This window comes from Solea solea, chromosome 1 (genome assembly GCF_958295425.1).
Source record: "Solea solea chromosome 1, fSolSol10.1, whole genome shotgun sequence".
Taxonomy (NCBI): domain Eukaryota; kingdom Metazoa; phylum Chordata; class Actinopteri; order Pleuronectiformes; family Soleidae; genus Solea; species Solea solea.
This window is the reverse complement of record NC_081134.1, coordinates 38370245-38514423: the sequence shown is the minus strand read 5'-3', so window position 1 is coordinate 38514423 and position 144179 is coordinate 38370245. Positions and strand designations below refer to the sequence as shown.

Genomic DNA, 144179 nt, shown 5'->3' with positions numbered 1-144179 from the left:
CTAAAATAACCTTAGCCTTGAGATAGTGTACCCGGTCCAGATGCCTGGTGCTTTGGTATTTAGGGAGGGAACCTTGAAAGGTGCCTAGTTTGTGTCTTATCATAAGTTATGGCTGTTAATATTCTACACCAGGTCTGGTTATAAGAATATGTGAGTAATTAAACTTAAACCTAGAATTTCTCTCACAAGATCCAACAGGTACATAATTGCAACAAATACTGTCTTTCCATCGTGGCACAGTTCAGTCTGGTACAGTACGGTACGGTTTGGAATGGTAAAATCCATATGTTTACACTGGTGATATTTTGTCAATCTGCATGTTGCATATTACACTTTTATGAGTTTAATAAAAAGTGAAACTTCATTTTCATTGTAAGTGAAACAGCAATTCCATTGCATTTAAATTCAGTCATTTTCTGTATATATAGTGAAACTGATTTTCTGAATTAGAGGCAGACTGCCTCTAATTCATCTTAAAAAATGGTTTGTCACAAAACCCTGGTGTTTTTCTTCTTTCTTGTTCCATTAAAAGTGGGCGTCTTAGATGCATAGTTCTCACTGGACAGCTATAGTAATACTCATAAGCCATTAAAATGGATGATTATATCAGAAAGACAATATACAATACCTCTTGACATTCAGTGCATTTACATACCAGACAAGAAAGGTGATGTGCAGGACAGCTTTTTGGCAAAGAGCAGAGGAATGTAATTTCAAAGGTTGGGTTCACTCAAATTTTAAGAAGCCAGACTTAGATTAAGTCACACAGAGCTCTGGGGGTTTTAATATAGAGGATGTTTTTTTATGTTTGAGAATATGATATTTCCAAAATTCCATCAACGAAAATATTCTCGTTGAGGATTGTGACAAAGTTATAAATACATATCAATACATGGCAGCATAAATCAATCAAATGGTGACACTTCATATTTCTGTGCTCACGTGTTCACAGTGATGCTGTGGCCTTAAGATATGTTGCATTATTCTGTCTTTCAAGAAACAATGTCCTCATAACTGTCTACAATCCACAGACCTTATTGTGAAACTACTGTACTTTAACAAAAGAAATGGTCCCTATGCAACCAAAATTCCATTCACCCCCTTGTAATTAGATGGCAACAGATGGTGAGACAGGAATATCTCAAGTGTGACACATAAAACCAAGAGTGTCAGCATGAACAAACACCACTAGGGATAAGTGAGAGAATGTTTCTTTGCATTCCGGGTGCACTGACCATTTGATGTTTGCTGCACCGAAAACAAAATTAGTCCTGAAACTCAAAACACACTAATACTGCAGTCGGGGGTTTCTGTGATCTGGGGAAAAAGGGGGGAAAAAATAAACTATGTAAATACAGCAATGGGTGATTTATCAAGTCTGACTAGTCTAGTAAACTCTTAATAAGGTTTTTCTTATGAAAGATAATGAGATACACACTTGACTTATCAAAAGAGACAAATGTAGCCTGGCTTCCATTTCCCCTAGACGGAAATAAAAGCATTTCAAACACAGCGAGTGCAGCGAAAAATTCCAGTAGAGACCGATGTTGTGTGAATTTGTACCTGCGCCAATTTATCCACATATTAGAGCCGTTGATTTTCACCGCACACACATTATCCCCACATATATTATTTCTGGTAATTGCACAGCCATACTTCATTATTCCACAGAAGGAGGAATATCAGAAACAACTGGCAAGATAACACTCTTTACATAAGAGGTTACAGTAATGACACGATGGGTCCTCTGAACTTAAACATTTGCATATTGATAGAACACCTCTAGTGAAGACTAGATGGAAACGGCTCCTTTATAAGTGGCTTTATTTGAATATCAAGGCAATATTGGGAAGGAGGCAGCACAAATTAGAATGATTGATTCTCCAAAGTCCTTTGTTTTCCATCCATGTTTCCCACCATTACTCCGGCATTGGAAACAGAATATAAAAAGTGAAATGATGCTTTCACACGCCTTTGCTGATGTGTCAGTTTGAATACTGATACACGTGTCTAAGGGACTTTGAAGAAGTCACAATAAGTATGTGACTAAAGGGGAATATATAAAAAAAAAGATTTTTTTATCATTGCAGATTTCATATGTTCATTTCCAGGAGCCGATCTAAGTGGGCTGTTTTTGGAAACTCTGTTGCATGAAGGCTATTGCTGCACTGGGAATAACTGGGAGTGTGCACTGATAAATGAGGTGTCTCACTGTCCAGGCCTTGGTGTTATCCTGCTGCTGCCATGTAGAGCTGACTGCTGTGTAGGTGGTGAAAGCAGGTGACAAAAAAGAGCGGAAGGGAAAAGGAAAAAAGGGAGTTTCATAGGGGAGAGAGAGCGACAGAGTGACAGATACAGACACCTACAGAGGGTGAAAAAGACGAGAAAAAACGAGGGTTAGGGTGGAAGAGTGTATGTGTGCTTGGTCTGTCAGGCCTGTCATGTGTAATAGAGGCTCTTTTTTTTTCCTTCTTCTTCTTCTTTTTTTAACACCATTGAATACAGTGAGGATGATATTGTGTCTGTGATGGAGCCACACCCCTGCCAGAGAGAGCACAGCTGGGTTTAAAGATAATTAGGTGAACTTTGCTCCTCACACAGTTGAGGGAAAATCTACATGAAGGCACGGCGATGTGAAGAGGTGAATTCGTGGAGCCTCTTGTTGACATAAGTATGGATGCTGCAGACCCATAATAACAAATTAACACCTCAATTTATTCATCAACAGATGAAGAAATAAGCACTTGCTCTGTGCTGTGGTGTGAAATACAGTGTATTTTTTTTGCCTTTTTTCTTTCTTTTTTTGTTTGTTTGTTTTTTATGGCGCAGCTGTCAAATAGATTATAATTCATGGGCAGGAAGATGCCTACTCCTTATCAGAGCAGCATATTAAGAGGAATGAAATTTGCAGGATTCTTGTGACTGAGCCTCTGGGTTCCATTTTCAATTATATTTGTGTCTGACTGGGATTGCCTGTCATTTTAATGCATCTGCTGCTTGTGAATATTGTGTTGTTTTAAATATATTATCTCCCAGTAATTAAAGTGTATAATTTTATTTAGAAAATGTGTTTTCTTTGGGGAAAATGTGACTTTGAAGTTCAATAATCTTGATGCATATTAGAGAACTTTCTTTCCTTTTTTTGCTACAATGTCACCTTGGAATCAGTGTTTTCCTAAAAGCCCAATAAATGTATAAGCAGATGCATATGATATTCTGTTTCTGGCAAGAAAAAAAATCATCCCATTTGCATTGGAAAAACTACTGGAGGCAGTTTTATTGTTATGGCATTCAGACTGTTAGCTATTTCAATATTTAAAACCACATATTGGAGAAATTGATGAATCAGAAATTGTGATAACATTGTGGTTCTAAGGGATCACAAGACAGTTTGTGGAGAGTGTGTGATTCATCACAGGAACATCGGACAGCTTCACCGTTTCATATCAAATGTTAAAACAGTGGGGGATTTGGAAATAGTTGAACATACTATCAAACAAACAATCAATTTAAACCCCATGTTTTATTCCCTTTTCACCATTTATGACTCATATGATTGTTAACCATTGCAACCCTGGTTAATTTCTTGTCAGTAGCAAATTAGTAAATGTATCCTGGTTAAGAAAAACAATAATATTTGGGTACCATTTGGATAACGTGAGTTAAAAAGCAGCCTATACATCATATACAATACTGTGTTATATTAAAAGTGCATCACTTTCTTTTGCACAGCAAAAACCCATGTGGGTAAGTGCGTGCATATTTTAAAGATGACTTTGGATTATTGTTGTGACGCGTGACAGCAATAGCTCCTTGCTTGTGTCCCAGACTATGTGTCAGATATTAGCAGTGTCAAGGGAAAATACAAAGAAGCAAATAAAAATAAGCTGGTTGGAAGTCATAAGATAATTACAGGTAAAAAAAGGTGTAAAAGATCAAACAAAGAAAAAAGTGGTGAATATGTAAACTGAGCAAAAACAAATAATGAAGTTATACAGTGACACTGCTCATTAAAAACAAATCATCCATAGTCAAATACAGGTAATTAAGTGCAATGTAAACCAGTCAGATCTCCTCAAGAGCGTCTGTGTTTGAAGAGACCCACTGACCTCTTTCCTCTCTCTATGTGTGTGTGTGTGGGTGTGGGACATGTGAATTTGAAGCGTGATGCGGCGGGGGGCAGAGCTTTGAGAGGAGAGAGTGAGTGGAGCGATTCAGGGGCACGCCTGACGCAAGTGTAGGGGGCTGATGTGGAGTGTGTGTGGTTGGGTGGGGGCTCAGCCTGCAGATGGGCACAGCAGGGGAATGAGTGTGTGTGTGTGTGTGTGTATGGGGCCCAGTCACAGCCGCTGCACTATCAGTGCTCAATGTGCAAATGAGCTTTAGTGAGTGTGTGATATGTGCTATCAGGTTAATATCCTGTAAAACAGCGGGGGTGTTTCTTTGGTGGCTAGTGTCTTTAAGTAAGGTACATGTGACCTTTTTTAGTTTTAATCTATTCCAGGGTAAAGTTTATCTCATGCATATATGACCCTAATGACTTCATCCTTAATCGATTAGGCCACAGTCCGGGTGTGCGCAGCCACCCTCATAACCCCTGACACTCAGTCAGTTACAGTAGACATACCAGACCACCATAACCATCTGTCCTCCACAACTTATTTTCCTGCTGCAGCTGGAGATCAATAATTCAGTAAATAATATATATAATGTCAACATAGATTGAAAAGGTATTGATATAACATTCATTTATTGTGTTTAAGTGTTTATTTTCTTTTTGTCCATAAAGTGTTTGAAAACCACTAAATATAATAATCCGGATTATCTATCTGCTCTGTTGCGTTTGTTTGCATCGTAGCAGCGACTTAGCCCTGTGTTTGCAGCCCATGTGGAGTAGCATCAGCATGCCTCGACCAGGCAAATATCCAGAGTGGATGTTGGGTAACGTGAATGACATCTGTCTGTACCCTTCATTTGGACACACAAATAACGTGCTCAGGGCGAGGTACTCGTCATTTCTCTACGAGTGGATAGAAGGAGACAGCAAAGACAAGCCTGGCACGATGTCTCTGCAACGGACAATGGCAGGAGACGAGCTCTTCAAGTCATGGAAACATAAATGTGTTTACGTCGACTCATCATTATTGCTTTAGTTAAATTCTGTGAATACGGTTTTTACGATGAAGGAAGAGCACGTCCCCGACCTTTAGTGTGGATACAGCCCCCCCCACCACCACCTCCTCCTTCACTTGATCAAACTCAATGTTTTATGTCATTAGTTTGAATATATCACGGAAGAAGTATATGTTTATGTGTGGATTGTTGCGTCCTCCACAGACGACAGACGCCACAGTCACACGGAGGCAAACGGTGGAGCCAGAGAAGTGAGGGAGAAGATAATTGAAAGCCAAACACTCCACGGGCCTTCTGGGAACGCCTTCTTAAAAAAAAAAAAAAAAAAAGAAACATGGAACGTGCCAAGTGCTCTGTATTTATGGGGTAAAATCAGATTCACCAAATGACATGGAGCCCCCTCCAATGGCGTTGGAGCCTCCTTGTGCTGCACGGCGCGTGGTGATGAATGCATGAAGAACAGCTTGGCGGTTCCCACAGGAACAGACCTGCCGACGAGCTGCAGCTGTGCTGAGAATTGTCATTTTTAAATATTCACATATTTAATCAGCTAAAAGGGCTCTCACCACACACACGCACGCACGCACACACACACACACACACACACGCACGCACACACACACACACACACACAGATGCAGTACAGACAACAAGTCAGCTGCATGCGGAGGATGTGCTGTAGGGTTTGCTTGCAAGAAAAAAATATTTAGATATTTAGATGTGATTAGGTTTATGATCATGAGATTCATGAGATTATGTTAACTATTAGAGTTTTGTTGATGTTTGTCTGAGCAGTTTCTCCAATCATTTCTGCTGCATGGTGCAGTACATTTGGCTGCGAATGCTCACATTACTGTTTTATTCTGCGTCAGGTGATTTACTCTCCATTAGCTCTGATTCCCCGGCAGTTAACACTGAGTGACCCTGCTATTTTCATGAATCATAAAAGAGACTCCAATAACCAAAACCTTTTTTTTTCTGCCCCAAGTTATCCATCTGAGTGTGTGATGTTTTATTCTCCTGCTGCTTTATACACGATGCTGCCCTTGAATTGATCTTTTGAAATTAGAAACCAATATTTGCAAATGTGGCTGACATAAATGAAGGGGGAGAGGTTTTGCAGCATTTTTTTTTTGCCTTGAGCAAATAATAATAATAAAAAATCTAATCAGATGTGACAGTATGAACTGGCAATGGAGATATAATACTTGACCTCTTTCTTACTGTTTTAAGGCGGGCACTAAGTGGAAGTGATTGCTTGACTAAATGTATCATAACAGGAATAAATCCTGTGTGGCACCCATGAGAATAAATATGCACGCTAACAATGTGAAACTGCCAAATGTTTCTGATTCGGCGGTGAGATTTCGAGGCGGCGTCAATTAGCTGTGTGCGTTGCTTTGACCTGTCACTGGGATGCGTGTGCACCTCTTATCACCGAGCGCACTGTGGAGTGTGAGAGGCATCGCTTTTAATCATGTGTTGTTGTTCTTTTGTTGTGTGTGTTTGTGTTTTGTTTTTTTTTCCTCCTTTCTTATTTTACTGGAGTGAAGAAAATGTCCCAGTGCCATGAAGATTCCCCAGACAGCCATGTTGTTTACTGCCGATTAACAAAGGGAAGTCAAGACTGTGACATGAGTAATATGAATGAGACGCTACCACAGTACCACCTCAGGAACACGGGGAACATTTCAAAGCAGCAAGTCTGAACGGGAGAAGCGGGAGAGCACAGCAAAGAGCGGAAACACATTTTTTAATATATGTCAGATCATTAATATTGATTGATAGTTGCTGAAATGACAAACTTTAGGTTTTTCAGGTCAAAGATGTGGCGACGGCGTCAAATTTAATGTTACATCACTTAAACTAATTCAGCATTGAAGGATTTCCAAAGCTCTTTTGAAAGAACTTCAACTCATTGTTTAGTCACCTCACCTGACAATAGTTAAAATCTTTCCACCACTTTATGTTCACAGCATTTCTCCTGACAACCTTTCATTAGAATAAAAAATAAAAAATAAAAAGTTGATGATGTCAGGCAGGATCCGCCAACGTGATTGCTCTGCTTGTGAGCATTGATTTTAGATTTGCATGCTCCTGAAGAGATGGTGTGCCAATGAAAGTGTGTCACGGTTTAACGTCTCACTGCAAAATATGCAGAAAATGAAGCTGTGGTTTGGCAGATTGGTTCAATAAAATGCTACTTTCTAAAAAACAAATCTGCTGTAGATATTAAAAAAAAAAATAAAATGTTTCTTTGCAGTTGAGTTTTGAGCTGAATGAAAACACCACTTTGTCCGAATCATTTCGTTAAGCTTAGCTTATGAATAGCGGCGGTAAAACTCACTAGGTATTTTTGTGTACGGTAGATTAGGTTTGTTTAATTTGCAGAGTTGAGTATTTATTTGCATTTTGGCTGCTTTTTTCCATTACTATGTTAAAGCACAGTATATACAGCGGGTATAATAATGTGTAATATAGAGTGTCTTATATCCTTTTTTTCAGCACAACCTAGTCAATCAGATGAAAAAAAAAAACAGATTGAATTTGTGAAATTTGGAAATATGTCACAGTTCAAAGTTCACTTAGTTCGTTTATATTTACAAAAAGTAAAGAAAGACGGTCTATTTTGTGACTTCTGCACAATTATTGCTACTTTATATCATATATATATATAATGAATCATTACTTTGTCTCGACAACACATAAAAAGAAAAAACTTTTTTTTTAAAGCTTGAATATGTGACCTGTAACACACACCCCCAGGATGTCCATATAAGGGGTTGTGTATCATTGCCACGGCAAATTACCATGGGTGCACCTGTGGCACAGATCCCCTGCCGCATGAGGGTATGTATAAGAAAAACAAAAACATTTAAAAAAAATTACTTTTAGGGTTACAGGGTTAGACCCTATCCATGTAACCCTAACCCCTAGCCTGCTGCTGATTGGTTGAGAGAAGTCACGTGATTTTCCAACTCACTGGGCCGCACAGCGATGCCATTTTGGATGTCTGTGGAATTTACCTTTTATAGTCAAGGCAACAACAAACCTCTGCATGCTTCTTAATATTGGCTCCCCACTGAGGTGTAATCAGGAAGATGCCACACAAATAAACAACACAGCTTGCATGGACAACTCCGGTCCTGGACCTAAAGCACATGACTGACTGCAAACACTTGGAGAGAAACTGATCCGAAGTGACATGGTGGCACGCAGGAGCAGAGAGACACATCTGCAGCATTACTTTGGGGCAACATCACTTCTACATCTTTCTAATATCATAAAAGAAAAAGTCTTTCAACAGGATAGGGGGGTGTGCCAACGGATCAAACCGGCACAAGTGGTGCACCAGCTGGTACCGTGGAGGATACCTTGGAAGCCTGCGGCACAGGGGCTGAAGTAGATCCGCACAGGTCATGGGATTAGCAGGTATGTTCGTCACAAAGATGAGAAACAGGAAGGAAGTGTTTGAGATGCTTTGTGCTGCCTTCTCACGGTCTCACTTTTAGTCAACAACGGCATACTGAATATCCAGCTTCACTGCTTTATTTTCATACCTTTATATATGACATGAAAAGCACTAGCTAATTACATGGGTGGGTATATAGCTTTAAAGTTTTTTTATTAAAAAAATACTTGGAAGAGGTCTGTCCTAATTGTACCTTTATATAAAACAATAAATATGAAGGCCCTCATGACACAATAAGCTTACATTTAACAACAATGTGACATGCTACATCTTCCACTATAATTAGGTTACTATGTCCTGTCTCCAAGGAGCCCACTGTCAGTTGGATGGATCTTGCTTATTATTTCCCTCTTGTGCTCGGCTCTCACTAGATGTCGATCACTACACCTGAACAAATAATATCACAGATCTGTGCAGGTCTGTCAGGGAACTTAACACTGGCACAAAAGACACATTTGCAATTTGCCAGGATTCTGTTTCAGCTTCAGTTTAAACATAATGTTCTGTGAGAAACACGTACAGGTTTTTTCATTATTATTATTTTTTCATCACTTAATATTTGACTCAATTCTGGGATTGTACAGCATGTATAGTTGGTATAAGTGTTAAAAGGTTCTCTAAGATGATTTTATCTGAGACATTGACAGTTCAGGGTCCTTATATCAAAAATACAAAAAGCAATCATGTGTTTATTCTAACCTTTGGATAAAAGCGTCTGCTAAATGACATGTAATGTAATATTCCTTTTAACACCGAGCGTCTAGCTGGCGACATGTTTGTGCAAGTGCACTTTGCATTACCGTAGCAACGGTTTGTGCTATCGGAAAAACGGTTTCTGAAAGCGCAGTAGTTGCAAAACCAACGTTATGACAGTCATTTCACTCACCTTCGCGCTGTTTCGGGAAGCCAGAGAATCAGTGTCTTTGTCGCCAGAGAGGAGAGAGTGGGAAGGACACCTGAACATGGTTTCCATTTTTTGGCCTGTTTTTGCACATTGAAAAACAAAGAAACATTGAGAGACTCAAGAAATGTTTTATACTGTTCAAATTTCAAACTCAACATGCACAATCTGTTGTTTGTTTGTTTAAATTGTTAAAACAGTATTTTAACATACAGTAAATAGTTAATAACTAGTTATTCTGGGAAAAATGGGCAAAAGCACTTAGTTACAGGACATTCTCTGGTCCCTTTATGGTTAAAATAAGCAACAACAAAAACACCCTTGTACTGAACGTGTGTTTCTGTTGTTGTTTTTTTTTGTCTTATAGCTTCTCCCTCTCGGGCTTACCACAGCAGACGAACCACATATTTGATTTGACTAAGATTTAACACCGAAATGCCCGTCCTGATGCTAAACCTGCACAAGGAGGCTCACTGTAGAGCAGGGTTTCTCATAGATATTCCCCTGCTCCAACACACCTGATTCAAATAGTGAGCTAATCAGCTGGTAACGACCCATTCATTTGAAGCAGGTGTGTTGGAGCAGAGACACATCTAAAACATGCAGGGCAGTGGGTCCCAAGGACCAGGATTGAGGAACCCTGCTTTAGAGTGTCCAGTTAACAATGAGCAATGGGGCTTGGGTACCTTGCTTCGAGGTACTCCAGCCCTGGCAGGGACTTAAACCGGCAACCTTTCGAGCTAAGCTCCCTTTCTGTAAAGTAAAATTGACACACTGTAATTCACGAGTTGCTGTTGGGCTGAACTGTAACTGCATTACACTGTAATGTCTGATCATCTAATAAAACAAAGCATTAGTTGTTTGTTCACATGTATTTTTAATGTGTTGGATCATTGCTATTGCTTTACATTTAGCTGGGCATACAGACTGTGTGAGTATATTGTCTGCAATGTAAAGCCGACTCTCTCGAATTTCTGTGCCAACACTGTACAGTCTGGTTGTCAAGTCAAAATGGATGTGTTAAAACGACCAAAAATTCACTAATTCATCCGGGCAGCTGACAGCAGATGATTGGTCTTCACTCATGAAGCTGAAATTCTTAAAATTGGGTCAAAAAACTGTCTTTGTCTGCCAACTTAAGTACAAAAGAGTACTTTTTCTCACACAACAGAAATCACTATCAACTCAGCAGCTTTTTGACATACTGTTATTCACAGTGGTTCTGAGAACTCTCAAAACATCCATGTTATTTCAACGTCTATATAAAGAGGCCTCATAACTGTAACCTCACAAAAGCAAGTTAGAGATTTCTGGAATCGAACGTGCAATCCTTGAGGATTACAAACAGACGAGTTTAATTTAAAATCTTGTGCAACCAAAACTATAATCTAAAGTTTTAAAGTGCATTTCCTTTAAACCACTAACCATTTTTTATGCCTGCACTGATACAGCAGGTGCCATCCCAAACAGAGAGACTGTCCTTAGGGTGGAAAACCCAGTTCATGTACCTGTGTGGCCCAAGTCCTGCTGAAGTGTCCCTGAGCAAGACTTTGAATCTCTGCCTGCTCTGTGGACACTGCCGTGTTGCTGACCCTGCATTCCTGCTGCGAGGAAGTCGACAACCTAAAAGGCAAGTTCCCTATGGGAGATACAGTGGAGACCGAGGATGGCTGTAACACTGTCAGTTGGACCACTCAGAGATGAACGGTGGTGATGTGATCAATATTTTACACACCAGCTTTCTTCTGTAGCTCAGAGGCAAAGTTTCACATCTCTGTGTACCACACACAGACAAGAAAGTAGAGTAAGGAGGGGGGGATGCATTTTACAAAGGAAATCAAATTTTCCTTCGGGTGAATGATTAATCTTATATCAATAAATAACTGTACTGATTTCATGTGACCTCACTGTCTCATTGTATTAACAGTGTGCGAAATTTCATGAAAGTCAGAGTATGGACCTTCATTTAGCAGAATTTCCTAATGCTGCATCACTTCTGTATTTCTTTTTTCAAAGTAAAAATAGCAGTTTTTGGAAATAGTTGTTCAGTTCACACAGTGCTTTAGTGTGAACTGAAACAAATAAGGTACCAAAACAATAAAGTCAAAGACACGTAAAAGTACAAAAACTAAACCAAGCTACAGAGTATTATAACAACCTTGTGTTTTTTTTTCTTTTTCTTAATACCACAACTCATCCAGTAGAGAAAGAGGAGGGAGGGGTGGAGAGTGACGATGGATGAAGAGAGCTCTAAGGACTCGGGGCTGGACAAGACTTTGGATGGATGCAGTGTCTGTGGAGCTGGCCTTCACTGCTCCTCACTGTCCATCATGGCTGATAAGACTCTGAAGGAGGAGGAGGAGGAGGAGGAGGGGCAGAATAAAAATGTCTGATGGACAGAGAGAAACAAATCACTTCTCTGGCCATTTTTCTCCCCTTTATTCCCCACCTACTTTTACCCACATCTGTCTCATTTTAGCCATCAACAATTTTAAGCCATGTACTTGTATGAAAGAAAACTGTGATTTTGTGTCACTCGACCAGTTGGATTTATTCACTCTGAGAAATTATTTGGAAAAAGTGTCAGGTTTTTGAATGATCTTTATGATGACTCAGCTGCTGGGTGTTGAATGCACATGCACGTCAATCTTATCCATTCATGAGTACGCATTTTTTAATGTGACATGTTTATTTTTTGTCATTTTTTGTCATTTAAATGCATGGTATGCAATTTGTAATGGGTCTCAAGAATGTCTTGGACTCACATGAGGCAAATAAGTTGTAGAAATAAATTCCTAACTGAAGACCTAGTTTGACAACATTGGGAAGCAGCTCTGAATCATGGGAATTGTTGCATTCACCACCACAGCCAATGAAAATCCACCAAAGTGTCTCAAGGGGCTTTGCCCTGGAAGTTGTAACACAAATGGTGACAAAAAAAAGGTGACCACATCTTTGTATTGAGAGAGTCTTGGTAATGTTCCGGTAAATGTAAGTACCCCACGCAACAAAACACCTTTAGCAGTGTTGTTATTAGATATTTTGGTGCAGAAATATTACATACTATATCTTTTAAAGCTTCATTTTTAGATAGGGGAGTTGTTTGTGTTCTTTTCCATGCCCTCCTGCTCGTATTGCCTCTTGGTAGACAAATAAAAAGGACCTTTTTAAATTTAATGTTGCTGTTTTGTTTGACCCTTTGCCACATAAAGGTCCTGGTATACTTCCTCCACGCACATGCTAAGTGCGGCGAAGTGCGCGGACCCTGGTATACTCGCGCGTCAGGGTCCTGCAGTATCTGACTTCACAGCCAGGTGCAAAGTGAACAATGAAAAGGCTCTTTTCCTGTTCTTGCCGTAATGACTAGCAATAGCAGCTTCAATTGCTTTGAAAGCTCAGTTTTTTTAATCATGAAAAAATGTTCAACACTCCTTGTGTGCATGTGCTAAAGTCACAAAGAAAAGAAACTTCACTGTCTGAGAAGGTGGTACTATTTAAAACCACACACGTGAATGTGACACATTACATATAAATACAGTCCTGTATGACTCACATGCCTTATTAAAAGCATGCAAATGAATGTGGAGCATCTACCGGTGCTGAATAGAATCTTAAAAACACTCAAGGTTGAACCAAGAAAATTAGATAGCGCGTGATGTAGGTATGTTCTTTTTTTTTGTCTTTTATCTTTTATTTATTTATATGTTGTTTTAAATACCACCCACGCCTGCTCCACATTCCTCTTGTCTTCTTACTTTTTAAGATCCTGACACTGCGGCACCCAAGCTGAAAGTCTTTTACCTTATGAGATTCATGGAGGAAAATCCTTTATTTTCTGCATATTTATTCCTCCTAATGTGGATTTATAGGCTCTTCAGCCCTGACAGACAAAATGAACTGTTCATATTTGGTTGTAAAATGATTTCTCGACTTCTGAAATAAACAAAAACAACACCTGCAGCGGCAAGACTGCTGCCACAGGCCGTGATCTGTTGTTTAAATCCAGTTCGTCATATGGCTGATTCGTTAGAAGACAGCTTTGCAGTGTTGTCATTACGAGGGTAATGATCAAAACAACATCAGAGGATTGTAAAACAATCCGAGAACATATTTTGATTTAACATTGTGCACAGTAATTAATATGCAAACGTTAAAAACTGTGCAAACGTTAAAAACTGTGAGAGAGAGTTCTGAAAAATGATTGGCGATCATGTCGGATAGTTAAATATGTTACAATCTGGGATGATTCATGTTAAAGACAGAAACCAGGGATTTTGATTATGAACCTTTGTGATTCAGTGTGCGATACCCAGAGCAAATTGTGACTCAGATGCAAAATCCACAGAAGCAGCTGCAGACAGAAGCTTCCGAAAGTAAGAAACAACACGGTAAGAAATACATTACATGCAAAAAAAAAAAAATTTTGTGGAACACATCTACCTGTGAATCCAACCAAAGGTTCATCATCATCTTTAATCTCCTAGCTTTGGAAGAAGAGGGGTGTAAAACAAAAGAGATGGAGATAAGATAACCACATTTTATTTCATATATTATGTCTCACTTCATAAATGCATGGAATGACTTTACCTTATTCTCTGAATCAGGGGGAACTTATTTTTAGAACAGGGCCAGAATAAAAATAGTTGCTGAACAAGGACATCTATGGGTCATATAAGATAATGCAAGAATCATGACGGACAGATGTTTTTAGTTTTTGCTTTTTCTACACAGTAACTTACTGTGTTCAACTAAGTGTACCCGTCACAATAAAAACTCAATGAAAAATATCTACATTTTCAATCCTTTCCATCCCTAAGGTTCACAGCTTGAAATGATTCACATGCTCCAGAAAAATCCTGCACAGAGTGGAGGGAGAAAGGATATTAAACGTTAACCTTACTTAAGCTGCTATTTTTCTAAAGGAGATTTGGAAGGATTTTATTTCTACTAAAGTTGACTGGCACGCGCATCAGTATGAGCTGAAAGCTAAAGCCACTAAAAAACTGAGGGACTTACCCTGAATGTTTTCATATCTTTCATGGAGTTGAGTTGAATAAACGCTGCACAAATGTGATTATGCATCACAGAACATGTCCAAAAATCTCTCATGGCTGTAATTCTTCCTGGAAACAGCCAGGCTGATCTAACAGAGATCGTGTTGCACTTAGTGCAGGTGCTGCAGCCACATGGAGTCGAACACACCTGCAGCTCATCAGTTAAATCAGCAACTCACTCAGTTCGGAGTTGCCAGGTGTGTGTTGGGACAGAAGAGAGTCAGAGGAGGCAAAACTCAAACCATTGAACAGGAACAGGAACCATCACCCCAAACGGGAATACCCTTTTGTTGAAGTTTGACCTTTTCCCCCCCAAAGCACCTTATTAAAAACATTTTGATTTTTAGAACTTAACCTGTCTCAGGGCCACTTATTTTATTGTGAGTCTCGCCTCTGTTACCCCTGGGGTTGCCACATGCAGCGGGGTGTTTGTGTTTGTCTTTTTTTCCTACTTAAATAACAACACACAGGACAGAGACCACTTCATATCTCTCCTGGGCTCTCACTCAAACAGAAAACACTGTGCGCGCCCTTTTCAACGCTCATTTTCCTCATCATGCTCAATCAGTACACCCCCTTTGTGGTCCTGAGTTAGATTCGAGAGGCTGTGTTGACCTTTGAGACCTGAACAAAGGAAGATGATGGGTTGCTAAAGATAATGTAGACAGAAATTGATTTATGTTATGAGCATGTGAGCAATTTCTTCTTTGCTGCTGGTATTTAGCTGAATTAAAGATTTTACACATAGGTTTTAAAATTGCAATGTGTAACCATTACAGCATTGATTAGGCCCATCAGCAAGAAAACACAAAGTAGTAATTCAGCAAAGTTTGATGGATAAATGTCTGTCCCTGTGATGTCAGTGTACACACACACAAACACTCCCTCAGTCAGGTCTGATAGTTTTGCTTGACAGGGCAAGGATGCAGCACATAAATATAATTATTTCTGAAAAAGAAAGGAGCAATGCCAACAAAAAATAACCAAACGTTATGCACTGCAGCTATCAGTGCTGAATTATAACTGTCAAAGACGAAATTAAATGAACACCCATTTTCCCCTTTTTGCACAGTTACGTACACAAACTCAAATGAAAGTCTCTGTGAGTTTGTCAGAGGCCAATTATGTTTCCTATCAGACCTCACTCGAAGCATTTTCTCTTCATTTGCACCCTGACGTTAAACAAACTACCAAGTCTTTAGAGCACTTGGCAGTTTGCGAGATGAATAAATAAAGGAACACGTTCTTTTATCCAAGCACATCCCTGCAGATCTGTCTAATGACAACTGTGGCTATTTAACTGTCCTCCTCAAACAGAATTATTTCAGTTGTGCTTGAGCCCGCTCCCAGTCGTCATTACTATTGCATGGCCTGTGGCCACTTTTATTCATCAACACTGCGTTACATTATTTACAAACTGGAAACAATTAGGGAGCACTGTATTACAGGACTGGGAGTCACCCATTAAAAACCTCATCCTAAATTATGAATGAGCATTTCATTAATTATGTCATGTTCCATTATGCACCTTCACATGGTGGAGGTATATTCAAGCCGCTCGCCGTTCCCTCGAACTGCTGTTTGTTTCTTGAAAAAAGGGAAAAGGACAGATTCGGGACAGTGACTCTATATTTGACTTGCTCTGGGTAGACGTTGAGCAAAGAAGTGCTTACAAAACCTGATGGGATTGAAGGATTTCAAGCAGAGCCTTACATGGCTGCTGGGAGTTCTAAGAAGAGGGGATGAGCTGAGAGACAGACGGAGTCAATAAATGGCTGACTGAAGACATATGGGTGTACGATTAGTTGATATAACCAGCGAGGATGTCCTGTTAACCTAACTCCAATCACCAGAGTCATCAAGTCTTCCAACCTAAACGACCACATGTTATTTTTGTGTCTCAACCCTGTCTGATAGAACCTGGAAATATCAAAGGAAAACCCCCACTGATGCCTATGAAGGCCAATAAATAAACTGACATGAGATGGATTTAAAATGAAATCAGCCGGTTGCAGACTCCAAGCTCCACTGTGTCCATGTTGTGTATCTACAAGTGGTACACACAGGCCAATATTACTCACAAATCCTTCAGTTTGGATCTAATATTAAAAGACTTCCCTGCAGGCCCTCTTTCAAGACGGCTACGCATCTGTGCTGCCACAGATTTACATCATGTTAGAGACGAGTCCACTCCTCTGATCTTCTCCATCAGAGCCGAGAGGTTGTATATACACGAGATAAACACTAAATATTCACCTAAATATTGTGGTAAAACCGCCTCATTTCTCATGTGATTTCTGCATTGGTAATGAGGACACAATATCACAGTTATACACATTGATAATTACCATATTATAGTTGAAAGTTGAAACACTGTACACTCTTTTACTATTGTTATTACCAATTTATTGCTTTGTAAATAGTATCAAAATGAGATGGTATTATCATACAACGAAACAAAACAAAAATATTAACACTTTAACACCGACCATATCGAAGACGACACTTTGCATTACTGCAATTTCGCAATTGTGCTATCGGAAAAATTACTACGGTTTCTGAAATCTCAGGAGTTGCAAGTTAAAGCCAACGTGTGGTTATTATGGTAATTTCATTCACACTATTTTGGAAAAAACGCCTGTAGTTTCCAATTTTTGGCCAGTTTTTGGACATTGAGACAAAAAAGACTCAAACAAATGTCATTTTAAATATGTGTTACACTGTTCAAATGTCAAATAAAACTTCGTTTTTTTTAATTTTAAATTACCAATGCACTATTTTAACATGCAGTGAATTGTTAATAACTGCCAGATATTAGAAGTTATTCTGGAAAAATGGGAAAAAGGACTTTTATGACCCTTAATTGTTATTGTACTGTAATGTATGCTAGTGTTACCAACCTGTAAAAATAAGCTGTAGAAATGATTTACTTTCGTGTAAAGTTTTGCCGGTTGTTTTTGGAGACTCAAAGTTCTATAGCAGTCTAACAAAAAAAAACAACAACACATGGTTTCCTTTAGTAACAAGGCAGCTGTGGGAACAGGAAGGTGGGTGTAAGCCGGCGAACAGAGGCAGTGGATACAGGCTCATGACACACAAATCAACCTGTGGCACACACAAGAGCAAGCGCGTTATTAACACAGAGGAGGAAATGTCACAATTAAGGTTGTTTTGATCTCCATTGTGCTGCTCACTGTGAATGCATGTCATAAAGGTGTTTAATTCAGTCCATTGTTGCTGTGCATGCCAATGCAGACAATGTAATCAAGGTTTTAAGTTGAACAGATGTCAAAATATAGGTGTGTGTGTGTGTGTGTACATGAATGGGAAAACAAGTGTTTACATATCCACAGTTTAACTGCACTAATTGGTGCTTGTTTTAAAGGCACAGTGCAATGAAACAAAGCAGACTGTGGCGTGAAATGTCTGGTATGTGTGTATGTCTTTAGAGTTTTGCAGTTTATTTATATATATACTTTTCTAGACACAGATGTTGCACTGGTACTCTATTCTAAAATGATATATCCAATGATATAGGTAAGAACACTGTTGATTTCAGTTCTTCCCAAATGTTGCTCAGCTATTAAATTAGTAATGTTCTTTCTTTCTGAGTGTGTGTGTGTGTGTGTGTGTGTGTGTGTTTTTGATGAATACCAGCCAATGATGTAAAGCAACACAATTAGCATAGTGATTAGCTCGAATGCAGCTGCCTCAGAGCCATGACAAGGGAGATGAAACCTATGAGTCTCACTGTCACGTAGGGGGAAAATGATGGATCCCCATTTTAATGGGGAAAATATCATATTTGGGTTGATAAATTGTCTGGTAAATGTTATCAAATGGAGAACGGAGTGGCATGCGTAGACTGCTGGGGGGGGGGGGGGTTTACCACTGCAATGGCTTGAGACTTGGTTTTAAATTTGAAAAAGCAGAAATAGATTTCTGTGTGACAGGCAGAGGCAATGTCCTGGAGGTGTGGCGTGAAGAGCGTGATTGAGCTCATAACTGCGTCACGGGTTGGAAAAGTCCTGAGCTTCTGTGGCCAACAAATTAGGGTTGGGAGAGAAAATATGTGCAGAGAATATTAGCAGGATGGAGCTGTGCAGTAAAGGGTGAGGTCATGCTGAGTAATGCACACTCAGAAATGGGGGGGGGGGCTACTAATTGCCATGCAAGAGCTCAGCTGAGGGAGCACTTGTGGGACAATGGCAGTTCAAAGAGTTTCAAGTGTGAGTGCATTTCAATCAGAGTACAAAATGACAGCAGTCTGTCCCCTGACCAAAAACAGATTGGAGTCAGGTATGTCATTCAGTGCAGATTGTTTATTTTCTCCTGGCAGTGCACTCGTTTCTTTGTCTTTTGCAAGAAGCATTTAAACCACAATTGCACTGAATGATGTATTAAGCGTTTTCTTTTTAGATACAGTGAGGGGGGGGCCACTGAGAATTGTGGGCAGCAGAGCCAAGGTCCGGCTGTGATGGTGTGTAGTCCATACACTCTACCAACTGTGCTTTTGTTGTCCTATAGGGAAAACCCTGTTCCTCGTAAAATGACAAACCACCACCTGTTCTCATTTCATCTCTCCCGTCCTCGCTGCGCCTCTTGGACCACTAGTGAAGGGCAGACACCAAGGTACTCCGTAAGGAACGGAGGCAAGTTGCCTGTTCAAGACATTCCCCATCCACTTCCTGATGGCTGCCACCTGTTCGCCTTTCTTTCCTTCTCCACATCCACAGCCACACCTCGCTCCCCCGTGAGATACAGGCAGATTGTTGAGGGATGAGGGAGGACTGTCACTGTCACGGGGGGTAAAAGAGCAAAGGAGGTGCATGGTTCCTGTTACCCAATGGCACCTAAGCTCCAGATGTCACTCTTTTTAATGACATAATTATAACAGTCCTACGACTCCCCTTGGCCTTCAATCTTTGCTGAAAGCAGTGCACACAGCACACACACACACACACACACATACATTCTTGTATATTATTATTATCATTCACAGCCTATGTTTGCCTCCATAAATTCTGGGTAGCTCGAGTGGCTCTTGCTGTCAAGTACTATCTCAAACAACAACACCAGTTAAAATGAAAAGCTGTATTAATCACATAAAATGTGCAGCACAAATGAGCATTTCAAAAGGAACAATTTTCTTGACTTATTATCCATCAAAGATCAAACTGGCCAGAATGTTCTTTGCTGACATCCTGGAGCTAGAGCCATCTGCCATTTTTCAAGTCATTAACCACGCTCACATGTCAAGAATCTTTGACTGGAATCACTTTGTTTGCTTCATTCCACTGTTGCTTGGCTTTAAAAGGCATATTGATACAGAGACACACTCAACAACAATGTGGGTTACACAAAGTGGCGTCTAGTAAGCGCAACATCAACATACACGCGGGAAACAGTGAAAAATGATCACAATGAAGTGCACTGAGCTGCTGTTTCTGTGGAGACCTGGTAATGATGAAGGCAGTCTCTTTTCTAAGTGAGCTAACTGAGGTTCAGAGGCATCTAAATGTATGATTGATGGGAAAGGAGAGGGTCTCGGCGGTGTGTGGCACTGCTGGCATGAGATCACAAGCATTAATAGAGCTGATCCTTTCACTCTGGACTAAAAGACATCTGTTGTCAGCAGGTAACCCCGGCTTTATCATCACTAGCTAGACCCACTGATGTTTTCCAGGCGTGACAATTTAAAGCGATATATATGTTTGCTGCCTAATTCGAGCTGTCAACATCATCCCTGTTTTGTAGGTGAAAAATGGGCGCGACACGCGGCGCACCAGATGGCAGAAATGGATCATCACTCTGAGACAGAGGACATGTGATGAATGGATCCTCCAGAGTAAACACTTTCAAACTAAGGGCTGCACAGAGGAGAAATTTGCTCTGAAATGACTTTTTTTTTTGTCAACATGCACTGGACCATAAGACTTGGGGCATGTTTGTCATGTGTAACGGTTCATGAAATTCAATTTGCATGGAGCAATCTAAAATTAATTACAGACCCACCATCAAAAATGTTTTCTTTTATCACAAGGACTGACGATTAGAAACAGGGGAGCCAAATGTCTTTTATAACAAAAGCAGCTCAACAATAATTTTATAGCTTTGCAGAGCAAGTTGAAGCTTATTGTTTAGCTCGTGTTTTTTTCCAGTTTTGCTCATTTGCCTCATAGCTCTTGCTCCAACCTATTTGTTTTGGTTGAGACAACTGGAGTTAAATTAGCCGGGGGGCAATAAATACAACTCTTGGTTAAACAGCAGATGAGTGTTACTCACCTAAGCACAAAGGAACAGCTAGGCCAGATCAAATTAAACAAAACCTTACAAATTAATATGATATACTTATTTCTTTAAGTAATACAAACACCAAAGTGTCAATGTCGAGGATTTACAAGTGGCTCTGGACCGCTTCTCAAATGTGTACAGTACATTCCCGATATCCATAAGGATATATCCATAAGCTTTTCTATAGTTCAGAGAAATGTAACTTCACCAGTTATGCCAAAATTGTAGTTTTGCCAAGTGACTACCCCTTAAAACCACACTAAAAATAAATCATTAGGTTGGCAACATGCTGGCTAAAACTGCCAAGATGCAGTGTGTCAAGTCAAGTTGTCCTCTCCCAGCAAAGCAACACCTCTCCAGTTAAATTTCAAATATAGTTTGCAAACTTAAAAAAAAAGTAAAACAAAAAAAAAGAAATAACAGTGGAAGGCAGAGATGAGCCTTTTTATGATGGAGGCATCTCTGTACGACATGCGACCACCAATGTGTGCTATGAATAAATCATCCTGAATCGGGCAGAAAGAGTAAACAGTTGTGTATCTTCAGCTCAGATGCCTAGAGAGGCCTGTCAGACACAGCAGTTAACAAAGTCTACCTCCTCATCATCATGCACACCATGTTCCTGCAGATCCAAGTCCAAACCTGACACCATTACCCCCGCAACCCACATCATTCCTCCCTCCTCCTCCTCGTCGTCTATAACACAAGACCGCACTCGGTGTGTTCCCCCACAGTCAACTTAAAGTGAAGTTTAAGCAAGGTTGGTAGCACCGATGCTAATCTTTCCCCAGAGTCTCTGCTTCACTCGGCTGTGTTTAAAGACCTCCCAGAGTGACTCTGTAAATTAGGCAACCAGAGCACTGGGATTAGCTGCCAATTTGTCCTCACAGTGGAAAGAATCTTCTTAAGACCTCTATCATTTGATCCATTCACACAACTGCATGCATGATCAGGCGACTGTTAAGTGCATAACCGAGCAGTGGAATGAACCGTGTTGAGTCTCAGGGTGAAGTGTACAAATGCTTGAAACAGGAAAATAAATAGAATATAGTTTTTTTTTTATTTATAATTTATAATTGGCAGATACAAAAAACTCTTGAACTGTATCCAAAATGTGCAATAAATCACTGTTGATTTTTTTCCAAAAGAAAAATACAAAAAGACCATCTACTTTGGAAGGTTGACAACCAATGTAAACTGGAGTGAACTGGTAATTCTACAGAGGGTTTTCTAAACACGACTAATGCTCTTCTAACTGACTAGAGTTGTTAACAAATCTGCTTTGCTCTCCCAAGATGTTAACCCGAGTCATTATGTGTACATACATCTACACCGGTGACATTCTGTTTTCCCCAATTGTTAAACACGAGAAAGGCAATCATATCCATCAGCAGCACAAATGTGTCTAACACATTAAAATGAAAGAAAGTTTTTCAAATTGTACCAAGATGTTCATGTGTGTGAGAGAGAGTTAAAAACAAAAACAGAGAGAGAGAGGCAGGGAGGGAGGGAGGGAGGGAGGCTTTTTCCAAACAACGCTGTAAACAATCACCTTCATGCAAAAAGGAAAAAAAAAAAAAACATCACTGGAGCTTGTTAAGTGCTAAACAGCTGTTATTAACAAGCATCAACCTCTGGAATCAAACATTGAAGGCAGTAATGCTTTATAATAAACTACATAAGTATTTTTTGAGAAAGAAAAAAACAGCAGCAACGCCAAAACAAACTGGTTCCTGCTCGTCACACTCAGATGTCAAATTGCAAAACAAAATGGTAAGACAATTCAAAACACTGAATTGAAAGAAAAAAAACTAAACAATTTTACTTTCACATTTGAAATGAAAACACATACATGCTCACCCAAAAAGTTGTCAAATTAAATTAACATCCACATTCTTGCCATGATCCCATTTGTTGACAGCCTGTGAGAGTTAGAGGCTTAGATATGATGCTGGTGCCTTACCCTTAATATCCCACATACAAGAGAAAAACAATCTTGATTTAATCTAAATATTTATATGGACACATAAGGACAAAATGTGTGACTATTTTTTTTTTCTTTTTTTTTTTTTGAAAAATGCCATCTGAAGGACAGCTCTTGGCAGGAGAGGATCCAAGCATGTCATGAGGGATTTTCAAGTGCAAAAGATGTGTCAATGTAGTTTTTCTGATTCTCATGCTTTCTGGAACTGGTTTGCAGGCAGATAAAATGGATACCTCAAACAAGCACACACATTCCTTTTGTAAAGCCCCATCCCCCAGATGGCAAATGTCAATAAAATAAAAAAACACTCACATGAAAAGGATTCAAAAAGAAAAATACATTTCTTGTACACAGAATGTCCAGCCAATGTTTGTGACAGAAAAACCATCCTTTACACAGCCAAACACACATCCTAGATCCTTCATTCCTATACAATTCAAAGCTTTAAAATGCTAAGTCTTAATACATGCAACACCGTTCAGAGTTCCTATCGAATTTCTGCTGTGCTAGACTCATGGTTACTTCCTCAGACACCAACACTTCTGGCTAACTAAAACGAGAACTATACACTAACACAAGAACCTACCATAGTTGTCCGAGAGACCATTTTCCAAATACTATTAAGGACACTGATGTAAAAAAAAAAAAAACGAGGATGCTCATTCATTTTGTGAAAAACAATTCCCTGTCAAAGTATCCATATAAAGCACTTGCGTAGCATACTGTGCTCTTCCCTTTACTCTGGCACTAAATAGCCTGGTAGTGAGACAATCTGTGGGTTAATGCAGCTCAGTGGGGACGGGGGGGCGACGTGAATAAGCAATGGCAAAAAACTGTATGCTTTTTTTGGAAATGTCCTTGAAACCCATATGACACTAATGATGCCATGCAGCTGTGACAGAACTTTCGTCATGTGCTGGAAGCCTGGCACTGCTCCAAGTTGGTGAGGAAGGTCTTAACCCTGGCATTCCCAAATCCATGAACCTCAACTCACACCCTTTTAATTTCTTTTGATCAGGTTTCAGCTCATGAAGAGAGCCATTTCCTGCATACAGATTGATTTTCAGTTGTGGGGGTAACCGAAGGCAATTTCCTTTACATCATAACCGCCCTTGTTAAATAAATGCAATTGTGCATTTAAATTGCTTTTTTCCTCAAAAGTTGCTTTGTTTAACCAACTTGACCAAAATCTTACACTGACTTAGTGTGACATCTTCACTCATTGAGAGTTACTGTACAGTGGGGGGACATATTACGCAAAATCAACTTTTTAACCATTTTAATACTTATATTTGGGACTCTGGGGGCCCTACCAGTCACCAAAGTGTGGAAAAAGAATACTCCGTCATGTTTTCGTGGTTCCCCTTAGTGTAAGTATAGGCGATAAAACACTCGATGTTGAATTCCCTGCGTTTATGACGTCAGCATGCGCATTTCACCGCGAATGTTACCGCCCCACCAGTAAGTTTACTTCGAGAGCTCCACCTTAGCTCCACCTTGTCCCTGCGAGAGTGCAGGCGAGGGAGGAAGAGCGGTATTATGTCAACGCAGAGGGACAAGTGTGCTGTTCGTGGCTGCACAGTGGAGCACAGTGTTTTACACAAACTTCCAGCCTCAGAGGATTTGATATATGAAGCTAATGTGCCGGATAAAGTCAGCAAACGTGTGTTCGCACTAGACAGCGGTCGCCGTATTTAGTCAGGGGACGTATTTCACCGACGTACAAACACACACACGTTGTTAAGAAAAGGTCACATAGAGCTCATAACTGACCATTCTGACACGTCCTAATTAAAAATATTTGTTCAGTACGTCCTCCATGACCGGAGCACAGACTCAGTCTGATACAATCACATATACAGCGGCGAGCGGCAGTTTATGCCGCTCGCCACTGGCGATCAGCGGTGCTGCACTCTCTGTGCAGAGGTGCTGCACTCTCTGTGCAGAGGTGCTGCACTCTCTGTGAAAATCAGCTGATCGCCACCGCTGATCGCCAGCGGCGAGCCGCCTAAACGGCCGCTGTATGCGACTGATCGCCAGCTCCGGTGCAGACCGGTGACTATGCTCCGGAGACCTCGCCACCGCGGCACCGCTGATCGCCACCGCGGCACCGCTGATCGCCAGCGGCGAGCCGCCTAAACGGCCGCTGTATGCGACTGATCGCCAGCTCCGGTGCAGACCGGTGACTATGCTCCGGAGACCTCGCCACCGCGGCACCGCTGATCGCCACCGCGGCACCGCTGATCGCCACCGCGGCACCGCTGATCGCCAGCGGCGAGCCGCCTAAACGGCCGCTGTATGCGTTTAGGCAGCTCGCCGCTCGCCGCTGGCGATCAGCGGTGCCGCGGTGACGAGGTCTCCGGAGCATAGTCACCGGTCTGATACAGTAACATACAGCGCCAGCTTATGCAGCTCGCCGCGCGCCGCTGGCGATCAGTGGTGCTGTTCCTAAGTGTTTTTAACTGATTAACAGTTCGGCACTGTTCGGCTCGATCCTTATGTAGAACGTCTCTTCCTGTGACGGCACTCTGGCTGTTTTCTGCACACGCTGCCATGTTGATATTGTCAGAGAACTAGTGGAGGGAGGGGGAGACGAATAGAGCTGTAAAGCGCTGTAACGAGGACAAATCAGAAACCCCCTGGAAGAAGTGGGTGTGTGTTTGCCTGTGTCTCATTTGCATGTAAAGGGACCATGCACGAAAACCGAGCGTTCTGAAAGGGGCGGGCTTAGCAGGGTTATTGAACTGCTATGATGCTTCATCCTTATGGTATTTTGACCAAGGCATGTCACTGACATGTTCATTAGGACACCAGGGAACTATTTTAATGGGGGAAATAGGGTATAATATGTCCCCTTTAAAGCCTTTACAACATGCAGATACAAGCATTACAGACAGTGACAAAGTTGTTGGGCCTGAGCTGCGGTGCACTTTTTGAAACATTCCTAATGCAGAAATCTTTTTTTTTTTTTACTTTTAGTGTTAACATATTTTGAAAAGATTTATACATCAACTTGATGCCGTTTTTTACAAACAGCATTATATGAAAATCCAGCATCATTAGTACCTTTAGGCTTGCACATTATATAATGGCTACATGCAGCCATAGAGTTTAAAGCTACTTGTCTGACCAACTGTTAAAAGCCTCTGACACACTGACAAGTTTTGGTCATCTTTTGCAGAGAAATGTTGTTGTGAAATGATGAAAGTAATCTCATGTGACTCTGAAATGGATTTTACACTTATATATTGACATGGGACTATGGTTAGCTTTTCAACTCCTGCTGTATCAACAGATAGCCATGTCTAATAATGATATACGTGTAAGAGCAATAAACTATAAAAATATGAAACTGTATCCACTAGAAAAGTTGTATGTTTGCAGAAATCTGTTTTTGCCAAGGCGAGCCAGAGCAAGGTTTTGGCGAAATAATACTTTCTTTAGTTTGTTCACTATCACTTATAAAATCCCATGTCTTGCTATTTGAACTTTTGATGCCATATTATGAATGCAGGTTGGTGCTCTAATTTGCAGTCTGGTTGTATTGACAAATATGATATTATCGTAGAAGTAAAAAGATGCAAAAGATGAACAAAACTGATCAGTATGCAGAGAGTTTCACACTTGATTAAAATGTTTCATTGTAGTGATACAATTTAATCCTAAAGAAACATCTGAAATGTATAATGTAGTGGATAAAATTCTAGGAAATTTTAACACTGAGTGTAGAATAGTGTATTGTTTATTTTTCCTTAGCAGCCAAACTTTAGTGTAGATGGCAAACTTATGAAAATCTGTTCTACTTGCACAACTTGATGTTACACCTAACAGTTCATCACAATACATACCTAAAGTCTACATTTAATGTACGTAAATATGATAACTTGGCTGTAAACCTCCATTATATTTTTGCAATAGATTATGTACTGGACTGTGTTTCTGAAAGAAAAGCCTCCTAAAACCAGCAAAAAAAATTAAAAACAGAACAGTGGAATGGAGGACTAAACAGTGACAGAATCATGTGGACACAAATCAAGGACCACCAGAACCAAACATGTAAAAACTGTAGTTGTATGTAAACCGGCTTTAAATCTCCTAACTGAACACAAAAGTGCAAATTGCTACCACTGTCCTGTCCTGTCTGTGTCCTCAGTAGTGCTTCTCCTGCAGATAATCTTTCATTTTGTTAGGTAAGGGCAGTTTCTGGATCAGGTCTATTCTTGTGTATTGTCTAATGACAAAGCGACAAAGGTACTGCAGAGAGCGCACTTGCATAAACCGAGATACTGGGTTGGTTAGTCTAACAGGGTAAGTTGCAGACCCTGGTACGCGAGACCTGGAATAGCAAAAAGCTCCATTTTCTGAGTCTTTGATAGAGTGATCAATTAAGTCAACAATGGACGTGTGTCCCTCAACATCGGGCTGCTCATAGAAGCTGAAGCGTCCATTAGAGTGTTCGATACGGGTGTGGAGGGTTTTGCTCTGTGACCTGAAACTCAGGCTGAGTAGGTACCTGTCATCTGAGCTGTCTCGCACTAGGAATGAGCCATCAGCCAAGTTGACCAGCTTCTCCTCTGCCTCCCACCGTGTGATGGGGCCCCAGTACCAGCCCTGCCTTGCCAACTTCTTCAGCTCCTCTGTCAGGCTAGTAACAACCATTGGTCCGCTGCTCTGGACTGAGTCGTACACCCGACTGACCCCAGGAGCTGAATGGGGGTCAAAGTTGAGGTGATGTCTTACCCTCTCAGCTACCTGGCTGTCTGTAGAGCTGAACCCTGAAAAAGTCCTGGGTATATGTCCATTATTCATCACGGGTGGCAGGAGTGGAGAGAGAGGAGGCGGGACCTCTACCCTGGAGCTTTGGAGCAACACACCACCAGAACCGATGAGAAGACTACTAACTGAGGTTTCCATAAAGAGATCCGCTGGCAACCCACTAACAAGTTCATGTTCCTCTTGTCCCTGGTCTGTGTGGAGGGAACCAGTGTCTGCTTCTGTCACCACCTCCATAGGAGAGGAGCTGTCCAGGCAAAAAGAGTGGGACCCTTCCGGGTACATTCCCTCATCTAAAGGCATTGTGTACTGGATGTAGTCCTGGGGTGTCAACCCCAGCACCACAGGCACATCGTTTTCATCAATATTTAGATGCAGCTCACCATTTTGTGGCTGCTGGAGATTCTTTAGGGATTCTGCTTGATCCTGAAAGAGCCCTTCCATCTGGAAATCATGAAATTCTTTCCGGACACCGTTTAAGCTGGGACTGGGGCTGGGTGAGTGAACCATGGCTTTTACTTTTACCTCCATTTTAATGCATGAATCATCAGAGTTGACCGATCTCAGAGGCCACGGTGAGGGGCTATAATGGTGACTTCGTAGGGACGCAGATCTTAGGGGTCTCTGAGCTTTCACCTCATTGAAGCTGATGGGCACAGAGGAAGATGAGAAGGTGTCATCATCATCCACCGAGCCAATGGCAGAAGACCCGCCTTTCACTTTTGCCTTCTGCTTGGCAGAGAGCCTCCTCTTTAGTGATCCCATCAGGCTCTCACTCTTTGAGCGACCCTTGTTCTGACCCCCCTTGTCCTCTTCTCCACCAAGTTCACAGCCGGAGAGCTCTTTGGTGTAGCAGCCCCCAAAAAGTGACTCTTCCTTAGAAAATTCAGGAGTCACTGAGGGCTGCTGGAGCATGACAAAGTCCTCCTCCTTGCCCTTTATGCTGAGGGACTTGCGGATGGTCTTAAGGCTTATCTTCTTCATTCTGACGGGCCCTCCAATGTGGCGGCATGGGATGGCTCTGCTGGTATCCTGATGAAAGTACTATCCACAGTGACCTCCCATCAGGCCGCACAAAACAAGCCATGCATAGAGTGGAACCATGACACCCTTTAGACAAAAATAAAGAAACAAACAGATGGGTTTAGTCATAAAAAGATATGGTTGTACACATTATAAGCTGACTCTCAACTGGTGGATTTGTCATTTGGTCTTTAAACTGAATGAAAAAAAATATTTGTCTTCAAATTTCTGGTTTTCTCTGACCAGTCGTCAAAAACAGTGTTCATCATTAAGTTATCAATCAAACAAACAAAACACTACTCATTTAAAAGAGGCCAATCTCATTAGCACAAGCACAAATGTTGGTTCATTATCTTGTTGCAACACCTTTGTTACCACTGACTCCTTGAGTCACAGATAACATCTGGTTCGTTGTTTACAGTCCTGTGCTGCTACTGCTGCTGCTGCTGCTGCTGCTGCTATGATTGCAGTAAAATCTCAGTTTTGTGTTCAATATCACTCCCCTAAAAAAATGTTTACAAAAAAATTACTTGGTCCTTAATTGTATACTTTTCTTCCCTTAGACAAATGTATCCAATTTAAATAAACTTAATAGCTCAAATGAAGCAACTTACATCTTATACGTCACTGTTACTAATTCAATTAAATGTAATGTTTAAACTGTAGTGCCAAACTGTATTGTCATGGTTTAGTGAAATAAAAGACCAACATTGAATATTCAAAAGCAGTCAAAAGCAATTAAAGCAATCAACATTGAACCAGGATCTGTACACTCAGATCAGATCTCACAACTTGAACCACCTGAATAAATAAAGCTACATATTAATCAAGACAGCTGCAATCTGATTACTCACCATTGTGTGCAGGAAAATGGTGACTCAGTTGGATGGGTCAAGTTCCACTTCCACCACCTTTCATTTGATGCTGTGGGGAGAAACACAGTTAGTTTTAGTAGTTTTACACGTCTAATCCCCATGCAATGTTACTTGACAACACATACATGTTATTATGCACCTACATAAACTCTTCATAACAAACGTGGTGCCATTACTAATCCAACGTTAGCAAGATTTGATCCCACCTAGCAAGGCCTACTGACAACAGCATGCCTTTAGCTTGCCTAAGCCTGGTGGCATGCGTATCTAGAGACAATACAGTGACAATAGATACATAGTACACATTTTAACAACGTGAACATAAGATATTAATAACTACTCAAGAAAATGAAGTGATCTAATTAAGGAAATCAAATTAATGGGCGATGGCTTGCTTGTATGCTAACATGAAACGGCTAACAACCAGATAATTAGAACATAAAATTCCATAGTACATGCAATGTATTTACTCATTTTAAAAACGTGCACATTTTATATTGTTTTTACCTGATTGTCCAGCTAAGCAAAATGACCCAGGGAAGATGACATCTGTGTTATGTAGCACGTACATGAAAGGTTAGCTCCTTCAGCTAATGTTAGCTTACTACCTAAGCCACTCGGCTAGCTTTGATAGCGTTCGCTGCCGAAAACATTCTCGTTACATTCCCTCTATCTGCCTCTGCGTCCACACGTAAGCACAAAAGCGTTTGTCTGGTCGTATTCAACACCTCTCTAAGCGTGCGGGTTTACATTGGAGACTGGAATGACAGAAACGAGGTGTCATCTCTCCTTCCCTGGGTCGGCTAACACTTTGGAGCCCACGGCACGGCCTCTTCCTTTCTTCCTTTGTTGCCTGTTGAATTGTGGGAGCTGTTTCAGATGCAGCGAATCAGACTCAGAGCAGCGTGAGCAGATTTCACATGCCAGAGAGTGACAGACAAAACCCTGATATTTACAAACCATGTGCTGAAAAAAATAAATAAATAATAATAATTCGTCTTCAGGATTATTTGGCAGTTGTAGAACAAATCATATGAAATGTACAATGTAGTATGGGATCTACAGCCTATTTGAAATCATGAAAAATTACATTACATTCATGAAAAATGACAAAGGGATACCAAATTAATCACCTCCTATGTCGATAATCAATTTACACAAACCACGTTCTCTGTTGTTGTTTTTAATCTTCTTAAACATAAATATTTTCTGATTTATTTGCTCATCTATGACAGTAAACTGAATATCTTTGATTTGAGGGCAAAACAAGACATTTGTGGACATGATTTTGAGGTTCAGGAAACACAGATCAACATTTTTCATAACTTTTTGACATTTTATTGACCCAAAAAAACCCAAATTCATTCATTGAGACAATAAATGTCGGATTAATCCATGCATCTTCTACCACTTTATCCTCCACATGAGGGTCGTGGGGGGTGGGGGTGCTGATGCCAATTCCAGCTGACATAGGGCAAAAGGCGGGGTACATCTTGGACAGGTCACCAGGCCATCACAGGGCCACAGTGAGACAAACAAATCTGTTTTTGGACTATGGGAGGAAACTGGAAAACCTGGAGAAAACCCACACACACAACATGCAAACTCCATGCAGAAAGGCCCTTGCTCTGATCGGGTCTTCCATAATGAATAATAGTTGTTAGTTGCCGCCCTAATTTTAATGAAGGAGTTCCTGTACAAAATTACTGTTTATTTCACTCTCGCATTTGTTTGTGAAATAAATAAATGCACAGACACCTTGAAATTATTGACTAACAAATGCATGTATGTACAAAGATATTTGTTTTTTGATTTAGTTTTTCCATAAAGGCCACACCATTGGTAAGATTTATTGTGGCACAGCTGGCATTTCTAATTAGTGAGTGGAATTCTTTTCTTAATTGTCCTAAACCACTAATTTGCGGACCAGTTTTTCATCCTAAGTGTCATGCCTTAATTGTTTCTGGTAGAGAAATGTGACATTGAAGCTTGTGCTCAACTCACAGAGATCAAATATTTTTTTGTTTTTGTTCAACAAAGTTATTTATGTAGTTCTGTATGAGGGAATATTCAGACAGACCTTTTATACAGAAAAAATGTCAAATTTAATTGCATGTTTGTTGCCATTTTTAAATTGTTTTCTCACTGTGCACAGCATATGGTTTACATAAACCTTAGAGCGACGATCACAGTTCCATTTCCCACACCTGATAATGTGATAACTGTTGAATTAACACCCATTTCACTTTTTCCCCTAAATGCTACTTGTGCTCAGCCTTTCCACTGGAAGGTCTTTCTCATTTGTATTCCGGGAACATCAAATTAGCTCTCCAAGTATTTTCAAGTATTTGATATAGCAAATAGAACTTGAACTCTGCAATGATACATTGCTTGCCTAATTAGTGTCAGTATTGTTTTAAAGTAGATTGTGTTTACCACTGCCAGGCTAATTTGGCCCATACACTGAACATTACAGTGTTTTTTCCACACTGTCAAGTGTATGGCAGTCCTTTCCCAACCTGCTTAGAGTAGCTGTGTGCAGACAGTCTCTATGCAAAGACTTTAATTACCAAGCCCTATTAGGGTTGATCAGGCTGCCTTCACTTGATGTGTTGGCACAGGAGGGAAGGGCTGGTGAAAAGGAGGGGGTGGCAGCTCTTAGATATACCACCAAGGACATCGGCAAGCGTGGATACAAATTTTCCGACAGGCTAAATTGGACCTGACAAACAAACTTAAGTTTGGTTGATATTTGTTGCCAGACAGTAACAGCAAGTAAATATTTAGCTGTGGGCATAACCCAGTCTGTTTTGTTATGACAGGATAAACAGATCAAGCTGTTGATGATAGCAGGCTGCTAAGATTTTACGTCAACGAAATCGTGCCCTAATAAGTTTGATCAGAATTGAGTGTCTGCATGATTTCCTCCAACACCACAAAGCACAATTTGTGAGGGCTCTCTCATGAACAGTCATTACAAAGGAAACTGAATTTATGTAAGCACGATTTAAAACACTGAGTCTGGAGTGGAGAGGGAAAAGAGCATGGAGCAGGCGACACAGTATAATGAGATACCTTAACACGTGCGCAGGGAAGCTCTTCGTGTTTCATCTTAATTTTAAATGAATGCTGCATCAGCCATAAATTATTTGCACAATATGTCTCTGCTTGTTTCAGCTTGACTCAGTCCTCTGACTTGACTCCTTTGGCGATGGGGGGTTGTCGGGGGGGCCCCTCTGTGCACACCCTCCACAACACTTGCAGCAGAGCGGAAGACGGGTACAGCAGGCATGTCAAACAGTGACAGGGCCAGTGGGACCACTTGGGTTCTGTTTCAGGAGTGACTGTGGACTGTAGCTTCAAAATGCAATATGAAGGGCAAGGATGAGGCCAACACCAGTGTAGAGAGGTTCTTCAATGTTTTGGTGTCTCACAGTAATTTATTTTATTGACTAAATATCTATGAAAATATATGAAAGTGTGTCCAGTTTCTAAATCAGCCCTTGATTTAAAAGAGATCTGCAAAGATGCATTAATTACTCTTACACCAGCTGCATGCACATGCAACGGAATGACTCAGCTAGGGAGACTTGAATTTGGTCCAAATGGCTGCCTGGTTAAAGTAATGAATAACTTGTCTGCGCCTGCTCCCATTTGTTGAGTTTGTGATAACGTCACCCTTGATTTCACATTATTAAGGCTGGTTGTAACTCCTTGCATTTTGTTGCCATATGGTTAGCTGCATTTTGAACAATTGCATTAATGATATGATTATTTAACTGATTTCACCTTGTTTTATGCATGAAAAGCCATGAGGATAACAACCATTTTTTGCAGTCTCCAGCAGCCCCTGCAAAACATTTCATTGCACACTCACACACTTCTATTTGTATTTATATGCTTGTTTAAAGTCACATTACAGTGGTAATCTGGGGAAGAGAGTAAATTAGATTAGGTAGAAAGGAATATGTATTGTTCATTTAAGTTTTATATAATGATGACTGATCATTTTAGAGTATGCAAGTGGTTTCCTGGTAGTTTCTGGCATATATGTTACTTGATGTTGCTGATGTTCAGTATACCTTTTAAATAACCTATTGATTTACAATGAAATGAAATGAAAACAACTCAGTTCATACCTGAAAGTGCAAAACATAAGTGCTCTTTTATTATTAAGAAAAACATCTATGTATTTTTCTATGTAGAAAAAGCAAATGTAAAAATAACACCCCTCTCTGAGTTTTCTTTTACTTAAGGTGAAGTTTAACTTTATGTTTGCTGCTGATTCTAACAAATGAAGCCATACAGTGGCTGTCAAATAAAATAATATGATATATAGTTTGGAGGAGACTCAATACTGAGAACTTCTAGCATGTGTTTTTCCACCAGGTATAAAGGCTTCCTCAAATTGGTCTCCGCTCTCTCTCTCTCTCTCTGTATTCTTGTTGCACATCTGTAGAATGTCAAAAACATTCACAAAACTCCATCCTATGTACTACATGAGAGTCTGGGGGAAGAGAAATAAATGTTTTAATCTCCACAGGTCAATGGAGCCTTTGGCAGGTCCATCAATATGACTTTTGTTGAGCAGATAACCTTTGTTCCAACCCACAAAACATTGTTTTCAATTCTGGTCAAGAAACAAAGGTTTTCAAACACTGCACATCATACAGATGTAACAGTATTAGCTATACTGTTACAAATTATGAAAGTATAAATGATTATTTTCTCTTTAAATTCTTAAAGAATCTAGGTGATAGAAAATCAGTAAGTACAGTGCACAGCCAGATTAAATATGGTCTGAAATCCTTGCAGAATGTTCAAAAGCTACATGATCATATTAATGTAAAATTTGCTCAGTTGGTTAATTATCACCCTGTCACTGGTCATATCCACATCACATCTAGAGTGTGGGATCTCGCACAATTAAATTAATTTACACACACAGTATGAAAATAATTTATGGCTGCACTTCAAGAGGCCATACAAATCAAATTAGATTTTTTGAGAACATCAATGTTTGAGAAGATTATTTAAATGACAGGGATATACAGCTTGCTGCCAAATCTTCAGTGTGTCAGCAATGTAAAAGTCTTCAGTGATTTATTTTTTATTTTGTGAGTGGTGTGTTGCTCTTTTGTATGAGGCATATGACAGCTGAAAGAAAGCCTAACTGGAGGCCATTTATACCATATTATATCAGCATGTGACTACAAGGTGGTTTTGTGTATATTTATTATCTTTTATTACATTTGTTTTACCTGTTTATCATATAAATAATAAATATATTACTTTTCAAACGTCTTATACTTTGTGGGGGTTTTTTTGCATTTCGGTTTTAAAAGGCATATTTGCGTTAAAGAGTCATTTTATTTAATTTCCTTACTTCATAGGACCTGTAAACACCTTTTTGAAAACGCTTTATAACACTTTAACATAACATAGTTGCCTCTCTTGAACGCACCCTGGTGTAGTACAGGAAGTAGAGTGACGCTGGCGCGGTTGTTGAAAACAAACCCGGGCGAACGTTGCGTTGTTGACGTGACGTTCTACCGATAACCGTGGATGAGAGTGGAAGCTTTTACATTTATCACTTTTTTCTCTCAAGGAAAAGCAACGTACAGTGAACATGGAGTTGTCCCCGCTTATAAAGAAAATAGGTATGCTAACTTTGTAGCTAAACGACCAGTGTGCTGACTTTACTTAAACTTATAAACAAAAGATGAATGCTAGCTAACTGCAGCTTGACGTATCTTTGACGTAACTGTAAAATGTACAGGTGTAGGTAGTTAATGACGTTAGTTTAGTTCGATGTACTCCCCCACAACGGCCAATAATCGAATTAAATACAAAACTTTGATTTATTCTATACAGTGTATTTTCCTCAACTTAACATTGTTGTTTGCAAACCGTAGGTCACTCTTTGCTGGAGATAAGAGTTCGTGCGTTGAAGAGCATCATATGTAAGTTGGACCATTCCCTGATTTCCGTCTCGGACATTGTTCAAGAAAAGATGTTGTTTGTGTATCTCCTGGAGTGGTTTAATTTCCCCGAGGTGCCAATGCAAGAGGAGGTCCTGGAGTTGCTCACGACTTTATCAAAGGTAAATATGTAGAGAGGATAATCAGAATCAACCTTATTGGTCAAGTTTGACTTGGTTCCGCTTTTCTCGCTCATACAAACAACAAAAATAAATATATAAACAGAAAAAGAGAACACAAGAAAAATAACATTGGAATCTACTAGTTTACTGGATGTCAGGTATTTTTACAGTACAGTTTTTGAGAAATCTCAAGTTAAATGTCCCATATTCGCACAATGTAATCGAACTTTGAGATGCAATAAAGGTACATTTTCCATAAGTTCTGACCAGGACTGACTAGGTTGTGTCAAATTTTTTTTGCATTTTTTTTATTTGCATGTATTGCACAAATGTCTGATTTCCAGTATGGTAGTCGTTATAGAGGTCCTGAACGCAACCTTGTCAGTCCTGGTCAGAACTTGAATGGAAATGTTTTGTTTTATTACATCTCAAAATTGATAATTGTTCGAATATTGGAACTTTTAACTTGAAATCTCTCTAAAACTGTCCAGTACAGTAGTAGATATCAATGTGCTTATTAACTTATTCAACCTTATTTAACCTTACGAGAACTATTTTATACAGTTACTCAAAGCCCAGTTATTATGTCTCTGAAACAAAGCATCGCAGCGACAATTTTCATAATTTTTTCCATTCGAAAATGAGCTTTCAAACATGCACTCAGAGATACTGCGCTCTAAGTATTTTATTTTGAAAAGTGGAGGTCGAAGTGGAGGTTGATGTCTAGATTGACTATGTAGAAATGGATGTCAGATTGCTTGACCGCAGTGATAACTGTGAAAGGGCTGTGGCCTGAGAGGAATAACACAGCTCATTCTTTAAATGCACAATGAAGGACATAAACAGAAAATGTACTTGATCTTTGAGTATGAAAGTATCGTGTCTGATACCGTTACAGATATGACAACCATGAGTAATTATGATCCCGATGTCATGGGTAGTAGTTTTGACACTCCCCATGAGAATGTTTATTAAAGTTTATTAGCCTTTAAAATAAGAATTGTTTGCATTATGGAGGCTGCCATTTTTTAATTGAAGCCCGAAAAGACAATCCAGTCTCGGCACACATTTCATGTTTTGCCATAGGAGCTTAATACACAAATGAAGAAGAATAACATCCTTTCTAATATTTGTTTCCCTAATGTGCTTTTGAAAGGGAGGGGTGAGTGGAGCAGTTCTGTGTTCGTTACAGTCTGCATTACACTGGGCCTTGTAACAAGGTAAATTGTTAATAACGTTTGTGCTGATGCATTCACCATCAGCCATTACCAACTTTTGCTTTATTTAAATGGGCCTTGGGCCTGGCAATAAAACTGAAGTGAACTATAGAGGACTAAATAAATCACCTCTCTCTGCTACATGCTGTTGTTTCTTATCGTTTTTCTTCTTCTTCTTCTTCTAATAATTTGCAGCAGGCCGAACACAGAGAGGTGCAATGCTGCCCTCCACTGGAAAGAAAATGTTTCTGACCCTAGTTCAAAATTCTTCAACATAATTCAAGTTCTTTATTGCAGTTCCTCTCATTTTTAAAAACAACATTTTATTTGACTGTTTTTCTTTTTTCTTCTTTGATCTTAAAATAGGTCCACCTTTGAGCCTGTTTCATCAATAAGCGATCAATATTTGCATTTTGTAAAATATAGCTTAAACATGTTTTGTGGTAGTTTTCATTGAGCTCATGCACAGAATATTAGTTGAAGCAAGAATTAATTAAGGTCAGCCGACCGAGCCCAGTATCACTCACATGCTAATGCATATGCTAATTGCTGTTACAGTGTTACACTTTATATCACAATGAACTCATTTTCCATTTGATGTCTAATATTGTGTCATTTTGTCTTCCAAGCATTCCAGTGCAGCCCAGATGCTGAGAGACGTTGGGGCAGTGGACTTCCTCACCCAGCTATCCCCTAATGTGGAGCCCAGACTGCAAGCTGTCATCAGTGGAATCCTGGACCAGCTGTTCCACCTACCAGATATATTCCCCAGTAAAACAATAGTCTACTCACATGGACCACATGATACAGCTCCAATAGGTATTGCAAAATGAGCAAAATTATTTGTTTGTGTCTTTCATTAGAGTCTGTCTCATGCAAATTACTAAATGTTCCAAGGAAGATTGCAGTTTAACTTTAACATAAAAAAATAATCTAATTTCTTCTCTGTAGCCCCTACAGTTGTTCCACCTGAAGATTTTTCTAAAACTGGTTATTTCCAGAGGAGTATGCCAGCCTGCGCAGATGTACCCCCTCACAAGATAGCAGGTACCAGTAATTTGACAACATCTCAGCAATTGTAATGTGCTTGTTTCAGTCTTTAAATTTGCTGCTTATTTCACCCCAAATGCAAAATACCATATTTCCCTTTCAATTCTCATTCTGTTTTTCAGTGCACGAGTCTGTGAGATGTCTGAAGTTTTCTGTGTTTCCATGGCTGACTTTGACAAACACAGACGGACACATACTTTCATCCAATGAGAGGTGAGAGGAAAATACACGTCTACAGCTAGTATTATATGAAGTAGAATTGATATGATGGTGTTGTTTTTTTTGTTTATTCTTTTAAAACAGTTCCCTAAGGAGCAACAAGCTAAATTTGGTGCAGACCACATGTGATCTTCTGCATGACGTTATTATGCAGGATTTTCCTCCTGAGATCTTTCTGCAGCGACCAAGTATCGTGAAGGTAAACTCACATTGCCATGTTCTTTGAGAAAAACACACAGATGGTGTTCATCTTATCGATACTAGAATATTTATGATATATGAATGACAAAAATCATTAGACATGTCTATGAATTAATGAATGGTTGAATTACTCTTTGTGAAGCTTTTGTCGATAGACAGAAGCGCTGATATAAATGTGTCGCAATGACTGCCATTTTTATCACACTGAGGACACTTATTCGGGTACACCTGTTCACCTGTGTAGATCAAAATCCCTCTCCACTTGTTTCAATATGGGTATTAAAAAAAGAGATCGTATGAATTATTAAATGTATGATCCCTGGCCTTGTTCATTTCCACCTGATTTTCAACAGTTTTGAGGGGCTAACATTACAACCTCATAATTGATTTAAGCGGTGATCGTTTGGCCCTTGTCAACATAAAACAGCAATATATAATTCAGTTCAGTGTCCCTGATCTTGTAGGTGGTTGCGGAGGCCTCTGCAGGTTTACTTTGCATGAGTAGTTACTAGACTGTTCATTCAGTCAGTCATTCAAAGTGTGAGTCATTTACTGCACAGTGTCAATTATTCACACCGCTCTATACTGGTCCTTTAAGAATTTTTAAATCTCCCATTTTCCAAATAAGCAGGTCAGCTTGCTTGTGTAAAGTTGGTATATGGTATAATTTCACTCAAAAGGGACCACTTGATACAGAAAGTCATTCAACAGACCTTCTCTCCCTCACTCTTTGCATAGCTTGGTGTCTATATGTACTGTATAAACCGGTTTCATGTCAGCAACAAAGTGCGTCACTGACATGGACAGAGGTTTTGTTTTGCCCCCATGTGCCACAGTTACTACTTTGTTAATAGAGAATGCCTTTCCTCTTGTGGCTTTACTTCCCCCTCCTTTGAGTTGCTAGAGCCATTAGGCCAAATTAAAAGACGTGGATTTAGAGACATGACATCATTAGCTACAGAGGGCAGGAAATCCAATGTTGGAACAAATTGCTGTTTCAATAATTCAATTCCGTTTGCCCTTTTATTTAGGGAACTTTATTACGACTTTTCTGTCTGAGTTTAGATCCTGTTTATTCACAGTTTTGTATATTGTGTGTCTCAGCTTGAGCTCTTTTTTTGTAAATATTTCCCTCGTTAAAACAATGTCCGAAGTGGATATTACTGGTTGTTAATTATGCTTTTAAAACTGGTTCTATAGTCAGGATTCACAGTAACGTAATACTTGATTATTCCCTCTTCTCAGAACCTTCTCTCCCTGTTGAGGGTGGGTTCGAGTAAAGGTGAGCCAAGCTACCCCCACTTACAGGCTCTTTCCTGCCTGCGGCAGCTTTGTGTTGGGCTAAGGAGGCGGCTTCGCTTTCATCAAGATCCAAGCTTCTACTCTACAAAGCAAGGTAGCATGCTGTATGAGTTGTATATTAGTTGTGTAGATCTATGTATATTTAAGTATTGTTTTATGCTAATTGTGGTTTTTGCATGATGATCCTATCTAGTTCTATATATCCTATCCTATATAGTGTATTTGTTGTATTGGATTGGGATAGATAAAAATTGAAATGAATTTGCATAGCTATTAGCATCTAATCCTACTCATTAAAGGGAACTATTTTACTGCAATTTTTCATTTTCTCTCCGCTTTATCTTTAAACTGTTTTTTTTGTCCTTTTTGTGGCAATTAGATCCAGTGTCCCAGAACTCTTCCTTCTCCTACTCCCAGGAGGTGCGGGGCACCCAGCGCTCTCAGGCCTCTTCCCCAGGGGCAGAATACACTCCGCGGCCCTCTGTAGTCGGACGCAGAGGCCAAAGAGCAAGGGGAGATGGCCAAGATGGAGATGCAGGTTCTAACAGGTGTGTGCATGTGGAAACCCTTTTAAAATTAAATTTAATTCTGAAGAAGAAAAACCTGCACGTTTTGCATGCTTACAGGTCTGAAGTGATAACATGTCAGAACTCTGTCTTTAATTCAGATAGGCCTTTGGTGATCCAGTTCTTAGAAAATTATGCACTGTAGGGTTTTCTGTGTGTGGCTTTGATGATGATTGAATTGTTCGTGACACCAGCAACCAGCACAGGAAGATGAAACAATGTGAGAAAGGGTGTAGAGGAATGAGTCCTTCTTCATAAATATGAATAACACCTGGAGCCCTCTAGTGGTTAGTCTGTAAGTGTTGAAAATCACTTGTGATTCCTGTGGTGACATATTCAGTTTTCAAGATCCATCCCTATACAGCTCATACGTCATTTTATGTATTCGAGTAGTCCAAGCACAGATCATGAATTTACAGTTGTCTCTCTCTCTCTCGCTCTCTCTACCTCCCTCCCTCCCTCCCTCCCTCTCCCTCTCTCTCTCTGTCTTGTCTGTAATTCACCTAGTGGCAGCTCACACAGAGGTGGAGCTGCGGTCCAGGCCCCCAGACAAATGCCCCAGTCACCTACAGATGTGGCCCATTTGGAGCTCCCTGACCTGGGTGTAGATGATGTCCTGGAGTTGCAGTTACAGCAGCTCACTTTGGCCCAGTTCACTGTTGACGTCATGGAGCATGCTATACCACTTCTTAAAACAGGTAGGAACACTTTTAGTGTTTTAGAGGAAGAGAAGACTACCCTAATAATGTATAAATCAATAAGTACTGTCTTGTTTCTTTTACATTTGCAATATTGCAATTTTCTTTCTCTTTTTCTCAGAGGGTTCCCATGTGTTCCATCGTGTTCTGGAGCTGCTGTGTGACACAATCCTCCTGCTTGGGGACAGCGTTTGTGAGCTGGTCTGGGACGATCACAGCCTGGTGGGGATGGAGCTGGCAAGTCAGAACTCAGCCCATGACAGCCTCTTATGTAGATGAATGGATACACTTCACTGAAAGGGGGAACTGGGTTTGCCACCAGACAATTTGTTACAGACACAGGCATACGGTACTCAATTGTCAAGGAGAACTGTAGGCATCTGATTGAGCTGAATGAATTATATAAGGTTACAGACGCATTGTGCTGGTTACGAAGAGCCTCTCAAACATCCATTCACACCTCTTATCTGTACCCATGGGTTTTTTCCCACCACAGAACCGTTGAGTTAGTAAATGTCTTCATTTATTGCGTTTACATAGTCCACCAATGAATTGTGGTAAATTGATGTGTTTGGTTATTTTTCTTTTACCATGCAGTATCATTTGTTATGCTCCCTGACTGTTTTAAAAGAGTATGTTGCTCTGCAGGGGGACTTTTACACTTGTCAAGCTCAGGCCCCTCTTGGCCCTCTGCTGTTTAATACATGCCCAGAGCCTTGCAGCCTGAGAACGCTTTTGTCATCTTTATGTGGAGAGCAACTTTTCTGTGCCAGACCTCGAGGTTTGTCCTATGGGAATGGACCGAACTGTTCATGTCAGCCACAGTAAAGAACAGGGCATCTACTGCCCCCTGCTGGTGTATGTCTTCTATTGTTCATTTTCTGCTCACAGAATAAAGTGCCTGAGAATAGATTGTCCCAATTTATTCATACTGCGATAGGGTGGATCAGTATCTTGTCCCAGAATAACCCTGAAATCTGATTACATTCAATTCCTAACCCCTGGAACGAGCATTTTTTCTCTTGGCTCCTTGCCACTAGCTGTGCACCAGTGTGTGTCTGTGAATATGAACATGCACGAGGTGCGAGTGCATGTGTTGTGTTGTTGGGTGGCAGCATGTTTTTTTTTTTTTTGTCTTCATTTTTTTGTCTGTTTGTATTTTAGAAAGAGAAGCTGCAAGCCTTCATGGAGATACTGGGAGATATCCTAAACTACCATCAGAGCTATCCAGCAGACATCCCTCACAGTGCTCAGATTCACCACAGAATGGCCTACATGGGAACTGCCATATTTACTATTAAGCTCCTACAGACCATCCTCCCATCTGAAAAGGTGTGTGTTTGAGTCTTTTCAAGACATTATTGCTTCATGTGACTTCAAAAACATTTGAAACTGCCATTATTCTCCTCACTCAGGCTGGTGACATTTTACCAGAAAGCACCACAACCGCTCTTTTCCACCTATGCTTGGATACGTCATTGGGAACTTTATTACCTAGCATGCAAGAAACAGCAGTAGCATACTTGGAGCAAGTGAACTCTGACAACCATGACCTGTACAGGAGGGTGACCCGTGCTACCCTCTGGATGGAGTCCACTTGCAACTTTCTCAAGGAAGCACAAGCAAATGTATAGATATACATCCTACATTTTTTCACACCACTATTGAAACTGTTAAGGACTGTATATTGATTCCTTATTTTATTTGTCCATCAAGGGAGAAAAGAACTGGTTGGAGTTACTGGAGCTTGCAGACCAAGCAATAGAAGGCCTCCCGTATCACCAGCACTTACCAATTGTGAAGGAATGTGTTCACATCTGCTCTTATCTGTAAGATACAGTATCAAATAAAACACATCTACTACTTTTTATTCTATGTCTTAATGTTCTATTCTTTTAATTATATTTCTTCCCCATCTCTAGCTGGAAGTTTGATCAGCCCAGTCCTCTACTCCAAACAGAGAGCCAGAAACTTCTCCTTAAGCTGCTGTCTCATCCTTTGCTGCCTGTTAAGACAGAAACATACACATGCACTCTAAACCTGGTCAAGGTCAGTGCAAGCATTTTAATTTATATTGACTGTAATTTGAATAGGTGCACACGTTTAGCAGATAAGTATGCTGGGGATGGATGAATAACAAATCTTCAAAAGTCACGAGTCTGCTGTAAAAAAAGAAAGATGTTTTGATATCAATCTTACTTTTCATTTTACCAAGCACTGTAGTGCATGACTACATTTAAAGGGAATTGTATGCAAGAGGATAGTGACATTTTATTGTGTGCTTTTGTGTTACTTCATACACCCATAGGACTGCATCGGCATCCACAATGTGACACGACAGGAACCAGGTCCCTGTGGTGGAGTAAACTTCCTTCTCCACCATAGGGTGCTGTATGAAATGAGTGCTTTTGGACTCCAGGACTCTGCAGAAAAAGTAGGTGGTACTATTATTGGTACTTGTACTGTATTTGGTCTGCTCTTCATTCTGGCCACTACAAGTTTATGTCAGGCTGAAAATGTATAAATGCAGTGGAGATAATTAGGATTATTGTGTGTGTGTATGTGTGTTTTGAAATATACACATGTTTTTTGTTGCTTTAAGGTTGAACTGATATATTGGGGCTCAGCAGTGTCATGTAATTCTAATGTTGGAGAGACTGTCATTTACAGCAGGTGTTGGCAAGTGTCTTTTTTGCGGTGCCTTTTGCAAACTCAGCACCTTACCTGTGATCTATAGGTGAATGCTGCTGCCAAGGATATCCTGCTATTCCTGCTCAAGGGACGATTGATGATGACAGCATCAACCTGGGACAGATTCAATGAGGCACTTTACCCAGTCATGCCCATATTACAGGTGTTGTTCTCTTTGTGGTGGTGGGGGGGGGGGGGCTCCATTTTATTTGTTCTGGCAACTTCAGAGCTCATAAAGCAGCATAATGTTTGGAACTTATTACATTATATTTATGGAGCGTGGGGTATGTTCACCCACAATCAAAACAGCTATGATCAAAAATGCAATTTAAGTGCTCCTGGGCCACAAAGACGGCATATTGAGCTGCCAGTGAGAAAAATTCTGTTATTCTCTCATTTACATATTCTGTGTTATATTGTTTCCTTTTTAGTGGGAAAAACAAGCTTTTATTAATTGTTCAGTTTCAGGCAACAGAAAGCCTGGAAATGTTTCATGAATATACATGAGATTTTGACTAGGCTGTCAAGTGTGATTTAATTCAAGAAGGCCATTCAGAGATGAGCCCACCATGTCAACAAGAGATGAAATGAAACCACCCATAATCAAAGCAATGCATATTTTATTTACTGTTGTGCTGCTTAGCTGGAATTCCCCATTGTTTGCTCCATTGTCTGCTAATGCACTGTGCAAACTGTCTGTGCGTGTGTGTGGCAGGGTTATGCCAGTACTGAAGAGTCCCTGGGAAAATGTGTCCTGCTGATAAGTGACATGTCAGATGTGTCAAGAGACAACGTGTTTCCAAGTACTGCCAAGTTAAAAGCAGCACTGCGACTCCTCTTCACTAAGCAACCTGCGTGAGTTTGGGCTTGTTTCGTCAATATTTGTATGTGTGTGTCTCTGTTTGTTTGGGATTTATTTGCCTGTCCAGATGTTTGTGCATAACAGGGGTGTTTGTGTATCTGTCATCTTTCATTTTTGACTCCTGAGAGGGTTGAGATGGTGAATATTTTGTTCAACATAGCTTCTGATGGACATATTACCATTGCCATTTGCTGTCATTTGATGAGCTCATCAAGTCATCTAAATGGTCTGTGAGGCTCGTGTGGAGTGGCCTTTTTTGTCCCAGTCTATGAATATTGATAGGGACTGAAATTAATAGCACACATTGGCCATGAGACAAGCTCAACATTTTTGGCAATGGATAGATTTGTCTAAAAATAGATTTGTCTGTGCTGCGAGACACATTTTGACTATTTGTCATTCAAAGGCTGGTAATGTTCTCAACTATGTTCTGTATTAGTGCTCTGCTTTTTTATCATATACATGTGTTGTTTTAGTGTCTCTGGTTTTCACTGAAATGTTTCCCAATAAACAGTGTGAGAATAGCAGCAGTGCAACAACTCGTTCCTCACCTAACCAGTACTGTGGAGGCAAACACAGCCAGACCAGACCTGGATCAACCGGTGATCTCTGCACTCCCAAATCTCTACTGTGTCAGGAATCCTTTAGACATCACACTGGATACAAGCAGAGTGTCTGTCCTTAAGGTATGATTGTAGGTGCAAAAGTAAGAAGAGCACAATTCCATCTACTTTTACACTGACTCAATAATGTGTTAAATGGTTGCTAGGTGGAGTCGGTGGAGAAGCTGTTTTGTATCCTGTCCTCAGACACCGTTGAAATGTCTCTGAGAAGATCGGCTGCTGAGCAACTGTCTGTGGTGCTGCAAGGTGAATGTCCTGTAAAAAAAATTAAATAATATAACAAACAAGGTGAAAGACATTTACATTTGAAATACATACATAACACAACATTCTGTGTTTTTGTACATAGTTGGACCCTACATGTATCTTTGAAAAGTGTACATAGAGTGTATCTGCTCACAAATACCATCCTAATGGATAATTTGAGTATGATATTGAGCTTGATTCTCGGTTTGGAAGCCTCTCCCCTTGTGACGACAGTAATTTGCAGCAGAGGGAGAGAAAGTCTGTGTGTGCATGTGTGTCTTCCCTTCACCATATGTTTTAGATAAGCAAATATTTGAATATTATGCAAATGTTTACTGTCACCGAATTGCTCTCTTACTTTTCTGCAGACACAACAATCCACCCAGTGCTGAAGAATCTTGGAATAACAGACAAAGTCATTTCTTTCATTATGCAGAGTGTCAACGGCAGCAAGGTAAAAAACAAACTTACTCTGGCAAAGTGATAAATTGATGTGTACTGAGTGAATTGCTGGCGAAGCCAAATAAGACAAACCCTGTATCTCATAAATGCTGTCAAAACTGCTTCCATTTGTGCACACTCACTCTTGTCTTTGCTCATGTGAGTACATTTGCAGTCAGAAGATGTTAAGGAAAATCCACTGAGGCGTGAATGAAAGAAGGATGAAATGGCCTGTATTAATAGTGTCAGACAGGCTCTGGTCAGCTGTGAGATTTACCCTGTAGTTACTGCAGCCTGCTGATCATTCCCGGGAATCAGGGGCTGCTAACGGGGGTAATCGTCCAGCATGTAAAGCTACATCAAGGTGGAAGAACATGGCCACAGTTAATGGCATGTCTCAGCAAACAAGTGTGTAAAAGGGGGTTGCCTGTGATTTGTATTTGTCTCACCCCCCACTGCTAGCAATCTGCACAGTCACTAAATTTATTTTTAGCAATATATGAAGTGACAGTAAAGAGATGCTGAGCCTTTATATGTGTGAGACACCGAGCAGAAGGAGGCAGGAAGAGAAAGTGTGTGTGTGTGTGTGTTTTTTCCCTGCAATTAAACACCAAGTGCGTATGTTGCCTTTTCTCCCCAGAGTATGGATTGCCTGCTGGAGCCTTGTGTATGTATCCTGAGGAAGCTGGTGTATGCTGATCCATCTCTGAGGCACAGCCTGGCACAGCGCAACCTCCTGCTCCTCACACTGCTTAGGGGTACATTCACAAGACAGCTCATTAAGTAACAGCTATACATGTTGTGTTGTGTAGCTTCAGGGCACATTCTCTAAAAAAAAAGATGACAAGGCATCCATTGATGCATAGCTTTTAGCCATGTTGTCACACTGTAGTAAGTGGCAAATTAGTATGACGCGACTGGTTGCTATGGAGCTCATCTGAGTACCATTACATTGTTTAAAGATTTATTTGCAGTATTACGGTTTTAAATTTGTAACATTTTGATCAGATTATGATCATTATTGTGGTAATATGTCAGGATAATCAAATATTAAAAGTTAAAGTTGAAGAAACCAGTTAACTGTTAAGCATTAAATGCAGTTATAAGTGTCTTATGTGAGATTTCCACAACTGTTTGTCTCTAGTGAAAGGTTTATATAACTTCATTCATGAAGTAAGCAGATAAAGTTTAGGATGTTTTTATGCCATATGTATATTGTTTATGATGTGTCTCCATTTCAGCATCCTTGATATTGAAGGAGAACAAAATCAATGGAAATGAGATTGCTGTCTTGATGAGTTTACTGCTCTTTGATGAGATTGCCACCATTGAAATATGGTTAGTTGTTTTTTTCCCTTCCGCTCTCTGAGCTAAAGTATGCGTCTCATAAAAATGCATATGATCATGTGGAAAGTCGTTTCACTCACTCTTTTTTTGCTTTGCTAGGTCAGACAAATCCAGCACAAATGTGACACTCGCACCCTTTTCACTACCCCTGAATGTAATACTCAGGTAATGTGATCCATAAAGTTTCCTTATCAGTCATGCCAGGGCTTCTTTCTCCTCATCAACTGCACATTATTACCAATATTCTCAACGTTTTACATCTAATGTTTCTCCCAGATACAACATCCCATTCCAGGCAGCGAATCACCACGCTGTCAGCCCGTACTGCTGCGTCCTTCCTCCATACTCTGACCTCCTAGCCTCTGTCCCTGCACGCCAAGCCCTGCAGGTGGCCTGGAACACTGCATGGCATTCAGGGATTAACAACCTCCTCGAGGAGCTGTGTGACACCTCAACCAAAGTTTCTGAGTAAGAAGCTTCATATTTCTTTTCAATATTTTCCCAGAGACTTCTATTCTGATGGTGTCGATATTGATAGATGGAGATATATAGACTTGAGAACCGAAACCTGAATGACACTTCTTTGATACCAATCTGTCACAACAAAAAATTATCTGACACACATTATGGTCAAATAGTTTTGTTTTACCTTCCTCGGAGCAAGTTTATGCTCTCACATTTGTTCTGTGTACTTAAGATCTTCTCCATATACTTACACTCGTTAAACAAGTACCAGCCTTGGAATTTGAGATTGAATCATAACACATTTATAACGAGATGATAGAGAGGAAGTTTGATACCCAGTTAATACCTCTAAAGTGTTGTTGTCCGATACTCAGCCCTAGATGGAATATAGGCTGGAAAAAAGCAAATGAATTGCACTTTACTATATTACTTTACACAGTAACTTTATGTAACAGTTTACAGGCACAACATTTACATTTTTATGTGACATTGACCAGAACAATATAATTTCTTTACCAAAGTAAGAGACTACATATTGCACTTGCTCTTCTGTCTTGTGGACTGTTGCAGTGAATAATTAGTTTCAGAGTCTTGGTTCGTCTGGTTCATCGATCACCTTTTACTTTTAATGTGACCTAATTCTAACAGATGAAAATGTCTCGTACGCAACTTGATTATAGTATAGACATTTCAAACACATTGTAGAGGGATCAATCTGTCTGAAGTAAATAATCGGTAGGACCGAGTACGTATTTAAGATGGGTAAGACACAGGAATTGAGAGACTCTTTTGACTTTTATACCTTTGATTATATTGGGTGTAATTAATAAAGGTAGAACAAGCAAAGCAAAAGCTTACTCTTGTTTATGCTCACGGACAAGTCAGCACATAGTCACAGTAGTCATGTCATCTAATTATTCGTTTTAAACCACCTGCACAGATTTCATCCTGACTTAAAGCTGTCAGAAGCACAGGTTCTGGCACTACAGGCCGTTCACCTTCCCACTGCACTGCAGGACTGCATCCAGGCCATCGTTACGGCAGCAGGACACAGTTCTGTGACCTCTGCCCTTTCCAGGCTCAGTCTCTACTTGCTGATGGACAGACTGGCTCTCCCGCACATCCCCACTCTCAGCTGCAGAGACACTCTACACTCTCTCAGTTGGCAGGCAGCAATGACCAGGTACACTGTGCACACATTTTATTACTGCTATTTCACATGCAAATGACCAAGTCAGTAAATATGTCTTGTTAATGTTTATGAATTAAGAAAATAATGGGAGGATTTTATGACTGCCATTATTGTCACTGCTGTTGCAGAACAAACCAGTACTTACTGTGAACAAAAGGTTTTTCAGTGGCTCAGTGAGCACGGTATGACATTGTCTTTTCTATTATTTAAAAAAATAAATAAAAATAATGACTATGTATTAATAGCGTTAATACCCATATGAGTACTTAAGTTTAGTAGTGCAACAATTAAAATATTTCAGTGAGATGAGATTCCTAAAAGATTAGGATATGTGATACATTTAACCAAAAATGTGTGGATTTAATTTTTGACCCTTGAGTAATATGTATGCAGAGTTTTCTACTTGGCACTGGCTAATTTGTGTATCTTTTAAGTTTTTTCTTTTTTCTTTTGTTCACTGATTTGTCTGATTTCTTCCAAACACACATTAAATCAATGTTTTTTTTCTTCCTCAAACTGGTCTCAAATGCCCTTAAACACTTATCTCTTTTTAAAACCTTGCTGCTTCCTCGCCTGTCATTTAATAGTTTATCTATGCAATTATCTTTTGCAATACTCTGTCACAAAACAAAAAAGAAATAGTGGATAGAAGCCTAATTCTTTGTCAGTGTTTGTAAGAATATATTATTAAGCATCCTCCTTTCAGATACTTTCTCTCCCTCTCATTGACAGTCTTTGACTCTCCCTCCCTGCAGGTTTCTCCAGGTGAGTCCAGCCTGTGTTGAGGATGAGAGGCTGCTGGTGGGCATTGTTGCATTTTTGAATGCCTACTTTAAACAGATGCACACCAAGTCTGCATCTCATCCAGAGGACAATGACCTGCGCTGGATACTGGAACTGCTTCTCAACCAGGTACAAATAATTTGCACACATTTTCTGGACAAGCCTAATGGTTAAGTCACTTCTACAAAGTACAGGATTTCCTACTTAATGTTTTGATTTGACACAAATCAAATGTGAGCTTCTGTCATTTTCAGCTAAACTGAATAAGAGATCAATTAACTACTGTATTCATTATTTAATGAATACAGTAGAAGATCAGACATGTTTCCCCTGCCACTCAATGTAACAAAAGGAAGCGTAACCTCCAAACACAATACAGTTTGTTACTAACTTAAAAGACAGAAATGCTCTCGCTGAAATCACATACAGTAGATACTATAAGCAAGAGTGCTGGATCAGTTGCTCAACAAATCCCACACAAAAGAAACCAGATGATGGATCAAGTTTAAGCTTTTAGGGGAATTAGCTAAACCTTAGTCAAAATGCTCCACAAATTGTTTCAATGAATCCCACTAAATACTTTTATTTGTTTTCTATGAATCAAAAGCTGAAGCTTTCATTTCATCTATATGAACTATGAGAGCCCCAGAATACATATAGTGTTATTATGGAATCCCATAGAAAATGTTTGAAAAGTATATAGTGGCTTTAGACTCTCAATGCAGACTGATGTCACTTTGAAGCCACATCTTGCATTTCTAACTCCTCACAGCTCTGGTTCCTGCCACTCTTCCCTTTTCTATTTCACACTTTATTAACAACCCAATGTCCTTGAGATTCTTCAGATTTAAGCGGAACATTAAAGCTTCAGTGTGCAACTTGTGTTGCCAAAACACTGCTAGTGTCACCACCCCCCCATAACTTTCTGAAAGGGCGACTCGAGGTCCATATTCTGACTGTTCTCTTTCAACATTTGTTTTGGTATCTCACTACTTCACTCATGTTTGATAATGCCCTTGTTTCAGAGAATCTGGCATAGTTCCTTAACCAAAAGTTTGCTGCTGTCTCACTTTTCGCAATTGTTGTTATTTTAATGTGTCATAAAACAATGTGTCAGGAGCAGGAAACACAACACAATATCACTGTTATGCTTCTGCCTTCCCTCTGTCAGTCATGACTTAAAATGCATCACTCTGTCTCCACAGAGATGAAAACAGAACACCTTTATACTGCGGAACGCAGATAGTCAATCTCCATCAACATTGTATTAACGCATTTGACAATGTTTTGAATGTAATTGACACAGCTTTGAGCATTTTCTCAACCCAAATATTGAATGGACTATCTAAATCAAACATGTCCGAACTTAATAAATAAATTAATGTGAACCATCTCTAAATGGTGCTTTGAAGAGAATAAACAACAGTATTTGTGCAAAAGTAAGCATTACATGATTCAGAGTTCTATATGACAACAATTTTCCAAAAATAGACTAGCTAGTACAGTATATATTCTTACAAACCCATAATGTCCTGGTCTGGCTACTTGCACTACTTATCTTATCTTGTAACCCATTGCAACAGGGGTTGTATTTGGTGTCACAAAAACAACCTACATAAGGGAAAAGCCATTGTTTTTGTGACAATTCTTGCAGGCAGATGGATACTATGGGAATTGAAATCAATATATCTTCTCAAAGTGGCTGAGTTACCTCATGCAGAAAGAGCTTTTAGAATACTCTCTTCAGAGTACCAACGATAGCAAGTTCTTTTCCATCTGTCATCTGATTTTTTACATATTTAGATAAACTTAAAACTGAACGTGATTGATGCCCTGTAGCAGTCTTTTTCAATTTAGGATATGTCCTCATGCAAAGCACAATATAATATAACAGTGTTGTTTTTTATTAGAACCTCTTGATTGATTTAATTATATCAGTCTCTGTTCTAAACCAGTGATTTATTATTTCTATTTATAATCACTATAATGTATGACTATGCAAGTGTATTGCTTTTGATTTGGGCATGCAAAAAAACACAGATCTTTACAGATAACAAGTGTGACCTCATTCATACTTTTATTTTTTCTTCTCTGCTCCTCCAGGGGAATATATGCTATCTTGAGAGTAGTGTGGGTGGCTTGGTTGTTTATTGTATGTATAAAAAACAAATGGAAATACTAGTTTGAATATATGCTCGGTGTTGTTATTTGTAGTTAACACAATATATAAAAATAGACTCCTCCAACACAGAGGGTTATATACCTGTAATCAAAGCTTTAATAAATCACACGCTGTCAGACAAGCCAAACGCATTACTCGCTCATAAAAACAGAAAAACAGCACCACAGCATATATCCTCAGACCTGTAACAGAGATTTTTCCTGAGCTCTCTTGAAACAATGTTGAATTCATATTCTTGCTGGGGGGAGAAGAATCAGTGCACTGTTTTAGTTGGTAGAGTTGCTTTTAGGATTTAATCAGTCTCACCTTGGCTTTCTCATTAATGTGTGTGTAAACAATAAGCCTTCCCCTGGCAGCTAAAGCGAAGTCAGATTGAATGCCTGGTAGGGGTGAACAGCTTTGCTCTGCTCCAACTTTTCTGTAATTACTGAGCTGTTTCAGGAACATCTGTCGCTCCCTTCACTTGCATTAACTATCTGCTCAGTGTGCACTGCACCGTAAGAAATTCTACATTTGAGTTTTGTAGGGAGAGGAGGAGGTGTTTGCACAATTGCACCTCATCTGCATCTTCTCTCCACGGGTCAGTTTGTTTGAATTGAAAGTTTGGCAGAACTTTTATTTTATGAGTAATAATACTACTTAGAGTAAAGGTAATACACCCTGAGAACTTCTGCATCTTTTTGTATGTGCAAATCAGGCAGTGTACAAGAAACCATAAGATGAAAACAAACACGAAAAGCAAATATTTTTTTAAAATTAAGCAAACCATACATAGCACACAGACAAACTAATAACTTGGTATCTATTCATCTTTCAATCATTCAGGAGAAAGTGTCCCTGCTTAACTTGCTTGTAATGGAGACCCAGACCTCAACCCAGAACACAGCGGAACCACAGGAACTGAAGAACCGTGTCGGCCAGAGACTACAGAGAGAACTCACCAGCTTCTTCAATACCTTACTCCTCCATCTATCAGACACCACTGACAGGTATGATGATATTACACAAAGACTAATGACTCTGCAATTAAAGGTCAGACTGCCGGCAGTTGGAAAGGTAATTTTTTTTATATTTTCATACTACAATGGGATGGATAAGGTTTGTCTTCATCGCACATATAAAATACTAAATCCTGCACTGACTGATCGTCACAGCCAGAGGCACAATCTTTTTGTGTTAACATGCCAGAATATTGCTATTGCTATTACTAATATATTGTAATGCATTTCATTTTTAATTCAAACACATGAAATTATTAATATTTGAGTACAGGGGAAGTTAACAGCTGCAAGCTCAGTCATTAAGAACATGAATGTCACCCCCCTGTCTATTTTGTTCCTATTTCACTCTTTTCTGTCTATCCAGGCTGTGTTTGGCATTAGCAGGACGCTTCAAGAGCCAGCTGGCAATCTGTTTGCTTCGGAGCCTGCGGGTGTCTGATGCTCCGCGTTTCTATGGCCTTCCCAGCCTGGAGAGGACACTGCAGGGCATGGTCTGCCTCACTGCCCATCCTGGCTGGAGCTCCCACTGCCTCGATCTGGAGCCCTCCTCCCTGTGCTCAAAGTATCTCAGCGGGCTGTTGGAGGTGAGTGTCTGTGTTTATGTGTGCCACATATGTTCATTTCTCTGTCTGCGCAGTATCATGCATATGCCATGTCTTGCACGGGTGTGCAGGGTTCCTACCCTTTGATCTCCTGACAATTAATAAAACGGAAAGCACAGAACTTTCTAAGGAATTAATTAAAATTAAGCAAAATATGGTTATGGGACATGAATTGTAATACATAAAAATGTCATTGATTAGATGTGCCGCACTGAAGCTGATGAGATTAATCAGCCCTGTTTATTCCATCTGTTCTGTTATTCAACAGTCCGTAAAACAATAGTGTAACACAGTGTAGACCAGCTGGTTTGTGTAGCAGTCCTCAGCATTGAGGTGTCCATAGTTGTATTTGTGCTTGGGAATTAAGCCCCCTGTGTAAAAGGCAATTATGTTGACACAATGGGCAGCTTTCATGGACATGAATTAAGGTTAGATTTAGAATGGAGGTTAATTTCTATTTGCTATTCTATCCAATAGCAACCCGTGTCTCTATGACAACAATTAGATGTTTCACTTTTTCACCTAGCCTTCTCAACCCTCTGACTCTCCTCTTACCCAGTACTCCTGCAACTGTAGGGCCCTAAAGCTCAGCAGGCCTTGAGCTCCTCCGTCTTCATCTGTTCCTCAGTGCAGTCCCACATCCTGATGGTGCATCAAAGAACAGTAATTAGTCTCGGCTGTATGTATCTTTGTGATGCAGTGAGTTGCATGACAAGGATACTGTAATGACCAAGTCAGGAACAAGTAGTTCAGTCAACTGACTCTGCCATTGTTTTTCAGATGTGAACACAGAAAGTGGGAGCAACATGTGATCACAACTACTCACCAAATCCAATTATTTTGCATTTTGCCAGCAACATGTTTTTTCAGGATGAGAAAGTCTGGATGGATTCAACAAAATACATGATTGCACTGCAGTGTTGTTCATTTTGAAATTAATATTCCAAATGTGATCTGTGTGCTTTGCTCAGGTAATTTCCTCATTTTATGTTGAGTGGGGAGGCAACTCTATGTCTTTCATGGGGAAAGGTGTGACAAAGAATGCTGTCATCTGCCTGCTTCACTTGTCCCATGAGATGTTGGCGGCTGAAAACAAGGACAAGGCAAGTGTTACCAGTGTGTATAGTGCTGTAACGACACTAATACAAAACTGACCAGACCCATATATGCTGTAAATAGTCACACATTTTGACAGAGAGTTATCATATTTTCACATCATTTTTACATATATTTTTCAACTTGACCAAAATAATATTTATTTTTTCTTTATTTTCTGCATCAAGAACTTCATATCCCAGTGGACTTTGGGAAATGATGCAGCTGCTGAGGAGACGAGTGCCTCTCAGCTGGGTTTGGCCTGGCTCATCCCACTATGGGTAGACCGAGACCAAGAGGTATAGCAGATTTCTTTAACTTAATGCTTACGCTTTAATTTTACAGGAAGAATTGTGCAAACAAGTCACAGACTAAAAAGCACATTATCATACATACTCTCACAACTCCTTAAAAAGACAGACTCTGTCTTTGTGATTAAATGTCTCTCTTTTCTTTCACTTTGGTCTACCACTTTTTATGTAGCAGATGTGAACCCATCTCTGAGGTTGTTACTGTGTATCATTATATTCCTGTATATTTCTCGATCTTCAAACATTGAAATTTCTCTCTTTTCACACCAGGTGAGGTTTGCCAGTTTGGCTTTGGGTGGAGCTTTGTCCTCAGTGCCCAACGGATGCCAAGCTCTGTGCACTAGTTGTCAGAACATCAGTGGTGGTCTGTGGGGCACATTACTCAATATCGTCCTTGATCAGCAGGAGAGCAGCATGGTCCGCAGAGAGGTACGATGTTAGAACTGAATTGTACTCTTGTTTTGTTTTGTTTTATTTTTATCTGTTATTCCTACTGCCTCATAGGAAATAAATAGCTTCTTCCAAGCATGGGCCGAAAGTGAGGAACAGTCCTTGTTTTTTTTTTCAAAAACAAATGATAAATTAATTCATTGTCAAAACACATCACCCTCTGTTGCGTTGTCCCTAAATTACTTTTCAGTTTTAAATTAAGTTCGCACAACACAGTGACAGCAAGGCATATTTCACTTTCACTTCATCAGTGGTCAAAAAAATTGCTTCTTTTTTTTTTTTATGTATTACCGGTCAAATACAGGCAGATGGCACTGTTCTGATGCAGTCTAACTTGATTCTGTGTGTGTGTGTGTGTGCATCCTCTTTTATGGAATGTGTGTGTCCAGGCTACATTTATCCTGCAGAACTTGCTTGTGATGCCCATGCCTGCCAACGCAGAGGAGGCCAAGGACTCCGACTGGCAGGTCAGCAGCTTTGCCAGCGTAATAAAAACCTTTTATAGACCATGAACTGTTTTTTTCTCTGTCTCTTTTTCTGTTTATATCTCCTCCCGCTCCTAACTCTCCTCTCTTGTTGACCTGGAGGGTCAAATGAGGGGTGCTTCTAGAATTGAAACTCCTCTGGGTACAGGCCTGCAATACTGGCATTCCGAGTAATTAACTCAAAACACCAGTCGCATCTTAATTTTGTATGCAGGGAATGAAAAAATGTTATCTTGATGACTGCAATGCAGGGTTTAATAACAATGAAAAACTAGTATGCATTCAGTTAATGTGAAATGTCAGTGTTATGTTATATCACTGCCACAGCTAAGCAGATAAGTACATTTCGGCTGACTGTTTAGTGTAGAAAATGTAAATCTAGTGACAAAGGTAAAACAAATTGGATTCTACCTTAATCCTACATGTGTTTAACTCATTCTCTGACTACTATGGAGCTGGGACAACAATTTTGGTGCACTAATCACTCTGCATCTTTCCCCATCTTTCCCCACTTTCTATATCCAGCACCCATGTGTCCATGATGAGGTGTCCGGTATCTCTTTGGTGGGTCTTCCAGCACTCCAGGCTCTGCTCTACCACTGTCAGTACTTCCAGCATGTTGCTCTCTCTGCCTCTGGTTGTTACAGAGGGAGGTACACTTTCCACCTACAACCAGTTAGCAGTGGCAGTACTCAGGAGAGTGACTCACTGGGTAAGCTATGCTTATTCTGTCTCTATCCAATTAGATCCTCATTACACTACAAAGAAAGAAAAATAGTTATTGATTTAATAATATGGACCTGAAATTTTGCTACCGTCATTGCATAATTTTTTCTACCCACATATTAACCCATGTACTGGAAATGTTTGTCATTTTGTGCGTATGCTTGTCTAGATTCTGAGAACTCTCTGTTGTGGAGATGTGACCCACCAGCATCCACTGTCAACTCCAGGAGACCTTCCAGCTCCCTTTCTACATCCAGTACCTCAGTCAGCAAATCTCCTGTATCTTCTCATTCATAAATCAAGAAAAAAGAGAAAAAAATGAAAGTGATGCTCACATCTTCTTGTTTTCCATGACAGATAAGAGGTTCAGAGCCACTCACCAGTAAAGGTCTCTCCTCACTGAGCATCTCAGAAGATACACCAGCCAACAGGCTCATGGCTCAAGGTACTACAGACGGGCTGTGTTCCCCGTAGTATATTTAGTTCCTGACGCTGTATAACCCTTCGTCTTATTTTCTTTTAGAAGCAGTAAGCCTCATTGTCATTTGTGATAATTGATAACTTAATACATTTCCCACTTGCATTTATACAGTTTTTTTTCAACATGTGGTATCATAAATGCGAGACATGTGGGATTCACACACAGAGGAGGCTTCTCTATTAGCTTTCTATTGATGTGTCTTGTAGGCCAGAGTGACACAGACACCAGCGACTCTATTACCTCCCAAGATTCTCGACAGGCTGAGCCCTCAGCCGCTGAACCAGTTGTCATGGTAACTCCCGACCTCCTGACGGCCCACTGTGGCCTGCTGACTAATCTGCTGTCCATCCTGTCAGATTTCACTCTCACTGCCATCAGACACAACCAGCTCCTCCAAGCCCTGGCCAGGTAAGAGGTCACATGCTCAGTGCATTTTGCCTCTCTAATTTGTTTGTCAGGAGTGACAATTAAAATTGAAAGTATACATACAATTTAGCAGTTTTTAGGGGTACCCGTTATATCCAGTCTACAGCATATCACAGTTTATTATTGCTTGGAAATGATAAATGGCTTTTGCCAGTGTAAAAACTGTAAAATCTGTTAAAATGTTTGTATTATTTTCTGTCATAATGAGAAATATTATAAATATATACACTATGTGTATATTTTATTCAGCAGATAATTTATGTTAATTGTAGCCTTAATCCCCTCTAGCTAATCTCTTAAAAACACAACTCCCACCATGTTTCTTCTCTCCTTCAGTCTGGTGGATATCAGGCCCATTGAGAAATGTCTAAATGAGCTAAATTCACCCAACGTGCTGCCAGGCGAGCGAGAAGTTATCAAGGGCCAGGTAAGAAACACCTTGAAAGACAGTTCCAAGGAGTTTTTTCCCCAATTTAATAAGAAAAACGTTTTCATTATTACTACCAAAAAACGTGGGCTGTTCTGTTTCATTTCAACGATGTCTGACGGTAACTCCAGATTTTAGTGTGGGTGGAATACACATTGCTTTTGCAGCATGAGAATTATTTTGTCATTGTTTAGTTTTGTTTTCAGAATTAATATATTGGATCTTTTAAACTATGCACATATTTTCACTTTTTCCTGTGCCCTTACCTGTATGATAAAGTTCTACATTTGTGCTTACATGCTTGTTTGGTGAATCTTTGTCAATTTATCTGTGTGTATGTTTTTAGTTTGTCACCCTAATACAGTTCCTGTCCAGCTTCTCAAAGCTGCTGCAGTCATGTGTCACAGTGAGCCAAGACATTATTGTTGAACTGGACTTCCTGAAACATCTGTTGACTCCTCTGGTTTCAGTGCTCATGCTGGACAGCAAAGGACTGGGTCAGATTCTCAATTTTAAATTCAAACTGAACATGATGAAGTTGGAAATAATAGTCCAAAAAACAGTTGAAAATGTTTTCCTCCTCCCTTATGCTGAATATGTGCCACAATGCTTCAGATGAGAGTACTATGTAGACATTTATTCCACACTGTCTGCATCGTGCTACACTGAGATCTGTGTGTGGCTTTGTGGCTGTTTCGTGTCATAAAATGTGTGACTCACTCTTTCCCCTCTTCAGATGCAGGTACCCAGGACACGGTTTGTCTGTGCTGGGCAGACGTGTTTATGCTTCTGGCTACTCTGGTGAGGAGGGACAGCTCAGCAGCTTACCCATCTGTCTCTGCTGCGCTGGGGAAATGCTGGCGGACATTTGCAGGTACACAGAAGCTCTGCTCTGTTTGCATGTGGGTGTGTGCTCACATGTTAAAAAAAGAGGTGAAATTGATTATTCCAGTTCAGGCTCCAGCATTAGTTTTTAAATCATATATTATACATACCCTTTTAAAATGTGCAATAGCAAACTAATGTATGGTGGCACTGATAAGATAAGATAAGATAACAAAGACTAAACACGAAAAAAACAACACAACCAAAAAACAGACACACTGCCATTGCACACAACACAACCAAATGCATACACACAGCAAGAGTAGAACAAAATAATCAGACATTGAATTTTAGGTTTGTGTGGACTTGATTATATTGAAAATATTGTTGCACAGTTGTTGCACCATTACTGTGTTTATTAACTTCCTAGAACAGATGCCAGGAGAAGATAATTGCATCCTCTCCTTATACAACCTCTACTCCTCCCACTCATCGTTCTCTGTGATTAATGGCACAGCAGGGAAATCTGATGAGTCCTGTAAAAGTTGAATGCTGAGCCTGTGTGTGTACATGTTTATAGTATCTGGGCGTCTGCTGATGCATTTGAATAAGTGTGTTCTCCACCAGTGCGACAAATACTCTTTCTCACTGACAAAGGATTAAACGGGATGCGCCTGTTTGTCTTGCCATGATTCAGTCAGTGCTGCGGTGAAGTTACATTGTTTGACTACAACTTTGTTTTTGTTTTTTTTGTGTATTTGCAGGACCTTTGTCAGTGTGTGTGACTGAGAGGTTTGCAGACCCTCTTCTCTACACAGTGGCTCTGCAGTTTCTCTGTACAATATTCACAGAGGAGACAAAGAGTCGAGGTGTCGAGGCCACATCCTCTGACTCCACGTATGCAACTTCTTTGTCTGATATTGTCAATGGTCCCTCAGCCACCCAGTTGTGTGAGCTACTACTGCAGGTATGTGAAAGTGATTTACATCAACACAAGAGCTGTAATGGTATTGATGACGTTAGTATGTGGATCGGCCACTCTGTCCTTCTTTTCCTAGAGTTTTGATAAAAGGACCCTTCAGGACCCTTTAAAGAAGTTGACAGGTGGAGCGTTGATGACACTGCTAACCTGCAGTCCCACGGCTCAGAACCATGCAGCCAAAGGTTAAGATTTTTTTGTGAAGCAATATTTTTTAATTACTTTATTTTCTTTAATTGAATTCACTCACCAGCTTCTTGTCTCGTGTTGTTCTCCTTAGGAGACGTTTAGCTGCGTCTTCATTAAAAACATTTTGACCCTATCCTGGATTGAAAAAGCATCTTAAATCATTAAATCCATCTTTTTGACAACCATGCTGCATACCCTATTGTCAATGTCATGATAACTTGTCATGATTAATCTAAATTGTTGTATGATTTTGTTCTCTTTTGGACCTCGAACTACCCTGTGTTCCAGCTGGTTTAATTGACAGCTGTGTGGAGCAAATGAAGCAGACTCATTCCCAGCTCCACCTGGAGTCAGTCCGACCCAGCAAGGCTTCTCACCGCAAAAAGGTGAGCAGAGACTGGCTGGAAATTTCCAGTCTCAGCATTTCTGTACTCCCTGTGTTTTATTCCATTGGGTGGGTACAAAAACAATCTGAATTCAGCATGAATAAGATTTAGGATAAATATTATGAACACTAAATTGCTGCTTTGAGCATTGAATGTTTAGCAAAATGTGATTTTAACTTGGGACAATCAGAAATATTGATCTTTGTTTTGTCACTTTGTATCATCAGGAAGAGGGCCATTTCAAGGAGGTGAAGCTGACTGTGGAGATCCTGCGGAGTGCTCTTTACCGCAACGATGAATGCAAAGTGAGCCTCTGTGCCTGCCATTTAATTCCCCACAGCTAATTGTTTTTTAATGGAACCTCGGCGTATAAATGCCTGTAAATGAGAATCGCCTAAATGTGTGTGGCCCTGCTCACATCTCAGCAAGTTTAGCTTCTTAAACACTGTAATGGCATTACTTACAAAGTGTATTAGCTGGTCTTCATTTTCTAAGTGGCTTTCCAGTCACTGGTGGTTACCTTAGACTAAATAGCCAGGGAGCCTCGATGGCAGTACTCACTCTGCAATTATTCTACACCCCATGTTTTCACCCTGCACACTTACTCATATAATATTGAGGCATTTTGTGTTGATCGCTTCCATCTGTGTTTGTGCAAATCAGGGTTTTTAGAATATGCATTATTATTATAATTAGTTGTGCATCTGGAATCACGTACATGTCTGTATGTGATCCTTATTCTGTGTGCTGCTTGTAGGGGCTGTGTATTAGCAAAATTATGTATATCTTGATAAAAGGGTGATGGATGCATGATATCACCAATCGAGATATATGTTGGGATCCCATAATAATGTTATATGAATGAACAAATTTCAGTTTTCTTTGTGGTGTGAGAGGAGCGGAAGGGGGGAGGCTCACTGCCATCTCTCTCTGTTGGAGGCTTAAATCCAACACAAAACTATAATCAATAATATTTCCAATGTATCGATACAGTGCTTCAAAAAGTCAACACACTATCACTCCATGAAACATTGTGATATTGAGTGTATCAGTATTTTACACTAGACTAGTAGTCTGTGCATGTGGGTGTAATGTGTGCATGCATTTGCATTTGTATTTATGTTTAGGTGGTGGCCTCAGATGCTCGCCTCACAAAAACCCTCTATGCTCTTTGGCCTTGGTTCCTGCTGGACGACCCCACCATGGAGGCAGTGCTGGAGCTGCTTTGCGTCTATACGGCCGACTGCACCACAGGTCTTTATGTGTGTGTCTGTTTTGTTGTGTCTGTATGTCCATGTGTTTGCGCAGGCACTGTGCCTGCCCCGTGCCTGCCCATCGCCTCTGACTGCGGTTAGCAATCTGACTGAGTCACACACACTTTGCACTAAGAGCCTCGTTGTCTTCTCCAGTGACCACTGTCAACATTGTGTTCCACTGTATAACACCAGCGCCTGCTTGCCTGCCAGTCACAATGGGCACAGTGTCAGGATGTGGGTATCAAGTTGTATGGCTTTATGTATAGTTACTGGCTTCAGACCAGTGAGAGATGATTTGTGGAATGACAGAGTGGCTCTGTGTTGTCTGAGATGTTGCTGGCTGCATGCATGTGTAGCTACTAGCTGGTGTAGTTGTGCAATGGAAATTAGTTGCATCAGTGGAAGGAAGGAAGTTCCATGTACACCAAACTCTCATGAACATTTCTGTGAGTGCGTGTCTGATCGAAACTTACCCACTTTAGACCTCCTGTAAGTTCAAGCTGTGGAGCACCAGAATTCAGTGAAGTCAGACACAGTATTTCCCTAAAGGTTAACAGAACAGCAGGTTGCATTCAGGCTGCATGCAGCCAGACTAACTATTACACCATCCAGCCTCAGGCTACTATTTCCTCTCTGGAGACTGCTACAGTTCTACTGAATGTTTCATCTACAGTCTACCTCCTTCATCCAGGCCTTTTGTTTCCACTGCTAGTTCATGTTGGATTGTTTTTATCTTATCTTATTTTCATATATATATTTGTGGCAGCCTGAAAAGTGACTCCCACAGACAAAAAAAGTTGTTTTTTTCCACACTTGTATGCAATTTTCAGCACTGTATTATGCAGTGTTTTGAAAATGAATCAGATATGAGCAGCAGATATGAGTCTCTGTCTCATGTCTTTAAAGCAGACCTCCCTTGTCGGTTTCACTGTACATCAGCCTTCTTGACAGATATTGAGATCACCTCAGGCTACATCAGCCCACGCGCGTTGCTGTGTGTTACCATTTCAGGATTTGCATAACCAACTAGCTGTCATGTTCTCCAATACGCAACATCAATCAATGTCAGACTATGTCTTCTCTGTATTTTTCATGTTATCCGCTAATGCAGCAACTATTAAGATACTGTGGTAAAATATTATTCTAGGATATTTGAAAATAGGAGAATAGATTTAAAAGTAAATGTAACACATTTGTCAATGTGTAAAACATTTCATTTAGCACCTTTTAAAACAAGAAAAGCAGCTCAAATTATATCAAATTATTTTGTACTGAGTAGTACGAAAAATGCTAAAAACACAAATGTAACTCTCTTTTGTTTTGAAAACAGAATAGCAGTGATTAGTGCCTCCTTCAAAGCCACATAGTGTAAATTTTAATCCACAGGTGTGGTGATGCATACCGTAACATTACACTAACATTTAGGAAAGAAATATCAGTGTCAAACACCTCTCTTGATACCTCTCAACCCCAGCTGTTATTTGTCAGAGTGCTTTTATTTTGAGTGCAAATGAAAAACAGGGAAATAATGAGAGCCATTCAATGAGTTTAATCTGATCAAAGCTGTGAAACCCATTACCTCTAAACTTGCACTGTGCTGAAATGACGTGAATGAAGTTCCCCTCCTCTTGAAGTTCCTATCATTTTTGTCATTTGGCTAGACATCTTTTTCAAGAAAAACAAACTGCACCTGCAACTGTGCAGAGATATTTTGATGTAGTGAGCAGACAGCCATGCAGCAGGTCAGTCTTTATTGTTGTAGCTACGAGTGCTGGCTGCTCAGTGAGCTGTCGTAAGGGAAACAGAAAGAAGAAACCAGTTCCAACAAAAAGAGGAGAAGTGTTTCTGTGTTTATATTTGACCTTTCGTGATGCTAAAGTAGTGAGTGTGGCTACTAGGAATAAGTAGAAGTACAATACAAAATGATTCAAAGGATTTCTAAAGTTTTAGTGCAGGTTTCCCATTTCACTAACCTTAGCTGCTGTTTGTTAATTATGTTAATGAAGTTCCTGTACATGCAATAATGCAGAAAAGCTGTGCTCCAGATGTGCCTCCTGTTGGTTATTGAATGTGTTTGCAGACTAACATGTGTCCATTGGTGTGTGATGGATTTAGAAGTTTCAATAACTGTTTTGTCTTTCTCCTTTCTCCTAGCATGCAGTTTGGTCTGCGGCACTGTTCTGTCGGGATCAAAAGGCACCTCCAGCAGCTCTTTGATGCTCACCGTCATGAAGCTGGCCACAGGGGTCGCCCCAGACAACAGTCCAATCCAGAAGCTAGCCTTCGCTCTGCTGACCAACCTTGCAATGTCCCGCGACTGTAGGGGTGTCCTGCTAAAGGTCTTCAAATTTTCCATAGAGAGATTAAAGCAGTAATAATAATAATTTTATAAAAACATTACTTAAATTATACTTTTAAAAGATACTTATGTCCATCCCAATCAAACTGTAGATTTATGTCCAGTTTGATCCCTGACCTGATCTCATTTCCTTCCAAAAAGTGGGATTAGGCTCAACTACAGTTCACCCTAGTAGTGTTGATGTGTGATCACAGTTTAATCACAGTGTTCGTAGATGGAGACCTGCTAGAAACATTATGTACATTGCAATTGTGAAGTGATCTGAATGTGAGTGAGAGCATGGCTATGACATAGGCTTCTCTTACATTTGTCTAGCTTTGCCTCAAATATGTTACAAACCAGGGACCAGTTCTTCATTACCTGTTTTTCTGATCCTGAAATGCTTTATTCTCAGAATAACTTCCTGCAAGCCTTCACCTCGGTGCCGACACCTAGAGCAGGTGGTGTTAAGGCCATGTCTGTAGCTGGTGGCGGCAGTCTACTGACTCTGTGGTTGAAGCTGCTGCTCAGTCTCTCGTTTGCTGAAGACATCCAACAGAGTATCCTTAGGGTAAACGGCGTCCTGGAACTGCTGGCAGACTTGGCTCCACAACGGCGCCACGCACTGCTCATCCTTCACAACCTCTGCTTCTGTCCTGCCAACAAGCCCCACGTCATCGCCAATGGTATGAAAGTAAAGCATGGGTTCTATTTTATCCTTACTGACCACCTGAGATAGTGCTTTAAGCACTGGACTTTCCCTCTCGCACATGCGTATGTCGAGTATTTTATACCAACAGTCACCTCTGATCCAAGATGGCCCCAAGAGAATTCTTCTCTTCCAGTGCCATCTGAGGATCAATTCAGAGTAGATGTGATGCTTGAGAGCATTTTAACGCTTATTGTGTTTAACCTTGTTACCATTGGTCAGAGCCACGGATTCTCACCCTCTGAGAGGCTGTGACAGGCTCAACTTTCCTGTCTCGCTGGGTAACATGGTGTGCTCGCAAGTTTCTTCAGAGACTGTTCTTATTGATGCTTGTTATTGACTCGCCAGTGCTGTCAAGTGCGAAAGGCATGATTTTCATTGAGTGTTTGCTGAACTATGAGTGACTGTAGAGACCTGTTGATCCTCAATTGATTACGGAAGTTAAGACTGAGCCATCTGGGGTCACATGCGACTTTGTTGGTATAAGATACTCGACCATGCCTTGATTTAGTTGTGAAGATCAACACCCTCATCATATGTGTTGTCATTTAGGAGACATGTTTTCACCTACTTTCACTATTTATGGCTAAGATAACCTTGTCCCAGCTCCCTGCTTACAGCAAAACAAATCTGCTCACCGAGAGAAAATCTCAGCAAGATTGCTTTTTTGAGTAATTTTCTCTTATTAAACAGAGAACTAAAACTGTTATTGAACGTTTTTGGCACACTCCATTCTCTTAGTGGAAAGAATTGACAGAAAGTTCTAGTTTCTTGTCTCTAGTTCAAGACTAAAGTGGATTCAGAACCTGGAAAGTATTAATCATGAGTAAGTAGCCGTTCCAAATAGTAAAAAATAACCAAAACCAAGTAAGTTTATTGCCACCAATGTCAGAGTGAAAGAAAACAAGCAGGTGCACAGTGTATGAAGAAGATTTACACAGATGAAAAAAGAGACAAAGAGGAAGTTGCAGAGAAGATGAAAAGACAGATTGTAGGTCCCCCCACTCGAACACTGTTCAATGCGAGCAGCATGTGGGAGTTGTGGGCCCAGGTGGTTGGAATGTGTTGCGACATTGTTTTTGTTTCCTGAAAACTTTTCCTGTGTCTGTTAAATCAAAAAGCCTCTCATTACTACATCCATCTGATGAGGCCTCATTGCCACTTCTAAATGTTTACACAAACAAGTAAAAAAACAATTGAAACCAAAGCACTCTGGTTTTTAGTTTTGGCAGTGCAAAGTAGTGTGTTAAAACAGGTCAATGTTTTTCTACTACTTATGCTAATATATATTTTAATATCTACAATTTTTACCGTCACATTCTGATTCCAAATTGAATAATATTGATTTTCTTCTGCAAAGTTATGGTTATCTCACAATTGATGAACGCCTCTGATTATCTTCAGATAAAGCCATGAAAGCCTTGCTGCGCTGTCTGGAAAGTAAAGACTTGGAAACTCGTTGTATGGGCTCCTCTGCAATTTGGGCGTTGCTGCATAACAATCAACGGGTACACACACACACACACACACACACGCATTCACACACATGCCCCCAAGCACTTAAAGTTTATTTTACTGTGTTTATTGCCTCATATTTGAGTTTATTGGTGATATATGTCAAGTCAAATCTTGGCGTGGCTTCATGCTCTTTGGTTCTATGACCGTTAGACATTGATCTCCTGCACTTTATCTTATTGAACAGATTTAGCACCTGGTACTTACTTCAAGGTCTCCGAGCTTCAGCGTTGTAGGTCGCTATGTAAAATAAATAAATCTGCCTGAAATCTTTCTTCATACAACCCAATTTTTCCTCGGTATTCTAAAACTCTCATAGCTACAGTCTCATCAACACAACTCCTCCTAATTTCTCTTTGCTAATTTCCCCACAAAAAAGGCCAAGACAACTTTAAAGTGTCCTTCAATACGTGTGAGGATTGAGGAGGCACATACCGTCTCTAAAAAAGGTATGCATTTATTTCCTGTTAATAATGTTCAATCTGAGCATTACATTTCCATTTTAAATAGTTGACATTCAAGTTTCCGTTTCCTCCAAACTGCAGATGCAGAGAGACCGCCGGAGCCGATGAGTGCCTATCTGTTAAAGTGCCTTGAAAACGTTTCCCAGCTGCTAAATAACTGATTGTATTTATAGTTTTGTTTTTGTATCATGTTTTGTACTTATAATAATAATAAATTGTTTCATTTTTTAGAATGATGAGTTGTGTTTAAGAAAAAAAAAGAAAAAAAACTGTGGTTAAAAAATGATTTGAACTACCATGACCCATTTAAATCAATGTTGCTTTTCACTGCTAATATGACTTTGCCAAATTGTGGTGAACCACAGCACAGCTTCAAAGTAATTGCTGCCATCACCGTGTCAACATGCTTAATGAAAATGCCACAGTGTTGATGTTAAGCCGGTGAACATTCACTGATGTGCGTTTGCAAGTTTTGATAATAATATTTGTTTATTAGCTGTTGTGAATATCATTAGTTTTTTCAGGTGGATAAAATGTCTGATTAAATTCATGGCAATGAATTCCTTGTAGGAACCTGTGTCAAAGCCATTCTAAATATTTTAGAATTGTTATATATAAATTACCTGAAGTATACAATTTCCTCATCAAAACAAATGGTTTTATTAATTTGGTAGAACACAAAAATGTGTGAGTTTTTAAAACTCATTCAATCTTGTTTTTCAACCTGTTTTGAACTTTTGAGCAGTGAAGAGCTTCAACATTAAAAACAGCAGCCTATTTTATATCTTCAGTCATGAAATTATGTTTTAAAAATGAGCATATATATTCAGACTTACAAGAAACGAGTCATTGTACACAAGATAAAAACCTTTCATAGATATTCAGGCAGCTGAAGGCAACACTAGCCCAAAACGTCAGTTGGAATTCCACCATTTAACATTATGCCATAAGCCTGCATCCCATTACCAGACTAAGTGATAAAGTGTCCCTCTGTGGAGTGGACTAACAGTAGGAGGCCATGAAGCGTGCATGAGCAGTTTAAGTGTTTATCTGTAGCCACAGAGTGAGCAGGAAGTGCAGCTTGGTGCCTCAACTCGTCTCATCAATGCAGCTTTCATTCTCCCGTGGTGGGGCGACATGGAAGCCGTACAAAAGGACCACTGGTACTTTGTGGTACTCATCTTTCTCCCTTTTCTTAAAGGTATGGATTTTATCTACATATTTATCTTGTGAATTTCAATCTTTCGTAAATGATTCTCTTGATAGGCTCATGTCATTGTTGCAAGTAATGTTTTCTGTTTTTCATAACTGAGTTGAATTCAAGTGCATACAAGTTCAAATATTCCTTATTGTATCTATGTGTACTTCATTATTAAATAATAAAAGGATCCTTTATTCCACAGTTCCTGGATTAAAACATAGTAGAAATGCATGTTTTCAGAAGTTTTGCAGTTGTGTGAGATGTTTTATACCCAGCCTGCCAGAATTTTCCCAGGAGCCTCTCATGATTAGAAATCAGCTGTTATCCAGCTCTGAAAAGAGTCTTTGAAAACTTGAAAGCTCAATCACCAACGATTGTTAGTTGTGTTCGTGTGTACTGGCTCATATTTATACTGGATCATCATTACTCAAGCGATGGCCTCAAAGCTGTGAGGCTTCTCTTCAACTAGAGGATTTAAGGGAGGAAATCATAGTCTTTCACACCACAGTTGTGTAGGTGTAATGGATATTACTCATAAGCGGAGGATTTAATAAAAGTAAAATAGTAAAATAAAGGTTGTATACTGTACATACTAAATATTTTGAAGCTATACTGATGTGCCCTGTGCTCAGTTGCTGTCCAGCAGGAAGAGGCTGTTGTTCGACTGGAGGAAGGCATGGTCCTTGACTGTTTGTGTCCATGGGACGGCAACCTCAGCTTGGTGTCCTGGACCAAAGTGCCAGACAAGATGCCAGTAGCTATTTTCCATCCGGAATACGGAGTGGTCTTCTCACGCCAACACAAAGGGAGAGTAGAGTTCCTGAGGACCACGACTATGGATGGAAGCATCTCAATGAGGAACGTGACGCATCAGGATATCGGGCTTTATCGCTGCTCTGTTCAGACCTTCCCTCGAGGACCCTGGACCAAGAGGGTTCAGGTGGAGGATTTAGGTAAAGCTGTCAACAGAAGCGGTCACTGTGGCCATTTTTGATTAAGTAAAACACATTTTGGATGAAGAGACTGTAGGGATCCAGAGAGGACCCATATCCAACAGAAGCAAGTTGGTGACCACAGTTTCTGTATATTGCAATCTGATTTGCAATATACACTGCCCAGACAAAAATAAGTCTCAATCAATTTTCTAGTTCGATTATGGCACACATTTGTTGTGGCATTATTTGGATAAGATCATGCAATGTCAATTTATTTGTCTTTCACAGTCTGCCCCTATTGAATCTGAAAAACCTGATCATTCAGTATGTTTAGGTTAGTCAGCTGACCTCATTTTTTGTTTTTTTTACCCTGAGCTAGACCTGACCAAGTAAAGCAACCCCAGATCATAGCACTGTCCCCACAGGCTTGTATGGCAGGCACTAAGCGAGTATGTGTACTTTATGTATTGCATTTTAAACTGGCATAGAGCATGGAACAATAAAACAGCAGCCTTTGGGAATTGCTAATTGCCTAGTTTCAAATTGTGATATTAATTTGAAAAAAATGAATTAGAAAACAATTATTTCCAACTCTGGTGTAATTGCAGTGTCTTGCACTAATACTATGACAAATATATGAGCTGTTTCTAATGATTCATCAGAGTGCAGGCATGAGTAATACGACCCCTACCCCTCTGGGTTAGTATGAGCAGTCAGTCAACTGTGTTTTCACTCTTAAGATGGCTGAAGTAAGGTGACATTTTACAGCGGTAATTGCTGTACTATGATATTTTTTGCTTTAGGATATCATACCATCCCACAGCCAATCATAGTATCAAAGGGGGTTCTCGCAAATGTTTTTACTGTGGATTCTTCTCGGGGGGTCACCCCTGAGACTTAATGAAGTGGTTGATTTGGTATAAGCTTTTGTTTTTAGAAAACATCCTCTACTGTAGACAATATAACCCCTTTTACACATTTTAAATTTCTGTCCTCCACCTCCATTTTATTTTTTACAGATGAACCCCCTGAAGATGATGAGGAAGAGGACAAAGAAGACATCACAGAGCCCCCCACCCCAGAGGTGACTGTGGCAGACGTAGAGTTGGTGGCAGAGCAGAACAACAACCTGACTATCAGCTGTAACCACAAGCACAACGGCACCATCTACCAGGCCCTTTTAGAGAGGATGCCACAAGGCCAACGCTGGGGCATCATTGGCGTTTGTAAGAAGGTGGAGGGAGGCCTGGTGGGTGAGGACTACAGCGACAGGGGACGTGTAAACTGTGCCGACAGCCTGGATGTCAACTTGCACCTGACAGGTGTTGCAATGGATGATGGCGGTTTCTACCGCTGCACTTTTAACACAGATGCGGGGGTGCAGACCACCACAGTTCTGCTCACAGTTGTCACTCAAGGTACAAAGACACACATCAAGCTTTGGTTAACTTAGTGTTTTATTCATGCAACCATAAGACGGGATGATGAATTGTTTCTCACACTGATGAAGATGTATGAGTGCTCATGTTCCACATAGATAACAGTGATGGATGAAATATAATGTAAAACAATAAAGCAGTGTTTTGTGAAGCTGATCTCACATACTCAGCAGTGTTGCCTCTGCAAACACTTAGAAATGCTATAACCATAACATCCTGTGGCACCGTCTTTGAGTAGTGAAGTGTGAATCTGTCAGGGTTTCCATCTGTGTGTTACATGTATAGGTCAATGGGATGTTGTCACACAGAAACACAAATTCGGAAACTTTTGATGGTACTGAACCAAGTTCTGGTTTATGTTAAATCAATTTTTCAAAGTAATGTGATTTGTGTTTATTCTGGTAGTTAAAATCAGATATCAAATGTCCAAACTACATTGTTGACAAAGAGAGTAAAGTAACAAAACAGGTACTGATAGGTCATGATTTCTGCTACTAATGTCCCAAAAATAATGATTTTGTTGCTAAAAGGTTGAGAATCAGAATGGCTTTGTTTGTCATTGCACATTCACTCCGTACAAAATTGAAATTGGATGCAAACCTATCAGTGCAAACATTTGCATATAATTATTATTTTTGTCTTGTTTTTTCCTGTAGGTGGATTCAGCCTCTCCTTGTACATGATGATTATTTACATCGGGGCTGGAACTGCCGGTCTTGTTTTATTCATAGTCATCCTCATACTGGCATTAAAGCGCTGGTAAGAGCTCACTGTGTTTCTTCACATAAAAACATCTGTACTTAGCATTATGGAACAAACTGATCTGTGTGTTGTCTGAGGAGGTTTTGTTTTATTTATGAGCATGATTACAAAAACATTGAACTGATTTGCGTCAAACTTGGAGTGTTTATCAGCTGATGGGAAAAAACATTTTGGTGCAATTTCTTTGTACCACTGTCCTTAACATTTTGAGATGAGGTAGTCTTATAAAGTCATTCTCTGGGCATTGATTATGCTCATGGTTAAATCTCACAGGAATGAACAAAACAGGAAATAAATGGGGGATATTTATCAGTCTGAAAGGAGCGACTTGTGAAATATTTGTGCGGTTCAGTGATTTTGGTACAGCCCACAGAAAAATCCATACAAACAAGCCTCATGGAAATTAGACTTTTCGACATGAAAACGTGAAAAATGTTAATGCATGAGGCGGATTCTTATCACCACGTGTCGTTCCTTTCAAAATGTGTGAAGACATTTGACTCCAAAACACAAATATGGACAAAACTGTATATGTTTTAGGGATGCAATCGCAGGATCTTGGTCCTTTCAGAATTCTGAGTAAGCATTAATAGGAGCATAGTGTGAAATATGTAGTTTTTTATTTTTGTAGAAAAACTTTGAATACTTGAGTGAGTTTGTGAAGGTGTTGTTCTTGTGGGTTGTATCTCAATAATGTTGTAAGTTTTCATATTTTCTGTGTAAAATGCAGGTTGAGATGTGGTTCAGTTTAAATGAAATTCACTGAACTTAAATCATTCTATTTTATTGATTTAACTTTTATTTAATGATCATCACAGGAAGAAGAACAAGAGAGAGGAGTACAGAGTCAAACTACACCCGTCTCGGAGACAGGCAAGTGTTGCATTATTCATTATATCTACTCTTGTCTTTACACTTGACACCTTCAAGACTCTTCCCAACCTCCTCATCAGACATGCACTTAATTACAAAGCCATCACACCTCGCTCTTAGTCATATCATCGGATATAGCACATCCCATCGTCATGTGACCTGATGCATAGCTATCTTTATGCGTAATACTTCACAATAACCAAATAACACGCAACTACTACCTTTTTATACTCGTATGTAATTATGATGTCATAAAGTTATGGTAAGGTTCATTTGAAAATATTGGTTTGTTTTATAAGATGTGATATGAAATGCAATTATGAGTTATTAATATGAATAGAATTAATTTTAAATTTTAAAATTTAAACTTTAATGTCAGAATTCAAGATTAATCAGGATTCAGATTTTAATCTCAGAATTTATACTTTTTTCTCAGAATTCCGACTTTAATCTCAGAATTCATGCATGTGTTGGATATTTTTACTTCTTTGTGGCCCTTACGAATACTCTTCCATACTGACAGATATATATATAACAGATAAGTTATTTTAAAAATAATATAACATAAAGTCAATTGCATATTTTATCACATTTTCCTGTGCAGTCTTTACATTATCACCTGCCACCTGTCCTCATCTAACACCTCCATGACAAACAACCTTCACCACATTTTCACAGCCAAACATATATGAAAACATCCGTGTGTGTCCCAGGATGACTAAGAAGTCCCGGAAGATCAGACTTGTCCCCGTGTACGCCAACCTGCAGAGTGTACGAACACACAAATCCAGACGTCAGCAGCAGCCTTGTGATAAATGAGTGGATGCAAATAAAATGCACTGCTTTAATGTGAACGCGCATTTGTGTTTTTTTTCTTTTCATCTGTCACAGATGTCAGTGTGCCCTCAGGTTTTTTTTTTTTTTACAAACAACTATTTTCATGTATATGAACACATCGAAAAGGCACATTGACAAGCCGGGAGTAGCTTTTTGATAAGATGCAGGAATCACTCTGACAGTGATTAATATTCATATTTGGAGCTTGGAACGCATTAACAAGCTGGTGCTCGTGTAAGTCACAGACAGCTGACGCGTTTGGTTGGGTCCAGCCCTTAATTAAATGTAGTATGTACTGCATAATTACTGTTGAGAAAATATCTGTTTTGGGCAAAACAATATTTGACGGCATCCGTCATGCAGAGAGAGCCGACAAAAGCCTGTGTAATCATTCTTTTCTCTCCCGTAACCCCCGAGTAAAACGACTGACAAAAGCCTGTGTAATTGCTCTGCGTTTACTTTCATCCCCTCCTGCTTTTCCATTCAAAGCCTGACAATGGCGTCTAATCATCTAACGGAGAAGAGACGCAGTCACTCAGCACTGTACCATCACTTGAGACTGCTGCTGCTTCTCCCAAAGGGCTCTCTTTCTAGGATGGCTGCGTTCTAGTTACAGCACGCTCTTATTATGAAAGCTAAACTCTAATTAGCTAATCCTGTGCTTCAGTATATAGCTCCCGACACTTGTTTTTTTTTATGCTTATGAAATGTAATTAAACAAACTATTTTTTATGATAGGCTGTCACAAGTTTACCAAGTTGTATTTTTTTTATGGTTTTTAATCTCGCCTACATGCTATTGTAAAGCAGTGTTTAAGGTTTATGGTAGTGCCGTTAAACTGTGTGTTGTTTATTTGTAACGTGGCTCGTTTATCTCCATAGACATGGAGGCAGTGGCAGTGGCAGAGGCAGTAATGGATATGTGGGCTTTTCCACTAGGAAACAAGACAAATGTGGACACGTTAGAAATGTCAACACAAAGGGACAATATAGTTTTGGAAGTTTTTGTTGTGGTTGTTGTCTTTATTCTCTCCGCTTCACTTTCTTTTATAAGCTTCAAGTGTGAATTTGACTGTGAAACTGCGAGGTGTGTGACCAGCAGTACTGAAACCAATGTGTGTGCATAATTACTCCCTGTGGTATAAATAAAATATGTGTCATCTCCACTGCTTTGCTTCTACTTCCTGTGATGTGAGATTGTGGCAAATAGAGGCCTGAAGGTTATCAAGGCAAACTAAATTGATTTGATTTTAAAGTTAAACTGTCATGCTGAACTGCTTAATGCAAGAAATGTATTATATTATGACAAAATGATGATGATGTGTCCTTAGAGATTAAAAAAATGTGTTAAACTGACACTGGCTACATTGATAATGATGCTGGAGTGGAAAGTTTTCACCCAGACAGAAGCAAAATATGAAAGTGTTACTGCTAAAAGTCAGATTTTAGTTGGACTAATGTCTTAATGTCATGTAAACACATTAGTCCGACTAAAATCGAGCTAGTCTTAGTCATACTAACATACCTGGATAATGTGATTCATAGTCGGACTGGAGTTTCCTCCCCAGTCTTTGATCCGGAAGTAGAACGAGACAACATATAAACTCCAGTACTGTTGAAACTGCCGGAGAAGAACAAACGAAAGCTATGGAGAAGACCCACTTTTGGAGTGAAGTAGGAGCAGGGACGAAACATACAGAACCACAGCACAATTCATCTTGCGTTCGCATTTTGTTTTTCTGTGACAACAGGAAACTGATTCAATGTGCATTAGCTTACAGAGAGATACAGCGCCACCTATGGAGGTGGAGTCAGAAGTACACGGCCTGTAATGCATACTCTGACTCGGACTATGGCCTTAGCTCAATTGGACTGCATGTACCAACTCTCTCACTGCATCTTTCAATTTGTTGGTGAGTATTTAACATTTATGAAGTTTTTTTAATTTTTATAAATGACCACTTGTTGCATTGACATATCTTATTTCTGTGTTTTGTAAGATCTGCAGTTGTACATATTTTACATATATCTACTTTTAAAGGTGTTTTCCACAGCCCCGATATGGCCAGAAAGGTTGCCTAGCGCTGCTTTAAAGATACTCACCTTGCATTTGACAAGAAAACTGATGACACTTGATAGAACATTCAATTTATTACATTTTCTTTATCATCAAAAACATAACATACTGTATGTACATTTAGTGAAAACTGTAGTCCTACAGTCAACATATCCAAAGTGCATTTAACAAACAATCTGACAGAAACACAATCGTGTTTTTAGTAAAGTAAATGTGACATAATGTGACAACACAACAGACCTACAAACAATTCAATGGCTACAGATAACAACAGAATCACTTTCTCCATTCAGTTCAGTCAGTACAGCTCTAATGCTCCGGCTGTAGTGGAACAAATACACACACGTTTTACAAACCACACTTGAGCGACTGATGGCTTCCGGACAACGAGAGCAGAAATGTGGCCTGACGTGTCAACTGTCTTTCTACAAACTCGTATTACGTTACAGACCCGACACACGCTGACACCTCTTTTAATTCAGCTCAAATTCACATAATTATCTTAAATAAAACATTTACAAAATAAAGTGACAACAAAATCCAACGTAAACACAAAAGAAAGTGCGTGTAGGCCTCTAGAAAACCAAACAACAAAAATAAGTTTGACAGTGAAGGACTGCTTTGCTGCCTCAAAGTGAAACCCTTTTTTATTTTTATTTTTTATCCTATTCTTGCTGTAATTCGAAGGATCAACATTTTGTTTTGTGATGCCACAGAAAGCATAAACACATTTACCGCAGATAGTTGAGGAGATGAATCAGTGTCTGCTGACAGCCGGAGTGTTATACTCCACTTTAGAAAAGAAGTCTGGTTTGATCTCACATTTCATAGCTGCACCCCAACCCCTGGATTTAAGGGAATCTTAAGACACTGAGAAGTGTTGTGAAGTCGCAAAGATAAGTGTTGTACACTGTGGTCGGAAGGCACTTCTTTATGGAGGAGAATGTGATAACCACGATGTTTATAACTGTTTTTCAGTATGTGAGCCTGTTAACTGTGAACAGATTTCTCTTTTGTTTTAGGTTTTTTTTTTTACAGTGATGTATATGAGGTGTTCAATACCGCTGTGCTCACTATAAAGCGACAGACAGCAGCTGGTTAACACACTTTGCTTATCAACAACACGATCCACAGACCAGAGCTTTGTAAAACTATCTAATTGCACATTATGTCTCATTTGTTTAGTCTGAAGTATGAACTGAAACTGTGCAAAATGATAACTTGTAGTTTTACAAGTGCTTTGTTTAAATCCAGAATCCTCATCTTTTAGCCTCAGTGTAGCTTCCAAATATGCTGAGGTTTAGTCATGTATGGATATGGACACTCCATAATCGTTTTATTACCTTGCACAACTCCCCAAGTCCTCACCTCTTTTCCTTTTGCTAATGAACCATTCATCAGACCCCGGGAATGATGCGGGAGAAGAGTTAGAAGCTATTAAAACAATATTGTACTATTAGTGTGCCGTGAAGAATGGCAGTTTAAAGTAAAGATGGCCGCGAGAAGGTCACATTCTATCATTCGTGACATGGCCGTCCACTCCTGTATCCTTGAAGCACTTTGGCAAACGACCTTTTCTTTTCGCTGGTTGTAACCGATTAAGGGCTTCGGCTGATTCATCACCGCTATCAAAGTCGAGCGGTTTTTACTGTCGGGCATTTATCAATTTCACGTTGTTGAGAACAAGCACACTACAGTTAGACTGCAACGGATTATGTGTCAGAAATCATGTGGGGTTTTGTCTTTCTTTCTGAAAAAAATGCCTGCTGAGGCTGCACATTTTGGAATGAACCTGATGGGATTTTTGTCAGAATTCAGAACAAAAAGCCTTCAAAAGAAAATTGTTTTACAGCAGATCTTGGTGTCTTAGGTCTAAGAGCATAACGACAACATAAAGGACTTAATAAGCTACACTAAAGGGATTTTTGGTGCAAACTTTGAAGCTACTGCTGCAGTCAGACAAAAAGAAAAAACGACAACAAAAAACAACATCACGCCGTCCCACTCACTCTACAGTTGACACTATTGTTACAGTTTCACCAGGAAATGATATATTACACATGTCACTATACATATTTCTACATCCTCTCTACAGTAGTGGTTAAAGTGTTCAGTTTTGGTCGAGCAGTTCTCTGTCATTGAAGGGCTCTCAGGCTGCAACTGGATCCACAGCCACTAGAGGGCGATGGTGCCTCTTTCTGGTGCTGGCTCTTCTCCTCCTGCTGCTGCTGCTGCTGCTGCTGCTGCTCTGGCTCATCAGACAGAAAGCTGGGAAACGTCTGTGCTCGAGGGATGAAAGTCATTGTCAGGCCACTTCCTGTGACGGGGAGAAAAAAAAGTGGACAAAGAGTCGATGAAGTGCTCGTTTTCACTTTGTCCCGTCTGATTTACCTCGCACTTAAGTCCTGTGTACTTCTTCAGCAAACTGTTGCTTAGCTACCGCCCGTGCCCATGGCTTCATAAAGAAATTAAGATTGCAAGACCATGCTGACATTTCACATTCGGATTGAAAAATGATCTCTTCACATCATTAAGTGTAGGTGCTTCTCCGGTGCAACAATAATTAAAATAAAAAGGTTTCGCTGGGATAAAAGATTTGACGCGAAATCAACCTTTCACCTCAAATTCAGGGCCTCATTCCACGCCTCATCATCCTGGAGTGTCTGCTGTCTCGTCTCGTTCCCCGCGCGCTGCCTCTCTACCTTAGTTTAAATTAATTGGACCAATTTGTTCTTCAGTGCATATTGGTTAACTGCACTGAGACGGAGTAATGGATACTTGTGGGTGGAGCGCTGCTCTGTGCAACTGTGAGACGATTAATAATATATTGGAGCACTGTTTGGAGACGTGCACGCTGAGGTGGGTTGAGGATAAAGTGGCTGGCAGGCTGCTGATCATGCACCGAACTGGGAAGGAAGTGGCCGCCGATCAATATTTCAGGAGGTGCAAAACTTAACACAACGCTGTGATCAATTCGAACCGATAGCATATGTGGTAGCAGCTCATGCAACTCGCCCGGGAAAAGTTGTTGCGTGTCAGTATTTTTCCACTGAGGTTAATTGAAATTTGATTAACAAATTAAAGGTCCACTTGGTTTTCTTGTGGCGCCACACACTGAATAAAAATAAATAAGTAAAACAAAAGACTAATGGATAATTTCCCTCTCCACTGTTGGTGTCATTAGTAAATACGCTTTTGGAGTCTTTAAGCAAAGTCAGAGCCAATGTGAAGCCCTGAAACTAATTAAATAATGAGGTTAAGAGAAAATATCACAAGAAAGCGTGCTCATTTATACTGTGTATATAGATATATAAAGAGGAGAGATGCAGCACAAAAGGGATGAAGTTAGAGGCAGAAAGCACAAGAACTACATTTTTCTGACAACATCCAGACTTGTATAAAGTACCTTAAAGGAATACTTGAGTAAAAGTACAAATATCTTACCAGAAAATGACTTTGTTAGAGGTTGAAGTCACTATTTTATAATATTACTTAAGTTAAAGTCTTAAAGTATATAACATTTACTGTACTGTACTACAACTGGAAGGTTGTGGGTTCAATTCCTGGCCCTGTTAGTCTATATGTGTCCTTGAGCAAGACACTTAACCCCATGTTGAAGACTAGAAGCGTTCTATATAAATACAGACCATTATCAACTCTTCTTCTTATTTGGTAGTAAGAAGTAACAAAGATAGTTAGAGGAAATGTAGTGGAGTAAAAGTTGCTAGAAATATAAATAACAAAGTAAAGTACAGATACGTGAATTTTGTACTGAAGTACAGTTACAAAGTATTTGTATTTAATTACATTCCAACACTGCTGAAATCTGTCTTGATGAGGACATTTTTGGCTTTATGTTGCGGTGAGTCATTTAGTTGGGATGGTTAAGGTTAGGGTTAGGAGGTGAATTGGGGATGCATTGTGTCCACAAATGTCCACATTAAGGATGCTATACAAGCGTGTGTGTGTGTGTGTGTCTTGTCCACAGTGCCTGTCATGATGCCACCAAAGGGAACGAGGCTCAAACCGCGGGATGCACCGCCAGCTCACCGTGACATGGAATATAAAACAAGATCCAGTCAGGTCAGCAATCACTGTCACTGTGACTTGTGTGAACATGTGTGTTAGAGAGAGAGAGAGAAAGAGACAGAGAGAGAGAGAGACATACAAAAAAAATAAAATAGAAAGTGAAATGAAAGACACTGTTGTGTGTGAACAGCTTGCAGGAGGAAGAAGAAGAGAGAGGCCAGTGTGGGTGTCAGGATGAGACCAGAACAGGACCAGCCATAACAGATGAGTCATATACACACTCACACATATTGGATATCTGAAAAAGCTTAATGTAAAAGCCAATAGCCCTAAATATGATAGAAATGCTTCATTAAGTACAGGAGACATGTTGGAAGGAGAGACATTGTCATGCAATGGCTGCTCGAGTCTGTAGAGCGGTAGGAGAAATAACAGCGCTTTTACAAATGTCTGATTGTAGCTCGCTGCTAAATACATCAACACAACTGTGATATTAACAGCAAAGATGCTGAAACCGTAGGCTGTACATTCGAAATCCAAGTAGTCGTCTTCGTTCATCATGTACCCAACTGTCAATAATCCTGATGTCCACTCATATGTGCTGTGATTTATCATCTATTTCCCTCTTAACAGTAACAGAATTAAACTGGCAATCCTGAAACCCTTAAGTGGTAACTGGTCATGGCATCATCCACAATCTGAATTATGTTGACCGGGACACAGACGTCATTGGATGATGCCCACTGTCAATAATACTGGTTTCCACTCATATATGACATTTTTTTACCGTCTGTTTTCCTCCACGTTGTCAACGCGAACATCATTTACAAAAGTGACATCATGTTCTGTTGAAACGAGCACCCGAGGCGTTAACTCTAACCTGAACTCGAGTTCATGTTGTAACCGGCACAGTCTCCCCCTGGTGACTAACTGATACTGTACCGGGAGACTACATTCATTTTTATATATAGTTCATTGATAAAACTGGTAAAAAAAAAAAAAAAAAGAGTGTATTGGACTCATATAAAGTTGTTATATTAGTATTGGAAACCAAAAATGTAGTCGAGACATTCCTACTCAATATGCACCTCCTTTCCTTTCCTTTCTTATTCGTATTCTATTAAGAAAAAAAGAGAGCAGACTCCAGCTTAAGGTTTCAACTGGAGCTCAGTGTGTTTTCCAGAAAAGCAGTGCAGGTTTAAAAAAAGGAGGAATGGGGGGAGGGAGGGACATTTCTCTCCCCTACCTACAGTACTTAATAGACTGCTGAAATGACAGGTGGGCAACCAGGCATATCCTTTTCACATCTTTGCCAAGACAATCCCTCTCTCTGCAAACCAAGGCCAATTTGGGCTGAGAAAAAAAAAAAGAGAGAGCTCAGTGTAGACGGAGAGGACGAAGCAGATCTCATCATCACCTCAGTCACAAGCAGCAGTGTTTGCTGTGCAGAGTCGGAGTCAGAGCCCGGCGTTTTTTGGACAGGACACACAAATATAGACACACACAGGGAGACAAACAAAAAGAGAAGAGGTGGTGTCAGCATCCCTCCTCCTCCTCTCCTTCTCCTCCCTATGAGGAGTGGACAGTGATTTATCAGTGCCTTTTCATTATCCAGGGAAGGTCATGTCATCCTATCTGGCCCAGGGTGGCAGCTGCTCGTCCAGGGCACACGCAAAAAAAACCCCTGACAGTTATAATGGTAGACCCCAACACAGCAGCAGCTCCTCATGCATGTATGCATGTTGACAGTCACACACACACACACACACACCTGTCGGCACCTTCCTCTCTCATAGTGCATCCTAGTAACAGCTGTAACCAGAGAAACAGAGACTGACTGTGCACACACAGGGGCTTATGCAAGACTGCTGACATGCACCTTTCATTGTGTGTGTGTGTGTGTGTGTGTACTTTCTTTCTCTCTATCTTTCTGGGGACAGTTTGACCATGTGGGGACATTTTTGTCTGCGCCCCACAACTTCAAAGGGCTTTTTCAGGGTTAAGGTCTGGTTTTAAGGTTAGGGTTAGAGTTGGGTTAAGGGTAGGCACTTGGGTTAGGGTTAGGGAGGGTTAAGCTTTGGGTCTGCAACCTTTAGAATGAAAAGAGCCATTTTAATGTCCCTTCTCCACCCTGGAGCCACAAAAAACATATAAAATGAAGATAATATCCTGCATAAAGAATTTTTATACATATATATCCTTTATAAAAAAAAGAACTACAGTTTATTGCAATGAAATTTAAGAACTGCAAAAAGAAAACTGTTGACAGTTCATTGCTGTTTATACCCAACCTTTTTCAATATCGCATTTTGACATAGACTTTGGATGTGATGCACAAAATACCAAAACACTTTTATTTTACGCCTTTATCGCAACAAAAAAAGTGTGAAAAACATGAAATTAAAGTAAAAATAAACAAATTTTTTCTTCAAAGCTACAAGGAGCATGCATTTGAAACCTACTTAGTTAGACTTTGTCAGTGTGTGTGTGTGTTTTTAGAGAGCGCCAGCTGCAGGAGTAACAATAAACTGGATCGAATAAAAAGATCAATGGTATGGATCTTACAGAGTGGCTGAGTTCATTTCAATTTACATCCCAATAATGCGGCTGATAACTAGTGTAGAAAAAAAACTTCTCACACACTCAACAGAAAGAGAGCAAAACACTTGAACTCCCGCTTTACCTGGTCATAATGAATTTTTCATAGAATACAGTTTGAACATCTACGTCTGCTATATTCCACACGGCCTGTTGAAGATAAGAGAGTATTATCCTCGTGTTCTGCCTGTTGTGCTCTTAATACGTACTCCTCCTCTGTAAAACTCTACTTGTATCACTCCCCGGCCGATCAAACAAACAACAGAGAGCTCTCCGTGACATTAGAATTGCTAATCCTACGCCACTTAACTGTTCGGGACAAAGAAACGCAGAGAAAGAGGGATGTATGTGTGGAGAAAGTGTTTGCGTGAAATGGCATGGAAAATGAATAAATAAGATTGGCTCCAGGAGAAATATGTGCATTTTTTTCACGTTTCAATATTAGAGCTGGCAATTTAACCGCCTTTTGACAGACATGGCGTCTCGCTTTCTCAACTTTTTTAAAACTTTAAAGCACAATTATTTCCATGCATCACAAAACCCAGCAGGAACACAAAAGACCGAATAAGAAAATAAAAGCAGAGTAAAAGGCAGCAGCTTCTATCAAAGAAGGATTCCTCTCTTTTCTTTAACCCTTCGTGTTCACGCGGAACAGATCTGTGCCACAAGTGCCCCCATGGTGTGCGTTTATAGGTCACATATTCAGGCTTTAAAAAAATGTGTTGTTTTTTTTCATCTTCGTATGTGTGCCAAAAGTTATGATTCATTTCATGTTACATTTTAAGTAGTGATATAAAGTAGCAATAATTGTGCAGAAGTCACAAAATTAGACTGAAAATGAATTTCTTTTTTCATCACATTGCCTCGGTTGTGCTGAAAAAAAGAATATAAGACACTCTATATTGCACATTTTTATACCCTCTGTATATACCGTATGTTTTAGAATAGTTTTACAAAAGCGCTGTGTTCTAAGGGTTAAACAAAACAAAACACATTTGACAACTTTCAGCTACTGAAAACAACTCCTCATGGATGTATTTCCAGCTCAAGTAAATACGCAGATGTCAGAAATGAAGGAGTTAAGAATGTTCCGTTCGCCACGTGCTCATTATCTGACATAAACAAATAGGTGAATAAACCTCAATGGGACAGGAAACTGTGCTCCTTAATTATTCCCTTGCACCCGCAGGGTATTTGAAAGCAACCCAAGCATGACTCAGCAAATTGACTGTGCTGATTGGATATTCATCATGCATGCAGCGATACAGCCCGGTGAACTCAGCCAGCCACCGCCGTCCACCATGGGTTTTTTTTTTTTTTTTTTTTTTTACCTCTATTTGAACCATGTCATTATTTCAGTGTTTAACAGCATCATTATTATTTTAATATTTCACACTCCAATCTATGTGAGACGGCGATTCTCGAACAAGTTTTCTTAAACCCCCGGGGGTTATTTCTGAAGTCACCAGGCAACTCAACAACAGAGAGATTAAAAATGAAATTTAATTGAATAATCAAATTAAAATAAAGCTACACTACATTCACTACATGTGCAGGAAAAAACACTTAATCATCATAAGTGTTCTAAGTAGTTTGCTAATGAACAAATGGCTGAACATGGAAATGAATACATAAAAATTCCAAATGATACGGATGAACATATGAAAACAATTGTGAGAGTGAGTTAAAATAATAAAATACACAGTATGAGTAACATAAGAGTGAATTCCTAAAGATTATGGTATGGTGATAATTTAGTTCTAGGGAGGTAATATTGTAGTTAACCATTGTATTTCCATCTTAATAATAGCAATGATAATAGTGTGGTAATAGCAATGTAAAATTGCAGTAATACCATGTTATTTATATTCATGTAAAGCTATTCAGCTAATAACCGGAATAGCTTTGCACTAATACTGCACTAATTGAGTTATTTGAATCAGTTAAAGGGCTACTTCACCCAAAGAATGTATTGTTTTTTACTGATTTAATCTTAGAATCTTAGACTTCTCTGTTGGAAAACAGAAAGTTGGGATTTTCAAAAATTAGATAACATTGAAGCAGGTCAAATTTAATCCAACTCTGTAAATGTAATGCAAATTAAACACAGCAGCATCACTTGACCAAGTGGGAAAAAATGGATGAAACAGCCCTTTAAGTAAACATTTGGAAGAGGATGGGAGGCGTTACTGAAGGGTTACCTGAGTTCATCCACTGCAGAGCTGTGTTATGGTAAAATCTCCAGATTTATAGAGCCTTTTTTTTTTGTCTTGACATTTTATTTTAGCTACTCACCCATTCACACATACATTAATGGGGTTTAGTCAGTGTCTTGCCCAGGGACACGTCAGCACGTAGACCAGTGGAGCCAGAGATCTCAGCCCACAATGGTGCTCTGCTCAGCACATAAGAATAAAAAAAATGGCAGAGACCTTACGTCAATTAACAATCAATGCAGACGCCGTACAGGACGTGAAGACGCGCGAGAATCCAGTGGTCGTGACGAGCCGCTCGGAGGTCAAACATCCCGTGTCACGACATGAGCGGGACTCCCGTCACTCCCCACAATCACCCTGTCGACAAGACCTTTGCGCGTGTCCTCAAACACACTGATGCATTCAATTTATTCATGGCAAAGAGGAGGGGGGAGATAATGGTGGCGCTGCATGTGCGTGCGAGAGCAGGGAGAAGGCGTGGAGTGGAGGGATGCACAGACACACGGTTGGGGGAGTGTGGGAGGAGCAGTGGAGGTGCCAGGGTGATGGATGAGAGAGGAGCTCCTCTGCTCAGCAGAGTTTGGAGAGCAAGAGTTTAAGAAAGGAGACGCTACAGAGGCTGGTCTTATAACTAATGACCCCCGAGGACCTGAGGGTGGAGGGTGGAGAAGGCCCTGTTTAGTGTATATGAGTGAAAACATGGTTGATGTTTTGAAAAAAATACTCACTTTTCAGCGTACCAGGCCACAATTAAATGATAATTTATATATATATATATATATATATATATGTGTATATATATATATATATATATATATATATATATATATATATGTATATATACTGTATATATATATATATATATATACATATATATGTACGGTATATCCAGCCTTCGCTTTTCAAAAGACAATGACGGTGTCAAATCGACTTTCATCTTTGCCGAGCTTTCTGTTTTCAGTGAGAGGCAAAAGGCCTTTAATTCTCTGATAAGTCCACTAATCAACTAATACCATGGATGGAGCTTAATCTCATCAGCTCTTCAAGCACCCTTCTGCCTTTGGTCTCCATCTCGACGTCAGCACACACACACACACACACACACACACATATGCACAGAGTGTGTGTATACTGTGATGAGCCTGAATGCATTGACGCACCTGCTGTGATATAACTGTTTATTTCTCCCTTCCTTGCACATAGCTGCACATTTACCTCCACAAACACATTCTTGTCTGATCTCATTTCATTTAGATCAGATTATGAAATCCATATAATTAGATGGTGTTTGTGAGCAAGTGGCTGCAGCGTACAACCAAACGGGGGCTAATTCAGATAATATTGAAATTCATTAACCCTGAGATAGTAATGAGGAAAACAAAGAAGGTATTAAAAGCAAATGGTGAGGCAGATTACACACAACAAACAAATAAAAGTACAGTTTAATCTTTCTATAGGGCGTTATTTTTCCACTTTGTTGTATTTCCTTGTGTTTATATTGTATATTTACTTATTTATTACTATCCCTCGCTCACAGCTTAGTGGCACTAATAAAGGATTATCTTATCCTATCATGGATATCTTTGCTTATTCTATCTTATCTCACCTTTCCTTGCATATATTTTTATTTTCTGACTAAATAATCAGTCTGCGAAAATGGAAAGGGACATAAAAAAAAATCCCCTTTAATTCCTTTTACTTACTACAAACAAACATACTGTACAGAATGTTAATGTAATGTGACAATTCTGAGTCATACAGTGACTTTCCTTCTCTCTCTCTTTCTCTTTAGCTCTGCGCGTCTCCTTCCTGTTGCTCCACGAGTTCCCACTGACACAAGCAGGTAAGGAAAATAGCAACGGTGTGTGTATGATAATTAGCAACTTCATGCCTGTACCTTGGTAACTGTAGAGATCTCCCACGCTGTTCTGACGCGTGATATGCTGCCAGTAGGCGCTGCGTGGCAGGGAGATGGACTTGGTGAGTGTCTCTCTGGAGTGGATCTGAAATAGACAGAGGGGGATATTTCGCAGTGTCTCTCACTTTCTGTCACTCACTGACAACAGGGGGGAATTATATTCAGCTGTATTTGTTGCGGTTGCATACGTTATCTAATAGCACCTCACGGAGGAACAACAGTTTCCACAGTGAGCGAGCAGGAAAATATACCTTCACATGTTCACATAAAAATGTACAGGACTGTATGTTGCTGTTTCCACTCTGATTGGCTGAAATGAGGACTTGTAAATGTAAAGACATCACCCTCGAGCCAATTTAATGAGTGAAATATATCAAATCTGCATTTACTCAGTGGGAAACATACTTTTTCACTCGTTTTTTTTCACTCCGCAAACCAGAGTGATGACTTTTGTTTAGCTCTCGGTGTGATTTACAGAGCCGGGGGTAAATACTGCATTTGGAAACATTCCCAAATGGCGGGGTCCAAGAGCAAGGCCATACGGTCAAGGCTCATCAAACACCAGGCAGGCCCACATAAATAAAGAATAAAGATGAGAGTAGGGGAGGAAGGGAGGAAGGAAGGAAGGAAGGAAGAAAAGCAGGACGGGGAATATTAAGGGATGTACACAGGCTTTGTGATGGAAGAAGGGAGCGGGTGCCAAGATAACAGGGGGTCAGATGTTATCGCCGACGAATGCCATACTTGTGATGTAAGAAACCACACAACAAAACCTTCAGAAGATAGAGTATATGTATGCAAGTGTCTTTGTAAAGTTAAGCTCTACTAAACGAGAAAAACGTCACATTGAGAGTGAGAACCTCTTCTTCAAGGGAGACAACTGTTCCATTATGGAGACTTGTCTTCATTACAGGGACATAAACATAAGACAGCATAACATAAATTAATAACTTTCACTCAAGTGACTACATGTTTTCATGTGCGGGGAAGGTTATGCATAATTTAAGTTTAAAAAGTGAGTAAGTCTCTGGGAAATAAGTCATAAATGTGTTTTTTTTCTGCTGTAAAGGCTGATCTTTTCCGGATCGGTAGTCGTCATGGAGACAAAATAGTCCTAATATGGCAATAACGGATTTCTGAGTTAATCGTTAAAGTTGGGGCTAAAATGTGTTATGTGATTGTGGTTGGGTTAAGGTTAAGGTTAAGGTTAAAATTAGGAATGAATTGGTTAAGGACGATGTTAGGATTAAGGATTTGGTGAAGTGCAGATTAACTGATGTCAATGTGGTGTGTTGATTGTGATATCAGAGAGAATGGTCATTTTCACATCATTATTCTCATTTTCCAGACATTCTCTTCAGTCTGTAGAATAAGATGTGTATCGATCAAGACAATAATTCATCTTAAATGATATTTTGACACACATTTTGGCTTTAACAAATACTGCGTCTCCTGCGTTTTCGATAACATTTCGATTAATTATTCAGCCCTAGTGTGTGGTGATGAATAATCTGTGAATAAATGCGTCCAGTGTCGCTCAGCGTTTCTTCCAGCATATGTTGCAACAGAATATTTTAGCAACTGTATGAAAGTGTAGTGACACGCAATATCAACACATTTAATGATTATTCCTTGAGTATTGGCATGTTAACACGTGCACTCATTCTTTAATGACAATTTGGCAATACAAAAAAAAAAAAAAAGTGCTGTTGTGGGAAAATTTGATAAACAACCAAAAATGGAACACTGTACCTGGGAGCTTTTCTCCATCTCCTCCATCATCCTCTCATGCTGCTGGGCAATGGCCAGCGTGGCTGAGTGGACCCGCTGATAGATCATCTCCCCCTCCCGCGTCTGGAACGTGAACAAACCCTCTCCTGTGTCACACATCCTGCGCCAGGAACACACACACAGAGACGGGGAGAGAGGTACACACACTTAGATTGCTGATTTAAAAATATGCAGTTACAGAGAGACATGGATATAATGGCTCAATGGAGTCAAACAGCCTCTCATACCAATGAGGAACATGGCAACTGTCACGGAGTTTGCCTTTGGTGCTCTGCGACAAACGTTGATATTATGGGATGGGCAGGTTCCCACAGGTTTCTTTGACAGAGTTATTATGACATTTCAGTCACAGAACACCACAGAACATCAGCACAGATCTGCGTGAACACCCACCTCCCCGACTCAAAGGTGAACCAGGTGGAGTCTCGACCGTATCTGCGCAGGGAGCTGAGCGGCCACATGACGAGTTTGAGGCGAGCATTGTGGATGTCCCACAGGTAGATGTTTTCGTGGGTGATCTGCATGGTGCACTCCCCGTAGATGTCCAGGTTTGGCGTGGGCATGAGGTACACGTTGAAGCGTTCTGGAAAGATTCATATTCAAAGATTGTCCAATGATTAAAATCCCAGTTCAAACGGATCATTGACCTTTTGGTTTGATGAAATGGTTGTAATGTAAGCCTTTCAATATTTTATCCAAATATAATGTCGGTAAATGGGGAATTGTTTGAGTTTGGTGTTCACAGTCGGGCTGTCACAGTAGTGGGGGTTAAACTCGAATCTTAAAATCCTATTTGAGTTCAAAATAAACAGCCTAAAGGTGCATCAGACTCTGAAGTAATGACCATGTGGTCCAGTAGAGGGCAACTTTCATTTGATGCACTTTGAATTAGGGATGCAAAATATTATCGGCAAAATTTCGGCAGATATTGTCTTTAAAATGTATTATCGAATATTGGCAAAGATCCGCTGATATGAATAATGACTAAAATAGTAGGCTAAAAAAATTGCTACCTCCTTGACTTCTATGCTATCACCCCTTACAGCTATTATTTTTGCACAATGAAGATATTTTATAACCACATCTGACACGACATTAGTCTATAAAATGTTTAGTAATTTCATTACAGAGAAGACTAAATGACCTCTCAGTATCGATTATCGGGCAAAGCACTCCCAATATATCGGCAAAAAGTCCAATATCGTGCATCCCTACTTTGAATCCTTAATAAAAATAAAACGGCAATGTTAAATATGTTGAATACATTTAGTGATTTAGTGCACTTTGTTCTCTATGTTGTGAATAAATAGAAAAGTCCTGGACTTTTAACTTTTCACGGACATTTTGTTTTCTTCAGTTTTAGACAGATATTGCGATGTATGTCAATCTTCTTGTTTTACGCTCAACATGTTTTCCAAGATGTTGGATCATATTTTTAAACTTAACCAGAATTCTGTATGTAGTTTTGTTCATTTTTTAAAAATAAAACATGCTGCATGTGAGTCAAAATTGAACTATGAAGTGCCAGTTCCTTAAAAGTCAATCAGTGGATTAGGATTCACTTTGCTTGGTGGATTGTAAGCAGTCATCCAGTGAGCTGGGCTGGGATCATTGACTTTAATCTAACGCTTTATGGCAGACAAAGAGGGAGGAGAAAAAAAAAGATAGAGAGGGAGAGACTTCTCCATAATCTAAAATGAGTTCTCACTAATTATTCGTAATGATTCACAATAAGCCATGTGTCTGCAGTGGACAGCTTATTTTTAGGGACGGTGTAAATGAACTCTGATCTAATTATCGGCCCCGGCCTTTCATGGGTCAGGGCCGCTGATTGAAACGTGGTCGTGGGCCCAAATCTCTCGTTTCATTCACTGATTCACTGCCGTCTCCATCTGTCTTATGACACTCTTTTCTTTTGATCGTTCTCTGAGCACCAAACAGCATTCAGCTTCAGCCGGAAGAAGAAGGAGAAGAGACAGAGGGATTGTGTTGTTACAATTGAGTTGTTTACTGCAAGCTATCAAAACTTGTGTATTAATGTCCTCAAATAAAATGGGGACCAAGTTATTTTGAAGAACACAATTTGACTTTACCGCTGCAGTGAAAGTAAAATTGCTTGTAATGACAGCAGATTATTTTCAATTACTCGTCCTTTTACAATTTTTAAGCTCTTCTTTGCCTGTTGCCCTTTCGATTTCCACTGCGAGTGAACAAATTACACCCGAAAGAGCTTCACTGTGAGAGCTGCACCCCTTGTCTCCTTTCCATTTCCATTTCCTGTGAGTGGAATATGTGGGGAAGCACATTTATTTCACATGGCCTTAGGAGCCATAATCTCATCCATCTCTGTGACAAGCTTCATTATGAGGGAAGCCAGTGATGCACAGCATTTCTCATTAGGCCTGGAACAGAGCCCCGACCACAGCCTGTGACCTGTGCTCTAACTCACACACACACACAGGTTCCCTTTAACACACACACACACATTCAAATCTACTTCTGAAGCTAAACAAACGTGTGCTACTGTTTCCAGGGACTGTGGATCAGATATTGACAAAAAAAAAGGCCCCTATTAACTAGACCTAATTGGACAGTGACTGTTCTGCTCCCCTAACCCTCTGAGGGCTCAGCTGCATTAACACATATGGGCCTGGACCACAACCACTAACTACTAGATGGCAGGCAGAGTGTGAGAGATTGACCCTGAATAGCTGTCTGTGTTAGCAGGGACTAATTGGGCACTCACCGTTCTGCTCCCGCTGCACTCCTGCTGCTAACAGGTCTGGCTCTCCCAGGCTGATGTCGTTGAGACGGCTGCCCAGGCACTCTATGCACAGCAACTTGCACCATTCCTCTGCATCCAGCTCTGCACACACAGCAGCACAGCGTTAAGGCAAGTCCACCATCACACACACACACACACACATATATGCACACAAAAACACCTCCCTCCTCCATACCCAGTGCTGCACACTTAATAAAACATGCTGTTTAAATTACACTAACACCACTGTGCTGCCTGTGGCATGTTTACCCGTATGCATACACATATATCACGATATATTTCAAAATAAAATGCTACACGTAGAGAACACGAGTACAGCTGACAGCACCCGCGGGCGGGAGAGAAATCCATCTTATTGATTTGCTTCAGATTAAAAGAGGCAGCAGGTTCAGCAACGGCCAGTGACGGATGAATGTTCTCCTCCCTCCTTTGCAAAACTCAGTCCCCTCCTACAATATACATGTAAGTAGCTCTGCTAGAACAATATGGCCACGGCCACAATTGAAAGTAGTGATCATTTCTTCAATAAATAAGCTATTTACCAAATTGAAGGTGGGCTTTAGCTTTAGCTTGTTAATTGAAAAGGAAAGAGAAATGATTTACACAAATGGTGAAAGGTGCATGTGCTTACTACTGAAAAATTGGATGAGTGAATGAACATGGAGATTGCGGATGATGTTACCACCAGTTAGATTAGGTTAGCACAAAGACTGCAAATACTGAGACAGATAGTTTATTATCTGTGAAAAAAGCCTACCTACTACAGTCTTTAGAGGACGAAAATGTCAACAACTTCAGCCCTGCTCAAAACTGCCAAACAATCAATCATTATGAGGGTTTTAACCCTTTAAGTTTTATTGCTTGATGTCATTATTGTTATTTATATAAAAAACAACAAAATATGTCAAAGATTAGCATTTAAAGGGTTAAAATCCTCAAAATGATTGAATGTTTGGTAGCTTTGAGCAGGGCTGAAGTTCATGCAGAAAAAAGCAGAAAAATATGAATCTGTAATGTTTTATAGCAGTTTTTGGAAGTGGACATTTTTGTCCTGTAATGACTGAAGAGGGCAGTAAATTAAACTGATGCCGGAGGGTTAAAATTAGATTATCTGATTAAAATCATTCTTTATTTAAATGAGCTGTTATGAATTCATCAATTTGTGAGATCAAAAACTATGCAGAAAGAGAAAAGTTTCAGAAGAATCTTTCAGTTCTTTGAAAACTGAAGCACAATTGGCGTCACACCTAATATTCCTATCTGAATGGACATCAAATCAGAAAAATCTAAATAGGTACCTTGTGAATCACAATCAAATTAATATGAGAAATCAGTGGCGAGACAAAGTCTGTTTATTGTTTTTATGGCTGTGAGAGATTAAAAAAGAGAAAAAGAGTTGGGGGCAGCAGCCAGATTACTGCATGCAATAACCTACTGTCTACATGCAAAGCCTTCTCCACACAGTGCCTCTGTAAGTTATTTATAAGACAGTATGATGCTACTTTATCACTTTTTGAACCATCCTGCCTGCATCCCATAATACTTACTAGAAAGCTGACCCAAAAATGGCCTGCAGGTTATGAGATAATCACCACATCACGGCAAATAAGTCCTTTTTTTAAAAAAAAAAAAAACAACCTTACACTAGTCCTTTTAGGCTTCATGAGAATATAAATGTAATGAAATGTTGGAATATATCACAGATATGAATACTGCCACTGAAAGTTTTAGCCAGAACTCGCGACAGCTGGCACGACGGGAAGGGAGGGCATCCACAGAAAGACCGAATCAAATACAAATCTGCAAGTCTGTGTGGCAGTCTGTTGTTTGTGAATACAATTTTTCTTCCTGTTAAGAAAAAATATTGTGTTTACAATGGAGACGATTTCGTTTGGTGAGAGTTACTGGGGTATGAAATGAGGCAAATGCATGAGTTGTTTATCTTTGTGGAGCCCAGTAACTCCGAGCCTTGTGAAATTCTGGGATATATCCACAGCCAGTGTTGTGTACAAAGACGTGTGGAAGGGTGGGAACTCTGTGGCGCCCTAGTGTGGGAACGTTTCTGTGCTTACTAGTCGAGAATCATCATATGCCTTGTGTAATGTATTTGGTGAGTTAGGCGCCAGGATTTCATTTCAACCAAGCTTGTGGAATCGCTGGAATCGTGAGACAGCCTGTTTGTCAGATCAACTCCACTGTCCAATGGGGACAGCTACACACAACTTTGCAGGGTGAAGGAAAGGTCTGCTGTTGCCTGAAGCGCTTCGTTCTCACACACACACACACACAACAGAAACACACACAGGCGTGAGTACAGAGCTACAACAGCTCTGCATTTAAGCTCCCTGCTCATGCCTCCCCGCATTCAGCTCTTTTCATTCAGTTACTATGGCCTTTAAGTGCCTCTAAACTCCCACACTTTTAAGGCCACTGGGTGGAAAATCGGCTAAACAAACACTTCATCAGCACTGAGGCAGCCTCGGCAGTCTGTGTGCCATGCATGAAGAAATTCGGTAAGAAGACGTCCCAGTCTGTTTTGGAGCCGTAGGTGTGTGACGGAGAAGGATAAAGAAGCAGTTCAGGTTAGCAAAGACTAGCAAAGACAGTTGAATTAACAGTTGGTACCGGTTCACAAGGTCCCGATTCAAGTCTATTTCTGATTCAGTTCAGTTTAATTTGATTCATTTTCAATTCATTTCGAGATATTTCAGTTTTCATAACCAATTTTATGAAAGACATTTTCACAGAATTAATGCAGCAAAATTGTACAAACTTTGGATCTCTCAAACCTGATGCACCATTAAAAATATGAATGATTATAGTAGAAATTTACCCCATTATTGCACTTGACCACACAGTGCATAATTCAAACATGAACCTTATAAAAACCTGTACAAGTTAAAAAAAAATACTGCCTAAAAGTGCATCAGACTGTTTGAAATTACCAATTTAGCACAGAGGACATCAGTGTTCCCACCAGACAAGTCTCACAAGACCATAATAGTCTCGAGAGTGCAGAGGATACAGGAAATTCAAAGATTGTGATAAGGATTTTATGAATCAATATTGGATCTTTTTCTTTTTGCCCCCAGCCCTAAAAAAATAGCTTCTCACACGTGATTTTATTCATAAACTATTCATATCTCGCCTCCATCAGAACTGCACCTTTACAACAGGCATTAAAATGATAGTTATCTGATCTGCCAAACCACTGTAGGAGGTGGTTCAGAAACACATCGTGACCACATTGAACTGAAGTGTAAATGCATCTACGTGAGCGGAAATAACTGCATGGTCTCCTCTGCTTTCGTCTGCTTTCCTGCTTCTTGTTGTTGATATGGCAGCGCACAGACGGGGGAGGTGAGCGTGACTGGACAGCAGTCAGATCTTGATGTGGACACCACAGACACATGTTAATACAAGGTGTAAATGTATGTGGAGAAGCGCTATCTGATCACTATCTGATCACAGAAAACACATTCTAATGCCAGGTGTAAAAGGGGGCCTGACACTCTCACAAAGAGGTCTGTCACTGTCTTTTGTTCACTTCCATGTATACACTAAACAACAGCACGGCTTTGCCTGCGTGGAGGCATCAAAAAAGTAGTTATAAAACATAAAACAAAGTGAAATAAATGAATGAGTAAACATACACCTTATCCACATGAATATGTATGTTTTTGTTTTGCAACTCATTACTTTTGCTTTATTTATACCAGGTGCTGATACCAGTGAACCCTAAAAATAAGGTTGAAAAACATTTGGAAACAATGATGCATCCATGTTCCATGTTTTCGTTTCCCTGCCTTGTCACACTCCTAACTCACGGAACAAAACAAACACAGTCATCTTTGACCAACAAAGCCGTGGTGAGTGCAACATTGATTACAAATTACAAATACTGCTGGCCTTGTTGTCTTTGCTAGCAACTGCTATGCAATCAAATTCTACATTGTATAATCCTGCACATCTTAAAATGATTGTATTTTGAGGCATGTTCATACACCGTACAGTTTTTAGCCGATCTGATCAGAGATCATATTTATTTTCTATGTCTAAAATGTGTTTTTGATACTTTTAAAAGTCTCAGAACTTGTCATAAACAAAGGATATAAAACAACCTGTTTAATGAAAGAGTTGTATTCCTCAAGTCTCATACATAGACTGATAGACTTCCTCCTCATCTGTTTGGCAGAAGCACATTAAGGTCCATCCATCAGCTTCTTCACATCCGTCTCAAAGAAATGACTGAGCTCAGCCTATCATTTGCTGGCTTCTTGTCCTCACATTAGAAGCAATCTCTACTGTTATAATCCATGACTGGGTTGAACGTTATTGCAAATGATGCCAGTATAATTTTTCAGAACCGCAGTAAAAAGAAAAAAATCAATATTTCAGAACAGATTTCCTCACTTTTTATACAGCGCAAATGAGCCATAATTGGCCCCAAACTCTATATCTCTGGAGCTTGTTTCACCTTTTTGTTTCTCTTCTCTTGCTTTCCCTTCTCATTCTTTATCAACTTCTTGCCAAACTTTTTTCACAAACCATCACTCAAATCCTGACCCAACACAAACACAAAATAAATCCCCCCCTCGTGAGTGATTGTATCCAGGACTGAATTGAATTTCTGAATGGAGCAAAAAAAGGAACTTACCTGAGTCACAGGCAAATAACTTGGACGTGTCATCGCAGAAGATAATCGCCACAGCGTGCTTTTTTGTCTCCCGTGGCATCCGGGTAATGTTCTTGACGGTATGGAGCTCAGTGATCTAAGAAGGAAGAGGAAGGAAGCAGCAGCAGCAGCAGCAGCAGCACATTACACAAATGAACACAGTCAGCAGCAGCAGCAGCAGCAGCAGCAGCAGCAGTAGTAGTGAGGCTGAATTGCCATCCTGCACTGCTTTGCTGAAAGTGTGAGAGTAGTTCAGGGGCTTAGCATATAAAACGAAGGCAGAGTAAAATAGAAATCTCAAGGGATAAATAAAAGATAGTAGTAATTTGCTGATTATGAGGAGAAAAGAGAGGAATTGTGCATGCTATATCGCTGCAGCTTGAATTCCTCTTCAGTATGGCATTGTATTATGTAATATAATGTTATTTATTTACGTCATGTAACCTGACATTTACACTAGAAACACTGTGCAGCCACTGTTTGAGTGTCTCTCCTGCTTTAAATCTGCGATCAAAAGCATCTGAATCACTGTACTAATTTAAAAAAAATAAAGATTACATTTAACTGAATATTGCCGGCATTTACAGGCTGTTTTGTGAATCTCCTCCGTGTTCGCTCGGCCTGCGAGATAAGGCCCATTACATTATTGTAGTCCATTGTGTGCTAACTGTGGGCCCTTTGCCAAAACTGTTGGGAATGAATTAGCTGGGCTCGCTGCCCGTACAGTAAAGCTTGACTGTTAAAGGTTAAGAGACTAAAGCTAATAACACACACAACATATGTGGACAACAGATCTCTTTGCCTGATAACACCGCGCGTAATCAATTTCTCCCTCTTTTTGTCAGATATCCTCGGCTCAGCGTTGAGACTGTGCCGAGAAATCCAGTGAAGTGTCTGCAACGGCAACGAGATCAGAGCAGAGGAGAGGAGGCTGTGGATATTGTAAGTATGCTTTTTTCATTTGTTGTTTCTCATTCTTCTCAAAGATAATACTTAAATATTGATATGATATGAGGTGTTTTCTTTCCCCCCCCCCTCCTGTGAAGATAAAGTATTTATTTGTCCTCAGGCAGGCTATTCATATATATATATATATATATATATATATATATATATATATATATATATATATATATATATATAACTCACACAGAGTAAGCATCAAGTGTGGAAATTTCAGAGCTGTGAATTTCTCATCTCTTTCTCCGTTTGTGTTAAGTGTGCAACTGTGTGTGGTTCAGCCTTCCTGTGCCTGCGTGTGTGTGTGTGAGAGAGAGGGAGAGACATTTCCAGCCTACAGCAGTGGAGTCTGAGCAAAGTGAGTTTCCTCTTTTTCTTCTTCTTCTTCCTCTTCTTCTTCTCACATATGAAAAAGAGCCTCACTTTGACAGGCAGGCGAGTGACTTTGTGAGGATGTTCAAACCGTGTCATTTAAAGCATAATTAACTGTGTAGCAAGAGCCATTTATGTCAACGACAATATCTCTCTCGCACTTTGTGGTGTACGTCGTTAAAATAAAAAAATAAATAAAAATGGGACGCTGCACCACGGCTGGTAACAACATTTTTATAATAACAACACACTAAAAATTTGCATCTGGTTTCAATTTGTGACACACGAATAAATATAAATAACACTGCTCATGTACAGAAAGTGCGGCGTGACCAGGGGGGTTGATGAGGAATGAAATTAAGTGGTTTTGAGGCAAAATAAAAACTTTACGTTATAAGGGAGCTGCATATGAGCATTTTATGGGTTATACCTACATATTAAAAGTTATTCAAACAAATAAAAAGGAATAGGTGAGGTATAATCTGCCAAATATTAGCCTTGTGATAGAAATCAAGTGATTTTAGGGCAGAATAAATGTTTAGGTTACATGGTAAGTAAGTGGGAATATTCATTTTATGAGTTGTACTGGCCCTGGGGAACAATGGGGAGACAGCCTTTGCTGTCGTCACTCGCATAAACTGCGCCCCCACATTAAACTTGCTCCCACAGTGTCAGTTTTTAAATTCTTCTCCTTGCCCTGACCAGTTTTCAGTGTTTTATATTTTTTTATTGACCTTGTTTCTGTGTTTTATTGGTTTTGCATTCTGTTTTCTATTGTTTTTTTCTAATGCTTTTAGTTTACATTGTTTCACATCCTATCTGTTTTAGAGATTCATTTGGATTGGATAAACTCAATTTCTCAGAGTTGTCTAACACACCCGGATAATGTGATTGGAATTCAAATTACTGCTGCGTGTATAAATTCAGGCAGACTCAAACTGGCCTCAGTGCTCTGCATATGCTCCATAGTTCACAGTCTTCACACGCCCTGGATTTGACCCAGAAATAATAGGAAAAGCCAATACACAGCAGAATTGAGGTGCTTAACGTGACATCAACTAGCCGCCAGCCAAAGTTGCTGTTATCTGTGATACGGTAGGTCAGAAACACCTAACACTAAAGCTCTGAAAAATCTGTCAGTATCTATATTTATCATGATAAATGTCAAATAACTTAAAGCTTGAATTCAATTTTTCTCCTGAGTAAAAATTCTTGTTAACACAGGTGAACATTTCACACAAGTGAGACAAGACCTTTATGGAAAAATTGTGTGGTCTGTTTCAAAGTGTGTTTGCACGGCGCATAAACGTTAAATCGATATATTGAACCATTGTGATATTGCCATTAAAGAATCTTACATTAAGATATACAGTAAACCCTAAGAGTTAGATATCTGAGATTAGGGATGCTCAGTATTTGTATCGGTCCAATACTGCATCGTCATGGGAGAAGAATATTTGTTTAAAGCGTCATATTTTGAAAGGTCTAACGTGACTGTATCGGATAATCGGTATAACGGAAAAGTGGTACTGTGCCATCCCTATGAGCACTGACAAAAATTACAGATTAAGTTCAGGCGAATGTCATGGCAGAAGCTTAGTATGTTCATAAGCTACACATGCAATTTTTCCCTAGGGGTGAATGAATGTGTATACTGTTCCAGTTATTATGGAAACTTATTCAGACCACACTAACGGTTATTAACATTTATAATCTTGTGGTAAATCCAAAAAAAAAACAAGAAAAAGCTGATTCCTTTAGTAGTGGTTTGGTAAATCGGCCACCAGCGCTACCCACTTCCTCCCAAAGCACTGCAGCGTCAAAGGAAGCCCTCGAACAGGACCTTTCTTGATCTTTGCGGCGATGCATTACCAGATGCACTGATGCATGTGTGCTCACATTCATCGCTCACCTTCGGCGCCGGGTGTATGCGATGCCTCTGGGAGGTTACGGCCTCACAGGATGCCCCATGTGACAGCATGATGTAGTAGGCAGCGAGATATTTCATTCACAATACACGGCTGATACAGTGGTGGCGAGGGATGTTAACAAAGTGGATTAAAACATCAACCCCGGCCTCATCTTTTATGTATGACCTCGCGTTGGCTTGCAATGTGGCAAAATGAGGGATTTATGAGAAAGTTAATTTCAAAAGAAAGTCTATTACACGCCACTAAATCGGCTATCAAACTGTGTCCACTAAAGGAACCTGGGGTCCACGTTCCTTCTCCGTTACGTGCTCTGTGTTCAAGGTGCTTCTCTAACAGCATCACCTCTCACCAGGATAATGAGCCATAATTGGAGAATGTCAGAGAGTTTAAGAGGGTGAGACAGGTATATTAGTCTGGATTATTACAGTCAAACGGGAAGTAGAGTCTCAGAAGACTTCATTTGATAAAGTTGTCAAAAGTACTCGAATGGTAGGGCCAACATTTCTTTTTTAATAACTAAATCGCAGCTTGAAACTTTGTCACATTTATTATCACGATATTAACTGTCAGGTCATTAAAGATTGAGTTTGGCTCCTGAGAGAATGGTAAAGAAACCGGGACCGAACCATCTGAACAAGTTTGAGGCAAAACATTCAAAGCAATTGTGATTTGTTTCTCATCGATATAAATTGTATTCTACCTTTGTTGTATTGATATTGAAGAAATTGATACCATAATCTGTAAGTAAGTAAAGACAAACATTGTTTTTGAGGCACATTATCAAAGACTGGTATTCTGAAGATTAATTGTTCACTAAAAAATGGTCGTAGTGAAAAGGTCAAGGTGTTACCAAGTCATTAGGAGTATTGATTTCTAATTTCATGGCAATTTGAACAATGCGTGCTGCCTCATCTTTAGTCTTTGCCGCTAACATCATCAAAGTCGATTTAATTTAAACCCTTTGCTTCATGAAATATGGATTGGAATAGAATTTCATAAAGACGCACAAAGCTCTACACACAGCACACCATCCTCCTCGCCCTTTTGTTTGCATGATTTTCATTATGAATTAAGTACGTTTAAGTCACATGTGTTTACCTTATGGAAGCTCCTGAAGTAGGCGGCCTTCTCATCCGGGTACTTCTCTAACCGGCGCGGTCCTTTACTGGAGGCTTTCTTGAACACCAGCCAACACCTCCGGAAGATCTGACAACAGAGAATAATGGCAGCGCTGTTACAAAAACACAACTCCCCCTAAAGCAAGAAAAAATAAATAATAAATACGCAATGGCAACTGGAGAAGCAGACTACTGCAAAAACACAAACTCATCATCCAGAGAGCTCGAACCTGAGTAGCCACAATGCCAGAAACAACAAAGACAGTAAAGAACCACCTAATTAGCTACCATCTAAAATCAAAGCTTGCTTTTAACAACTAAAATCCACCGACACATTAAATTTCCAAGCAAGCACCAAAAATGAATAAAAGCCTAAAATAAATAAACTAGTCTGCCCCATGAATCAAACATTTTTCATGCAATGTATTTAATTTAGATGGTTTAATCCCATTAGATCGGCATTTTAATTTTTAAGTATTTGTCTATTAATAAGTAATCAAATTTAAATAAACTATTTTTTATGTCTCCTTAAAAAAAAAAAAAACGCAGAAACTGCCCACTGTGGTTCCAGTTTATGTAAGTAAGTAAAGTTTATTTATATAGAACTTTTCAAAGAACAAAATTGATAAAAGTGCTGTACAATCATAAATAAAATACGACAGCAAGGAAAATAAGAACACACACTACGCACAGTTGTCATAAACCGATTAAAATCAACCCGAAGTAAAAGCCTGGTCTAAAAAGATACGATTTCAACTCCTTCTTAAAAGAATCAACAGAGTCCATGCGGCGCAGGAGCAAGGGAAATACGTTCCATAAGCACGGGTCTCTGCGAGTCTTAAAACGCGTACGGAGGGAGTCATCAAGAGTCTTTGTTCTGATGACCTCAGGGAACGTGCTGGGGTGTTCAGTTCGAGGAGATGGGAAATATAAGGTGGAGCTTGGCTGTGCAAAGCTCTATAAGTTAAAACGAAAATCTTGAATTCTAAAATCGATTGGCAGCCTAGTGAAGGGAAGTTAAAACAGGTGTAGTGTGTTCCCTTCGCTTTGTCCCAGTTAAAAGTCTTGCTGCTGCATCCTAGACTGTTTCAAGAAGGTCAACAGCTGTCTTATTAAAACATTATAATACACAATAATCTCTAAACAAGAGGAGATAAAAGCATGAGGATTTACAGCTCAGGTTTTGTTGCCATGCTCCTCAGTTTTGGTTTAACAACTTTAAAACTTATCAACAGGCACTTAAATGCTTTCATTCATTTAAAAAGCTTACTTTAAGTTACTCAAGATTCAATATAAACTTAATTATCCCAGAGGGAAATTTGTCCTGGACAGCAGTGTCACGACAGGCGACGTTCAATTGAAAAACCATGTCGGACACATAATTGTCCACAACCTAACAAATGGTTTCATTGTGCAAGAGCAGCAGCAGTTGAAGTGTCGTCACAGTACATTAGGCTTCTTTGGTGCGATCGTGTATTTAAAAATTCATTAAAACGTTCTCAATTTCTCAAACATAAAACCAGCGATTATAACCAATAAATAAACACAATAAGAAAACTTGCAGAATTCCCCGAAAAAAATAAAATGAAACCAAGGATCATAACCAATAAATAAGTGAGATAAAAAGAATTGATGTTTGCCACACAGTGCGCAGACACACAGACACACATGCATCCTCTCATCCAATTTTATGTTGGAAATAGCTGCACATTGAATTGATTCCTGAGGCACAGTCTGGCCCATATATATATATATATACTGGTATAGTATATCAGACTACTTCAAGGTCGAATTTGAAAAGGAACACGCACATTTGTATAAAAGTACCTAGCAATCTTTCTTTCATTTGATTGCACTCTTATTATTATTGTTATTATTTGTATTCCTCATTAATTATTCACTGAAGTGTTGATTGGGTGTTGCCAGTTACAATAAATGGGGGGGGAGGGCGTCTGGAAAAGCCAGACTTCCCCAAACACATTCTCCCTCTTCAAATAGTCTGTGCTGAGGTGCAAAAAAAACCACCCAGGACGGACAGAATGGAGCAGTTTAGAGGCAGAATAAGTGCGGCGACCAATCGCTTATGAGTCCTACATGGTTGCCTATCTTTAATAGAGGGGCCCTTCTATTTCCTGGTGGAGACAAGCGCTATCACTCTGCCTGATGTATGATTGCCTTGGGCCCCGTGGTTGTGTTGGGGAACCATGGATGTACGATTAATTTGTTTACTTAGGGTGTACTTCATAAAAAAGCCCACTGAGTTGAACTTGGCACTCCGCGGTAATTGACCAGAGTGGATCCCTAGGTCCTTATCGGTCTGCCTTGATAGGCCTCCAGTCTAGTTAAATGTTGCCCAGGCACATTATAAGCAGCAACCCACTCTAATGCACTGTGCGCCGTCCTCTACACTGTCCCTTTTTAGACAAGTAATGAGACAGAGGGGCAGGGGTGATACTGTCTAACTCCAGATCAGCGTAGTTATTGGTTTGTACAATATTATCTGAACAAAAAACACTGGCTATTACCACAATACTCTCTCTAAAAGTCAAATTAAATCAAGGCTTGATTCCCCTTTGGGAGACTGCGTCAGTGCAATGCTGCTTGCTTGCTGCACACAAAGTAATTCACCCTAGGAGTGCTCAGATTAAGTAATTATACCAGCACAAAAGCATGCTCAGTGAGATAGCTTGTGCATTGGGAGTATGAATGGGGACGACTTAATTTAGCCTGCTCCGGAGTTGTCAATGTTTTGTCGAGGCAGTTCCTATTCTTGGACTGGTGGTGGGTCTTATTCAGACATGCACTTTCATGAAATGTAATTACACAGATATGAATGAGAAGTCTGTGCCGGTTTGGTGTGAATGATTTCATGGTAGGACTGTGCCAAAGACACTGTTTGGCACAGGGAACTCATTTGCCAGTTCCAGCAGAAGAAGAAGGAACTCTAAAAATGTTTGCTTTGAACTTTTTATTTGTTACTATTATTATTTGTTGTATTACTCGTCTGTGAAGGCATGGACACCATCAGCTACCCACAAAATCTGTTGTTATATAATATTATTATGTTGATGGTTTACTAGAGCTGTGACTACTGATTATGTTCCAAATCGATTAATCTACCCATTATTTTCTCGATAAATGGAGTTCTTGTTTGGTCCAAAAAATTAAGAAAAATGTTGATTAGTGTTTCCCAAACCTTGAAATTATCAAAATGTTTTAGTTTTAATGATTTCTTTGTCAAATGGAGCAATGAAACCAGAAATGATTCACATTTAAGAAGCTGAGAAATCAGGAAAGCATGTTTTAATTGTTAACCCTTTAACGCCTAACCCTCAAAATGTCTGTGTGGACTTCTTCTTTTGCTTACTGTTAAAATACTGTTTTAACAATTTAGAATGACGAAAAACAAAAAGGTTTATTTGGAAAAACACTGCAGATTGTATGTGTTAAATAAGAAATTTGAACAGTATAAAACATATTTACAATAACCTTAACTTTGTCTCTCAATGTGCAAAAAAAGGCCAAAAAATAGAACCTATGTACAGGTGTTCTTCCAACTCTCTCCTCTCTGGCGCCAATTAATTAAATTAAACAATTCATTTAGTAATCGATTAATAATCGAATACTTGGTGCAGCCCTCCTGCTTACTGTGTTATAACTGAGAAGCACAGACCAAAAGGATGGCAAAACCTCTTTTGAGACACCAGACTCATCAAATACACATTGACATTAAATTGCAGATGTGTCAAAAGGTTAACAGGGTTCTTGTTAAAAGAAATGAAAACAGTACAGGTTCCAAAATAGATCCCTGAGTTAGTTGCCAAACCCCCCCCCCCCCCAAAACAAATCTGTACTTCGCCCTTTTTTTTTTTTTATTTCCTGACAAAAGATCAAAGAAAACACTATCTGAGTGGATCTGTTCCAAACAGATTACAATAATACGCAGTAGCTTGCTTGATCAAGATATGCCTTTTCTGCCTGATTTAAGTAGGTTCTCTGCTGGAGTCCTCAAAGCGGCAAAGTAATACTTAAGACTGAACATTTGCCTTGAGCCTGATTGGAATTCAGTGACAGTAATGTCATAAAAGTATCTCAGAGATGGTTTCTCCACAGTAAAGGGTCAAATATAGCCTCAATTTTTAAGTCTCTTCTTGACAAAATATCAGGAGGCTGCAATCATCTCATCATATTTAGTACAAAACGATTTAGAGCAGCCATTTTGTTGTGTGTTCATTTAAATGGACTGGAAATGCCACTGGAATGCAGATGAGGCTGAGCCATTAAAATGTAACACTTCATTAACACAATCTCACAATGATTTATTAATGAAAATTATTTGTTCAACACAATTGTGCCTAACACGTGTGTGTCCTTTTAAATTAGTAAACAATAAAAACGGGATATTTTTATTTTTAAAAAGGGAAAAAATTACTAAATGATCTGTATTTTTGTGTCAATGTTCTGTATGTCAGCATATTCCAACAAGTACACTACTGCCTGCATGTTAACTGACAGTAAATATTTGAAATTAGTCAATTATATACTGGTCACGATTCAATTCTTAGCCGTTTTGAGAGTCAAGGCTAATAAAAACCTTTGTAATTGTAAGTATGTCTGTATGTAAACACTAAAACATTAGAGGCCTGTTTTCTTTTACAGTACAAGTATAAGATATGATTACATTAATATACAGTGCATAACGTTGCTGTAGTACAACAACATTAGGGATTTGTATCAACTCCAATACTTTTATGTTTGCTGTTGTCTTTGCCGTGCGTTCGCCCCTGTCGGCCACCGTAGATAAAGAAGGTAAGGATAAAGAATGAATTGGAGACGTTATCATACAAACTTCAAATCTCTCAACAACCTCTGAAATCAACACTGAAGTAGCTGTGAACTGGCACATGATAACCCAAAGTTTGAATTCCAGAGAAAATGTGCATAGTCGTAGTTTAAAGTTGATTTTCATTGGCGATTCTCATTCATTGTGTCTGGCCTTGAACAAATATGCATGTGAGGAAATATCAGTATTCAGAAGCATATTTACATTTTGTCTTCATATTGTACTTTGTGTAGGCAGTTATTTTTATTCCACCTACACTTGAAAATCTGAGAACAGTCAAGAGGTTGAATCCATTCTAAAAAAAAACATTGTATTAGATATGAATAGGATCCTCTTCCCTCAGTTCTGAAGTCCATTTCCAAAAAAAAAAAAGAGAGAGAGAGAGAGAGAGAAACCACAAATAGCAAGGCGGTGTGAAAAAGAGGCAGTAGCAAGAGCAACGAAGCGGAGAGAACATTTCAAGGGCAATCCTTTCACTTTTAGGGAGGTCTGTCTGTGATGAGGAAAACACATTCAGGCAGCACTTGGCAAGGTGAAGCGAGTTCATCAATACCTGCTCCACAAGAACAACCACACTGAGACAGTTGTACAAGGGGACAGGAAGAGAGATGAGAGCCAAAGTATGATCACAGACAAACAGATGGAAGCAGACTGTTCCAATGTCTGTTTCAAACGATCCTGCTCCATAGCGTAGCGACATTTAACGTTACATAAAGTGCCTAAAAGTTCAACTTGGAGTAGTATGTCGCAGAAAAGAATGACTCGAGACTCTCTGAAGTCAGACAACACGTTGACCTTCGTAATGACACTTTTTTTTAAATCACATTTTGGCCATTATTGAGGACCTGTCTCACCTCTCAATAAATATGGGGCCTGTTCCCCCACACAGCCAAAAAAAATCACTTGTCATTTGAATGAACTGCATTAGGAAAGGGCTAAAGATATGAAAATGATTTCCAATGACAGCCCGCTTCAGGTAAATGACTAATCACGCAGCAGAATAAAAATAGCCGTCTGGTAAGACACTCAGGAGTACGAGTGAATATTAAAAGAGAATTGCAATACCTCAGCGGTGCAAATGCATTTATCATTCCTCGGGTATTTGACTAAAACAAAAAGGGAAAAATGAAGGGGAAATTTAGTCCAACAAACCCTGATTGAAAGATCATTACATAGCAATTGAAGACAAGAGCACTTCAATCACGGTTCTTCAACACTCAGGCATGATGGCACCAGAACAGATTTAACTGCTGTGTAGAATATTTAGCCTTCGCTCCCTCAGTCCACGGAATGGACGACCACAGAAATATTAATCTTTACTTTCCTACAGCTACGCCGCGACAGTTGACAGTTGTGGCTCTGCCAAATAATAAAATTGTCTCCACATCATCACTGGAGTACAACTGGAACAAATTGTGGGTGAGGGATCGGGGATATTTTTAAACTGGTGTTTTGAAACTTTCTCCAAGAGGCACAAACAAAAAACGACAAAACCAAAACAAGCAACCTATCATTTAAGAAAAAAAATTGCCTGCCCTCGTGTGACTCAGTGGATCCTGTAAACAGAAAATTAGAAATGATTTCTTTTAAGAAAAATATCTCATAGGTGAAGCCACTCTTGCCTTATGTTGTACGGTATGTTTACCAAACTTTTCCTTTTTTCCCTCTCAGCCCCTGTTTTAAAGCAGAGATCAACACAGCAGCGATTTTTTTTGCATTGTGAGCATATTTACAGCCCGACACAGACTGACACAGCATCCATATGTGCTTTTAAAAAAAAGTCTATGTCCAAGCAGCAGTAGTAGTAGTGTTCATCAAATCTTCCTCCCCTCATTCAGCTCTGCATAAAGTTTAGTGTTCCCCTGGCGATAATGACGCCTGATGGACTATGACAGACCAGGCACCGCCATTATCAGCTCCCGGTGCTGGCAATCAATTTCAGACAGTGTCGGGGTCTGTGCCGCAGTGTCCATCTTTATATTTGATTTGTTATCCCGTCGGACAGTTGTTACAGCAATCATTGCACGCGGATCGCTCCACCAACAACGACCACCCCCACCACCACCCCCAGCCCCGGCTCTCCTTCCCCAATCCTCCCAGGACTGTTCCACCATTTTCACAATTCTCTGTCAAATGTGACGGGTTACAAAAGTTTGTCTTAATTGCACCCCTGCTTCCTCTTGTCCACTCTCCTCCCTCGCTGCTGGCGTTCACCTTTGACCCCACACACGTAGCTCTCGTCCTCCCCAACCTGCTCTGTTCCTATTTTGAAATACATTCCTGGCGAATTTAAAATGTTTGGACATCCCATAATTTTGTAATTTGCCCCGACTACAGCTGTTGGCAGGGTGGTGAGCCAGCCGCGCCCCAGTTAATCATAGATTACTTTATCTGGGCCATTCCAAATCCTCATGTGTAATGCAGTGCTACCTCAGCAGCAATCACAAACTCACTAACACACAACACACACACACACACACCCCTTCCTCACTTTCTCTCTAAGCCTGATTTGTCTCTGCCCCCCCCCCCCCCCCCCACACACACACACCCCGCCATTCTCTCTCTCTCTCTCTTCTAAATTTCTCTTCTCCTATTCCTCATCCCTTTCTTGTGTCTATGCATGATTGGACATTCTCATCAAACATTCATGAGCCAAACTGGTCCCGAAATGTAATATCACAGTATTAGTTACCCTTATTTCATTTTTTAAAAGCCTTGGCTGTGACAGGGTGGCATTACACACAAGGTATTCAAAGCTGGAAACTATATCCTGGCCACAGCATGGCATATAAAATATAATGGACAACAGGTTCCAGCTGAATCCTCGCCAAAACGCGAAAAGGTCCGTCTCTACCGTACGACGAAACTGCAAGAGCGAGTGAATGTGCATGAGGAATAAAAGAGGGCGATAAAAAGGCTCGGGGAGAGCGCAGAGGGAGCAGAGAGAAAATTAAGAGAGGGTAGATGTAACAGCAGAGGGAGAGGGAAGATTACCTAAGAGAAAGTTTCCACATATTGGCATTGATCAGGAGGTGGTGAGAGCAACTGTTGAATAAGTCGACTTTCTGATGAGGCCAGAGCCACAGAGGCAACTGGCTGCAGGCCTCCATTAAGATTCATGACATTATTACACTTTTAAATAAGACTTTGAGGTCAGAGTATTGGGGATAGATAAGGGAACCCATGTTTGCATGAGAAATCACTCTCATGACTGTGTTGTGACACACACACACACACACACACAGAGATTTCACAAGCAACCTTTGCAAATAAAAACCAAACCACTCCTTTTCGCTTCTCATGCAAACAGCGGCAGTGAGCACAGGGGGAAAAGTATTTCCACGGTTGTTTCTTATTACTGTGGTAGAGACAAGGGAGTTGTTTGACCCACGCTGGGCAGCGCAGCCTTGAGCAGGGAAACATTAGTTAAAATGTCACCCACTGTGCGGGTCCAGCCATCAGAGCTGCGCGGCGGAGAATTTTTCAAAGTGCGGCACGGAAATAGCAGCCATATTATTTTGAGGGAGATGTAGGTCAATATTTAAGTTTCTCTCTGAGGTGTGAGGTGGGAGGGGGTTATTACGTCTGATTATATATATACTGTATATATATATATACACTCTTTCCTGATGGACAAGAACAGAGTCAAACTGACAAAGGCTACGAGAGGAGACACTGTTTTTACAGTAAAGGAGAGGACAGGAGAATTACAACGCAATCATAGCCCCCATAATCCAGCAATACCGCTCTATAATGCTGTTATTCCGCCGTATATTTGAGCTATTATTTGCTATAATGACAGTGTTGTTGGCAGGCAACTGTTTGCTACAGTATACAAGGCTGTGGTGGACCCGTGCATGTGTGCGTGTGTGCGTGTGTGCGGCGTATTTTCTACGGTGGGACAATTTTGCTTTTAGTCATCATTATGACAATTGCCTTCTCTTTAAGCCATCCCTCATCCAAACCTCTTTTGGTATTAGAGCTTCAGTCAGCAATCCTCTCACACACACACACACACACACACACACACACACACATGCAAAGCAATTTCCATTTAATCCATGCACAAGGCTGGAACATCCACAGACAATAACGTGCAGACAAAGAGGGATTTGACTACGGCAGAAGACAAGCACATACCATAAAGAGAGAGCCGCATTACAGAGCAGTCGTATATTTTTCCAATGAGCCGTCCACCACTGTGTGCCCTCAGGTCAGGCCCAATGTTAAACTCAGCTAAATCTAGTAATAAAGGATAAATAATAACGTAATGGACATATGCTTGGCTAATCTTTATTTTTCACTTCGACATGTTGGTGGTTCTCAGACGAGAATAATGTGCATCTCTATCTGCAAACAGAGAGGGGGCCGCGACATGAAAAGCAGACACAGGTCTCAGAAGTGACCGACTAGCCGTGAATAGAGAGCAAGAGATGAAAGAAGAAACTATCTTGACGTAACGGCATATATTGTCTCGATTAATTACAATCGGCTGACCACTTATCATATCAATAAAGGCGATACGAGTCCACCGCGTGCTGAATGTTAAGCAGGATATTATAAGACAGACATCTGGACACTCTGTGCAAGCGTGTGTTATTTGGATTTCTACAGAAACCCTAAAAGCAGTAATCCTATGGTGCAGTGTCGCTTCCCACCCCCCCACCCCCGGATTAATTCTGAAGAGGTACTCGCTCACTGATGTTTGGGCTGCTTCTCTGATACAGTTAGCTGAGAAAGCAGCAGGCTCTGTGTCTGCTATTCCCCCACAACCAGCAGAAAAAAAGACAGAAAGAAAACGATTTGTGCTCACTGGAACTAACTTGACTCAGCCACACTGGGTCTGCAAAATCAAGGAGGACACTGCAGGGGAATGAGCATGCGTGCGTGTGTGTGTGTGTGCGTGGGAGAAAGAAATGTGGACTTTAATGTCAAAGAACAGAATCAGGTGGAGTGTGTCATATTGTTTTGGTTTAATTTTCCTTCCAAAGAACACACTCCCTTGGATTAAGTGGGCTATGATTCAATATCACTGTGTCTCAGCATGCAATCGTTGAGGAATGCAATTATCACTTTGTCTAACAAATGTTGCTCTTTAATTTGAGGGAACGACTGAGAATATACCGAGGCGAACGAGAGGGAGGGAGGCGTGTGTTTGCGAGTGGGGTAACACCAGTTAACACTACATATGTTTACGTTCTGCTGACGGCCTGGTTTGGTTTCTGATGTGCGTAAACGCGACGTGTTCACAGCTTTGATACTGTTGTGTTTCCATTCCAAAAAAGAACAATGAACAGACACTAAAGTCACAGATGTAGAAGAGTGAGACAGATAGTGGACAGCGAGGGGAGGAGCAGACACGTGCGATGTACACATGACACAATCGGTTCATTTAATTTAACGATGGAATCGTGAATTTAAATCTGAAACAAGTTCCCACATAGCTACTGACCCCAGTGTCTGCTCTCACTTCCAACTTCTTTCTCAAAGTTAAAGCTAAAATAAACAACATTTTTGGATGAAACTTATCATGATGATTTTAAAACTGACTGCACAGTGTAATGTTGACAGAATGATATCACCCTCATTTATATTCATCACTGATAAGCCTTGTTTTCACTGCTTCAGAGACGGGGGTTCTCGCAGAAAGAAACGCTACCCAGTTTATGTCTGTGTAGATTCTAATTCATGCAGCCCATCGTTATCCCAAACACATCGAGTTGGTAGAAAATGGACTTGGAAGCTGATGTCACAAACGTGGTGATTCTTGTCTGTGATTGGACGCTCATTCTGCAGAAGTCCTGCGGGCTACCGTAATGACAAGTAGGCTATGGGCGCAAAGCTCTATTTCTCTGCTTTCCAGTATCTATCCATCCACTGCTTTATCCTCCACATGAGGGTCAGACGGGGTGCTGTGCCATATTTTCACGTCTGATACAATATTTCAACCTATCACAATCGATATCAGTCAGATACACTATTATACCTCTTTATTCAACTTAGCTGTTCATAAGACATTCATGCCGATGCATGTAACACGTATCTATTACCAGTAATTTCAAATAAATAATGTTCCAAATGTGTGGAATACAATATTTGCAGCCTCCATTCACATTCATGGTCACATGATGGTGGCAGCATGTTGCCTGGGCTTAGTCTTAGTGAAGCATTTTTCGCGTATTTAGGGGTTTTCTGATATCTGATCCGGGGATTTTGGCCAGAACCGCACTCATAACTACAATAAGTATTATATCAGATCATCCCTAGTCCTTACCAGTGTCTTGCAACTGCTTTGTCTTAACCAAACAGGAACCACATCAGACATGAAACCTGCCCGGTGCGTCTTTGAGTCCTGATACGCTGACATAGCCCCCAATAGAATTCATGACAGGCTCCGAGTCTGGCTTATTACCTCTTTATATATCATATATTTCACTCTGAATCTTTGTCCAGTAACCTCATGTTTTCAATAGTTTTATGACTTAAGAGCCATTATTTTCCCCATTATGACCTTTAATGATCCGCTCAAAGTGCCACTGCCAAGGCTACTTTTGTGAGCTTCATTTCCCCTGGCAGCCCTTATCCAAAATTCATTCCCCGCACAATAATTGTTGGGGAAATATTAAAAAGCCGTTTCTAAGAAAGTGGATCAGACAGCCTCGGCCTATACGTGAGGTCAATTCCGGGACGAAGTACGACTTTAAAAAGGCGGCGGCGGCGGCGGCAATGAGAATGAGTCAGCTGTAGTGCCTTCATGCCACACTGGGCAGGTACCAAACTGTCACCTCAGTGCTCAGTGAGAGGTAAACTGTCACCTCCTTACTATTAAAAGAACTCCCCTGAGAGAGAAGGGGAAGGGGAAGGAGAGAAGAAAGTACACACTCAACTCCAAAAAGAAACAAACAATTCTCCCACACAGGCCGTTGGCATGAACTACCCGCTAATCTGCTGAAGTTTTTTAACAACACATTAATAATACTGCGCTTACAAATTGGTGACACGTTAAAAATAGTCCTGACTCGTCAACAGCTTGTGCAAATTTACACTATTCAACAAGGCTGTTTGCGTGCATTCCAAGTGGATTAGGTGTAATGTTTTAATTAATCCTTTTAAGCAAGAGTGTAATAATGTTTACCTGTGTACTGCCCTGACAAAATTAGGAACAAAGACACAAAGACGAGCACCTTAACACACATAGACCCACAGCTGATGCTATCTTTGGCTGAACACTGTCCTGAAATTGCTTGGCAAGCAGGCTGATGAAAGGTAACAGCAGGAGAAGAGCTCGTTATAGATCATAAGTCAAATATAAAAAGGGAAGTAGAACTTTTTTTTAATTCTAAGAATAACTTCAGCTGGTCCACTTTTGATACATCGCATGTAACTATTTCATTGCTTGTCAGCTTTGACAAGTCCTCTCTGAAATACAGCTCATGAGATTTGATGTAATATCTCCAGGTCGCATAACAAATAAATGATCGCTAGACTGCACTGTGTGTGCGTAAATCAGATGTCTACTCCTTAATTTAATGATGCAACGATCCATACAGAAGTAATATCCTTCCGGAAGCTGAAGATCTTCACATAATCTGCACACAAACACGTGGCACACATCAACACAAAGTCAAAGTAGCTGTAGAAGAAAGACCCTGAGGGCTGGTCTGTACATTAATGAATGGACCAAGGTGTGGAGAGGAGGATGAAGCAGAGGTGTTAATGGAGCTATGATAGATTCCTCTAGGCCTGCAGTTTTAGAGGTGAGTCTCCAGTGTATGTGCACAATGGAGCAACACAGTTCCACAGAGACCCGTAAAAAAAATGAGCACTGCGTGGGAGGTGAAAATATGTGGATCAGATAGACTTGAATATGGAGCAAAAATGTGTTCACCTTTCAAAATCATGAATTACTCAGGGAATTCATTCTTACTGTGAACAGACATTATTGCATTACTACACGTCCCGCGACGGACGGCGATCAACTCCAACATCTAATTTATTCAAAGGCTTTATTGAAACTAGAAACAAAAAAAAAGAGAGAGCAAATATCCTCTCGTGAAACACCACTAAGAGACACATCCTTGGCTTGCCAACTTTCTGACAACAGTGACAGCATTCTGAGTGATTTAGCAGGAGCAGCAAATGACTGTTTGCACATCAATGAAATTTGACTTCTTTGTGGGCTATTAAACAGCCAGAGTAAATCATCCGAGTCAACATTTTGTCCTCAGCTCACTGTCGGCAGCAAATGGGGGAAAATGTCTCACTGACACCTCATCAGAAATAGAAATAAAATGATATTAAAGCTCCAAATACTCACTGGCCTGAAAGAAAAATAAGAATACAAAGCTAGAATTCAGCAATTTTAGGGCATAACCGTACAACCTGGGGCTTAAATATTTGATCATGACGGGGCTCAGTGCTCATTTACAGCAACAACCAGATTAGTTATACAAACACTGACCCATAAAGTGGGACAGCTGCTGATTGCAGCTCTCAGTATTGTATTTGTCTGCTTAAATGATTTGCTGTAGACTTAACATAAGACAAGAGGCTACAGTCACGCGAAGGTCTCCGAGGCAACTTTGATTCAGCAGTGCTTTGAGTGAAAATGCTACATTAGCATATTAACGTGGTTGTAACATGCTCGTAAACAGGTACAGTGTTTACTGTAGGGCCACAACTAACAAGTATTTTCATTGTCGATTAATCTTTTGGTTATGGGGTGAAGGTGTAAGGTGGTAGTGAATATAAATGGTTTAAATCCCTGGGGTCAACCATTGAAAGCAATGGACAGAGGTGAATTGTGCACGAATGTCAGGGGTGTCAAGAGTGAAAGGGACAGGTCTTCAAGACTGTTGTGAGACCTGATCGTGTATGGCATGAAGTGGCACTGTCTAAAAGACAGGAGGCAGAGCTGAAGATGCTGAGATTTTCATTGGGAGTGACCTGGATGGACAGGATTAGACATGAGCATATTCTAGGGACAGCTCAGGTTGAACAGTTTGGAAATAAAGTAAGCGAGTCAAGGTTGAGATGGTTTGGTCACGTGCAGAGGAGGGATAGTGATTATATTGGACAAAGGATGTTAAAAAAAAAACGCAGCTGCCTGACAGGAGGAAAAGAGGAAGAACTCAGAGAAGTCAGAGAGGACATGAGGACAGCGGATGTAACAGAGGAGGACACAAGGAATAGAAAGATGAAGATAAAAGATATTCACATTTAAGAAGCTGAAATAAGAGGTGATGGTTTTATTTTTCAGAACAATACCACTTTTCTGTGTCCGATACGATACCGTTGTCAAAAACTCAAGTGTCTACCGATATCGATTTTATTCCAATACAGTCATTTTAGACCATTTATGAACATATGAAGCTGTTAACAACACATTTGTGCTAAGTCAATTCAAAGACGTCATTCACCAACTGTGTAATAAATATTGTACTCCCCCAAAAAGATGAAATAAACTGCCCAACATGACTCAAATCAGATTTGTATATAGTGAAGCATGCGATATATAGGATTTTTGGATTTTATCGGATTCTACATTTATATCGGACCGATACCAATACCGATTCCCATCCCTACATCCCGTCTAATACTTGTTGAGTTATTCAAATTTGGAAAGAAGGTGTGTATTGACCAAGAAAAGACCGACACTGCCATTAATCACTGAGAAAGACAAACTCTAAATGAATTTGGATACGATTGTTCTTTCTATTTTTGGTCTCAATGTGTGGAGTTCAATCAGACTTGTATGTTGTCAGGATGAATGGTCTGTGGGGATTGGAGAGATTAAACAGCCATGAAGCGAGCGAGAGAGAGACCTCTACTGAGCTGTGACTTTCTGCCTGTGGAATTGGGAAACTTTGCACAAGCTGTAATGGACAGCGCTGGTTTGTTTGTGAATAGATTTCAGATGGAGGGACAGGAGGCAAAAAAGGAAAAGGAAAGGTGCTTTGAGGCTAAAACTAAAGTTCAGTCTGTTTTTGTCAAAGCACGACGTTAAGTGAGGACAAGAATACAGAGAGTTGATACAGTACAACGGTGCAATATTAATCAACGAGGTTTTAGACATTACTAACCACTGATAACAACATTCATCCCTGCTCGTGACAAAAAGCTTTTTTGATAATTAGGAACAACGGAAATCAATGATGTGAAATGTTGATGTGAGGTCAGAGATTTATGCATGAAAGCGACTATATAATAGCGGCACATTTTTCACATTGAATAACGACCGTTGGGCTGTTGTTCCCATATCCTGCTGGAGATGCAATTCATCAGGGCCAATAAAAGCAGGTCATTTGTCTCCAAGTCTTTGTCTGATGGGGAAAAAGCTGATGGAAACCAAAAGGAAATGACCACACAACGTATAGCCGTGCATATCTGTGAATTAATGCACTCAGTCCAAAAGCATCTATCACAAGAGGAAGCAACAATAATACTGTGTTTCAGTTTCAGTGGTGAACAAAGCTAACTGTGGTTGATTTCTCTGCACAAACCAAGTCATACTGTACATGTCAATGTTTGGAGATCTCAATTGTTACAGCTGACTACGTTTTTTTCTACACTCCACTGACGCTGAAGTACAGTTCCTGGGGTGAACAAAATCTCCTGACCTCCACAATTCCAGACAGCCTGTCATTGTTAATAGTGAGTGCATGAAAGTGGCAAGATGCTATCTTAAATGGCTGTGCCATCTAGGACAATAGACACATTGTTCTCCACTTCTTTGCCTCCACTTTGGTGTGTGCGCCAACGAGGGGGAACATACCCACACACCAGTACAATACGCACTGTCTACATAAAGACAGTGGCCGCTCTTTTTTTTCTTTTCTTTTTTTTTTGCTCACACAAATACCCACTTGTAAGTCAAAAAGAGCTGAGAGGAACAAAAGAGAAATAACTGATAATGGAGGGAGTGACTGCAGAGTGAGATGAGTGAAAGCAACAGTGTTTTCCAGAAAAGTACTCAGAGTCTTCACAGATAATGACCAAACTGACAAAAAACAAAATGCTTCATTTGTACGGTTAACAACTTTGTTGGTTTTCATGATCATCAAGTTTCAATGGTCTCTGATCATATCATTTCAAAATGTATGTGTGGAAATGTTAATTCTTGGATGGATGGGTGGACTTTTTCATTACAACATCACAATAACTGCATGTGGTCTAGGCTAAAACTAAACTAAAAAAAAAAGACTAAAACAGAATTGATCGATAATAGTGTTGGGTACCCTAGTCAGCATGTCCTTATGGGCCCCATAAGGGTTATATTCGGGTTGACAATATGGGTCCCAAATGGGTTTGTCCGTGGTTTCCATGGTGGCCCCACTCGTGTTTGCCCATGTGGGCTTCCCATGTAGGAGCCCATGGTACTGAAACCATATAGTACCACAAGCCCATGCACCTTTAGTATCCTGTTCAGGCTACATGGGTACTACCCACTCAATACCCAGGCAGCCTGGACAGGGTACTAAGTGGGCACATGCTTGAAGATGGCAAACACAGATGGGGCCACCATGAAAACCATGGACAAACCCACTCGGGACATAATGGGGCCCACAATTAATAAGAACAATGACTTTTCTTGATAGATTTATGTGCCACCCAACACTTTTTCTTCATCCTCAGTGTACCATTTTCAAAGTATTTGTTTTGTCAAAAGGGTCCAGTCTTAAGTCTTAATAAAACAGAAAAAGTCTTTTCAGCTACATGCATTTCAAAAATCTCACAGCACCACCAGCTTTGTGGATTTAATATTCTGTGATCTTTGACATTTGGCTTGGAATGATGTGAGAGAAAGTTGCGCTTATACATTTGAGTTTAACTCATACAATGCTTGAATAAACCCCGTGTAATTGACCTTTTTCACAGCAGATATTTGTTGACATGAAACAGTAGGACAAACACAGGCTTTAGCAGCAACAACATTAATTAGGGTTCAACAGCAGTTTTCAGAAAGCCGGGTTCATGCTATTATATAAGTAGGTCAAACTAAATACTTGACACTTTGACCTGTAGAAGCTGTTGTTTTTTTCTGAAAATCCCACATTTCCTGGATGTGTTCCAATAAGGCGACTGAGATAAATGTACTGTATGGTGATTACTGCATTGCTAAAGCAAAGACTCTAACGGTGGGCAAAGACTTTTGCACCACTCCAAGTCTTGGTCAAATAATGATATTAAACTAATCATTTATGTAATCATGCAATCATTGCTAACAATGCCTTGGTCATATAGTCATAGCGATGAGCATTAACAGCTGTTTACTGATCAGTGCGTGTTCAGCATCAATCTTCATTCTAAACTGTTGTTTCTTTGTCTCCAAACATGGCTTCTTGCATCTGGAGAGCACAAGTTCATCCTCTTCCATTGGACCCACGGCAAACTGGACGATACAGCATCGATACGAGAGGTCTTCATGTAAGTATGCAGTACACTACTTCACTTTTTGCTTGTTTGTTATAAACTTTTATTATATAACGTTTATATATAGAGTAGCACCCAATTAAAACTTTCAGTAGATTTACCCTCAACTGCACTATTTACATACTTCAATTTCCCAAGAGCAAAGTGTTGGTAACTTATCTCACCAGTAATCACTTGTATTTCGTTTCACACGTCTATATGGGTGGAGTATCACACTACGTAATTCAGTTGAACAAGCAAAACAAATTAAAAGTGTTCCTTGTCGTCAACTCTTGTTGTATCGTGGCTCACAAACACCCACACATTAAATCCTCTATCACACATTAAACTTTCTTAAAACCTTTATTCAAGGAACAAAGGTGGAATGATTTTAAGTCTTGTGCTGCAGTGGCAGTCGTTGTCGTCGCACAGTCCTTAAATTATAGCCCCCAAACAAAATGTATGTTTACCCAAGATTGGGAAATGGTGCTCTCATAAAAAACGAATTTTAAGACCCAAAAATCCTTCGCATAAATCGATAAACGGGACTGTAAACCATGTTTTTGCAAATGATATCCTTGTGTTAGGATGATGAATAACCTAAATTCTCAGTCGGCATTATATGTTTACATCCATACATTTGCCTGATTGTATTTTTCCTCCTCCGCATTCTGGGCCAAACATAATGCATTTTTAATTTGTTTTCTGCATTGACATTTAATGCTGTGGTTTGACCGAGGCACCCTCATAACTCCACTACAACTTTATCCCTTCCAATTTTATTCTTATCCTTATAAATTGCATTAGCGGTGCTGCGTAAATTATGAGTATTTTAAGATCTATGTTGATTTTTACTTTATTTGGGCTTGGATTTAAGGATCTAAAGGCAACCGTGCAACCCAGTAAGATAAAGATAGACTCTCATCTTTATGTTTGCGAAAATCAACACAATTCACAGCAAAGTCTCAAAATAGCATTCATTATTAGGTGATAATTCTCTGCAGGATTGGTATTCTGGTTTTACTGCACATTCAGTTTGTTAGTCTGTGGTGTGGCGTGAAGTAAAACTTAAACAAGAACCTATCTGAGGTCTACATACATGTGACGTACTCCCCGTGCTCTTCAAACATTACACGCTCTGCCTCAGAGCCAGCATCGGATTTACAGCTCCTTTGAAGTGTCAAAACATGTTTGTGAAAAGAGACACTGAATGGCAGACAGACTCCCCTGCAGCCAACTTAAACTGAACATTTCTGTTAAGGCTTGAGCGGAGTTGGGCCGACGGGGGCAAAATATTAATCGACTGACCTTTTCGATTTACCACAGTGACTCGAAAAACCTGAGAAACGTGCACCTGGACAGAGACTGACACGCAAATTACTAAAAGGTCATCGTATTCAGCTTTTCAAGAGAGGAGAACTGATAGCATCAGCACTCGGGATGTCACTGTTTGTTTGGAATTCGATTTTATTTTCGAACGTGGGAGTTCGAACTGTTATTACATGTTTAAGCGCCTTTTTGAAGAAGTACCCCTTCGAATCCAGTAGAGGACACAGTACTATGTTCGCAGCAGCGACAGCATCTTGGAGATGCAAGCCTACGATGAGGTAGACTTCTCTCTCTCTGCAGAAAACACCCCTTGCTTTGGTGGAAGAACATGATGTGCACTAAATATCCGCTGATATTACCTAACCCGGGCATGTCCAAATTCTAGCCGGATCCGGATTTTGTACGGGCCACAGCTTTGGTTTTATAATGTATTATTGAAGGCCAGGGACAGAAAATCGGCCCCAGTCACATGAATCATCCACCTCCTATCATGTTATTTACTTATTTGACTCCAGATGTGAAAAGAATGAATTATTTAATTCCTGTGTGGCTTAGATTTGGTTACTTTGCCATTTAAAAATTATAACTGTGACAATGAAAATAACATTATTATAAAACAGTGGATTGGTTAAAAAAGGTCTGAAGGGACCATTGGCATCCCGGGAAGCGGCAAAGACAGCGCGTTCGGAGGGGTGTTTGAATTTCTAGAAATGAATTACAGATCATTATAAATTTGTTTCAAACTTGATTTTTTTGGAAAAGTGACAGCCGTTTTCAATCAAAAGGTGACTCTGTCCGACTGTTTGTTTTGTTTTGTTTTTTTCCTGTTTGCAGAGACACTTAGTTTGTTTTGGCTCTTGTGAGCATTTACTTCATGTGGTAAAAACACTACTGTATGGTACAAAATCCACATGATTAAAATTAATTGAGGATCCAAACACAGTTCTCTGGCAGCCGATTGTTTACTTGTTGGGGTGCATGTGTGCGCCAATTCTTCAGTGCTGAACCAAGCCAGTTTGTGTGTGTGTGTGTGTGTGTCTGTTGGGGCCTTTGCCTTTGCATGGTGTCAGGGGGAATAGTCTGTTGGGGGTTACGGATGGTGCAGTGTCAGGTGATGAATCGGATGCTTTTGTGCTCAGTCTTTCAACTGTCTACAAACCAGTGAAGGAGAGAAAGGTGAGAGAGAAAGGGGAATGAGGTGAGGCAGATCACCAGATAAACAGGAAGAAAAGAAGAGGAGAGACATAGAGAGGGAAGATGAGAGAGACACTGAAGAGTGGGGAGTACAGGTGAGACACTCTGGGACGGGGAGGTGAGAGAATGGGTGGTAAGGAAGTGAGGGGAAGAAGCAAGAGAGAGACACTACTTGTGTATTCAAGAACACTGCATCCTTGTCTCCTCGCCTAACAAAGAGACAAAGAAGTTGGCTAATGTAGGAAATCATTGCTTTTCATGTCAATGAAACAGGAAAAACAAAAATCCCATGGGAAAAGAAAGAAGACATAAAAAGAGTGAAAGTGCCCCGGCTGGCAATTTTGATCACTCTGCAGAACACAGGCATGACCTCATGGCCTCAACCTTCACACATGACGGGGTTTGAAAATGAGCCAATCACATTGACGGTGGCTGATGAATTCCGCCAACACTGCCCGCGTTGCCACATATCGCATAAGGAGAACCATTGAACTGTACCGCTTTCTAATAAAAAATAATGTACAATACATTTTAAATGGCAAAGCGTTATGACAGAAATGGAGGCGGGAGTGTGAGAAGGTCAAATGTGACGCCAAATCTTATATATATTTGTGAGAACTTTGAACAATCCATGAGCTTTGATACTGGGTATAAAACCTGTGTCTACAGACATGTATACACCTACTACAAATGCTTTTGATTATTCATTGTCATTTAGTTTTGGTTTTGACTCATCTAATTTTCATCATTTCATGGGTAACATTTTTTGGAATTTCCAGCCTACTGTTTGGATAAAACAAACAATCTGAAGATCTGCTGGTGTTACAACTTAATTATCACATTTCATGTACCAAACAATTACTCAAATAATTTGAGAGCTGCAGCCCTATTTGCACTGCTATGTCAAAATTTTCACTTCAGAACACAAAATCATCAAAGATCCATAGGATTAGTGCTCACTACTGGATGAATGTCTATGTTGCACTTCTGGTTGTATTTTCTATGAAAAACACAGCATTATATGCTCTTCATAGCCATAAATATTAACAGTGTGAATGAATGAAGCTACAAAACAACAGTTTCTGAATTTCAGCCAACTCTCAGTATAATTCGCTTCTACCCAGATGTGTTTTTCTCCACTCATCCCACGCCTGTATGCGTCTGTCACCCACTTGGATTTTGATCCCACGAACACAAATACTTGAAGATTTGCCATTGAGCACCAGCAAGACACACAGCACAGCTATTAAAACAAGATAATCCCAGGGATGTATCAATGCCTATTGACTGAGATGTCCATTTTTACTGTTTATTTCTACCTTTTTTTAGAAGAAGAAATGGCTTGGAATAACCAAACCTAGCATGGACAGATGCCCTTTTTTTTCTATCAACCCCCAGTGGGGTCCTCTGAGGCCATCACAGCATGGTTTTTCGTGTGATGAAACAGCCAGTGAGCGAGTGTGGGCTGAGGGAGTGGGCTATCAGGAAACAAACATTTTTTTCACCACTAACAGCAGGATGAGACATGGAGCCAGGAAAGCTCTCGCATCCATACCTCACGCACAGCCAGCACAGCATGTATTCTCAGTGGCTCTGCAAGTCACAGGCTCTCCTCTCGCCGCCCCTTTCTCTGGATGCATCTGCCTAACACAGCGTCAGCGAGAAGTAAACAAAGCGAGTCAACTGTGACAACAACAAATGTCTCGCGTTTTCCCTCATTTGTTACACCAGGATCTCGTTGTGCGATTTGTTTTTAAGCGCGACAAAGATTCCTCCAACTTGATAATTATCGCCCGTGGAAAGATTAGTCAAAGATGAACAGCGGTAAACAACGGGAAAGTAGTGTTGATGAAGCCAGGTGATGATGTGAGGAGGCAAACATCATTAGCCTCCGCCATCACACTTCATCAGGGGCGAGGGAGTGCGCCTGTTCTACTCGCGTAATGAGCTGGAAGTACGAACAAAAGCAGATGGCTTCATGAGTCACACAATAAGGCACTCATAACGGAATATACATATCAGTCATTCCAACGTACGCCATGGTTTTTTCTACTACTCGCCGTATCCCTATGGAAATCCATTATCATGGCAGTGAGGAGCTGCAATCACTGCTGAATCAGCTGGAGTTCAATGAGACTTTTCATTACCAGGAGGAATAATTCATCGAGGGCTGAGAAAGAGACTTAAAGAACAAGTGAGGCTGCGCTCGCTGATAATGGCGCCGTGATAAACGACGTTCCCAGCATTATGTTGTCCATCCCAGGATTCACGTGACATGGTGTTAATTTGCTCCTGACACTATAATAGAGAGATGAATGGCCTGTAAATGACCTTATTAGACTTTAATATGGTATTTTGTGGCTACTGCCTGTCATAGTACATTATTAGAACATCTCGGTCAACAGTAGAACTATTCACCGAACTGATAATGGGGCACTTTATCTCTTCATGGGTTGTTTCATCTTTTAAAATTACAGTCCTGGTTGGAAAAGTGAGTTATTATGTGTTAAAAAAAAAAAAAAAAAAAAAAGTTGAATGGTGCTGATGCAATTATATATTGAGCCATTCTGTTCAGCATGGGCTAATGATTGAAAACGTCTGTTCCAAAAAGAGATTTAAAAATGTGAATGTCTTTCTGTGAAAATCACATCATAGGCAGAGTGGTAAATGCATTGTTGTTGACAGTTGAGTAAACAGATCATTATACATGTACAGCCGAGGACACTGGACTGGCTAAAATCTAGGCTTGTACAAAATGGCAAAATCAAAAGACACTGCAATTTATTTATTTTGATAAACATAAAATGAAAAAAACAAACCCATTCAGTACTGCAGGGATTTATCAGCCCAAAAATCTCACTCTGGAGTTGAGAAAATACATTTTGATGTTGATTTTTCACTTCAACATGTCGATATTTTGGATGTGTTGTTGTGATAAGATGCAAACATGATGAGTTCTCCAATAATGAGTCATATCACAATCGCAAAATCTGTCACAAAATTTAAAAAAAATAATAATAATAGCATTATTATATTATGGTGCACATATATCCTGCAGCTCTACTCCAGTCTGCATTTCACAAAGAAAATAAAGTAAACCACAAATGTGATTTTCGAGCATGACACTGAGTTGTCAATCATCTCAGTCTGTGAGCTGAAGTATTTTTATACGAAGCACTGACTGAAACTTGGCCGCATGCTCGTGCTGCTCTAATCTGTTTTTCCCTCTTGAGGACTCACTCTTTTTTTTTATCCAAAAAGACCAAAAACAACTAGAACTCCTCTTTCTCCTCATCCCTTCACCACCACCACCACCACCACCTCCTCCCGCTGCTGATTCTCCTCCACCGTTCGCGGCAGCAAGTGCAACAGTACTCACCCCCAGTTTCTTACTCCGTATCCTCACGTATCCCTGTTTGACTATGTCGTTGAAGTTGGAAGCCATGGTGAGGGGGAAGCAGGTCGCTTCCTGTCCGATGCGGACCAGGGGGGGGGGGAATGGAATCAAATAAAACCGCTATTTCAAGGCGGCTTTTAGTTGACGCTCGGTCGTTGCGGCATCCGGCGCGGAGAGCACAGCGAGCAGCGGGCAACCTGCTCCTGTGTCAGCGCTCAGGCTGCCCGGTCTCAGCGGCACGATCCATCCACAAGAGGAGGAGGAGGAGGGAGATACCATTCGTCAGCTGATCCACTTCTGCCGGAGGAGAGGAGAAGAGAGAAGAGAAGAGCTCTTCCTGTACCACACCATCACCCTCGCAGCGAAGGGGGAGGGGGTATCTTTAAATCAATGGAGGTGGCACCATTTTTTATTTTTTGTGACTTTTTTTTTTCCTGTTTTATAACATTCTTCTGCTTCCTAAATGTCAGAGTCAAAGTTTTAATAAAACATTTGTACACTAGCCAGACTGTAATCAATTAACATTTAAATTATAAATTATAAAGGTCCAGTGTGTAAGGATTAGTGACATCTAATGGTGGGACAGCAAACTGTAAATCCTCTGCTCAATCCTCCCTTTCCCTACACACTCCAGGGAACTACGGGGGCTTTTGCGTCCCAAAAATCAATGTCTTTATTCTTTGTTTGCGTAGTTAGCTAACCCGTCGACCATGAAATGCAAACTCTCAGGGCTGCCGTAGAAACACAAGATACGCTGCCTCCATTTTTTTATTTATGTTGCCCTTTTTCGCCCTTTTTCGGTTGCATATGATTACAAACGGACTTCATTATATCTTTTTATAGGCTATTAAATATAATAGTTCTGTGCATTTGCATATTATGTAGAACATTTTAAGGATATAATGTCTCGACTAGTAAAACGTGCCTGCAAGATTTAATAAACTTAATTTGTAATTTTGTGCAACTGAAAAAGGGCAACATAAATTAATATACATACAAAACGATATATACCGTAACCATGGTATATTTGAAATGGTTATCCTAATGCTGCATTAACACTGAGCCAATTGTGCTGCGGGATCACTTTAGTACACCATCAACCGTGGCTAATATCAGACGCATTGTTGAACTCTTGTGGAAACCAACGTCAGAGCTGGGCACAACTTGGAGTTCCACTGTTTACTACAGGAGCTCCATATGGATGAGAGCATTATGCTTTCACATGAAACGCCTGTAGTTGGTATCAAAATGATCTGTGCCGTCATCGTCATCTGGAGAATCTCTACACTGATTGGTCATTGCGTCAATGCGATTCTTTGGCAAATTTGAAAATTTGCATCTCGTGTTGGATTCAAGATTCAAGATTCAAGATTCTTTATTGTCATTATGCAAGCATAACAAAATTTCCTCCCGAGACTCTCAGCAAACATTGAAATACGCATGAACAAAACAGAAAACAAGAAAGGTTATTGCAGGTGAAATGTGCAAAAAGTGAACAGTGCAGGGAAATGTATGTACAGGGGGAAAAAGGGGCAGTTGTATTATAAATATAAATATAAAGTGCAGAACTTAGTGCCAGACCTGTGTCATCCACTACAGAGGGGGGAGGGGGGGGGAGGGGGTTATTGATTTCACAGCCCTGGGGAAGAAGCTGTCCCTGAGTCTTTTGGTGGAGGATCTGATGATCCTGTACCGTTTTCCTGATGGAAGTGGTGCAAAAAGAGCGTTGCCTGGGTGGGTGGGGTCTGTTGCTATCCGTCTGGCCCTCCTCTGGAGTCGTGCGGTGTAAACAGAATCCAGATCAGGTAGACGGCGGCCCACAATCCCCTGTGCAGTTCTCACCACCCGGGCTAAGTCCTTCCTGTTTTGTGACGTGCAGCTGCCGTACCACACCGTCACACTGAGACACAGGATGCTCTCTATCGTGGCTCTGTAAAAGTTTGTGAGCAGCTGAGGAGAGAGTCCAGTCCTCTTCAGCTTCCTGAGGAAGAAGAGCCTTTGTTGAGCCTTCTTCACCAGGTGCGAAGTGTTCACACTCCATGAGAGGTCAGAGGAAATGTGGATTCCCAGGAACTTGATGTTGTCTACACGCTCCACTCCCTCTCCTTGTATGCAGAGTGGAGCGTGTTCAGTCTTCCTGGACCTCCTGTAGTCTACTATGACCTCCTTTGTTTTGGTGGTGTTCAGGATGAGGTTGTTCCTGGAGCACCATTGTGTGATGTGCTGGACCTCTTCTCTGTAGTGGGTCTCATCATTGTTGGATATGAGACCCACCACGGTGGTGTCGTCCGCAAACTTTACAACCATGTTTGTGGGATGGATGGCAGAGCACTCCTGTGTGAAGAGAGTGAAGAGGGCTGGGCTGAGCACACAACCCTGTGGCGTTCCGGTGTTGAGGACCAGCGGTGCAGAGGTGGACCCCCGTATCCTAACCACCTGGGGTCTGTTGGTGAGGAAGTCGCTGATCCAGGAGCAGAGCGATGGTGCCAAACCCAGATTGTGCAGTTTCAGCGCCAACACGTCCGGGAGAACGGTGTTAAACGCTGAACTAAAGTCCACAAACAGCATCCTGACGTAAGTGTTTGGATGCTGCAGGTGAGTCAGGGTCGTGTGAAGTGCTAATGAGACAGCATCCTCCGTGGAGCGGTTCTCCCTGTAGGCGAACTGCAGACTGTCCAGGCCCGCAGGGATGGCGTCTTTGATGTACTTCAGGAGGATCCGCTCGAAGCACTTCATTATGACTGGGGTCAGGGCGACAGGACGGAAGTCATTGAGACAGGTGACAGTGGATTTTTTGGGCACAGGCACAATGATGGAGGACTTCAGGCAGACAGGGACTGAGGAGAGCTGCAGCGACATGTTGAAAATGTCCAGAAAAACTGCTGCTAGCTGATCCGCACATGACTTCAGTGTCCGACCTGACACCTTATCTGGGCCTGCCGCCTTGTTGGTGTTGATCCTCCTCAGGGTGGACGTCACCTGGTGCAGCTGCAGGGTGAGAGGCTGGTGCTGCACCTCTGGCTGAGGAAGATGTACAGTCCTTCTGCTCGGAGAGTCGAAGCGTGCGAAGAAGCTGTTTAAAGTGTCAGGCAGAGTGGGGTCGTGGCTGGCCTGCTGCTCACTACGCTTGTAGTCAGTGAGGGTCTTGATGCCTTTCCACATGTTGCGGGTATTGTTGTCGCGGAAGTGTTCCTCGATGCGTTGCCTGTACCGATGTTTCGCCAGCTGGATGCCCTTCTTCAATTCTTTTCGGGCCCTGCTATAAGCCAGTTTGTCTCCTACTCTGTAGGCTGCATCCCGGGCTTTTAGCAGGGACCGCACTGTGCCGTCCACCCATGGCTTCTGGTTGGGAAAAACCGTGATTGTTTTTGTGGGTAGAACAGCGTCGGTGCAGAAGTGAATGTAGGACAGCACAGATGACGTGTAATCCTCTAGGTTTGCATCCCTTTTGAACACCTCCCAGTCTGTCTGTTCAAAGCAGTCCTGTAAGGCTGCAGAGGCCTCCTCAGTCCAAACCTGGATGGTCTTGGTGGTGGGTTTGGACCTGCAGATCAGAGGTCTGTAGGCAGGAATCAGCTCCACAGAAATATGGTCTGACATGCCAAAGTGAGGTGCTGCTGCAGCCTTGTATGCCCCTTTGATGTTACAGTACAGTTGATCCAGTGTGTTATTGTCTCTTGTTGGAAACTTGATGAATTTGTGGAATTTGGGGAAGACAGCCTTTAGTTCCACATGGTTAAAGTCCCCAGCCACTATCACAGCCGCTTCTGGATTCGCGTTCATTTGGCCGCTGATGAGGCAGTACAGCTCCTCCAGTGCTAGCTTAGCATTAGCTCGCGGTGGAATGTACACGGCTACGATAACAACAGAGCTGAGTTCTCTCACCAGTTTGAACGGTCTGCACTTCACTGCCAGATATTCCAGGTCGGGGGAGCAGAGTGTTGAGATGACATTCGTAGCTGTACACCAGGAGTCGTGGATGTACAGCGCCAAACCTCCGCCTTTGGACTTGTCTGAAGCTGCAGTCCTGTCGGCTCGAAACAAAGAGCGGCCGGCTAGCTCCACCGCCGCGTCGGGGATGTTGTTGTCCAGCCAGGTTTCGGTGAAAATTGCCACACAGCTGTCCATCCGACGTGAGACGATCCTCAGCTGAATTTCGTCCAGTTTGTTAGCGAGTGACCTGACGTTGGCGAGGAGGACACTGGGCAAAGCCGGTCTGTGTGGGTTAGCTTGTAGCCTAGCACGCAGCCCGCTCCGCTTACCCCGCTTTCGTTTCCGTAGCCTCCGCCGTCTCCTTGGCCACATGATTGGAGCAATCATAACACAAAGTGCATAAAACAGCGCAAACACTTTAAAAAAGGTAATATAAGTCAGTAAATAAATAAGTAAAACTAACATTTTAAAAGATACAATGAAGTTAAAAAGTAAAATAGTACAAATTAAATATGTAAAGTGATAAATTAGAAAAGCTCTAAATCTCAATCACCACCAAAATCTCAAAATTTCCTCCCTGGGTCATAACCTGCATCCCCAGAACATGTCCTTTACTGTTTGAACTGTGCTGTACAGAGATAAACAAACTCAAAATAAACACGACTAAAAACATATCCTCCTTGGTGAAGGTAATAATAATGATGAAATTCAGATTAAATTGCTGTTCTAGCTGTTGTGAAAGGGCCAAAGACTTGTTTCCTCCAAAGATCAATTGAGAATTAATTAATCGGTGATGTTGCCTTGTAGAGTAGCTGACTGATGTTTGTCCTTGGTCAGTCATTAGTGTGAAAAATGAGCTCAGTCATAACATTATAGTCACATCTCTGGAATGAAATAATAGCCCATTAAATTATGCTTTCATCATAAAAGTGACACTGTAACCTTTAAATAGAAAAATAACACATTCTTCTTCTTGCAAACTAAAAGTTACGGAATTTCAATTCTGGTGTGCCAATTTTAGTAGTTTGAACATCTAAAATATAAGGGGTTGGCTGCACTTCTTTGCTTGATGTGGATTTGTTTTAATACATTTGGAGAGTATGTTGGACAACTAACTTAAGACTTGAAGTCTTGCGAGTTATGATGTGGCCAGTGTCACGTTGAGGTTCTCAGATTTCTTCCATTAGGCACCTATTGGACGATACCAGCTGTTAATCACACTGGCGGTCACTCATATGTGTCGTGCTGTTTGTCTATTGTCCTTTTACAACATTTACAAAATTCACATCATCTGATGTTGAAGACCCAAAACTAGCAATGGAGACACTTTTCTCCCCAGGAAAATATTTACTGAGAAGTGAGAAGTAGCTCATTTTCTCATAGACTTCCACTCACATGGAGGTCTTAGTGCAGTCACTGTTGGCTATTTCATTCATATGTCAAATGTCATTCATACTGAATCTTTAAAATCATGTATAAGCAAGTGCTCAAGATTCCCATCAATGTGCTTGCCGTGATCATTTGCAATATATTCTAATGTGAAAAGAAGGAAAAAATGCAGATATACAGCAGAGGCTAATTTGCGACCCACTTTTCACCAGACAGCCCGCTAATGAGGAAATAAAACGTGAGATTGTCAGTGTGCGAGAGCCACGTTTTGTCATGATGAGGTGGCCTTGAATTGATATTATTTGATTTGTTGAATAATAAAACCAGACAGCCTGGTGCCCCATTAGAGGATTAAATAAACTGTAAGTGGAAAAAAAAAAGGTGCGTAACCACTGCGGCTTGCATAATACATAGATAACACGCTGCAAATTGGCGGTCACAAAACACGAGAAATCAAAAACTTGAAACAGATGTTGATCCCTGCCAAACCGTTAATCCTGAGTGAGGTGTAGTGCGAGACATAGCTCAGGTTTGTGCAATCAAACTGAGTGAAATCCTCGGTATTAGACAGCAGATGGCTCAGGTATATTGAGATGAGAGGCCACCATTACTTATGTTGATTAAAATGTGGAGAAGAGAGATGGCTTATCTAATGGAGTTACATAAACAACCCTGTGATTAAGTGGCTATCAGTCTCTTACCTCCGGGTTTTGTCCACTATTTAACACTTTTTTCAGTGTAACAATAGCAAAACAACCCCGAACTATGCTGGAGCAACAGCATTGTCATTTATTAAGGGGTTAACCTGAATGTTCCAGTAAAGTCTGCCTTTTGTAACCCTGCACAATTAAACCTAGCTTGTACTAATTTATTTATTTGTTGTGTTGGACTGAAAGAAAATATCCTCTGCAGGGAAAGAGGCTGGGCTTTGTTCAGAGTGGCAAAGATAGCTGCTACTTTGAGGAGAGCTATTCTGTCAAGTGTCAGCTTTTGAGTCCAGAGGTAAAACTCAATGCGTGTTTTGTTTTTTTCGGTGGGTTTTTCTGTCGAGTTCGTCACAGTCAGCAGGGCACACAAGCTGCACAGCGAGCTGCCGCCCCTTCAAACACACAGCTTGACATTTATAGTCCTCATATCTCCCTGGAAGTGTCCTCAAATTTCAGACTTGTCAAAATTGTTTTGTCTTCATAATCCTCTTTGTACAACATGGGCCTGTTCCATTTCCACCGCCTTGTCATCCCCTCTCTAAACAGCGCTGACAGCAACAACGTCTTTTCATTGCACAAAATATTGTGTTCTGGTGACTGTCATTTCCAAGAAATGTCCCAGTTTTCAGGCAAGTAATTGCCTGCTGTGATTCAACACCAACATCCAGTCTGGCCCTGGTTCGGTCTCAGGTGAACAGGCTGCATGTATGGTCAGCGTGCAAGATGCCACACAATACAGCATATGGCCCTGACATACATGAACGGCTGCCAACAGGGTCAGATGTGTTGAGAGCAGAGAGACCTTCACCAAGGTCACACGCAGCGCCGACTGTATCTGCTGAACTGTGCAAAACAACTCGTGTCCAATATAGCAATTTATCAGCTATTGACCTCATAATCATTAGCATTTTTCATAGTCGTTCCGCACCACATTTCTAAGTCCCTTCATGATGATTTATAATGGGCGGATGGAGCTGCTTGCAGAGAAACCGTGCCATCCATTAAAGCACTAAGCATCCCCTAAAACTAACCCTCAATTGTTTATTTAGTCACAGACGAGGCAAAAGCAAACTTTAAATGGTCTTGATGGTCTGGTGAAATATTAAAATTGCCTTTGCTTTAGATGCTTAGTTGTGCTCGATGCTATTTGGCACATATTCACAGGCGCAAACAGCTAAATAATTAACACATTCTAAGAAAGATAAGTGGGGTGAATGAGTGGAAGTGGGAGAGAAATGCCACTCTGCGCTCAGTTGTTTGCCAGGTAAGCATTTCTACATGTTGGCAGAAACGGGAAAATCACATAGGCAGGAGTTATGGTAATGTTCCGCTACGGGTTCCTGTACTCGAGCACTTTACAGCCTGATATGTTAATAGGCAGAATGGGATTTGGGTTTGATTAAATGTCAATGCCTGGAGGAAATAAGTGAGCAAGGACAGATTAAAAAAAAAAGCCTTTTTCTTGGAATAAGAGATGTGGGTTGCTTTGGGCTCAGTGGGTCCTCGGGTGTTCAACGGAGGACATTGGTAAGTTGCACGGTACAGGACAGCTAAGGTTGTATGTAGTCCCAGAGGATGGGGACATGACATGTTTGTGATTTACTCCATAAAAGCAGAAGTGGTTGGAGGGTCTTTCTGTCCTTCTGTGGAAGGTGAGTCATGAGAGCAAGTGATTTTGAAGAGTCCTTTACTTAAATCCCAGATGATAGTAAGAGTAGTGCGCCGCTGCCTAAGCCTATTAAGAGTTCCTTGCATTAATGCATTAATTCACAGAATACATCATCATCAAGACCCAGAGTTAAGATTTAATTAATAGTAACATAACAAATTAATTTGTGAGATACACCTTTCATTCCCAGTCTTTCTAATTCTCGCCCCCAAACACACTCACACATTTCTGAGAGGATTAATGAATGTAAATAAGTGTAAATAAGGTGTACAAAGGATCATCATGCTCATGCAGAAGAGTGAATGAATGGTACAGAATGTGAGTTGGGAGTGGAAGGGAAAGAAACAGGAAAGAGAGATGTAGTAAATGGAGGGAGAAGCGAGAGAGAGAATCAAAAGTGTTGACACAATGACACAATACCTGTGGCTGATTTGACCGACTCTTTGTGTCCTAAATTGAGGTCCATCGTGTGTCACGGTGAGGCTGAACCCGCGGCTGGATCTCAGGAGACTTAGCTGTTGTGCTGCTGCAACATTTCTTTTTGAAGTTGACCGTAGTTCATCACACACAGCTCCTGGTGGAAGATACCCGCCTCTCCTCCACAAGAGTGACGAGAGGCCCTCTATACCTTCTTTTCTTCTTTTCTTTTGTCTAATTCGCATACCAGAGACTAAATTCATCAAGCATCTCAAGTGGCAGGTCCTTTACGACCATGTCATTCATTCCGACTTGTGTTCAAGACTAATTCGGAACAAGAGCCCTCCTGCAGGGTGAAAAATGCATGTCCATGTTCCTGGGGTAAATTCATAAGAACATGTGGAGTTATTACTCTCGTCAGTCCTTATATTAATGTCCACGTTATTGAAACATAATTTTATTGTTGCCAACACTTGTTGGTTTCTCATTCTGTCATTCCACAGGACAACTCAACACACACACACACAGCACCTCGTCCTCCATTTGAATTTCACATTCAGCAACACATGTAGTGCTGTGTCCCTTTAATTTATCACAGCCTGCCCTGAGAAAAAAAAAAGAAAAAAAAAGTGACAAACAGACAAGCGTGACTAATGTGAGTGCCCTGTAGAGGGCAATATTGTCTGCAGCGTAGGGAAGACTACTTTGAGTGAGGCAGTTTGGACGTCTTTATGTGTCCACTGTATGATTCATAAGCTGAGGGATGAGTAACATATAAGCTGTGTAATAATCAGACTGTTTATGCTGCTGCATATAAGCAAAATTCAATCTGGTAGTGCGCACGTGCTTTGTCATATTCAATTTGAATCTATGTGCAGAACAAAAATGAATATATTTAGATGGCTTATATTTTTTTGTTAAAATGCTGAGGGAGGCATATTAGTTTCATCAAATGTAATTTAATCTGCAAAATATGTCAGTGCTCACTTTCTCCTCAGTTTGAAAACCGTTTGAACAAGTGCAATCAGAGCAGCTGAGGGTCACATTGAGCTAAACTTGTACCTTGTGAGCTGCAGGTTATTGGCTTCCTTATTTAATCTGACTGATTTAATATAAAACAGGTGATGCTTGTGCTTCCCTCAATGGTCACGGCTTGTGGGCTCTTCATCGGGATTGGCAGGGGCACATGACTCCAGTGCTCACCGTCCAGGTCGGGACAAAGCGACTCTTTTACCTCCAGAGCCGTCTTCACAACGGCTCGTGTGTGAGGGAGGAAAAAAAAGAGTGGAAATCAAACCTCCTCTGTAAACACACGAAAGGTCACTTATGACGTCAGAGTGCAGAGACGGCCTCCTCCGTGATTGTGCGGCCCATCGTCAGCACCTGATTTGTTGTACCTCTTTATATTTTGCACTCTGTGCACCCTGACCATGATCCCAAATATAAACGTAGTAAAACGCCTCTGTCATTGGTTTGGCTTTGGTGTATCACCCACTGCTCACAAGTGTGTGTGTACTGTACCATGCGCTGCAGGCAGCCACCAAAAGGAATCTTTTTTTTGCTGACTTGCACAAAAATACTTGAAAACAAACACATTTTGTGATTCCATTTCAGGTTGTGTACTATGAACTGTGAGGTTTTTCATTTCTCATGCTCTGCTCTTCTTCCACTACCCGTGGGCCCTCCAGGCCTTGGCCCAGTACTCTCCCACTTCCTCTTTCTTGTATTATGACTGATTGCAAGGGAGTGTGTGTGCCTGTCTGCTATGCATGGCCTTATTGTTAGACCATGACCCTCCTCTTTACAGCTTTTTCAGACGGCTCACTGTTGTCTTGCCAGGCAACTCATGCACAGTCCTTTTTTTTCCCTTTTCTTTGCAAATAAGCGTTTGTTTTACATGCAGGTTGTGTGATCCTGCCTTGTATAGACACACTCAGACCCTGTTTTCTTGATTATAGTGCTTTGTGCTTTGTGTGTGGAGACTGATGCCACATTCCTAAGCTACAATTTTGTTATTATTGTTATCATAAATGTAATCTATGCCGACCCACATCTGGAGAATAAACAGGAAGCCTTTGTTCAGTTAGACAGCTCACTAAACTCACAAAAATGTCCCTCTGCAAATGTGGGATAGCTATGAAACAATTATTCTCTGAAGTATGAGGGGACAACTGAGGCTTAAAAGAACTTGCCCGAAGGATAAATCAGAATTTGTGTCTTTAAATGCCCAGTTTGATTCAGACTTGTCATTATTCATTCTGAGGAACAGCTCTAACACTCAGCAAGTTAACTGGAGAGGTACAGTAAGCACAGATGTCCCTGTATATGCTTGTTTTAGGAAAGGCTTTTATGTGGCCCACATCTGCATCCACAGCATAAAACACGCATTTATATAGCAACAAATGCCAGTGTTAGAGTCATTTTTCTGCATATCGATCATGATATACTGTCTGGTGTTACCCTGGTAAAAGATGGCTGTTGATAAATGTATGTTTATAACATTTTATGCAATCAGGGATTCCTGCATGTAAAATATATAACAGTGAGAGACAGGGAAACATACTGTATATGTAAAAGGACAATGCAGTATTTAGCATAATCTGTTAGGAGTGCCTTTTCCACATGTTCTTAATTTGGTTTTTGATCTTTGTCTTAATTTTCTGTTAAACAAAGGCACCTTTATTTTGGAAAGCATTTTTTATTTGTGCTGGGACTCAACCTCATACAACACATCAGCCAAGTCTGAGCTGCTGACACTGAGTGGCTGCTGCAACTTAAATATGTTAAAATGGTGCCATTTCTTCCACGATTTAGTTTGCATCATTAATTCTCATGCCTCAGATTATACCTGCACACTACAGCCATTTCACGTGAAGGTTTCACATTGCTTTGACAGTAGTAGGTCATACTCTTCACACTTCAGCAAAATTGCCCAATAAGGGAACCATGTCACATAATTCCTTGCCTTTGAGAGATCGTGATAGCAATACTGAGCAAGGATAATGAGTACAAGCAAGAAGAAAAAAAAAAAAAAATGAAACATTCCTGATTGACACATTGGAAGAATCTCTCTGAATATTTGCTAGAATTGGAGTGCAAAAAAAAGTGGACTGACACAGCAATTTGAGATTTTCGGTTTCCCTCCAGTAGTTGCACGGGCTCATTACAGGAGAGAGCTAGTTGTAAATGAATGGTTATTATAAATGAAAAGTCTAACATTTGTCAGAGGTTTGTTTTAAAAGTACGGAGGCCTAAAATAACTCAATAATTACATGAGTCACCTTGCCACTCAGGAAAAACTCCTTTTTTTTTTCTCTCCCCACCAAAGTGCCCACTCCATCTTTGCAAAAACACATTCACAGTGTGGCTACATGTAATATTTTTGGATCATGAGGGGGAAAAAACCCTCCCTGTCAAATTTTATGTTTTGTTCATCTGCCAAAATAAAGGTTTGATGAGAAGGAACACAGTCATTACCTCTGGCAACCATAACTTTTCACCTCAGTGCTGACGGCTTCCCTGACTGCATCACTACTATCTGACTCCCATCAGCCGTGGTAGGACAGGCGGAAGAGACACAGCATCAGTGGCGTACACAGGGGGAGGGCAGGGGCAGTCGCACCCTCCTGGTGCCCTAATGGACAAAAACGCTGTGCGCTAAAGTGCCCTCTTGAGTCACAAAATGCACACTCAAGTACACTCTAGAGTGGCTTTCTAGTGGGGAAGAGTGAGGCAGTGCCCCGTAAGATGCCCTTGCAACGTCGTGTCCTATGGGTGCCCTTCCAATCAAAAAAAGGTGCTGTTATGAAGACACCACAATGTCCCAGAGGGTGTCCTTAGAGGAAATGATATTCAGTGCTGTATAGAAAATGCCCGTCTTGGTGATATTAAGTGATGCTCTCCTGTAAAAGATGTCCCTTTATAGGTCTATACAGGTGTGTGAGAATGAGGGAAATGATATGTGTCCACTCATGGAAAAAAACAGGAATGGAAGGAAGTCTCCGGAGGGGCATTTTGAGTTATTTATAGATACTGAAAGTGTAGTTTCTATACTTTCGAACCATGTGTAACACATGAAAATATTTGAAGAAGACGTGGCCATTAGAATGCTGGCACATCTCAAACTCGTTATGTGAGAAATCAAAGTTTCTGCAAGATTTATCGGGGGCCTGGCTCACTGGTGCGCAGGAGGTGCCATTTTAATGTTTGCCCCTGCCCTTCCAAATGTCTGTGCACAGTGATTTTGACAAACAGGAGAGCTTTATTTATTTATTTCAAATTGTAGAGAACATACAAACAGCCAAGCGTATATAAAACTCATTCAGAATCCATATTTATAAAATTAACTTTTATAAGCTCCAACCCCAAACCTATATGTTATAGTCCTGCCCCCACAGTTTGAACACCAGAAGTGCTTAGCTTAGTATAATTTCTAGATTGAGAACACCTAACAATGGGTTTCACAGAAATGTTCTTCTTCTCTAGACAGAGAAGATACAGACGAGTTATCCTCTCAAGACATGAACATCTCAGAGTCTTCATTGAGTTTTGCCAGTGGACCGTAAGGATTGTTGGACAGGTCAGAGTCCCAAAGGAAGGTCTGCACTGGGGCCTGCAGGTGTTTGGATCACAGCGGGAGAAACTGTCAATCACAGAACGACGTGGTTTTGACTCTGCACTGAAGCCTGTAGAAGAAGAAGAAGTGAACAATGCTGCAGCGTTACCTGAGTAAAGATCTGGACTGCTGTATGACGATGGGTTGTTTGTGAGCTTGTAAACAACATGGCTGACACAGCATAACTGGCTGTGTTGGAACTAGGCTTCACTCTGTGCTAACAACATCACTGATATGTTTTCTGTTTTATGACTCAAAGCATCTCCATTTGGACAACATGGTCACATGATGATTTTAGATGTGAACATAAAACGGTGGAGTGTGGTAAGAAATAAAAGCCCAGATATTTCAAAATAAATCTGTTTTTCTGTATGTCTATAATAATAATAATAATAATAAAATATTTAACATTAGAAGTCACCATTTTTGTTGTCCAATCTAAGACATAACCACATAGTTTTTAAAGTCAGTTCCTGAACAGATCCCTGACATTTTCAAAATAAATGTACCTGCCCCTGTATGTCTACACTAAAGCAGTCACCAGTAAGAAAGAGCCAGAAGGATTTCAAAATAAAAGCCAGGGGTCTGGCTTTGCATGCAAACAAATGATGCATGGATTAAATATTTAAAACCTGCAGTGTTTTATTTAACAAAACATAAAACAACAAAACAAAAAAAAACATAAAATCAAAGATACTGTCACGGCTAAAGTTAGGAAATAAAAAAAGGAACAGGATATTAATAATCAAAATAAAAGCAAGTACAGAGTATCTTTTTCCTCTTTAACTTGCTGAAGATGACAAAGTAATACAAGTACAATGGCCTTTCGGATGTATTTTATAAATACAGACATAAATATGGATGGAAACATGGAGATAAAGGAGGGGAATGTGAATATTCTGTGGATAAAGCATATACAAGAGGAGACTGATTGATTGGTAACATTCAACACACCTGATCATCTTCACACAGGTGTTTTCAATCAGCTGATGATCGGCTCCTCCTCCTACTCCTCCTCTACTACTTTCTCTTCCTCCAGCCAGCGTCAGTTCAATGCTGTCACTTCCGAGAGAAGCTGCAAAACAAAAAAAAGGTGTGTGAAAAGAAAAGTTAACTACAGAAACTGTTCCTCAAGGAGGGAACTTTAAAAAACAGATTCAAGATGGTGGGTTTGACCTGGTCCAGATTGATGACTGTCCAGAATGGTGTGTAGCTTTTGTAACTCTGTTGGCTGAATCATGTCATAGTGTTGGCTTAATTATATGCTCAAAATTAGCCTTAGCTCAAAGCTAACCACATTGTGCCTCAGTTAAATTGTGCCTTGATGTGTTGGCCTATTTCCTCAATATCAGCTTTGGCTCAATGTAATCCTAATTGTGTCTCACTATTGGCTCAGTTATGGCTTAATGTTATCTTAATTATTAGCTCAACTGTTGTCCATACTTTGTACCAACATAAAGAAATATTTCAGCCAACAGTGGCTGAATTATTAATGTTAGGTCAGTTGTGACTCATTGAATCAGTTGGCACTCACAGCAGGTAAATCATTCGTGTTAATAGGGCTGCAACTGATCCTTTTAATTTGATTGATCTGATTTATTTTCATGTGTGGTCCATAAAATGTTAAATATTGAGTGCTGTTTTTCTTTAGGAACAATCTTCAGCTTCCTGCTCGCAGAGACCTGGTCAGACTTGTCCAGCTTCACAAAGACCCCAGACTGCTAAAAAGAAAAAGGTGAGTGACACCTGCTGTATCAATCTGTTCAAAACAAGTGTGGCTGTAAGAAATACTGACATTTTACACTTGAACTTAACAAAAGCCTTTCCTCAAATCTGTTTCATTTCATTGTTAGCTTGTCTCTAACACCAAAAAAACTTAATAATTTGAACTTCTCATTTATCCTACACCAAACTCCATATTGAAAATCAGCATTTTTATCTTTATATCAAGTAAAAATATTTTTCTTAACTTGCTTTGACTGGTATGTTTTCCAGTGGTTCTGTGAATGTTTTAATTTTGACAAGTTTTTTTTCTTAAAGATGTGGAATTCTTTATCAACAAATTTCATTAACATGTTACTGTAGGGAGAGAACTAGGTCGATTATTTTTATTATTTGATATTTATTTTAACAGTAGAATGCCAAACATTCAGCTAAGCCAGATTACTAAAGCATTTCTAAATTAACCACAATACCGAGATAGTTTCAGTCCCTGGCTTCTCCTGTTTTGAATCCCCCCGTTGTCACATGTGTGAACTAACGACTTCAACAATATCACTTTGCATAGTGTGGGTTGCACAGCAACTCAACAACTCAAATATTGACAGTTTGACAAATAGTGAAAGGAATAATTTAATGGACTGAATGATCTGTTTCAGTGTTTGTTTTTTCACACCTGTATCTGATGCCAATTGTTTGCAATCCTTGAGGCAAAAACATTTTATTCCAATTACTGATTCATTTTTTTTACATTTGTTTGCAACTCAGTTTTTCAAAACTATCAATGTGAAGACAAATTTTAAAAATGCATATGAACTGAATATTCCAAATCCTGTTTGAATAGATCAGCAAATTGTATCCAATGTAAAATAAAACCCTGACGTACAAGATGTTTCCCAAAGGGAAGAGCAGGTTGATCAGGTTTTATCACTTATACTGATGGATAAATTATCAAAGTAGTTGGCCCTAAGTGTTGCAGCCCTTATCAGAAATAACTGAAACAAAACTAAATAATGTTAAACTAACAAGTAGATATTGTGCTTTCTCACAGATTTATCTCTTTATGAGGAAGTATTGCAATAAAGCTAATCAAAGACAGATTTTGGCTCCTGCTTTAATGTTGAAGATGCTTGTTAATTATGGTCTTAATCAATGGACAACAATCACTGGTAATTAAATACACAAAGCATAAGCTTTATATTGATATTGAACCATTTTATATTGAAGAAAATGTTGAAATATTGCCCACAGTCAATTTGCACATTTCCAGGTCCAGTTGTGAGGCCATGAGAAGTACTGACATTATCATTATTATATTATGATTAAAATTGATATCAGTATAAATTCTTCCTCAGCTTGTATATCATTCAAACTGCTGCTTGTATAAATTACATATATATTATACTATAAAAATATTCCGACCATTTTTAGAACTATTTGGACAGAACCTAACAGTCTCTACTTAACCTACTTTACCTAATTTGTTTTTCTTTCATTTTTAATAGCATTTTCTTTCTCTACTGCACTCCTGAAACTTTAATGGAAAAAACCTAATTGCTTGAGATCAGCAGAAAACCAGATACAGTATGTTGTCGATTAGAATTCAAAATATGAACTGAAAAAACACAAATTACCTTAACCTCGTCGGCAGCGTTTGTTTCTGACTGTTTCTCTCCTGCATCTCACTAACAAACATCTGAACCCTAATGGACAAAAACGCTTGTCTGCCCTCTTGAGTCACAAGCCAGCCGTTTGAATGGAGGCCAGATTAGTTCATTTAAACAACTGCATGTGGGGGCCAGCTGCTTCTAACAAAATCATATTGACCTACAGTAGTTCATTGCGATATCAATAATCAATAACATACCAAGGCTTTCTTGCATATCTTTAAAGACACAACACTGTACCACATTAAATTATTTGGCGATGCCTGACTTCAGCTTACTAGTGGTGCCCCTACCCTTCCAAATGTCTGTGTGCAGCATATAAACAAACAGGTGAGTCAAAAAAATGCAATCAAACCCAAATGCAGGAGCACACGTGAACGGTCAGGTGTATATATGCTGTCTTTGACAGTCTGCCAGTCTGCAGCCATGCAGCCACAACTTAGCTCTGTAAGAATTGCCAGACTGCAGCAGACCAGAGCACAGTGAGGAGGTTATTAATGGCCTTCCTTATTTTAAATGACAGTGTGAAAACAGTGGTGGCACCATGCAGACCCTGCTAGCTGCAAACCTGTCTTTCATCCCATCTGTCTTCACGGCTCTCCGTCTCCTCGGTCCTAATGGGCCCATGCCTGTGGTTCTGTAACTTTACTCCTAATGCATCCACGTCTGTCACCCGAGTCGGACTTGAAAGAACAGGATAATATGTCACGGATACATTTTGCATTGTAATTGCCCTTGACTCTGCCTTGCATTTTCTCCTTTTTTTTTTTCACTTGCCCTCTTGTCTGCTTTCCTTTCATTCTTCAGAGACTCTGAACACCACCCATCACCACACCCTGCTGTGGATTTTGACACCTGTCTGATGTATGCCTCTCTATTCTCTCGCACAACCTGGGCACACATGGATGGCCTATCAATCACTCTGCAGCCTCATCTCTCTCTCCCCCCCCCCCCCCACACAGCTCAGCCGATCACACGTGACTGGCTTCAGTCTGAATGTGATGTAAATGAGAGTGTGACAGTTCGAACACAAACAGATGTTTCTTAGTCAGACACTAAATCTGCCTAGTCCCGTAGTTCATACCTATTTGAATTTCCAAATTCAAATAGGAATGTAAACTCTACACAGAAAATAATCCAACATGATTGCATTTATAGTATGCCATAATAGTGTCACTAAGACAATGGCTGTGTATTGGATTACACTGCATTTAGTGGATATATACCCATTAACATGTAATACCGCTTTTAACAAAGACAGGCAGCTAAAGTCCTGACCTATTGCAGCCCACCAGACATTATAACACTGCGGGACCTCAATATGGCAGAAGCCATTATGGATTGGTCATTTCACTCCACTTCTGGGAGTGAAGTGGGAAGCTAAAGTGACACCTCTGCTCCCTGGTGACAGACCTTTTATGAGGAAAACCACTTCCCAAGGTTTGAATGAATAACTGGTGTGGATATTGTGGTTTTCCATCGGTTGTGGAGGACTTCTCTTCCAGATGGAGTGATGGATCTAGAAGTCTGGGGGACTGGGTTTCAAGCCCACAAACCTGACTTTTTCAGTGGCTTGGTGACTTGGTGATGTTGAGGTTTAAGTGTCGGATTGAAGACAAGGGGAATTATGATCTGGATTGACCCATATGACCCCAGCTTCTGTGGAGTATTCAGTATAACATATTCAGTTTAAGAAATATAAAGTGTGGCTTTCAAAAGAAAACAACATTGTGGACAATTACGAGATTTCCTGTCAAAGTCTCCAGCTACAAAATATTATTTTCAAAACGCTCACATTTCGTACATAATTTATCTTCAACTATGCTTAAAAATGAGGCGGAGTGGTGTGTGAGGCTGGGAACTAAAGTTGTATTCATTTTACTTTCTAAAACAAAACATGCAGTGACTTTAAAGCAGGAAATCCAGTACTAACATTAGCCTGAAAGACACATTTATCACTTTCATTTCTGGCGCATGTGATTCAAAATTGCACCTGGTTGGTACCGTTTTAAAAGGCTCTGGGTAATGATTACAATTACGATAATAAAAGTACATAATGAAGACAGTATAATGCAAAATGCCTTCACCCAGGGCATCTGCGAAATATCAAATTAAAATGAAACAATTGAAATGTCACAGACAAATGCAGAGAGAGAGAGAGGGAGTTGTGGGGAGTGTAATATTTTATTGCAAAAAAACTTTTCCTAACAACCCGAGGTAGGAAAATAGATATGATGCACAATGAAAACGGAGACAATACAATTAATTGCCCGTATTAATGATCGCAGGATGAAGGGCAGCTGTGAGCAGGTAAAAATAAAAACAATTACAAGGACGTATTTCACTCACTAACAAACAAGAAATAAAACTCCTGTGCAGTATCAACATGAAGGGAAGAAGAGTAGAGAGACCTAAATCAACTTTACATCCAGTAAAATACAATGCATGATAAAGACAGGTGAATATGTTAGAGGGGGAGTGTACTTCCCGACCTGCAGGGAGTTTAAACTAAAACCACATCATACTAGTAAATACAATAATACAAAATAGAACATAATAGCAGCATCCGTTATAAAATATATGTAAAGCATAATTATATAAAAATAAATGTATAACAATCTGTTCTCCAATCATTAAAAAGTACAAAATATGACAAGACACCTCTCCAGAGCACCGTTGAAATGTGCCAGACAATAAAAAATGATATTCATCCTTAAGTGCCATTATAATGTTACATCATAGGCTTTTTTTATGATCAGTATTCATGATGAGCTACTTTTAAAAGGCAAGACAATGGCACAAAAAAAAAAAACGTGTATTACTATTAACAGATATGTACAATACATTATCAAACCATTCAATGTATTTACAGATTATAAAATGTCACCACTAAGGATGACAAAATCAAAACTCCATGCAAGGGAGGACAGACAGGTTCATTTTGTGTATGTGTCAAGTTTTTGTTGCTGGGTTTACGCTGTCATGGAGACGACCCCTAACCCCGGAGTGTAGCAAAGCCAGAAACATTTCACTCATTGAGTTTGACAACAGGGCTTGATTACCACCTATTCAACAGCCCAAGTGCACTTTCTGTTTGATGAAGCCGCCCTCTGGGGTACTCAAATCACGGCAAACACCCAGAACGCCTTTCCTCCTGGGGGATTTTGAAGGCTGCAGGGGGAAGGAGAGTGAGAAACAAGAGGGGCGAGTCAGTCTGGGTGCGGCATGTGTCAGAAACAGAACAAGTCCCAGTCCTTTTTTGTAGCGAGACGTAGATGACAGACTCGCACAAACAGCTCGACTTGGTGTTTTAGGGAGAAACGTCCGCCTCAGTGTGTTGTCTGACACTCTGATGACAGATTAGACACAAACAGATCGAGGCTGCGGCTCCCTGGGAAAACAGATAAACCATCCATTTTTTACACAAACACGAGGGGGACTCTGTGTGTTAATCCAACAAAGACAGACGTGCCGTGGCGCTTGGGGAGACAGATAAATGATGGGCAGATAATAACAGATGTCAGGCATCTCATCAGAGTGACAAAGATAAATGTGGTGGGGAGAGACAAGGCGAGAGAGAGAGAGAGAGAGAGAGAGAGAGAGAGAGAGAGAGAGAGGGCACTGTGAATGTTTGTCCTATACACAGGTCACTTTAGTACAATTTAAGGAGTGAACACACACATATGGGTCACAGGGGCTGGCACAGGCTGGTCATCTTAATTCTGCTGCTTAACACACTGGTACAGCATGGATTCAGCACATGCTTTTACTTAACATCGCCAGAGTCTTTACACGGAATCCAAACCGACCAAAATGTAGTGACCTATAGTAACTTTCTAATTAATAATTCAGTGTAACTATCACAGCCAGTCTCACTTTAATCTTATGTGAGGAGCTATGAAATGACCCAGAATAACACGGCACAGAAGTGGCACCTTTTTGCCTCAGTTGAGCTTCTTAACATTCCAGTCGCTGCATTACCATCCAGCGATGTCTCTAGTTTTCTACTCTGTCTTGGCACATGGCAATAAATAAGGTTAATTACAATTAAATTGCCACTTATTCGATCATCAGACAGTGGATCTGAGACGCACGTCTCATTCCCACAACAACGGAGGAAGTTGGGATGGAGAGAAAGAAGGAAAACTGATTTCGACGTCAAAGTAACTTCCTTCAAAGAAAATAAAAGCCCTACGCTGTAATTTACAGTGTTTCTGTCAATTATAACAAGTTTTATGAGTAAAAGAAAGAAAAAAAGGTCAAATGTAATCCAACTCTGTATTAGAATGTGAGTTAAACAAACACAGCAGCATCATAATGATTTTAAGTTTATTCTTCACTTGATGGGTGAAAAAGCCTTTTAATTAATTAATGCATTAGAGTAAACAAGGTCTGTTAGTGTCCATGATCCCGTAGTCCACTGTGGTTCAGGCGCAGCATGGGTGCCGTTATCTACCACACTCCTATTGATTATTTTAGGTTACAGACAGTAATGTTTAATCACTTCAAGCACGCCCACCTTTTCTAGCCTTTTATTGAATAGAATAGAACAAAGAAGAAGATTTTTCTTTTGTCTCACCATTAAATATTTACATGATTAAGCACAACAAAGTGACCAGTTAGGGTCAACATTGTCTCCACATTCATATTTAATATGCATTTGGGTCAATATTCAATGATAAATCTTTGAACAAGGCCTGAGAGTTCTATGGTACAACAAGCCATGTTATCATCTCAATGTTTACAGATAGGCCTGACATGCATTTAATAGTGTGAGTTAGTTTTCAAGTGGCTGTTTCCAAAGTTTAATTTCTATTCAATATAACCGGATGTTCGGTGTTAGTTGAGGCGGCCAGGGAGCGTTTGAAATATGTGTTTTCACAAAAGGAGTAGGAAGCCGTCTGGTCTCTGTAATCTCATCTTGTTGAAGTTCATCCAACACATCAATGTAGCTAAGCCAAAACTTAATACTGTATTGATCCCTTTTGAGATCCAGGATTCTAAATGCATATGTTTTGATTTCTTTTTCTCTTTTTTTGTCTTTATCTGAGCCACTTTATTAAGATGTAGACCCTTGTGCGGTTGTTTTTGGTTTACTACGGGAAAAAAAAAAAACACTCTCAGTACAAAATTGAAATGCACTCATCTCCTCCAATCTAATTGCCAAGCAATTAATTATTTTAAACGAGAAGCATGCTAATCACCCTCCCATGTGCACTACATAAGAGATGTAATGAACTGCCAGCATCTTGAAAAGATTGGGTCCACAAGGGAGAGCAGAGTAGATAAATTTCTCTCTACCTGAGAGCTATTGATTTCTCATTCCTGCTCTCTGGGCCTCAGCAAATTAACCCATTCACTCTGAGAAAGGATGCTGTCATGAGACTCAAACAACATTTTTCCCATGGTATGCCAGGTTACCCTCTCATGGTAAAGTTTCTACACTACTGTAAATTCAGTTTATAAGTAAGGTTAATTTAACCCTTTAACACCTAAGCCTCAAAATGTCCGTCCGTCTGTTTTTTTTTTTTTTTTTGTGCTTATTTTAACCATAAAGGGTCCAGAAAATGTCCTGAATAACTTTCAATGTCTGGCAGTTATTTACAATTTACTGCATGTAAAAATACTGTATGAACAATTTAGTTTTATTGAGAAACACTGTAGCTGTACACAAACACCAGATTGTGTGTTAATTTTGAAATTTGAACAGTATAACACATTTAAAATAACATTTGTTTGAGAGTCTCTGCTCTCTGGTGACAAAGACGCTGATTCGCCGGCTTCCTGAAATTACCGTAATAACCACACGTTGGTGCAACTTCTCAGCTTTGAGAAAACGTTGGAATTCTTCCGATAGCACATACCATCACATAATTATGGTAATGCAAAGTACACTCGCTGTTAAAAGGTTCATTTGACGTAAAAAAAGATTATCTTTAAAATGTTAAGACTGACAATAAACAAAAGTAATTCAACTTTAGTCGTGAGATTATCATACCTCTCAGAGGAAA

General features: G+C 40.2%; 5 protein-coding genes and 1 long non-coding RNA gene across 10 annotated transcripts in view; 3 read left to right on the top strand and 3 right to left on the bottom strand.

Moving 5' to 3' along the window:
* Positions 1 to 26558: 26558 nt before the first annotated feature.
* LOC131463662 (suppressor of cytokine signaling 6) lies at positions 26559 to 30359 on the bottom strand. Its single transcript, XM_058635524.1, has 3 exons — positions 30017 to 30359; positions 29489 to 29558; positions 26559 to 28721 (listed from the first exon to the last, which is right to left on the bottom strand). The coding sequence occupies exon 3, from the start codon at positions 28593 to 28595 to the stop codon at positions 26988 to 26990; it is 1608 nt and encodes a 535-aa protein (XP_058491507.1). The 5' UTR covers positions 28596 to 28721; positions 29489 to 29558; positions 30017 to 30359; the 3' UTR covers positions 26559 to 26987.
* Positions 30360 to 35019: 4660 nt separating this feature from the next.
* On the top strand, positions 35020 to 66801 carry rttn (rotatin). Of its 3 annotated transcripts, none has more exons than XM_058636846.1 (49): positions 35020 to 35169; positions 35425 to 35612; positions 37459 to 37648; positions 37781 to 37876; positions 38002 to 38092; positions 38183 to 38297; positions 39545 to 39695; positions 39981 to 40149; positions 40681 to 40865; positions 40987 to 41102; positions 42030 to 42197; positions 42281 to 42493; positions 42582 to 42694; positions 42788 to 42914; positions 43174 to 43299; positions 43603 to 43719; positions 44272 to 44411; positions 44933 to 45104; positions 45188 to 45287; positions 45656 to 45741; positions 46369 to 46486; positions 46970 to 47066; positions 47175 to 47240; positions 47352 to 47543; positions 48481 to 48723; positions 49488 to 49644; positions 52523 to 52686; positions 53063 to 53282; positions 54272 to 54403; positions 54584 to 54694; positions 54977 to 55135; positions 55546 to 55641; positions 56167 to 56353; positions 56537 to 56631; positions 56725 to 56812; positions 57055 to 57256; positions 57611 to 57701; positions 58048 to 58198; positions 58438 to 58575; positions 59291 to 59493; positions 59585 to 59690; positions 59983 to 60080; positions 60308 to 60385; positions 61208 to 61334; positions 63491 to 63675; positions 64090 to 64360; positions 65788 to 65891; positions 66278 to 66347; positions 66444 to 66801. In XM_058636846.1, the coding sequence occupies exons 1-49, from the start codon at positions 35139 to 35141 to the stop codon at positions 66521 to 66523; spliced, it is 6723 nt and encodes a 2240-aa protein (XP_058492829.1). In that variant the 5' UTR covers positions 35020 to 35138; the 3' UTR covers positions 66524 to 66801. The 3 variants fall into 3 exon arrangements, with proteins under 3 accessions (XP_058492829.1, XP_058492835.1, XP_058492820.1); XM_058636852.1 differs by having other exon boundaries at positions 40675 to 40865; positions 55546 to 55623; XM_058636837.1 differs by having other exon boundaries at positions 40675 to 40865.
* Positions 66802 to 67399: 598 nt separating this feature from the next.
* cd226 (CD226 molecule) lies at positions 67400 to 73574 on the top strand. 3 transcript variants are annotated; one of them, XM_058636870.1, is made up of 6 exons: positions 67400 to 67563; positions 68196 to 68516; positions 69518 to 69916; positions 70594 to 70696; positions 71518 to 71572; positions 73291 to 73574. In XM_058636870.1, exons 1-6 carry the CDS (start codon positions 67500 to 67502, stop codon positions 73321 to 73323), a joined length of 975 nt encoding a protein of 324 aa, XP_058492853.1. In that variant the 5' UTR covers positions 67400 to 67499; the 3' UTR covers positions 73324 to 73574. The 3 variants fall into 3 exon arrangements, with proteins under 3 accessions (XP_058492853.1, XP_058492862.1, XP_058492847.1); XM_058636879.1 differs by having other exon boundaries at positions 72286 to 73574; XM_058636864.1 differs by having other exon boundaries at positions 72251 to 73574.
* A 652-nt stretch (positions 73575 to 74226) lies between these two features.
* Positions 74227 to 79223, top strand: LOC131459940 (uncharacterized). Its single transcript, XR_009240306.1, has 3 exons — positions 74227 to 74321; positions 78474 to 78568; positions 78705 to 79223. It is a non-coding gene; the product is annotated as an uncharacterized LOC131459940 (long non-coding RNA).
* Positions 74673 to 122415, bottom strand: dok6 (docking protein 6). The gene is made up of 8 exons (XM_058630101.1): positions 122035 to 122415; positions 98859 to 98966; positions 94480 to 94594; positions 89784 to 89903; positions 87431 to 87620; positions 86999 to 87137; positions 85226 to 85331; positions 74673 to 76802 (listed from the first exon to the last, which is right to left on the bottom strand). Exons 1-8 carry the CDS (start codon positions 122098 to 122100, stop codon positions 76621 to 76623), a joined length of 1026 nt encoding a protein of 341 aa, XP_058486084.1. The 5' UTR covers positions 122101 to 122415; the 3' UTR covers positions 74673 to 76620.
* A 17918-nt stretch (positions 122416 to 140333) lies between these two features.
* crispld1a (cysteine-rich secretory protein LCCL domain containing 1a) overlaps positions 140334 to 144179 on the bottom strand; it is a 14562-nt gene continuing 10716 nt past the window's right edge. The window contains exons 14-15 of the mRNA XM_058650606.1: positions 144167 to 144179; positions 140334 to 141339 (exon numbers count right to left, since the gene is read on the bottom strand). The exon at positions 144167 to 144179 is cut by the window's right edge and continues 121 nt beyond it. Coding sequence (XP_058506589.1) covers positions 141288 to 141339; positions 144167 to 144179 — 65 coding nt within the window. The 3' untranslated portion in view covers positions 140334 to 141287. The remainder of the gene's footprint in view (positions 141340 to 144166) is intronic.

Coding starts and splice junctions, on each gene's coding strand:
- LOC131463662 (XM_058635524.1), bottom strand. CDS start 28,595: ATGAAGAAGATAAGCCTTAAGACCATCCGCAAGTCCCTCAGCATAAAG.
- rttn (XM_058636837.1), top strand. CDS start 35,139: ATGGAGTTGTCCCCGCTTATAAAGAAAATAG. Junction 35,170..35,424: donor CCCGCTTATAAAGAAAATAG/GTATGCTAACTT, acceptor TGCAAACCGTAG/GTCACTCTTTGCTGGAGATA. Junction 47,067..47,174: donor ATTGCCACCATTGAAATATG/GTTAGTTGTTTT, acceptor TTGCTTTGCTAG/GTCAGACAAATCCAGCACAA.
- cd226 (XM_058636864.1), top strand. CDS start 67,500: ATGGAAGCCGTACAAAAGGACCACTGGTACTTTGTGGTACTCATCTTT. Junction 67,564..68,195: donor CTTTCTCCCTTTTCTTAAAG/GTATGGATTTTA, acceptor CCCTGTGCTCAG/TTGCTGTCCAGCAGGAAGAG. Junction 69,917..70,593: donor GCTCACAGTTGTCACTCAAG/GTACAAAGACAC, acceptor TTTTTCCTGTAG/GTGGATTCAGCCTCTCCTTG.
- dok6 (XM_058630101.1), bottom strand. CDS start 122,100: ATGGCTTCCAACTTCAACGACATAGTCAAACAGGGATACGTGAGGATA. Junction 89,904..94,479: donor GTTATTTGCCTGTGACTCAG/GTAAGTTCCTTT, acceptor CTGTGTGTGCAG/AGCTGGATGCAGAGGAATGG. Junction 85,332..86,998: donor AGATGGAGAAAAGCTCCCAG/GTACAGTGTTCC, acceptor TGTCTATTTCAG/ATCCACTCCAGAGAGACACT.